This window comes from Ahaetulla prasina, chromosome 10, assembly GCF_028640845.1.
Source record: "Ahaetulla prasina isolate Xishuangbanna chromosome 10, ASM2864084v1, whole genome shotgun sequence".
Lineage (NCBI taxonomy): Eukaryota > Metazoa > Chordata > Lepidosauria > Squamata > Colubridae > Ahaetulla > Ahaetulla prasina.
In genome coordinates this window covers 14,636,826-14,758,721 of record NC_080548.1, presented here as the reverse complement: position 1 = coordinate 14,758,721, position 121,896 = coordinate 14,636,826, and the positions used below count along the sequence as shown (strand labels likewise).

Below are 121,896 nucleotides of genomic sequence, written 5' to 3'. Positions count from 1 at the left end.
TTGCGGACCGAGTGGGGAAGGTGGAATTCCTTGGCGCACCTGGCCAGCCGAGACGCAGAGCAAAGGACCCGGTGGGCTTGCGGACCAGAGCGCCTCCGCCCGACCGTTAAAACCCCCGTTTGACAGGAATCTGGGTGCAAGACGCGGGGGGGGGGAAGATGGTGGCCTCTTCCCTGCGCTGGAAGGGGAAGAGGAAGGTGCGGTCATTGCCTCGCCACGGCGGAACGCAACCCACAGCGCCCCCTTCCTTTTCAACCGTGGCTGCGAAGTGCCAGGGTCTCAGCCGGGAGCAGGCGGCAAAAAAAGGCTTCACGTGAAAGAAGGCGCCTCTCCCCAAAAAAAAAAAAAAAAATGGGGGGGAGGGGACATAATGGCTGGTGGTCCACCTTTTTTTCTTTTTTTAATCCGAGGCGCTTCTTTCGTGGGGTCGAGCGGGGAGCTGTCCTTTTCAGCACCATGCGGTCGTGCTACCACAATCCCCATGGACTCCAAGGTCAAAAAACACGCCTGGAAGTAGACAAGGACTACCAACATGACCCGCCTCTCACACAGTTGAAAACAGAACCGTACCAACTACATTTGATCAGCCATCCAACTTAGCATTTCCTTTTTATTATTTCTTGGCAACTGGCATTACAAAATATGGCTGACCTTCTACCCTTCTTGTTGACTGTGTGAGTTGCCTAAAGGCAACTGGTTGATCACTCTGGAAAGATGATGGTCTTTTGTTTTGCAACCCAACTGGATTGTACCAGGTTGGAAGAGCCTAATTTACATATCTGCGGTGTTTCTTCCTCTTCAGTCCCTGCCAGGGACTGAAACTAGCCTGCCACGTGCAAAACATTCACTACCACAGAATGTGCAGCCATTCTCTTAAGACCACAACAAATCAGGTACAGTAAATAAGTCCTGGCTAGATGGTTTTCTTTAAAAATAACAGAGACTAGGATCTTTTATCAAATGAGTTACATAATTTTGATTAGATCGTAGCTATGAATGGCTGGCGTTTCAGATTTTGTAGGGAATAGCAGCTAATGAGTCCATATTTGTGGGAGATGAAGAAAAATAAGACAAGTTAGTGCTGCTTCTCTGTAGCCACATTGTTGCTTTGAATTGACCTCCCATTGGAGATCAGACTTGCCCCCTCACTTGTGATATTTTAAAAGCTATGAAAAACTGAATTATTCCAGAGGATTTTTGCAACCTTCCCAAAATAAGTTCTTGTGCCATTTTTATTTCACTCTTTTATCATCTATGTTGGTAGAGTATGCTATGTGATGATTAAAATCATGATTTTGCTGTATTTGTTGTTAGTTGAGACTTCTTTGGATATAGTGGGGCATGAATTCAATAAATTCAACAATTTTTATACTTTGATTTTTCCTTCTCTGAGTGAAAGACATTAGAAAAATTGGATTAATTAAACATGTAAAAGTGAAAAAGCGTTCCTCTAGTTGCTGTAGTTAATGGCTAGAACACATCCTTTTACGTTTAAAAAGTACTGAAGCAGTTTAAAGTACAGGGTTTTAAAGTGACAAGTGCCAAAAGTACTCGGTCTCAATTTTTTAAATCCATCTGCATTCTATACAATCAAGTTTATATAATTCTAGATACAACTGTTGGAGAAAACACTATTATCTTGCTTAAAGTCTTGTGAGTTGGTCTGTTGCTTTTATTATCTAGCCCTAAATTCTAGAGCAGCGTTTCTCAACCTTGGCCATTTGAAAATATGTGAACTTCAACTCTCAGAACTCCCCAGCCAACATAAGGTGACCAAGAGTGAGAAACACTACTAGCACCAAGAAGTCTAGTATGACCACAACAGTCATCAGCTAAATTGTTCACCCAGGATCTACATAGTGGGTATGAATCTTGTCTTTGGCTCATTGAGCACATAAAATTTCCATTCACGATTCAACTTGACATTTCATTGTCAATTTATTCATAAAAATAAGCTCAATGTGTCTGCTGAGTTGTGGAGGAGCATGCACTGCAGCCCACAATAAGCCATATGCAAGACTTTCACATAGATATCTAGGAGTTTCTGCTCAATGGATAATGCAGATGACTGGCCATAGGACTGTAACACAATACAGCAGTTATAATGCTGCATAGTAATTAGCATCAAACATGAAAATAGTTGCTTTTTAGTTATCTCTGTTCATCTAAATACCCAACAGGAATCAATGCTCAATGAAGTAACTTATTGGACTGGTCACTTTACAAACACAAGCAATATCTACCGTGACACACACTACAACCCTGAAGGGCTGGGAGCCTACCTTTGATTCCAGTATCGTATAGGGATTTGTAAAGATGCAAAAGTATGCTATTAGCCTTTTTCAGGAAACTCAGAAATTTGTTTTTAATGTAGAAACATTAAATGTTATCTCCTCATCACTAAAAGATTTTATGTGGTTGGGATTTTTTATTTATATTTTTTGCCACAGTATCAAGGACCTTCAGAAGTAGATATCAAATGAAGCAGCATTTTAGACATGACAGTGGTAATGTAACAGGTGAAATTACTGCATGAAAAAAAATACCCATTAATTTATTGGTCACCATTTCCCCCTTGTATAAGTTTTATTTTTTTAAAAATGGCTCTAGCAGGTTGTTAAATATCAATAGGCTTGACAACTGGTTCATCCCTCAGAATTTCAAACTTAAGTGCTTTAGAATAATACAACCATACTCTCATTTAGTCTTTGAAAAGCAACATGAAATAATTGGTGGCTTCTTTTGGAAAACAAAATGTTGTATTTATAATTGATATCCTTTATCTTTTTCACAGTTATTTACACCATGCTGCACTTTTGTGTAAAATGACATTTTGTACTGCTATCCAAAGCTAAAATGCCTGCATCAAAAATATCTTGAAGTTCTGTTGTACCCAGCACATTCCTATAGTCCAGAAGGATATATAGAGTTAACCTGAAGGATGACATTTTCCTAGCTTACTAAAGCCAGAGGAACAAAGCATTTTCCTGTGAAACTTAAGTACAATCCTATATCATATGCTGGTACCAAGAATGGAAAAACAAATGGTCCAGAAACAGCTGGTCTTAAAAATCGAGGCAACAAAGAAAAGAATAAACATTTAATTTATTCCAGAATGAATTTGCTTGGGTGCATGCATGCAATGAGGTTTTTCTCTAATCTCCTCAGATGCAGCATCTCTGCATTCCAGTGCAGGCAGTTTTTCAGGATTCTGGTAAGTCATTGAATTGTGGTAGAGGAAAAACTGCAGCTTGGAGAATATGGAGCAAAGCCCTGCAGCATGCGCACTTTCATACCTAGAAATATTTGATGCTATTCTTTTCATTTGTTAGCTCTACACAAATACCTTTTGCTTTATTAAATTTGGTAAACATACACTTCAAGTGTCATGGTCCTCAGCCATGTGCATGTGCACATAGAATAAACCTAGGATCCCATTTCATGTCATCCAATGGGCAGCAATTGGATTATTTGCAACTTGGCTCATTTTTCCCCCTCTTCTCTCCCCTATCCCCAAGAGAAACCTTCTTATCTTGCAGCTGCCAATGCCAGTTTTTCTAGGAAGTCTATCCTTTTGTGCTCAAGGGCTTGCAAAAACCTTTGAATCCTCTCTTCCCGTTTAGCTTTGAATTCTCGCAAAAGTGTCCCGCATTTTTGAGTATCTCCACAGGTTGCTGATTCTTCATTTTTCAGTTTCTGTAAGACTTGTGCCTTATCAGTTTCTAACTGTTGCCACTTCCTTTGTTCCATGTATAAATCTCTAGCTTTCTGGCAAAAAAAAATTAATAATAATCGTGCATTAGATTTCTGAGCATAGATCAGCATCTCCCTACCAGTACCCTCCAAATGTCTTGGACTTCAATTCCCAGGACCTTTTGTCATTACAAAACATACAAGGCAAACTATATTATGATTTGTCTCACCTGATTCTCTCCTATTTATAAAACTCCTTTAGCCAGCAGGTAATGAAGTTTTAGTCCTTTCTGTAAAATTTTGCCTTTTTTCCCAATCCCTTTCCTCTCAACTGCTGCAAACAATTGGCATGGTCACCACTGAAAATCTTTGATGTTTATACCTCGCCATTGGTTTTTACACAACAAAATGAGATATCTCAGAAAATCATACTTTCAAAATTAGCAGCACATTTGCAGCTCTTTCCAAATCTAATTGGGGCAAAACTCTTAACATTTTTCACCATACAGCCAAAATGAATCAATGAGAATTCAATACTGGAAAATATTCAGCCCACTTGTCTATTGGTTAATAAATGAAACCAGAACTCTATTTCATCCCTTTTTTGGATTTTGAATGTTGCATGTATAAACGTTCTAAGATTATAGAGATTTCAAAGCCACTTCCATTTTTTCCTGGGAGCTAATGAAATGATTATATTTCTTCAGATGACAAGTTCGTCTTCTGGTCAAAAATACGAAGTATTGTAAGCAATTCTCATATTACTGTCACTATTTGCACAGTAAATATCCATGAAATGAAAATCCAAAAACCTATAGGACTTTAGGGCACTATTGAGACTTGTCAGAACAATCCTATCAACTGTTTGGATACATTCCAATATCTGTTACTTCTCCAATGCCCCAAACTCTTTTGTGTAGCTAGGGATACTGATCATCCTTTGACTTTTCTCTACTATCCTTCCCATCCTGTCCCCTACCATTAGACTGAAAAGCCTCAGCAAGCAAAAGATGCTGTTTTCCTCTGAAATCTTGGGACAGGCAGTTTCATTATTTAAAGTACATATGCTGAGAGCCTGAGATTGCTTTTTTGCTTAGCCTTTTCTTTCTTCAGTCTTACCTGTAATGCATTGTAGTTCATCTGAAACCGAAGGATGGCCTCACATAAATTCCAGAACGAATAATCTGGCCACAGAACACTTTGAAACACAAGGCAAGAATGGGAAGTCTGAAAAAAAAAAGAGAAAGGCACTTAATACATGCTAGAAAGGAATGGAAGGTAATCAAATCACACAAGATTGCTAGCTTATTTCAAAATAAAGTTCCTTTCCAGTTGTTCAACGATTCTGAAATAGACAGTACACTCTGACCCTTGTGGCAGCTTGGGGACATCTAAAAACTGCTCAAGAGCAGTGCTGGGCAAGAACTAGTCCAGTTTAGAAGAGAAGAAAATAACAGAATTGGAAGGGACCTTGGAGGTCTTCTAGTCCAACCCCTGCTTAGGCAGGAAATCCTACACCACTTCAGACAAATGGTTATCTAATCTCTTCTTAAAACTTCCAGTGTTGTTCCACTGGTTTATTGTTCTATCAGGGAATTTCTCCTTAGTTCTAGTTCTAACTTCCCTCCTTGATTAGTTTCCACCCATTGCTGCTTCTCCTACCCTCAGGTGCTTTGAAGAATAGTTTGACTCCCTCTTCTTTGTAGCAACTCCTGAGATATCAGAACACTGCTATCATGTCACCCCCAGTCCTTCTTTTCATAAGACTAGACATATCCAGTTCCAGTAACCGTTCTTTATATGTTTTATATGTTTTAGCCTCCAGTCTATCTTTGTTGCTCTTCTCTGCACTCTTTCTAGAGTCTCAACATCTTTTTTACATCGTGGTGACCAAAACTGAATGCAGTATTCCAAATGTGGCCTTACCAAGGCACTATAAAGCAGTATTAACACTTCACGTGATCTTGATTCTATCCCTGTTTATGCAGCCTAGAACTGTGTTGGCTTTTTTGGCAGCTGCAGCACACTGTTGGCTCATATTTAAGTGACTGTCCATTAGAACTCCAAGATCCCTCTCATGGTCACCACTATTGAGCAAGGTACCACATATACCCATGATGGCGAACCTGTGACACACAGTCATATCAGTGGGCATGCGAGTTCAGCTCCGGGCACGCATATGTGCGCCGGCCAGCTGATTTTCAGGTCTTCTGTGCCTACCAGAAGTAAGGAAAAAGGCTGTTTCCTGCCTCCGGAGGGCCTTGTGGGGTGGTGGGGAAGGCCCGTTCTCTCTCACCTGGCTTCAGAGCCTCTCTAGGAGTCTGGGTGGGGGCCTGAAAATGGCCTTCCCCACTCCCCCGGAGGCCGAAAATGGCCTGTTTGCCAACTTCTGGTGGAACCGGAAGACCCTCTCTAGGAGTCTGGGCCAGGGGGGGGGCGTTTTCACCCCCCCCCGACTCCTAGAGAGGCTTTGGAGCCAGGTGAGAGAAAAAAATGGGCCTACCAGGCCATTGCGTGGAAGGAGCGGGGGAAGGGGGTCATGTGCGCATGCGCAGGCACATAGAATTATGGGTGTGGGCATGCGCGCACAAGCCCACCCTCCTGGCACACGATGGCAAAAAGGTTAGCCATCACTGACATATACTGTACCTGTGCATTTTGTTTTTCTTGCCTAAATGTAGAACCTTAGTTTTTTCACCACTGAATTTCATTTTGTTAGATAGCGCCTGATGTTCAAGTCTGTCAAGACCCTATATCTAAGTCTGTCAAAACCCTATATCTTATGCCTATCTTTCGGAATGTTAGCTATTCCTGCTAGCTTGGTGTCGTCTGCAAATTTGATGACTTCCCCATCTATCCCCTCGTCCAAACCATTGATGAATATGTTGAAGAGTACTGGGCCTGAAATGGAGCCCTGGGATACCTCATTGCATACCTCCTTCCATGTAGATGCAGTTCCATTGAGGACTACATGTTGAGTGCGGTTGGTCAGCCAGTTACGATTCCATCTGGTAGTGATGCTGTCTAATCCACATTTTTCTATTTTATCAAGTAGTAGGTTACAGTCTACTTTGTCAAATGCCTTACTGAAGTCCAAGTAAATTATATCAACAGCATTCCTCTGGTCCACTAGTTTTGTCACTTTGTCAAAGAATGCAATAAGATTAGTCTGGCATGATCTGTTTTTGACAAACCCATGTTGGCTTTTGGTTATTACTTTGTTTGCTTCTAAGTGTTTGCTGATTTGTTACTTGATTATCTTTTCCAGAATCTTCCTTAGTATACCATTTTCTTCCCTATTTTAACTTGTGTTCCTAATCTGTTTTTTGTGCTGCTGTTTTTGATAGGTTGGACTGTTTTTTCCCTTTGTGTAAAGACAGGTGCAAAAAATGAGTTAAGTAGTTCTGCTTTCTCCCTGTTGCTTGTCACCGCCTTGCCACTTTCTCCCAGCAATGGACCAATTATTTCCTTGACTTTTTTCTTTTTTTTAACATATTGGAAGAAGCTTTTTTTGTTATTTTTTACTTTTATTGCAAGCATTTGTTCGTTGTGAGCCTTAGCTTTCCTCACTTTATCTTTGCAGGCTCGGGCTATTTGCTGATATTCTGCCTTAGTTATGTGCCCCCCTTTTCACTTTTTATATTTGTTCTTTCTGTCAATTTGTCAGAGTTCTTTATGCAGCCATGCTGGTTTCTTTTGAGAGCTATTATTTTTCTCCTTCATTGGTATTGTGCTAGACTGGGCTTTTACAATCTCACTTTCAAAATTTCTCAAGCTTCTTGAGTTGTTTTCCCCTTGAGGATTCTCATCCATGGAATCCTTCCCAAGCTCTGTCTAAGTTTATTGAAATTAGCTCTTTTAAAGTCCAAGACTCTAGTTTGACTTTGTTCTATTGCTTGTGCTTGCATAATGTTGAATTGAATGTTGAATATTGCATGATCACTCCGCCCCCCAAGGTTTCTGTAGCTTCAACACCTTCTATCATTTCATCTCTGTTAGTGATATTAAGTCCAATATGGCTGATCCCCTTGTTCCCTTCTCTACTTTTTGGGAAACAAAGTTGTTTGCAAGGTTTGTCAGGAACCTGTTTGATCTTCCATTTGGTGCAGATTTTGTCTCACAGTTGATGCCAGGGTAGTTAAAATCCCCCATTACTATTGTGGTGTGCTGCCTACATACCTTAGTTAACTGACTAGCAAAAAGTTCATCTACTTCCTCTGTTTGGTTGGGTGGCCTATAGTACACACCTATGGCAATGTCATTTCCCCCCCCCACACCCCTTTTACATTGACCCAAATGCATTCCAGGGAGTTTTCATCATTGTTGTGCTCTATTTCTGTAGAGATGTAGTTATTTCTTTTATATAGTGCAACTCCACCTCCTCTTTTATTTGGTCTATTTCTTTTAAATTATTTAAGTCCCTCTATCTGTACGTTTCATTTGTGGGTTTCATCCCCCCACATTTCCCTAATGGCAACAATATCATATCTGCCCTCATTTACTTGAATTTCTAATTTACCCTACATTGGTGTAGACATTTGAGTCCATTTTGACTGACCCTGTGTTTACTTTCTACATAATCTGTGTTGTCCCCTACTACCTTACCACCTGTTTGATTAGTGCACATGGTATGGCACTCACTATTAAAATGATTGTTTTTGTTTGACAGCAAGGTTGATATTCTTACCCATCTTAACATCTATGTTACATGCACTGATAACCCTATTAATTTTAGATTGCTGGGGACAGAAATGTTCTGTATTAATTCTCTGTCCCTGCTCTTCAGTTTAAATGTTTATCTAGAAAATCTATGAATTTAATGCCAACTAACTCAGTCCCTTTCTTTGATGGATGCAAACTCTCTCTTTTGTACAGTTTTTCATTGGACCAGTTACAGATATCATGACTAATATAATCAAAGCCTTCCCTTTTACACCATTCTTTTAGCCACACATTAAACTCCGCTATACACTGGCCTTTTCCTTTTTGTTCCTTATATATTGGTAAAAGCTCTGAAAAGGTAAGCCTACAGCCTATACTATTAAGTTTGTACCCCAAGCTCTGGAAATCATTCTGCACAGAAAGTACATCTTTTTGGGACAGATCATTTGTGACAAGATGCATAATAGCATCAATATCACAGTTCTTACTGGCATGCATGACCATCTTAAAAATACGCCTCTTGACTCTGCTGGCAGTAGCACTTGACAGACACCTGACCTCTTTCAAAACTTCTGTATCATTTCCTAAATTTACATCCCTTACAATTAGAGTCACAGAATGTAAGGCCTGGAAGGGATATCAGAAAAAAAAAATCTAGGCAACACCCCTCCCCCCAATTCAGTGCATCAGCTATACTAAGGAGATATATGCTATGCTATAGGCAGTATATCTAGAATATAATAGATATTACATGATAGTACTGTATACTATACTATAGTCCTTGGTAGCAAATGTATACAGCTTCTCCCCTGCTTTACCATTGATGAAGAACAACAATGGGTATTTGTGTATTTGATAGTGAATCAGACAATGGTCTACCTATTTGATAGTTCCTTTACTAGCATGGCAGAGGGCCACATTTTTCCAATGATCTCTTTGAAGCACTTATTATAGCACTTTCCAGGAAGAGAGTTAAATGATTTTGTTTTGCTTTTTAAAGAGGAGTGTTTATCATACAAGGGTTTTTCTTATATCCAACAACAAAACCCAGAGAACTGAATGTCCAATGATCACAAAGCAAGAAAATACAATTTTGCTAATTAGCTGGTGAGATATTGCACAATAGATTTACCTGCCAGAGCATAAAATCACTAAGTCGAACTTCTCCAGATGTTCTGATCAGAATGTCTGGATGAGGAGATTTGCAGGAGTAAAGGCATTTGTCGATGAGCGATTCTGACACATCACTGAGGGGGGAAGGGAAGGAGGGAAGAGAGAGAGAGAGAGAGAGAGAGAGAGAGAGAGAGCAGAATTTACTTTGGGAAGCCTAGTCTTAAGATGCAATTCAAGAATTCACAGTCTGAATTCTTGTTATTGCTACAATTTGGAGTAAAATTCACACAACTGTTAATGGCTATTAAAATTATTATAGTTATCCACTATTAGTTAATGGTTCATAGTTATTGGGTAATATTTATTAATAAAGGTGATGGTTATCTTTGCAGTCCTACATGACACAGGTCCCAGTTACTTGAAGGACTGTTTCTTCTTCCCATCCTACTAGATTAGATAAATTGGGCACCCTGCAGGTCCACTCCCTCAGATGTTCACACCTGATGGGACCAGAGAGGTGTGCCTTCTTGGTGGTTGCTGTAGCCCTTTGGAACAGCCTGCCACTGAGATCTGAAGGATCTCTTACCCTTTTAGCCTTCCACTAGGCTTTGAAGACCTGGCTTTTCCCCAAACATTGGACTAGGGTTGGGGTTGAGCTGTAAGGATGTTTGGCTGTTGCCTAGAGGGGAAGGATATTCTTGTTTTTAAACATGTGTTTTATGAAATGGTGTGAAACACAGGGGTGAGCTGCTGGGGGTTCGGGAGAACCTCTAGCTAAGATTCTGTGCAGTTCGGAGAACTCCCAAATCCCAATCCTGGTTGGCCCTGCCCACCCTGCCCCTCCCCTCCCATGAGTCCCCACGCAGCCTGTTTTGGATGCAGGTAAGTGCAGGGCACGCATGAAACCTTGGGGAGGGTGAAAAACGGGCCTACCGGAAGTTTGGGAAGGCTGGAAATGGGCCTGTTTCCAGCCTCCAGAGCCTGGGGAGGTTGTTTTCACCCTCTCAGAGGCTCGAAGAAAGCTTCCAGAACCAAGGGAGGGCAAAAATGCCCACCCCCCCACCGTGGTGCAGGAGGCCACCATGGCCACGCCCACCCAGCAACCAGGCAGAGAACCCCTTGCTAAAATTTTTGAAGCCCACCCCTGGTGAGACACCTAGAGTCCCTGTATGAGATAGGCAACCATATAAGTCCTGTAAAGAACTAAAAACAATTATGTGACTTCAAACCAACAATACATGCCAAGGACACACAGGATTTCTTGGATGTCTCCAGAGTATTTGGAATCTATTAAGAATGAGGAGGACAGATATACAATTTACACAACTATTTTGATATGAAGCAAAATCGTTCCCGACTCCAATGCCTGTTTCCATTCTCTCTGTCTCTTTACCAGCTTTCTTCTTACCCGTTGATGATGTTCAAATGCAATTGTCTTTAGCAATTATCATAGGAATTTTTTCTTTAGCGTTCGTCAACTTGATCTTGGCAAGACTATTATAAGTAGTTACCAGCAGGGGTGAAATCTAATTTTTTTTGCTACCGGTTCTGTTGGCGTGGATTGATGGGTGTGGCTTAATAGGGGGGTCATGTGACTGGGTGGGCATGGCTATGTGACTGGGGGATCAAAAGACAGAAACCTACTAGCAATGTCCTGCTGGAGCAGGGTTGGACTAGATGACCTCCAGGTCCCTTCCAGCCCTGGATTCTCCTCTGAAGCTGCGTCTAGTGCCAGGTTTGTACTCCTCCTCTCCTCTCCTCTCCTCTCCTCTCCTCTCCTCTCCTCTCCCTTCCCTGCCTTTCTCTCTCTCTCTCTCTCAAAAATGAACCCGCCCCCCAAGCAGGCTTGCTAGGCAAACCAAAAAACGGGGGGCCGAAAAAATGCTTTTAAAAGTAAAAAAAACCCAAAACCCTGATGATCATGCAGCTCAGCTGGGCATGGGCTGGGGTGAGGCAGGGATTTTTGCTACCAGTTGTCCGAACCACCCGCCGCCATCGCTACCGGATCGGGCGATCCGTTCTGAACCATGAGCATTTCACCCCTGGTTACCAGTCTTATTAGTAGTATGCTATCTCTCAAGTGTTATGATTGTGCAATGAAGTTACATGTCTTGTATATGGTAAATTTATGATTTGGCAGAAGAACTTTTATCCTCTGAGCTAAAAGATCTCATAAAAACATTTGTAAATACAGTTAAAAACTAAATAAGTTACTTATTTGCAGATACATTGGTAAAAAAAATAGTAATAAAAAATTCATTTTCTGATACATGGGTGCATTTACCCAAATTTCAGGTGCCTGACAACAAAAGCCTTTAGTGTGAAACTGATTGAGATTTGGTCAGTTTCAGGCAGCAGCCCAGGCATTGTAATTAAAGTCATAGATGGGTTTGTTAACTTGCTATTAACTTGTTAACTTGCAGGAAGAGATAGAAATTTAAGCAATCTCTCCATCCTGCAAAGGGGCAAAAAAGGAAAAAATAAACGTCAGGCACAGAACATGACCACTTAGTGACCATTTCATTTCACAACAAATTTGCTGGAACATATTATAGTAGTTAAATGAGAAGGTGCAGTAGCTAGTGGTTAAGGCACCAGGCTAGAAAGCAAGAGATTGTGAGTTCAAGTCCCGCCTTACACATGAAAACCGGCTGGGTGACTTTGGGCCGCTCACTGTCTTTCAGCTCAACCCACCTCATGGCATTATTGTTGTGGGGAAAACAGGAGGAAGGTGCGTTGCATATGTTCACTGCCTTATTTGTGAAAATAGTAAAGGTGGATATCAATAAATAAATTAACAGGAACATGATTTTAGCCACCTTGAAAGGCAGAAATACAGCTAATTATTTTAGAAAAAGAAGTGGCATCTAATTGAAATGAAAGATTTCAGAGTATAACTTAACTTAGCTGTGAAATATAGGAAGTGCCAGTGGTAGCAAAGTTGAAGTTTGCTTGTTAGCACTATCTTGTTCTCATAAAGGTTTTTTTTATAATGATCACTTCCTAATTGCCCCCTTTTTAATATTTCAGGCTCCAGTACTATTGCCGACTTGGCCGGCCAACTTGCCACAGGACAAATCAATGTGGGATAACTCAAGAGAGGGACGGATGGATTGCAACGGGCCTTGTCTTGCTTTAGGTTTGAAACTTCTCAAGTTAGAAGTCCTCAAGGCTTGGGTGAACTGCAGTTTTCCTTTCCCATGGCAAGTTGTCCTGTGTTAAACTGTCCTGTGACAAGTTGTCCTGTGGTGAGTTGGCTGCAGCAAGTTGTTGGTATCTGCTTCACTGATTTTTCCAAGCACTTTGCATATCTATCGCTTTCAAAGTTTTCTCAGTGCTTTAAATGTTTACGGAGTATTTATTTTTAGCCCACCAAATATTTTGAAAATAGCTTCAAGAAAAAAATGCAGATAGCTTCATAACTAACCCAAGGGGGCCACGCAAGGGGGATGTTCTATCTATGGCATTACCTGGGTTGAAGCAGTCCTTCTTCAACGCCCCAAGCCAACTCTTTCACTGCATTACTGATCTCCTGTCTTGATGTGTATGCAAAGCCAATGTTCAAGAAACATCTTTGAATATAAAAAATAAAGATAGATTATTCATTGTGTAGAGGAAGCAGATTAAGAACGTATCTACCTAGTAGGAAAGACAACACTGTACAGAAGGAACCAACTAATTCCCATTGACCTTACTTTGCCTGCCAGAAAGGGAGCATTGAGTCCTCTGTGACAGAGTTCACACACTGCATTGAACTTTATAGTTATAGTGTAAAACTAATCAAACTTAGTCTCAATTAATAAACTACTACTGCACTAAACCATATGCTTAACATGATAACTGAACAAATTCACACTTCATTGGATTCATTTAATATGTTAACTCATACTGTATTCCAAATTTACAAGCATGATTATGTTTCCCCCAGCATTCTATGTGAAAACTAAATAAATCATATTATGCTGAGCAAGCCTGTAATCAAGACCCAGAACTCTTAACATTTTATTTATTAATCATATTTACATAGCCACCCATGTCACAAAACATGACTCTGGACAGCATACAATAAATAACTTAAGAAGGTGTTACAGTAGTGCGGATAGCTAAAGAGATATTCTATGCACAAAAGCAATGTTCCTCTGTATCGGAGGTCTCCAACCTTAGTAACTTTAAGGCTTGTGGATTTAAACTCCCAGAGTTCCTCAGCCAGCTTTCCTGGCTGAAGAACTCTGGGAGCTGAAGTCCACAAACCTTAAAGTTACTAAGATTGGAGATCCCTGCTCTATATAGTAGCTGTAGGGAAGTAACAAAAGAAATATGTGGTGCTCTAAAGTCCTACTTGGTGGTGGATCACTGTAGTTGAGAGGACCTGAACTAAGGCCACCCATTGGGCTAATCATACTGAGCTTTCTTAAGAACCCCAATCTGCTGGAACATGCTTTTGAAAAGAAAGGCTGCAGAGAGAGCCACTTGGAGATACTGTATGGAGAATGGGAGGGCAAAAAAGGACAACATGTAGCTACTGGAAACTCTGTATATGGGAAGTGGCATCCAAGCTAAAATTCTGGCCTGGTGTACCATGATCCTTGATCTGGAAAAAAAAAATACACACCAACCTATGCTGTTCTGGAGTAATAGAAAAAGTTCAAGAAACTGGAAACAAACTCACGTGTTATAATGCTTAGTTGCCAGCACAACCTTAGCAATCAGTTCCTGGATATCCTGTGGCAGAAGGGTCAGATCGCCAAGAATTCGAATACACACACCATGTTTCTCCAAGTTCTCTCTAAGGAATGGGGAAGAGAAAAACTGAAATCTTTAAAAAAAAGAAAAGTCAAAACTAAGCAATATCTATAAAATCACATAACTGAGACTTGGTTATTCAGAAATAAGGTGATAGCTTGAAACAAAAGACATGTGATGTGGGGAGAGAAACATACATCAAATAGATTTCCTCATGAGCAAGAGAGGAAATGCAGCTACATGCAATATAGTAAGACAGCAAGAAGTTTGAAATTTTCCTATCAGGTTCTCCAGGCTTTTAATATACTACCTAGTAAGTTATTATTCTATTCAAACGACATTAAAATTAGCAAGCATATATTATTGTAGTGGATGAAAAAGTCACCTTGTACTGCACATGACGGCATTAATTTATTTAACTTCTCTTCATGATTCCAAAGGTGAATGGATAAGCAATATCTGTCCTTAGCAGTCACATTGCTCTCACATTCTTCTCAGATGCAGCTCCCTCCCCAAAATTACATAACCAAGCACCTAACTGGCCAGGAATATCAGTAATTGAATGTGAAAATACAAAATATTAAATAAATTGATATACATTGGCTTGTCACTGACTGAATTTATGCACTACAAAAAGCTACAATATAGTTCATACGGTTTTGGCTTAAAATGCTGCATGAACTCAGCTATTATAGGCTCTTCAACTAACCATGTTTAGCATGATGCATGAACTCAGCGAGTAATAATCATCTTGACTGAATGTGAAGGGGACTTGCACATTCTGAACAATTTAAGAGAAATATATACAATCATACAGGTAGTCCTTGACTTACGACAATTTGTTTAACAACAGTTTGCTGTTCTGATGGTACTGAAAAAGTGAGTTATGACCTGTCCTTGAAGTTATGAGTATTGCAGCATCCTGTGGTCATGTGATCATAATCTGCAACCTTCCCAGCCTGCTTCTGATGAGCAAAGTCAATAGGAGAGCAGACAAGGATGGCTGCAAATCATGATCACATGATTAATGACTGCGGTGATTCACTTAATCATGGCAAAAACATGGAATAGAAAAAAATAGTCTTACTGTTCTTCAAGAAGACGGATGAATTTTTGCCTAGCCAATTGCATCAAGCCTTCAACTTCTTCTTGGGATCGCTTGAAATTCTCAATGCTAAAAGCATAAACTGTGACTTCCCGGATACCCAGACTCAAGCACCATTGTAATGTCTATAGAGGAAGACAAGTTAAGACAGAATAGAATAAAACCTCTCCGTTTAGTGGATGCAATAGATTGCAATAAATAGATATCACCCTCCAGCTATTGGGCAAGTCCATTCCATCTGAATCTGAAGGTGGCAATTTAAGTTAATTTAATATCACTCAGTGATTAACAGATATGTCATTTGCATCACATTATCAAATGATGCAACGTACAACACTGGCAGGGATTTGTGTAATTTAATTAAGTTGCCTTGAATAATCTGTATTTTGGTCTATGTTTGGGATGAACAGACATTTTCTCTCTGCTGTTGATCCATTCAACTGAGGCTCTACTATAATTATATATTACTTTTTGGGAATTTTAGATGGCTGATGCAAGAAAGCAAGTAACATTTACTGCTGTTTAGCAACAAATTTTCCCATCTCTTAAATGAAGGGTGTACAATTCTTACTGGTTCAAGTGCTGCATCAGGTTTTACATGGAACACCAAGGACCACATTCCGAAAATAATTAGGACCAAGCCCATTTTGTGAGGAGAATTTAGAAAAATTTAAGGAGTGAAATTATTACCTTAAAACCTGCAAAGTAATCAACTTGCTTAAAAAAAAAATCAGAATGGAAAACTCCCTCTTTTTTTAGCCCACTAACTTTCCAAAGACTCTTTTGTGATATTAATCACAAAAATGGGATGCTGGCAGGTTGCACAAGGCAAAAAGACAACCCACCTTTCTGCATCCTTCTAAATTAACTGACTGGAGTTGATGAACTGCAAATCAGACGCAATTGGTATCCTGGTACATGTATACAGCACATCACTGATTTTTCCTTTGCAAGTTATGAACATCCGGTCTAGAAATATCCAAAAGGAAAAAAGAGATATCTCTTTCTCTTGCTCTCTCAGAGATAGCAGTGATTTCCTCCTCTCCACTCAATGAACCAAACAATGAACAGATTCTTAGCATAGTTCCAATCTGATCATTTTCAAAGGGTTTTTGAATTTAGTCCAAGTAGGAGCTACAGGTTTCCTACTGGTTTCCTAACAGGGGAGTCATGCTTTGGCACGTCTTAGTAATCACTTTGGGGTAAATCATCTTTGCATTCTTGATGTGATGTTCAGGAAAGATTCTTTCCTACCTGTGTTAATTTTGCAAAACCCTGTGAATGGCCTTCCAGTTTCTTCACTTGATGCTTTTGAGCATAACGACGATTGCCATCCATGATGAATGCAATGTGCTTGGGCATTGGTCCTGCCTGGAATTGAAGCAAGAAATATTAGCCCAAGAGCAAGAGATCTACAGTCAGCAAAAGTGGGACCAGAATTGTTTTGAGATGCCCCTGCATTTGAAACATGACTTCTCTGCTCTAACCTCCTTAAGAAGTACCCCAGGAATAAATCATGAAGTTTGCTCCTGACCAATGGGTCTACAACCATTATTATCCTGCTGATGGAGCTGCAGTTCTATACTCCTGAAATACTTTGAGGGGAGAGAAAGCATGAAAAGGGGCAGAGAGGAAGGAAAAAAAGCACAATCCCTCTCTACTTCCAATCCTATAAAAACTTTTAGAATCATCACTCTTGAGATAGGAAGATTAGAGAAAGTAAATATGGTTTAGAAGCTACTTATCCCTCAAGTGGAAAGACTGCAGAACCATCCTGGAATTTTACTAACATATAGAATAGAATAGAATAGAATAGAATAGAATAGAATAGAATAGAATTTTATTGGCCAAGTGTGATTGGACACACAAGGAATTTGTCTTGGTGCATATGCTCTCAGTGTACATAAAAGAAAAGATACCTTCATCAAGGTACACACTTACAACACTTAATGATGGTCAGATGCATGCTTTATTTTAAAATGTAAATCTCACCTTGCCTTCCATAAAATACTATGACAGGCAGTAAAAACCAATTATTCCCAGAATAGAACCAGAATATAAAGATGGTAGCATGAAGAAGCCATACAAACTTCAAGGATGGGCAAAATATCAAAGCTCCAAATTATGGGAACATACCGTATATACTCGAATATAAGCCGATCCGAGTATAAGCCGAGGTCCCCAATTTTACCCCAAAAACTGGGGTAAACTGGGGACTCGAGTATAAGCCGAGGGTGGGAAATGAGGCACCTACCGGTTGGGGAAACCCTCCCTCCCTCAGCTGAGAAGGCTGGCGGCTCCCCCCCCCCGCCCTCCCACTGCACCGGCAGGGCTTCCCCGCGCCGTCCGGTAAAATGTGAAAAAAAGAAAAAAAAAAAACTCGAGTATAAGCCGTATATACTCGAGTATAAGCCGAGGGGCTTAAAAAAAACAAAACTCGAGTATAAGCCGTATAGACCCGAGTATAAGCCGAGGGGACGTTTTTCAGCACAAAAAACGTGCTGAAAAACTCGGCTTATACTCGAGTATATACGGTAACTTGGCCACTTATAAGCAAAATACAGTAGGGACAGCACTTCCTCTACTCCTAAATTCAGTGAGTGGCAGCTTTGTGCAATTCTGCCCCCAAATCTATTATTGATGGTTGTATAAGACTTACAAGCTTTAGTATTCTTTTGCCCACTGTCCAAGCAGGTATCTTTTTGTCCTCACAGTAATTTGCCCTTGGATCTTTTACTCAAAGATACGTTAACAAATAGAATCTACATGAAGAAGACGACAATTCTTAGCTGGCACAATTTAATCATAATCTAGGAATACAATTCTCAACTGTGATCTCCTCCAAAGTTTTGGACAAGGATACCCACCATCTGACTTCCTAGCTAAACTGGCTGGAATAAGTGATGTTGAGGCCAAAGCATGAGGAAGAGCATCTGAAGAAGGCTGTTCTCCCCTGTCCCTTAAATATTAAACATTTTGATCTAATATTTCTAGGTAAGCATTTCATTTCAGTAACTGAAGATAAAATTGAGTTAGTACATACCTTTATTACACTAGCACAGAATCTCTCCAATAGGGACAATTCGCCTTCTCTTATCCATGACATGGCACTTCCTCTCAAGAACACGTCTTTGAAATGAAGAAAACGAACGCCAATGGGCAGGAATTCTGAGACAGAGAAAGAACCTTTGGATTCATAAGTATACCAACTCTTCACATATGAAAGCCAGCACCATCTGCTTTCCCCAAATTTTTGTATACTGGAACTTGTGAAGGCCAGGCTGGCTGAGTATTCTGAGTGCTCTACTCACTAGAGCGATGACAGATTAGGCTAGAGTATCCCTCATTTCCCCGCAATGTTGTTGTTTTGCTTGTGGAAGGGAATATAGATTTCCACCCAAGTATTCTAACTAACCTAATGAAGCCAGTTTGGTATAGTAGTTAAGGCAGAAAGCAGGAGACCGTAACTTCTATTCCCACCTTGGGCCAGTTCACCAGAAGATGTTGCAAATTATCTCTTTGTTTAAGCACCAGGAGAAAAAAAAACTTCATAATATTCACATGGTTGTTTCAGTGAAATGACAGGAATAGAAGCATGGAACTCCTTTTAAAGGGTTTTTTTTTGTTCTTTCTACAGGCCCTTTCCAAGCTAAAGTACTCCTTTATTCAAACTGGTTTCCTTCTGACCTCCCAAAAGCCTCTAGTGATTTTTTTTTTTTGCAACAATTTCAAACTGATTTACCCCTGTTGTCTTCAGGGAATTTTTTTAAATCTTCCAGCCAAAATTCTTCTGGGAATTTTCTATAGTCGCCCCCTTCAAATATGAGCCAGGCCCAGCTGTGCTTATTTCAAAGCCCAGACAAGGATGGCCAGGTGCTACTTCAGCCTCATAACTGATGGTTTAAGAAGTTAGCTTTCCTTACTGTGAGGGGCAACAGTATTCCCAAAGACTAAATGTAATTGCATCATTGATATTTTTTCATCTCATAGCAAAATTATAATAGAATATAAACCGATTAATATTTGCAAATAATATTTATAAAGAAATGCAATGATAAGGGTTTGTTTTTTTTGTAAAATACAGGCCATTCTCTTGTCATATGAACACTTTTTTTCAGTTCTAGTTGTTTTACAAGTGGAGCAATACAAGTCTATGCACAGGCTTTTACTGTTTACACAGAAGCCAATTGAAATAAAATGTACAACATCGTGCACTGTCATCTGTCCCACAGAATGCAGTCTTGCTTCCTTTATACACACTTAAATTTAAATCAGATTGTTCCTTTTTTTGCACTCATTGTTGCTTGTATCCTTACGATTTATACTGCTATTGTTTCCTGATTGCTTATTTGTAGCCTATGACTATTATTAAGTGTTGTAAGTGTTGTTCCTTGATGAAGGTATCTTTTCTTTTATGTACACTGAGAGCATCTGCACCAAGACAAATTCCTTGTGTGTCCAATCACACTTGGCCAATAAAAAATGCTATTCTATTCTATTTTGCCTGCCTGGATTTGTGAGGATGGAGAAATGCTATCCTTTCAGGATAAATCCCGTTGAGTTGGTTGAGACTTATTATTGTCAAGGTCTGCAGACAGATTTCATTACTAACGATCAGAACCAACCCAACCCAACCCGCGGGAATAGCAGGCACGCACAGTATCGCTCGGCTCAGTTACCATTTCACCTCGGTTAAGCTTTGCGCGGCTCGCGTCGTTGTGCAAACTCACCCAGCCCCAGTCAGTTTAGGTTTAGCACCTACCGCCCCACGCCAGTCCTGAAAATGCATTGCCGGTAAATGAAACGCCCGGGGAATGCCATCAACGGAAGGGCTTTTTTGCACGTGTACGCGAGGACACACGTATACACGCCATTGGGGGGGGTCGCGTTCGGAAGCACCGCCGAGGAACCTTCCCCCCTCCTTGGAAACAGAGGCACAAGCGGACCCCGCTCCTCCCCTTCCCACCCGCTTCATTCAATCCGAAAAACCGCGGGGTGTCCTCCAAGGCAGCCTCCGCCGCCGGCCAAGCGCCGAAGCGGGAGCAACAGCGGACCGGAGCTTCTCCCCTCTCCCTCCCCACCGCGCGCGCGCGCTTGCGTGGTGCCTACCAGCCTTTTCCCCTCACCTGTCGGGCTCCTGCCTGCGCCTCGGCAGTCCCGCCACGACTTCTTCTGCCAGGGGTGGGACTCGCCCTTCCGTATATGTCACGCCGCCCCCCCCGGTTGCCGGCTTGCGTCATTCTCTCGCAACAGCACGCGCGTATTGCGGGGGGGGGGAGGGAGGGAGGGAGGAGAGGGAGAGATAATGACGGGGCGGGGCCGGGAGGAAGGGGGCGGGGCCGAGCCGAGATTCCGCGGAGTCGACTCTGTTGAGGCCGAAGCGCCGGTTGGCCGTGAGGGGGCCGTTGGTCGGCGCGCGCGGGAGAATGGCGGATTTGAGTGGCAGCCGTTCCCGGGGGGGTGGGTGGGGTGTTGTCATTTGAATTTTTGTCCTTCACCCACCTACCCACCCTGCCGCTGCTGCCCTCCTTTATCGTTCTTGAAGAGAACGGCTTAAAGGACGTTTTGGGTGAAAGGACGCCGAAAGTAATCCTGACTAGTTGGGGAAGCTAAATGGAATTGGCAGCGGAGTTTTCAAGCGTTTTTAACTTGGCCTTGGGAGTAACTCCTAGGGCAGGGGTCTCCAACCTTGGCAACTTTAAGCTTGGAGGATTTCAACTCCCAGAATTCCCCAGCCAGCTTTGCTGGGGAAGGATGTTTTTTACCCAGCAGTTGGGGATTCTGGGAGTTGAAGTCCTCCAAGCTTAACAGTTGCCAAGGTTGGAGACCTCTGCCCTAGGGTGGCCCTTGAACTTCCAGGCAAGTGTTTTGTATATAAGGGTGTTTTTTACCCAGCAATTGGGGATTCTGGAAATTGAAGTCAGCACATCTTCAAGTTTGCCAAGTTTGAGCAATCCTGGACTGTAGATGGTAGCCTGACACCCAGTGCTACCTCTGCATAAATCGTACCCTTCGGTATATCATTCCCAGGTTGTGTTTTGTTTTTTTTATGTGGGAATATAAGCTAGTTTCTGCGCTTGATTTTTTCTACCCAGACTAAGGGCTTAAATGTACAGTGTGTTGAAAATTAAGTGGGGTTTGTAGTATTTTTAAAGGAACTATGTTACAAAGAGAAGACTCTGGAGAAGACTCCTGCAAGTCCCTTGGACTGCAAGGCGAACAAACAAGTCAGTCCTAGAGGAGATCAACCCTGACTGCTCTTTAGAAGGCCAGATCCTGAAGATGAAACTGAAATACTTTGGCCACCTAATGAGAAGGAAGGACTCACTGGAGAAGAGCCTAATGCTGGGAAAGATTGAGGGCAAAAGAAGAAGGGGACGACAGAGAACGAGATGGCTGGGTGGAGTCATTGAAGCATTGAAGCGTGAGCTTAAATGGACTCCAGAGGATGGTAGAGGATAGGAAGGCCTGGAGGAACATTGTCCATGGGGTCGTGATGGGTCGGACATGACTTCGCAACTAACAGCAATGTTACAAAAGGTATTCCTATTATATGGAAAAGAAACAAAGCTGTTGTTTAACATAATGTTTCTTGCAGTTGTTTGTTGTTATGAACAAAATGTAACATCATTTCCCCTTTTTTTTATTAAGACTTACCAAGAAAGGCATCAAATCCATTTGACAAAATTGCTATGAGGATGAAGGGGATGGGGTGATAATCATGTGCATCCCTGCCACAAGCTTTTTGGCAAGTTATATTGTAAATAATGATTACAAAAATGTAATTAATAAGGAGTGTGCCTTATCTTGCCAGCAAACGTTTGGACAGAGACGTAGAAAACTTTGATGGCAAGATCTAAACCAAGAGGAAGATGGACTATGAATCAAAAAGTGATAAAAGAAAAAAAGTATATTGAATGGATGGGAAAAGAACTGGATTTCTTCTTGAAGGAAATTTAAATGAGGACACAACTCTACAAAACCTTTGGGATACAACCAAGGCTTATGTCAGAGGCCTGACGATTGCATACGGGACAAGGAGAAATAGAGAAAAAAGAAGACAACAATTGGATTTACAAAAGAAATTGGAAGAATTAGAATGTAAAATGCAGACCTCCCCAGATAAGACAATTAGAGAAGAAAGAGATCTGACTAAACATAAAATAAATTTGCTTTCCCAGGAGGAAATGGCCCAAAAGCTTAAGGCAACGAAACAGATATATTTTAAACATGCCAATAAGCCGGGAAGTTGGCTGGCATACAAATTAAAAAAAAGATAAGGAAAGAAGAGCAATAGTACAACTGCAGGACGAGGAGGGGAATATCCACCATCAGTCAGATGAAATAAAGACAATAGCCTATGATTATTTTGAAACATACCCAGGAGAAGGTAGAGAAGGAGGATATAAAGAAATACTTGAAAGAAAGAAACGTTACAACAGTATCAGAGGAAATGAAGGAAATGTTGAACAATAGAATTACTATTTCGGAACAGAAACAAAAAAACAACAAAGCACCAGGATCTGATGGCATCCCGTCCGAGTTCTATAAGGAATTACAGAGGCCACTGGAAGTACTATTGCTAAACTTATATAATGAAGCAGTAGGGTAATCCAAATTACCACAAACATGGAGGGAGGCACTAATATCACTCATCCCAAAGGAAGGTACAAGTACACAACAAATCAAGAACTTCCGGCCAATCTTACTGCTTAATGTAGACTATAAATTTTTTTAACTATAATAGCTGAAAGGGCGATTTTTTTTTTAAATGAAATGATTGATTTGGATCAAAATGGATTTCTGCCAAACATATAAGAAACAACACACGGATGATCATGGACACATTAGAATACTATGAGGCCCATCCGGACAAACAGCTGGCATTGATGTTTGTGGATGCTCAGAAAGCATTTGATAATCTAAACTGGAACTTTCTTATCAACCAATTGGAAATTATGAATTTTGGGGAGAAATTTACAGACTTAATTAGAACAATTTATTCGAAACAATCGGTTAGAATAATAATGAATGGCGAAACGACAGAGAAGATTAATATAACTAAAGGGGTAAAACAGGGATGTCCCCTGTCACCCCTATGATTTATATTGTCTTTAGAGATATTAATACAAATTAGGAAAAACCAAACAATAAAGGGTTTGAGAGTCAAAAAGGAAGAATATAAGGTCCAAGCATTCGCAGATAGTCTAGTTTTTATCGTGGAAATCCTTTGGAGATGGGAACCATCTTGATAAACGAAGTTGAAAAATTTGGTAAAGTAGTGGGGCTTAAAATAAATAAAGAAAAAACTAAAATGTTAGCAAAGAATTACAAAAAAATAACAGGATGAACTGGAAAGGAAACTGGGGATTCAAATTCTTAAATGGGTGAAATAAGCTGTTCAAAAAAATAAAGGGAACACTTAAACAACAATGTACACTGCTCAAAAAATAAAGGGAACACTTACAGTAAACAACACAATGTAGTTGAATGTGCTGACAACACAATCACACAAAAATTATCAGTGGAAATCAAATTGAGCAACCCATGGAGGTCTGGATTTGGAGTTAAACTCAAAATTAAAGTGTAAAACAACACTACAGGCTGATCCAACTTTGATGTAATGTCCTTAAAACAAGTCAAAATGAATCTCAGTAGTGCGTGTGGTGTCCACGTGCCTGTATGACCTCCCTACAATACCTGGGCATGCTCCTGATGAGGTGGCAGATGGTTTCCTGAGGGATCTCCTCCCACACCTGGACTAAAGCATCCCCCAACTCCTAGACAGTCTGTGGTGCAATGTGGCGTTGGTGGATGGAGCAAGACATGACGTTCCAGATGTGCTCAATTGGATTCAAGTCTGGGGAATGGGCGGGCCAGTCCATAGCATCAATGCCTTCGTCTTGCAGGAACTGCTGACACACTCCAGCCACATGAGGTCTAGCATTGTCTTGCATTAGGAGGAACCCAGGGCCAACTGTACCAGCATATGGTCTCACAAAGGGTCTGAGGATCTCATCCCGGTACCTAATGGCAGTCAGGCTACCTCTGACGAGCACATGGAGGACTGTGAGGCTCCCTAAAGAAATGCCACCCCACACCATTATTGACCCACTGCCAAACCGGTCATTCTGGAGAATGTTGCAGGAAGCAGAACGTTCTCCACGGCGTCTCCAGACCCTGTCACTTCTGTCACGTGCTCAGTGTGAACCTGCTTTCATCTGTGAAGAGCACAGGGCGCCAGTGGCGAAGTTGCCAGTCTTGGTGTTCTCTGGCAAATGCCAAATGTCCTGTATGGTGTTGGGCTGTAAACACAACTCCCATGTGTAGACGTCGGGCCCTCATACCAACCTCATGGAGTCTGTTTCTGACTGTTTGAGCAGCCACGTGCACATTTGTGGCCTGCTGGAGGTCATTTTGCAGGGCTCTGGCAGTGTTCCTCCTGTCCCTCCTTGCACAAAGGCAAAGGTAGCAGTCTTGCTGCTGGGTTGTTGCCCTCCTATGGCCTCCTCCACATCTACTGATGTACTGGCCTGTCTCCTGGTAGCGCTTCCATGCTCTGGATACTATGCTGACAGACACAGCAAACCTTGCCACAGCTCGCATTGATGTGCCATCCTGGATGAGCTGCACTACCTGAGCCACTTGTGTGGGTTGTAGACTCGGTCTCATGCTACCACTAGAGCGACAGCACTGCCACCATTCAAAAGTGACCAAACCATCAGCCAGAAAGCATAGAAAATGAGAAGTCTGTGGTCACCACCTGCAGAACCACTCCTTTATGTCTTGCTAACTGCCTATGCTTTCCACCTGTTGTCTATTCCATGTGCACAACAGCATGTGGAATTGATTGTCAATCAGTGTTGCTACCTAAGTGGACAGTTTGATTTCACAGAAGTGTAATTGACTTGGAATTACATTGTGTTGTTTAAGTGTTCCCTTTATTTTTTTGAGCAGTGTATTTAGGAATATGGCTTACGGAAAAATGTTCCACAATAAAAAGAAGATAATTATAACAAATTAACACAGCAAATACAAAAAGATTTAGATATCTGGGCTAAATTACAGCTATCTTTAATAGGTGGAATAGCCATAATAAAGATGAATATGTTACCTAAATTGTTATATAGAATAGAATAGAATTTTTTATTGGCCAAGTGTGATTGAACACACAAGGAATTTGTCTTGGTGCATATGCTCTCAGTATGGATTATCTATTTCAATCGATACCAGTTAGGCTAGGGAAACAGTTTTTTGAATACCTAAACAGAATGAAAGGTAAATTTATTTGGTGGGGAAAAAAAGCCCGAATAAAACGTAAACTTCTGCAGGATTCCAGAACCAAAGGAGGCTTCGGCCTACCAGATGGGGAATTATATTATCAGGCAGCCGCAATAACTTGGTTAAAGGATTGGATTCAATTGAGAAATAAGAGAATTTTAATACTGGAAGGCCATGACCTCCAATTGGGATGGCATGCAATTCTTTGGGAGGGGAAAATTAAGACACATACATACTTCCAGAGACATCTAGTGTGAAATGCTTTGATCAATATTTGGGATGTTATAAAGAACAATCACTATATGAAACTTCCAGTTTGGATATTAATGATGGAGGCCATAATCTATCCCAATTATTGGACTTAAATAAAATAGTAAAATACTCGGATCTATTAGATGAAAGTGGAAATTTAAAGTCAGAACAGGATTTAAGAAAACAAGGAATAAAAATAGATTGGTGGCCAAACCTTACATAACAGAACAAAATACAAAAAAGATAAGGAACAATTGGCATATATAGAGAACAATTGGAACTTGATAAGATATTACTGGGATCCGGGGGGAAAATGATTACCAAAATGTATAATTTTTTGTTAAAATTCAAAATGGAAGAAGAAACCGTTAAAACAATGATCAGTTGGGCAAGAAATATTGGACATAATATTTATCTGGATGAATGGGATAGATTGTGGGAGAGAAACTACAAGTTAACGATGTCAGCTGCTTATAAAGAAAATTTGTACAAAATGTTTTATAGATGGCATTTGCCACCAGCGAGATTGGCCAGGATGTTTGTATACTACTGTAGAGTATACAAATCAAACAGTATCAACAGAACAAAGAAGAGGAGATAATTGTTTAAAGAGGATCACTATATCACAGACTAAAGATTGAAGGAGATGGAAGGAGTAAGGCTGAACATGGAGGAATTATGCTTGGTGCAAGTTCAATGAAACAAGTTGATCAGTGGAAGAATTCCACAACGGGGAGACTGAATACAGAACTGTTCTTTCTTGGTGGACAAGTTCAAAAGAATGTTCAAGGCAAATCCATTGGTAAAGATCAAAGGAAGAGACAAGAAATAGAATATGGAAAGTGGATGAGTCAGAACAATTTTCATCATGTCTATTGCAATTACCATTTCACAGATATAGCGCAATAACAATTTGTGTAGGCTTAAGCATTGCAGAGAGATTGATATCCTTTCAGTGTGGGTTTCCCTGACAGTTCACTAGGGATGATCCGTTCTCATGCTTTTCTAAATAGTTCCTTGATTTTTAGTTTATTCGGTACAAGAAACCAGGTTAGAAGGAAAGGATCACTACCGGTAGTCTGTATAGATCTCCTTTTCCCAGTCGGGCAGCATCCATCTGGTGAATGAAATATTCACTCCAAAGAACAGTTGTCTCCTCCAAAACTTACTCCCTTCTCATCATTTCAGTGAAGGGACTGAGTTTAGCTACCTTGGTTTCTCTTAATCTTATGCTTCCAGATAATGTTGAATGATATCTCTCAGTGTTAACTGTATCTGAATACCACTGGATGGCCTTGGTTGGGCATACTCGGATTTCATTACTACCTAGAGATTTCTAGGACAAGAATGCAGAGACTTGGAAGAACACAACATGGAAAACCAGGCTACAAAAATCCTTCAGAGAAACGTCCCAAAACTCAGAAGGCAAAGCAATATAGCTGAAAAAATCCCCAATATGTTGGCCTTGGGTACCTCACTAGAAGTTTGCCTGACTTCTTGTTCCAATTAATGAACAAGATCATTGTGATGTAGATGTTTTTTTCAAATGAAAGGAGACATTAAATGGAATACTGGAATGCTACAAAGTCAAGTATCTTTTCCTAGTGTCATTTCTTGTTTCTTCTAATGACCCCACAGGCATTCTCAGAAAACAAAACTGGTGGGTTCTGCAAGCTTTTGTTTGGATATATTACTACTTGCCCAGAAACCAAAACTATATATTGCAGAGATTCCTGAATGGCCAAAGGGGATAAGGCGAGTGTCATCCTCTGGGCCTCTGGTGGCTCAACAGGCTAATGCAGCCTGTTATTAACAGCAACTGCCTGCAATATTGCAGGTTCAAGTCCCACCAGGCCCAAGGTTGACTCAGCCTTCCATCCTTTATAAGGTAGGTAAAATGAGGACCCAGATTGTTGGGGGGCAATAAGTTGACTTTGTATATAGTATACAAATGGATGAAGACTATTGCCTGACATAGTGTAAGCCGCCCTGAGTCTTCGGAGAAGGGCGGGATATAAATGCAAATAAAATAAAATAAATAAAAAAAATCCAGTAAAATGGGTGCTTGTAATTGGCCATGTCCTTGGTTCAACAATTTTTGCGAACGTGTTTGCCCTTCTCTCATGGCAACCATAAGGTGAAAGCACATGCAAAATACTCTCAAAATTGATCAAAGCTCCAGATGTGGGAATTTCTATAAATGTATTGAAGATATTTTCCTTTTCCTCCCTCAGATATTGTGGTCAATGTAGAGTGATAGTAATCCTTGGAGAAAGGATCATGACAATGAGATTCAGGATGCTATAACCCATGGATGTTTTCTTGTAAGTAAATAAGTTTTAATGTTGTAGCTGTGTGTCATAACAATGTAATATAGCTTTAAATGCAATAAAACTAATTAAAATTAAGAGGTCTAAACAAAAAGTCAGGGCTAAGATTAAATGTTTGTTTCTAAATTTACATTGTAGCAAAGCAGAAGTAGAAACTTTTGCAAAGAAACAATCCTTTTGTACCCGCCCCCACATCCTATCAGAACCTATCCTTCCATCCTCCCCCCCCCCACTCATCTAGTCTCAACTGTCAGTACCATCTCCCCCACTATCCATCTCCCACCATCCATTACAACTGATGAAGTTTCCTGCATAGGAAGTGAAACGTCTTCTTCCTCAAAAACTCAGTCCAGTTGCTTTTAAAAATATTTTTTTTAAAAAAACACACCTTTGAGAAAAGTAAAATTAACAACATGATTACTGCATTAATGGAAGTATCACAGTGAAGGTTGTTGATTGATCTCCCCCCATCCTATTCACGCCTTCCCCATCTTTTAATCGGTCTGTAGTATTTTGGATTTATGTTTTTAATTTATATAGTTTTATTTTATATAATTGTAAGCCACCCAGAGTTACCTTGAGGTAAGATGGGTAGCCTATACATTTTATAAACAAATAAACTAATTAAAAGCTGAAAAAGCAGCTGCAAGAAGACGTCTTCTTATGATAATGCATCATGATAAAACTTATCTACAAACTTGAAGTAAGCACCAAACGAGACATATTTTTCACACATGAAAGAGGAGTGGAGGCATCTTGCCCTTCCTGTGATCCCTACTGGAAATCCGGGAGGATGTCATTCAGTGCCCCAAGTTCTCATGGATTTGAAATTAAACCTACTTGGCCTTTATCCAAGATGCTGATAACCATAATATTCTATTGGCTATCACACCTGCTCTCCAGATAGCACATGGATTCTCCATTCCTAAATCACCTCTGTGAGATAGTGCCTATCTTTTTAAAATTCTGACTTAGCTTCAGTACGTTTCTGGGAGCGTCCTTGCATGCTGTTAATCTTGCAACATTTAGAGTTATATGCGGACATGTAAGCACAGGTTGCAGAATTTCCAACCCAGTGTCACACTAGTTCCCAGGGAATTATCAAACCAACTGTCCACTTGATAGTGTTATTAAATAGATTAGCGAAAGAAGCCCAAATACTAAAAACATTCTCCCATTGTATTCTTGTCATGATAGGAATGAGTTGAAGGGCTAATGAAGACAGCTATTAATTTGGTAGAATAGCCAATAATTCCTGAATAGAAAACAGAAAAGTATGTGTTAGCTAGTCAACTTTCCTAACTGAAATAACCCAATTTGTTCAAACTTGGGGATGAAAGAAAATTGAGCCAAACTATATCTAAGGTCTTGTAGTAGTTCTGAAACACATCCAAAAATTCACAGATGACGGATCACTCATTCTGTGTTAGAAAACACAAGGCTTTTATATTGTGGTTAGCTTACTGCATTTGAAATGATCGGAGTGAAATTACCTTGTGAATCTTGATGAATGTATCTTTTTTTTTATTTACACTGAGAGCATATGCACCAAGACAAATTCCTTGTGTGTCCAATCACACTTGGCCAATAAAGAATTCTATTCTATTCTATGTGTAGGGAATGAGCGAGAAAGTGTAGAGCACGGTTCCTCCAAATTTGGCAACTTTTAAGATATGTGGACTTCAACTTTCAGAATTCTGCAATCAACATATTCTGTGTGGCGTAGAGAATAAGGTTGTTGCATTGTCCTTTACTGCATTGAAAATAAGAAAGACCACAGGTTGTTTCTCCTTGAAGAAGTCCCTCTCAGAGGCTGAATTCATACCACATGCTAGGTTATAATGTGTTCCCCCCTTTTATGTTAATGTTATAAAGGTTGATACAGTGTATGATTTCAATGCAGATTTCAATGTAACAATGTTTATATGATTAAAATTATTACCATTCCATTATTTAGCTGAAGATATTAAAAATAAAAAGAGAAAAGTAAAAAAAAAATCTATCAGTATTAATTGCAATTTGGGATATCAATATTACAAGCATAAGAGTATTTAACTTTTCATCCAAAGTTGAGTATAATATAAAAAGAACCACTGCAATTCCTATCAAATTATTGGTTATACAATAATTTCAGTCTTGAACTATTGATTAAATATTAAGATGTCTCTTACATTGTTATATGTTATGTACGTGTATATGTTGATATGTTGATAAAAGTAAATAAAAGATCATTGAAGCAAATTAAATAGTTAAAATATCTAAAAAGGGTGGGGGAAGGAAATAATAAAAATTATTGGTTTGTGACTCCCCCTTTCTATACAATTGCTAATTTGCTATATTTCTAAGTATTTAGGCTTTAAAAGCCAGACTGTAAGTGCCTTTACCATGCTGTGTGATGGATTGTATATATAGAATACTCTTTAAATTATAGAATAGAATAGAATAGAATAGAATAGAATCTTTTATTGGCCAAGTGTGATTGGACACACAAGGAATTTGTCTTGGTGCATATGCGCTCAGTGTACATAAAAATTCCATAATTATGAAATTATTAATAACTATTAATAAATATTAATAACTAGCCCATGCTTCGCTACGAAACTATGTGATCAGGTGTGATAAATTGACACTCAAAGCCTGAAACAATGTAGAATGTGTAACTCCATAGCATCAGGGCGTGTTAATATAAGGCAACTGGCAGTTGGAACAGAGGGGGAATGGGAGTGGAATGTCCCAGCCCTTAGGCCTGATGAATCACGTGCTGGCCATGCCCACGCCCAGTTTAGTGAAGGGGTAGCATCAGAGCATGTTAATATAAGGCAACTGGCAGTTGGAACAGAGTTCTTTTCAGGTGGGGCAGGGGAGTAGAACGTCTAACTCCTTAGCATCAGAGCGTGTGAATATAACACTGTATATATATGAAATACTAATGATCTGATGGTCATTTCAAAAAATCCTTTCTTAGCAAGCACCTAGAAGCCCAGAGGAACATACATGCCAAATTTCAAGTTTGTAAGCTTTACTGTTCTGGAGATTTCGTGATGAGGGAGTGGTATTTGGCTTTTATATACTGTACGTAGATGAGGAAAAAATAATGGAGAAAACAAAAAGGTGGGTGCATTTTCAAATGCAATTTGAGCCTAGGACAGTAAAACATACAGAGAAGGTGTGTAATGAAAGGCTTTTGCAATCATGAAAGTGGGTGGGAGGTGGGGTATCAGAAAAGCCGGTTCTTCCCACAGGTTTCTAATCAACCCTGTAAAGAAACCTGAATAGCATCTTGTGAACAAGGCCTGTTTTTCAAGCCATTTCTTTTAGGGCGGCTTTGATGCTCTGTTGCCTAGGCTCACGTATACAGCACACGAATACTTCAAGAAATCTATTACATTAGTTTGGTGAGGTGGATAAAATGCTGCCTGGAAGCAGAGGTCCCCCTGTCCCTACCATAGGGTGACTTTGAGCCAGTCACAAGCTTTCAGCAGAGCCTGTCTCAAATATGGACACATGGATATATACAGTATACACACAAAGAGAGATCTGGCTGATGAAAATAAAAGCTTTATTGTGTTCTAAAGGAAAAGAGAGACAGGAACGGCAAAAATCGGGAATTTATATGCTTCACACAAAGCTTTAGCTGGGATAAAGAATATTTTTAGACCATCTAAAAACACAGAACATCCAACTCTGCTAACCATACGTTGGACAGAACAACTCATCCATACGTTGTCATTTTGTTCATTTTGCACTACTTTGCCCATTGTAACTTGCAGATTATATGTAATTTTTCACAACCAGATTTTTGTGCAACCTAGTCTTAAAGGCTAATGTTCTTGGTTCTGTAAAAGTGATTTTAGTAACAGGAAAAATCAATGAATGTGATGTAGCAGGAAGGTGAGGGAATTAAGTCCCCTACTATTGGTCTAATATAGTTCTATTGATTACATCTGCATTTTAAAAAGAGTCAGGAAGTGCAGGCATTGGGGCCTATTGTAGAAGAAATTTGCCTTCTACAAGGTAAAAAGAAATAAAAACAATACCCTAGTCAAGGAACTACAATGCAGGCAAACAAGCTAACTGTAAACAATAGCCTAAAATGAAATGAAAGAATTGCTAAGAACACTCGCACCAACACTGACAGGGCAAGCCACTAAGATATAATATAAGAGCAAACTCCCACTTTCTTCTAGCACTGATGATATTACCTAGTTGGGTAATGAAATGTCTGCAAGAAAACCACCAAACTCAGAGAGCACCAAGGAACCCACAGTTCAACACTGAATTACAGATATTCCCTTCTATTGGTAAAAAGTTTAAAGAGCAAGTCATGTTGTCTTTTAAATTGTGTTTTAGAAACCCATAGAATAATGAACAATTTTAAAAAATAGACTGTAAGAAAAAGCAGGAGGTGAAACCAGAAATGACGGTTCATTGGCTATTTCAGAGGGAAAATACCCTGGGGTTGATGTGGTTTGGGTTGCTTTGCTGGCCTTCACGTAAGATATGGGGCACAGGATATGTGGTTAATGCTGAAGGCATTGCAAACGTGAATGGGAGGCCTGCCGTTCAATTTGCTTTGCAGTTCAAATGCTCTGTAGGTTTTTGCGTGGAGATGTATATATTAACAGATAAACAGTAAAGAGAGTCATTATGGGGTAATGATTAAGGCGTCAGGCTAGAAACTGGGAGATTGAGCCTTAAGCACAAAGCCACTGGGTATCCTGAGGTTAACACACAGAATCATCTATTGCAATGTCCTTCCTGTTAAAGACTACTTCAGCTTCAATTGCAATAATACAAGAGCAAACAATAAATTCAAACTTAATGTTAACCGCTTCAATCTTGATTGCAGAAAATATGACTTTTGTAACAGAGTTGTTAACGCTTGGAACACACTACCTGACTCTGTGGTCTCTTCTCAAACTCCCAAAAGCTTTAACCAAAAATTGTCTACCATTGACCTCACCCCATTCCTAAGAGGACTATAAGGGGCATGCATAAGTGCACAAAAGTGCCTACTCTTTCTGTCCTATTGTTTCCTTTCATTGTATGTGCTTGTATATAATGTCGTGACAAATAAAATATTGCAGGTTAGTCACTCTCCCTCGGCTCTAGGAAGAAGAAGGCAAGAGCAAATCGGTTCTGAAATCTTGCCAAAAAAACTGGAGAGACTTGTGGGAAAGGAAACTACTGCAGGAATAAGATGAAAGGTATAAGGGAGTGATAGCAAGCCAGGATGTGCAAATCTGGCAGAATTTCACTTTATCTCAAGAATCAATTTAGATAGATCAACCAATTCATGCTTTCAAACTTGATTTAAAAATCTACATGGAATCAAAATGGATTCCCAAGTTAATTTGGAAAAAAAAACCCATTATGTAGAAGCATAGAAAGCATCAAACCAAGTCTGAATCTTTCTGAGTAGATTTGGCCCTATCCAAAATTTGAAGTGAATTTTTAATCTCAGACTCACTGGCAAGATCTCAGAAATTCCTCAACTGTTGCCTCAGCACAAAGTTGACCAGGTTTTAGGCTTGAACTTGGCTTAATGATATTTAATACATTACAGACATGGCTAGGTAAGAACCTTTACCACTTGCTGGAAGAAAACTTTGAAAAAAAGTAGTATGCCTTCCGTTGGTATTGAAGGTGCAATTCTACTTTTATATCCAATAAACTTCAATTCTGGTGCTTTTTTTCCCTATTCCTCATAATATAATGGAATTTCTGTTTGTTTTGAAGCTGGGTGTCTGTTCACTTTTGAGAGAACTAACATTTCTGTGCAAATAATACCAATACTGTATGAAACAGAAAGAACTTAAAGCAGGCTATAGAAGAGTTGATCATTCATGTTAAAAATGTTAGTTTAAAACTTCACCAAACATTTGCCAATTCTGAGGAAATAAAACATGTTTTAATCCACCACTGAATGCTAGTGACACAGAGAAGGTGACATAGAAAGAAGTCCCATCTTTTATAACCATCTTGCCTATCTCAGAAAATAGTAAGACGTAAACAGGTATCTCCCTCTAACCTCAAGTGTCAAGTTATTGAAGATCAAACAGCAACAGCTCTACAAATGTTTGAATGCATTGGTAAGAGCTCTCTCCTACTACAAAAGTACAACTGTTCATTGACAAGAGTGCCAATTTTGTATGGAGGCTAAGCTAAACAAGCAGAGGGAGTCATTCTTCATGAAAGTGTACGGTTTCCTCCAGAACAATAGTTTCTACAACCTGAGCAGTCCTAACCAAATGCAGCTTCCCTCTTCCATTTGATCAACGTTGAGGTTGAAATCGAAGTTATGGTACTGAAGCCTAGAACAGAGCAGGAGCAGGAGAACAGCCAGTTGATGGGGCCTTACTGGCAGTAGCTGGATGGGTGGATGTAGCCTCTGATACCGGCAGGGCATTGGTTCAGGTTTGGGTGTTCATCAAGAAGCTGGATGAATGGACAAAGCCAATACCCACAGGGCTTCTCCCCCAAGTGCTGCCGTAGGTGGGTTTGGAATTTGTTGATACTGTTGAAATGTTTGTAGCAGACCTGGCAGGGGAGGCAAGAAGATCCATTTTGGTTAGCAATGTTGGCACATTGTAGATTACCATGGGTCATAGAAACTATTCTCTGCTCACGTTCTAAAACAGTGTTTTTCAATCTTGACACTTTAAGATGTGTAGACTTCAACTGGCTGAAAAATTGAGAAACACTGTTTTAAAAGACATATCTTGGCTCATAATAACCCTTAGATTTTTTTCTTCAAAAGATCACCATGTTGGTGAAATGGTTGGCTTCTGGTAAGAATTCCTTCTTTAATGAGATCCAGAAAGGTGGCTCTGGGATCAAATACCCTGAATAAAATCTTGCTGAATAAAATCTGCCGAGTAGGAATGGCCTTTGTTGTTGTTAGCTGCAAAGTCGTGTCCGACCCATCGCGACCCCATGGACAACATTCCTCCAGGCCTTCCTGTCCTCTACCATCCTCTGGAGTCCAGGAATGGCCTAAAAGCCATCAAATCACTCATGAGAAGAACCAGTTAGGATTTCTCTGCTCTGATTGGCTGGCATTTTGATGAGGAAAATGGCACCTACCAGGCATTGATGTGGTTTCTTGCCTGAATGCACCAGATTATGTTTCTGCAGATGAGCCAACTGGGTGAATCGTTTTTTACAGATCTGACACTGAAAAGGTTTCTCACCACTATGTACTCTCAGATGAACCTGTAAGGGATAGAATAATAAAAAGGGATTACCGTACTTGCGAAGGGATGGTAATAAGGCTGCCAAATCCTGACTGCTTCTGTGAATGTTTATATGAATGGGAAAATCCCAGAATGAAAGATTTGTTCGTCATAAAATTGACCTGGTAAAAACAGTTGGTTTTCCACTTCTTTCTTGTGAGTTTTTCCCCCCAATTTCATACTGTACTCCAGAGGATTGCCAATTTTTTCAGGCCACCGAACCTGGTTTTTATTTATTTATTTCAGACCTCCTGATCAAAAGGCAATATTCTTTTGATCAGGAAATCTAAAAATAAGCTGCATTCAAGTTTTTCTTTTTGCCTTTACCCAGGATTCAATGGCGCATAGTTTAAAAAACCTTGGGCCAGCCTGTAGCCCCATTGTTTCCTGCTGATCTGCCATTTTATTAATCAGATCCAATCTGGTTTAGAATATAAATCTTCTATAGTTAAAATTAATTTTACCCGCTAATCAGCAGGAACTAAATAGGACAGACTTTCCCAATGTATGTCTGATTTCAAGTCCTCTGATTTATAATGGTTATGATGGCTGGGGATGGTTATATTCTGAAGTGTATCATGATCCCAAAGCATCTTCCTTCATTCCTTCCTTCCTTCCTTCCTTTCTCATTCATTCATTCATTCAATTTCTATAGCTGCCCAACTTAACCAAGTGACTGGGAAGCTTACAATTCTAAAATTATAAAATGATTTATCTTGGTTGGATGAAGAAATCCCTTCTTTTTAAATGAACTAAAAATGGAAAGACTTAAGAACCTAATAGCCAATGATTTGCAGGGCAAGGCCTCTTGCATAACCTACACAATGATGGCAGTATATGAGGTCTGTTTGTAATATTCACTATAGTGCAAACAACACCTTCTTATCTATAATTGTGTGTGTGTCATAGGGCAGATCCATACTTTCTGCCTGACCTATTTCCATTGTGAAGAAAAAGGGTCTGTATTAGTGACGAAGGACACATGGGAATGGTATGTATGCAGACATCCGGGTAAAAATGGAATTAAGAAGGAACAGTTACGAAAAGGAAAAGGCAAGCACTGAGAGATCAGTCCAGATAGGAAATAGCCAGCAAAACGTAACTTTCCTGTAGGGGTGGGAAGGACAGAAACAGGGAACCAACCAATCAATCTCATAAAAGTTGTATTCTGAATGGAGTTTCAGCCCAGCCCAGTTGCCACTTCACTAATCTGGACTGGAATTTTTGAAGTTAGGTTAAGAAACATCCAGGAGTAGCATGAGAGACAAGCAACTTAGGCTGTGGTGTGAAACTACTCAGAATCATTCCACCCAGTCATTAACACACTGGTTTGGATTTACCTTCAGATTGGAAAGCTGCCCAAAGTTTTTAGCACAGACATTGCACTCATATCTAATTTTGCCATTCTTCCTGTTCAGGGGGTATGACTTGGATTTGTTGCCTTCTTTTGACATTGAGGAATAGTTTTTGGGAGTACTGAGGTTCACAGGCTCATGCTGACACAAAGTTGGAGAAGCAGCTTGCAACTGTTGACTTCTCAAGCCATGAAAAAGGGTTGGATTCTCATAATTACAGCCCAGAAGTGAAAATGTTCCAGCATAGAAAGAGAACAGATTTGGAGATTTTTTAGCATTGTATTTTACTTGAGTCAAGATGGGAAGATAGACATCATGATATATCCTGGGATATAGAGGTTGTTTCTCCATCATATCCCGGGAAGATAAACTTTGAGATTTAATCTTCCTTGAATTGGTTAGTGATGGACCTGATGGGAAGCTGAGATCCTGAGACACCATTTCAGATTTAGGGTAATGGGCAGTAGTGGTGCTGCAGATACGACAATAGGTGTTGGGCATTTTGCCCATGTAATGACATTCTGAACAGGGTGAATACTTGTTCCAAATATTATGTTCCATCTGTGATGAATTCATTGAGTTGCATGGACTAAATCCATGATGCCACTGATTTTCTCTTCCCATATTTCTCTCTCCCGGGAGACCAAGCATCTCTTCTGCAAATTCAAACATGGATTCTGTGCAGGAACTCTTCATAGGCTGTTTTCCAACTCTGTGAAAGTCATCTGTCATAGGTTTTATGTTTTTGTGGCCTGTTATCTTCCTTGATGGCACATCCTGTTCAACATTTTCTTCTTCATCTTCCCTTTTGTCTTTCATGGTGATTACTCTGCACTTTTTCTTATCTTTCGAGTCAATCTGCGGTGGATGAGAGGGCACCTCAAATGAAGGTTCTGTTGGAAGATTTTTCAAGTTTAGACATTCTGTGAAGGAAGAATCAAAGTTACTTTTTACTAGTCTCACTTTGACTGACAATCAGATCTCTATCTGTGCTTGAGATGTTGTGAAGCAGAAGTCTCCACCCTTGGCAACTTTAAGCCTGGCAGACTTCAACGCTGGGGAATTCTGGGAGTTGGTCCACCAAGCTTAAAATTGCTTTAAGCAAAAAAAAATTAAAATTGCTTTAATTGGAGACCCCTGTTGTAAAGCATTCTCCAAAAATTTTTAAACTCTTAAAAGGAAAAAAAGACAGCTACTTTTCTTTTTTTAGTAAATAACAAATAATATAAAATAAATTAGTTTTGATTACTGTTTCTTCTAGAGAAAGCAACTATAGTGGATTACAGGAAATACTTATTTCTTCTAATTTCCTCATTACATTCTATTTTCTTCTCTTTGTCCAATTGTTCTTGCTGGAATGCATTTTATTTTAAGAAGTAGGTAGACTCCAAACACAAGCCTATGACTATCTAAATTAGTAAAATGAATGTGATCTACACAGAATAGTATACTGTAATATAACACAGGCACAAATCAAAAACAGTAACTGTGAAGGAAACAAAGAATACAAGCAATAGTTTCCTCTTAACTACCTATTAAAATATAAAACATATATACCAGTGATGTCTAACCTTTTCGGCACTGAGTGCCAAAACTGGAGCGCACACGTGCTGGAACACCGGAACCTGAAAGAGAGTAGCTAACCAGTGCGCATGCGCTCAGTGGCCAGCTGCTGTTCCGGGTTTCGCCACGCGCATGCTCACTGGACAGCTGGTCTTCACGCGACTGAACTTGGAAGAGCTGCTAGCGATGGCGAGCGTGCCCACAGAGAGAGCTCTGCGTGCCACCTCTGGCACACGTGCCATAGGTTCGCCATCATGGATATATACAATACACATATCTATATAATGTATTACCAAGACTTTAAGCATTCAGCATTTCAGAAAAAAATAGAAAACACTTTATAAATGAAGCATACTATACTAGTAATGTTCAATTTCCATGTGTTTCTGTTACCTTTGATTAACCTAGTACAAGAAGCAGATGAAATACGGTACTGAGAATTGAACACATATTTGGTAGTTTATTCTTTTAAAATTAATGGTTACTGTGACTTTCTAGATGTTGGCAACTACAGTTTCCATCACCATAGCCATGTAGGCTGAAGCTCATGGGAATTTGAATCCAACAGTACTTGAAAGTGCTCCATACCCAACTATCTTTAAAATAGCCTCTGCTTTTAGTTTTTTTTATCTTAAATAATTTTTTATTTCCATTTTTCAACATCATATTTATGTACAAACTATTATCCATCATTAATCATTAATTTTTATTTATTACTGATTCAGGCCTGCCCGACTGCCACTTCCTTACTACACAACCTCCCTCTCTACCCTCTACTACTTTCCCATCCTTCATCCCCTTCACTTTACTACTTCCTCTCCTCCTTCTCCACTCCTCCCTTCTTCCACCCTATCTAACCCTCTTATTCCCCTCCTCCTTCTCTACACTTTCCTACCTACTTTCTTCCCTCCTTCTACTCCTCTCTCCTTTTCTTCCTGAAATGGCAGTCGAGCATCCCCAATATCATTTTAAATTTTTTAATTTCATATCTTCAAAAATTACTGTACATTAATAATCAGTCCATGTATCACTTGTTGATTCATTTCCCCTTCCCCTCCTCCCCTTCCCCCCAGACTTCCCAGAGCAAATACCGGGTATTATAACCAACAATCACAAGCTAAAGTATACAAAATATACATAACCTCCCACCTTAAAAAATTTAAAACTATAGATCCCCTCACAATAAAAATAAAAAGATAGGAAAGAATAAGAAAAAAAAAGAAAAAAAAAGAAAAGAAACAATACCAACTTCACATATTACTTCTTCTTACAGTCCATTTTTAAAATTAATCCATCTTCTCAAATTCAATTTTTTTTTCCACTTGTATATTCCTTCAAATTTCATAAGTCCATAAGTGCTTTTAGTTTTGCAGGGTCCTAAGTCTGCAACCGCATAAAGTATAAGCTTGGGACTCAGAGGAAAAAAAAACCCAAAGCTAAATTTAAGATAAAAAGCCACTATCATGGCAAGCATCAAGGAATATCCCTCCTTCAGTGGAAATCATCTAACCAAAGGTGATTTGAAAGCAAGAAAATATGATCAGGGCTCCATTGCACATAGCTGGTAGATACTACAATTAAGATTTTTTTTCCTCACCATTCAATTGTGTCCAATTCTCAAATACTGCCTGATTTACTATACTATACTACCTTTCTTGGCAAGGTTTTTCAGAAGTGGCTTGCCATTGCCTCCTTCCTAGGGCTGAGAGAAAGTGATTGGCCCAAAGTCACTTACCGTATATACTCGAGTATAAGCCGATCCGAATATAAGCCGAGGCACCTAATTTTACCACAAAAACTGGGAAAAACTATTGACTCGAGTATAAGCCGAGGGTGGGAAATGAGGCAGCTACTGGTCAATGTAAAAAATAAAGATAGAGCCAAGTAAAATAACATGAATATTTATTTGAACGAAAAACAATAAAAGTGCAAAAGGGGGAAGGAGGATTCCCAGCTTTAGAAAATTTAGAACTACGCCGCCTTTGGTATGACCTGAGCATAGCTCATAAAATTATCTGCTACAATGTACTTCCTATCAATGACTACTTCAGCTTCAACCACAACAATACACGAGAACACAATAGATTCAAACTTAAAGTGAACCTCCAATCTAGATTGCAGAAAATGTGACTTCAGTAACAGAGTTGTTAATGCCTGGAATGTGCTACCTGACTCTGTGGTCTCTTCCCAAAATCCCCAAAGCCTTAACCAAAGACTATCTAGTATTGACCTCACCCCATTCCTAAGAGGTCTGTAAGGCGTGCATAAGAGCACCAGCGTGCCTACCGTCCCTGTCCTAATGTTCCCTTTAGTTGTATTCCTTTTATGTATTCAATTCATGCTTATATTTATATAATTATTTAATATGTATTTGACAAAATAAAATGAATGAATGAATGAATAGAATAGAATAGAATAGAATTTTTATTGGCTAAGTGTGATTGGACACACAAGGAATGAATGAATGAATGAATGAGTGAGTGAGTTACTTCAACAACATTGTCTCACAGAAATTGACAATACAACTGCAAGCATGAAAATGAGTCCTCCTTTAGCTTCCAAGGGACCAGGGTGCCTCTGAAGGTCAGTGCTCTAAGCACTAAGAACGCCCAGCACAAATCTAAGCCTGTATGCACACCAATAGTGAAAATACCCTGCACAGTGTCTCTTGGCAGAGAAGGTTAATTTTCATAGACGTTGGGGTGGCTCTTTTTTTTTTTTTTTTTGGCAGGGCAATAAGGGTCTCTAATATCATTAAACCCAAGTGTGAGGAAAAAGACAGCAGCTAAAATGTTAAGGCCAGTTGTGTGACCTTCTCCAATACAGTTGGCCTGGCTGTTTGCCAAAACTTAAAACACCCTCCCATCCCCCCTCCCTGCTAAAGCTTCTTTCTTAAAACAATTGTGGTCTTTGCCTTTCATTGTGCCAATCGACTTTAGAAGTCTGTGTGTGTGTGTGTGTGTGTGTGTGTGTGTGTGTGTGTGAGAGAGAGAGAGAGAGAGAGAGGGAGGGAGGGAGGGAGTGCAAAAGGGGGAAGGAGGATTCCCAGCTCTAAACAAAGGGAAATCCCGGAATGCCAGCGCGAAAGGTGGTGCTCACGTTCCTCCTCCCTTGCTCAAAAGCCCCAACATGATATTGGAATTGGATGCCATTATATACCTGCTGAGGGGATAATTTGAATAACTTGAAAGATATAAAAGCTCTAAACATATTTGTTTAAAAATCTAAAATCTATACTTAAAATAAATGAATATAAAGTAATAAAGTTCTTTAAAGTTGTAATTCACTTTGCTGCTGAAAAAGAAAAGAAGCTTAACACCTTAAATGGTATTTATTAACTGAAATATCATCAAATCAAATATATAATGAGGTATATTATAATGACCTTTGTTTTCAGAAAGAAGCATGATGGAAGTTTTTCAATAAAGGGAAATATAGAAAAACTTAGTGTCATGCTCATATATCATCTTTACAGATGTTGTTAACACTATACTATGGCAGCATATGATGGTACAATGTTTCAATCAATTTCAGGATGAAAAACTCATCAATGAGGAGGAGGTATAATTTATTAACCTTGTATGATATCAGTTTCTCAAGGACTCTAGAAGGACCGAGGAAGAAATCTCTGCCCCTCTCACTTTCCCTTTCCAACCCAGCCTTCCAAGGGACCTTTGAGGAGAAATCTCTGCCCCTCTCACTTTCCCTTTCCAAGGCAGCCTTCCAAGAGGACCTCTCGAAAAGAGCGAAAGCTTTCTCCTGGCCGTTTTACCACCACTACACCCTCCACGCCGGCCATCCTAGGCTGGGTTAGAAACAAGGAGGGGGAAGTTCAAGGACCACATCGATGGCACGAGCTCAGATTGCCGGCTGGGGATGATGGGCGCTGCAGTGCGATCTCGGGAGAGACTAGGGGGGAAGAAAGAATGACTGTTTCGCCACACCCTAGGATTGGGAAAACATTGACCCCCTTAGTTGCGGGAGAAGGGTTGCGCTTCAAAGCGGTCGCCTCCATCCATCAATCCATCCTTCCTTCCTTACTTCCATCCATCCATCCTTTTTTTTTTCCCAGCGAGCGGTGCGTGTGTGTGACATGCAAGCAAGACGTCTCACGGGGCGTGTGTGTGTGTGTTTGTGGTGGGGGTCTCGTCCCAGCCACCCACCCACTCGCTCCCTTTCCCTCTTCGGGCGTGGGCTGTTCCCGTTCGCCTGGCCTCCGTCCTCCGATCTCCTGCGCTGGGAGGCGGCGGCGAGCCAGCGGCAACCGGGCACCGCGGACTTTGGCAAGGAGGAAGGTGGGAGGAAGCGGAGCTGCCGGCTGTGGGGGTTGAGGCGTGCAAGAGGTGGCGTGGAAAGGCCTTTTGTGTGTGTGTGTGCGTGTGTGCGCGCCTGTGTGCCCTAGGGAGGCGGAGCTGCCGGCTGTGTGGGGGTTGAGGCGTGCAAGAGGCGCGCCTCCTCCTCTTCCTCCACGCTCGCTCCTCTTGCACGCCCTCAACCCCACCATCCCCACCCTCTCCGCGTGAAGGTCACCTCCTCCCTCTTCCAGGCGGCGGCGGCGGCGGCTCGGCGGGCGCCACAGCCGGCAGCTCCGCTTCCTCCCACTGGTCCCAGTCCAGCCGAGCGGTGAAAGCGACATGCGGCGCCGCTCGCTTTCACCGTTCGGCTGATTGGGACCGGCAACAGGTCCGCGGGCGGGCGGGGAGCCGCCAGCCTTCTCGGCCGACGCTTTCACCGTTGAAACCCTCCTCCCTCAGCCGAGAAGGCTGGCGGCTCCCCGCCGCGCGGACCAAGCCAAGCGGTCCCAATCCAGCGAACGGTGAAAGCGGGCGGCGCCGCATGTCGCCACCGCTCGGCTGGACTGGGACCAGTGGGAGGAAGTGAGCTGCCGGCTGTGGCGCCCGCTGAGCCGGACCCGAGCCGCCGCCCCCGCCGCCTGGAAGAGGGAGGAGGTGACCTTCACGGGGGGAGAGGGTGGGGGATGGTGGGGTTGAGGGGCATGCAAGAGGAGCGCGCCTCCTCCTCTTCCTCCACGCTCGCTCCTCTTGCACGCCCCTCAACCCCACCATCCCCACCCTCTCCAGCGTGAAGGTCACCTCCTCCCTCTTCCAGGCGGCGGCGGCGGCGGCTCGGCGGGCGCCACAGCCGGCAGCTCGCTTCCTCCCACTGGTCCCAGTCCAGCGAGCGGTGGCGACATGCGGCGCGCTCCGCTTTCACCGTTCGGCTGATTGGGACCGGCAACAGGTCGCGGCGGCGGGCGGGGAGCCGCCAGCCTTCTCGGCCGACGCTTTCACCGTTGAAACCCTCCTCCCTCAGCCGAGAAGGCTGGCGGCTCCCCGCCGCGCGCGGACCAAGCCAAGCGGTCCCAATCCAGCCGAACGGTGAAAGCGGGCGGCGCCGCATGTCGCTTTCACCGCTCGGCTGACTGGGACCAGTGGGAGGAAGTGAGCTGCGGCTGTGGCGCCCGCTGAGCCGGACCCGAGCCGCCGCCGCCGCCTGGAAGAGGAGGAGGTGACCTTCACGCTGAGAGGGTGGGGATGGTGGGGTTGAGGCGTGCAAGAGGAGCGGCGTGGAGGAAGAGGAGGAGGCGCGCCTCTGCACGCCTCAACCCCCACACAGCCGGCAGCTCCGCCTCCCTAGGGCACACAGGCGCGCACACGCACACACACAAAAAGGCCTTTCCACGCTCACTCCTCTTGCACGCCTCAACCCCCACACAGCCGGCAGCTCCGCCTCCCTAGGGCACACAGGCGCGCACACGCACACACACACAAAAGGCCTTTCCACGCCACCCTCTTGCACGCCTCAACCCCCACAGCCGGCAGCTCCGCTTCCTCCCACCTTCCTCCTTGCCAAAGTCCGCGGTGCCCGGCCGTCGCTGGCTCGCCGCCGCTCCCAGCGCAGGAGATCGGAGGACGGAGGCCAGGCGAACGGGAACACTGCACCACCAGGGCTTCCCGCCAATGCACAGCCCGCCAAGTTTGCGCCGTCCGCCCACCAGACACGGGAATGGGGGCGGCCTGGGGCGACAAATCCCGCGAGACCTCGGCGGGCCCGCTCCCGTCCCTCCCATGGAGTCCGTTCGGTACCCCTCCTGTGCGGGTTCCCGAGCGTGAACTCGAGTATAAGCCGAGGGGACGTTTTTCAGCACAAAAAACGTGCTGAAAAACTCGGCTTATACTCGAGTATATACGGTAGCTGGCTTTGTGTCTAAGGCAGGACTAGAAGCCAGTTTCATCTACCCTGAAGCTTTAACCATTACATCAGACTGGCCGGCTGTAATTAATTGCAATTAAATTATCTCTATATAATTAATTATGGGTTAAACTGCAATTATAGCTGTAATTATAATTATAAACAAGATACCGATATATGGTATCGGTAATTCTAGGAACTGTAATAAATCCACAGGTTGTGTAGATTTTCTCATAGAGCAGGGCTGAGATTCTGTGGCTATTCATATCTTGCTGGACTAGATCTCTTGCTTTCTACATTATTGGCCATATTAATGGACTGCCGAGTTGTGGTTCAGCAGCCTTTGGAGATGCACAGATTTCCTACCCCCATCCATCTTGAATAGCAGAATGTTTGTTTGACTCAATATGTGAGAAAGGTAGGTCTTCCTTCCCCATCTGACTGAAAATGGACTGCCTAATGCAGGGGACTCCAACCTTGCCGACTTTAAGACTTGTGGACTTCAACTCCCAGAGTTCCTCAGCCAGCAGATTTGTGGACTTCAAAGCTGGCTGAGGAACTCTGGGAGCTGAAGTCCACAAGTCTTAAAGTTGCCAAGGTTGGAGTCCCCTGGCCTAATGGATGGGGAACAAGGCTGTTTTTGCCGGAATTCTTGTTCTTCAAGAACAGTTCCACAGAGTGTTATGACATTCTCACCTGGCTCAGGTGTAAGTTCCCTTGGATACAAGTCCCGTAAAAGCCCAGTTTCCCCGTGAGTAGGACAAACCAAAAGTTCCATCCCTGCTAAGATGGGAGTTGTAGTATAGAAAAAGATCTCCAGGTTGTGCTGGCAGGCCACCAGGTTCTGAGCATGATAGGTGGGAGCTGGATTCACATAACACATCCAGTTACTGAAAAAAGGGTCACTCACATCAACAAAGTGGTGAAGTTTTCCTTCTGCAGAAAAAACCTGAGCAAGAAAGAGAATAGAGAAGTATTAGGAGATATTTCTTCAAACTGATTTGTCAGAGTGCGCATGGCGTGACTATTTTGAGACAAAATAGGGGCAAAATACAGGGGCAAAATACAGTAAACAGAGGTTTGTCTTTCAAATAGTGGTTTATCTACAAGGAATATATACATACATGTACTAGGCAAAGTCAGGCAAACAATCATCAACTATAGCACACATGGAGAGAGAGAAGCCTTAACAGAGCCTCTCTTATAATACCATCTCTTAAAGTGGTAACAGTCAAATAACCCTGCTGACTCATTACTACCATTGTATCAGCATTACAGCATCATGGCAGCTGGTCACTCTTAAAGTATTTCCCTGATATGATTCTCTTTTTAAATTGGAATCTGACACAATGCAATACATGTTGCAGATACTGTTTGTTAAATGCTATGCTTGGAAGTCAGTGTTTCACAACCTCAGCCAAGATTTTTATGGATCCTGGCCACTTATGAAATTTAAATTTGGATGACATACCATTGTTTAAAGCAGGGGTATCAAATTCGATTTCATTGAGGGCCACATCAGGGTTGTGTTTGACCTTGGGGACCAGGGTGGGCATGGTCAGGGTGGGCATGCCAGCTTGACGTCACTCGTGCTCGAGGCTCCTGTGGTGGACTGAGTGCTCTGCCAGCAAAAATGGCCTCCTGCAACCCTCTGCCAGTGAAAATGGAGCTTGGGAGTGCAGCCCGTGGTCCTTGCAAGCTCCGTTTTTGGTTGCGATGGCTTCTGCAACCGTCTACCAGCAAAAACGGAGCTTAGGAGGGCCACACACTGCCCTCCCAAGCTCCATTTTTGCTGGCAGAGGCACCATGGGCCGGTCCTTCATTGATTCCAGGGCAGCCCTGCGGGCCAGATCTAACCACCCCGCGGGCCAGACCCAGCACTTGAGTTTGACACCCCTGGTTTGCTTATTTGTAGCCTATGACTATCATTAAGTTTTTTTAAGAAAATGTTGGATAACCATCTGACTGAGATGGTGTAGGGTTTCCTGCCTGGGCAGGGGGTTGGACTAGAAGGCCTCCAAGGTCCCTTCCAACTCTGTTGTTATATTATATTATATTATATTATATTATATTATATTATATTATATTATATTATATTATATTATATTATATTATATTATATTATATTATATTATATTATATTATATTATATTATATTATATTATATTATATTATATTATATTATATTATATTATATTAAGTGGTATGTCATTAAGTGTTAAATTTGTACCCTATGACTATCATTAAGTGTTGTAAGTGTTGTACCTTGATGAAGGTATCTTTTCTTTTGTGTACACTGAGAACATATGCACCAAAGACAAATTCATTGGTTGTCCAATCACACTTGGCCAATAAAGAATTCTATTCTATTCTATTCTATTCTATTCTATTCTATTCTATTCTATTCTATTCTATTCTATTCTATTTAAAGAAAGACACACAATTTTGTTTATTTACATAATATAACATCTTGCTATGTAACTTGTTTCAGGATAAATATTTTTTTGGTCAGAGCATTGTATGTTAAACCCTATAGTTCATGGGTGTCAAACTCGATTGCATCACATGACGCATTGCGACGTATCATGACATTTTTTGCCTTAGCAAAGCTGGGGTGGGAGTGGCTTGCGCATGACGCATCTAGCCCACGGGCTGCCAGTTTGACACCTCTGCTATAAGTTGTTTTACCTGGGCTGAAGGAGAACCATTTTCCAATGATCAATCCTTACCTTCCAAAAGTGTTTCCGGTCTACATGATTGGGAATATTTTCTCTGGAGTAGATCTTCCCAATCAGTGGACCAAAGTATGTACCTTCAGGAATGTACTCTTTGCTGATCACAGCTTTTATCTGGGGGAAAAAATGGAATTGGTCAAAATAGTGAAGGCTTGCTTCACCTTTTTATATTCTTCCTTGCACATTATTTGAGGATGCAGAAAAGCATTTCAAGATAACATATTCTGTCTGCAGCTTTTTGGAGCAGTGATGCAAGTACAAATAGGTAAAGTCAGTTCTCACGAATGAAGGCAAATATAGGTGTCCCAAAATAACGTTGCAAGATCCAATCTGGGTCAGTCGCCAGGACCAGAGGTTTAGTTTTCAGAGCTTTTGGACTCGTGCTGGAGCCCATCCTCAGGAAACCTCTCTGGGGTGAAATCTACTTACCTTCCTTAACGGTTCAGAAATGTACACGCCGTGCGCACAGACAGTAAAAAACATATTACCGTATATACTCGAATATAAGCCGATCCGAGTATAAGCCGAGGTCCCCAATTTTACCCCAAAAAACTGGGGTAAACTGGGGACTCGAGTATAAGCCGAGGGTGGGAAATGAGGCACCTACCGGTCGTGAAACCCTCCTCCTCGGCCGAGAAGGCTGGCGGCTCCCGCCCGCCCTCTCACTGCACCGGCAGGGCTTCCCCGCGCTAAAGCAAAAGCCCGCCAAATTCACGCCGGCCGGTATAATGTGAAAAAAAGAAAAGAAAAAAAACCTCGAGTATAAGCCGTATATACTCGAGTATAAGCCGAGGGGACGTTTTTCAGCACAAAAAACGTGCTGAAAAACTCGGCTTATACTCGAGTATATACGGTACTTCCTGGTTAAAACCAGGAAGTAATGACACCCGGGCGGGTGAGTGGAGCTTTGCTTTGCCATCGCTACTGGATCGCCGAACCACAGGCCATGATCACTACCAGATGGCGAGATCCAGTCAGAACCAGAAGCATTTCACCCCTAAACCTCTCTCACCAAAATGAGGTGGAAAGTCCTGCAAAGTCAGATCTGCCTCTCTCTATCTGTCTTGTCTCTCCCCCACTAACCTCCAGCTAGGTGGCAGCACTTAGCTGATTTTACATGATTTTGGCTGACTTCTAAGACCTAAGCAAAGTTGAATCTGATTAAATCAATATTGTAAAAGATCACCAGAAAATCTCAGGGATGTAAGATAAACTGAGAAATGGAAAAAATGTTTAGGAAGAAAGCATTGGCAAGTCTGTTTCTATATAGGAAGTGAATTGTATGGATGTATAAGCGAAGACACAGGCAGTCAAGACCAACAGCAAGATTTTTCTCTGTGCTTGTATACGTGCCCGTGTGCACATATATTACATACACTCATGGGTTTTATGAGAGGTAATCTGAGCTCATGTACATATAAAAAAATCATGGACATGGGCTGGACCTATGATCCTTGCTGGATTCCTTGCAGACATACTGTTTTTTCTTTTAATCGAAGTTATGAAAATCTGCTAAAATTCTGAAGTGAGGTAAAAGTGGCTGTGGAGAATTCTGATTTCTACAATAGTCATTCTAATCAATGTTTATGGTTTGATTTCTCTTATGAGGAGTCCAATTGTAAAGATTTATAAACTTTACATATTGCTTTTGGGAATAAAGGAGCAAACAAGTATTCTGGCCCTAAAGAATACCTGGAAAACAAAGTTTGTTTTTTTTCCACTTAAGTGCACAGAGATAGGTTGGGCTGAGGGTGAATCAATGGCTGGGTTTCCCTCAGAGGTGAAATGTAAAATTTGTTATTACCGGCTTTTTTTTTTTCCTTTAAAAGAAAAAAAAGCCTCTGACGATCAGGCAACTCAGCTGGGATCATCAGAGGAGCCTTTTAAAAGATTTTTTTCTACAACCTCTTCAGCTGAAGAGGTTTTAAAAACCTCTGACAATGCCAGCTGAGCTGCGCAATCATCAAAGGCTTTTTTTTTTTACTTTTAAAAGCATTTTTTCAGCTGAAGAAAACATGATTTTAAAAATTAAAAAAAAACAACCCTCTAATGAGCATGCAGCTCAGCTGGGCATGTGGGGGTGGGGATTTTTGCTACCGGTTCTCTGAACCACCCGCCGCCATCACTACCAGATTGGGCGATCCGGTCTGAACCGGGAGCATTTCACCCCTGGTTTCCCCATTAACAGCTGTTTGATATGAAAAACGTATCTGCATACAAAGAAGAACCTAGATATTAAAGGAGAGCTGGTTCATTTACTAGGGATTTCCTGTTAACATTGTGGATCTGTGTTAAACCTGTATTCATTCAGAGCTGTCAGAAGAATGGGGACGCATTGGTTTTCAGATTACTTGTAATGAAAGTGTTATAAAGAGTTATTTATTTGCTATAAAAAACGAAAATGATGAAAGCTAGCAGCGGTGCAGATTGGAGAGGCGGCGTTGTGTGATCTGGGAGTTGTCTAGGTGTGGAGAAAATGTATCAATAGTAGTTAGAGGAGGACGAGAATGTGTAATTGTGCACAGTTGAACCAATGGAATCAATGAATTAAATGGTCTCTTGGGAGAGAGAATACTAGTAGTACCTTGTTGTTGCTGTCATGCTTGAAGTCCAGATTGACGGGTAAAGAAATTTGAGCTGGGGGATGCATGGAGTATGGCCCATAAAACTGGTCCTTCGCAACATAGGTGCATGGCTCCTGAAATGCAAACTCCCTCCAGGGAATCCTGATTACCTCCTTCATTCTTCTGTCAGTCCAGCTACCATATGGAGAGCAGAACCTGGAGCAACATTTGTGGGAAGAGTAGAAGAACGCTTAGTTGAATCCTTGGAACGAGAGGAATAATAACCCTTTCATCATGTGTCTAGTTGATGTTTTGTTCACCAATAGTTCAAATTATTATGTGTTTGTTTTTGTAACCCCAGTTAGAATGGGCATGACGAGGAAGGGATATAAACCTCAGAATGAGAAAATCAAAAGGTGAGCATTTGAAAGGAAAGAAAGGAAAATAGAAAATAAAAAGTAAAGATGCTATCTTCCAAAATTTATATTGCACTGTGTCTGGTGATGCAGAAGATTTTAGATTATAGATTCAATGGTCCCCTTTACATGATAGTTTATACCAGGAGTCTCCAACCTTGGCAACTTTAAGATTTGTGGACTTCAAAGCTGGCTGAGGAATTCTGGGAGATGAAGTCTACAAGTCTTAAAGTTGCCAAGGTTGGAGACCCCTGGTTTATACTTCATTATTTCCTCTAAAATGTGGTAAGCCAACCCTGCTATGTTTAGATGCTATATATGCTCATTGAACTTGGTTGTGTTTCGTCTCCAAGTCCTATCCTATTTTAGTAATAGGTTGCCTTTGTTTGTTCTGTTACATGTAAATTTGGAAGGTGTATCTAAACAATGACATGATATGAAATATATCGATGTATTGATAAGTACCGTATATACTCGAGTATAAGCCGACCCGAATATAAGCCGAGGTACCTAATTTTACCACAAAAAACTGGGAAAAACTATTGACTCGAGTATAAGCCTAGGGTGGGAAATGAGGCAGCTACTGGTCAATGTAAAAAATAAAGATAGAGCCAAGTGTTCTATTTCTTAAAGGGAGAGGAAGGTGTAGGGAACCCCACCACGGTCTGATTAATTAAGATGACGACATAATGAGTGCGAAACGTCGAGGCATTCTGATGATTTGCACGCCTTGGGTCTCCTCTCCTATTTAATCTTTAATCTTTCAGGGAAGGCAAAAGATTCGCCGCCGTTCGGCGAGGGATGCTGCTCTGCCTTTTTTTTTGGCTGTGAGTGTGGCCGGGGTGGAGGGGGTGCGGTGAAGTAAGATTCAACAGCGGCAGGGAGGAGCTGGCTCTGTGTTTGTGTGTGTGTAGTATGCGCGCGTTGGCCGCCCTGTTTCCTGGTGCTCTGCTCCCTGACCCCAGTGGCAGTCCTTACTCATTGCACTGTTCTCTTCCTTCTTCGCTTTTTCTCTCTCCCTCTCTGTCTCTCTCTCTCTCCCTCTTTCTTTCCTTCTCGTTCCCCAGTTCAGAGCTCGGACTGCTCTTATTTTCACTCCCCCTTTTCTTTTCTTTTCTTTTCCTTCCTTCCCTCCCTCCCTCCCTCCTTCTCTGCCTCTCTTTCGTCCCCCCCCTCCCGGGATCCTTGCGGGTCGAAGGTTCTGCCCTGCCTTACACCAGCCGCCCACCTATGCCAAGGTCTCCCTGGCTTTTCGCTCTCTGTAAGCAGCGGCTTCTCGGCAGCGTCGCCCCACCGCGGGCAAGAGGAGGCGAGTGAGAGGGGCGAAAATGCCGAACGCCCCTCCGCCCCGCCCCTCCGCCGACCACCGCCGCCGCCATCAAAAGCGGACCCGAAGGCGCAGGAAACCCTCGAATGTGCCGGCAGGGTTGTTCTGTGTTCCTCATGAACGGCGGGTCTCAGCAGCTGGCAAAGGCTGCAAAGAGAACCGCCCGTTTCCCCGTAAGGGACCTTGGTCCTTCCGCTCGGCGTCTTTCTTTTCTCCTTCTCCCCGGAGGACGGGAAAACTCTCCCAGACCTTCTCGAGATCGCTGGATTCAGTCCCTGGCTTTGTCTTTTGAATGGCAAATTCAACCCGCGTCCTTGGTTGGGGAGGCGAGGCGAGAGGAGGCGGGCGAGAGGAGGCGGGAGAGGAGGCGAGGCGAGAGGAGGCGGGAGAGGAGGGCGGAGGGCGAGGCGAGGAGGACGAGTAAGAGGAGGCGAGTGACAACGCCCCTCCGCCCCCACCGCGGGCAAGAGGAGGGCAGTGAGAGGCGAAATGTCAACGCCCCTCCGCCCCCCGCCCCCTCCGCCGCCCACCGCCGCCGCCGCCATCAAAAAGCGGCGGAAGAAAACGCCGGAGGCCAGCCGCCACCTCAAAACGAGCCGGCCGAGCTGGCAAAGCATGCCGGCAGCATTTGGGCTCGTCCTGCCGGCCCAGCTGCAAGGGTAGACTCGAGTATAAGCCGAGGGGGCGCTTTTCAGCACAAAAAACGTGCTGAAAAACTCGGCTTATACTCGAGTATATACGGTAAATATTTCCTTGGTCTCTTTTCTTATGGATAACAATAGTCACTTGTGTTCATTAGTAATAGTTCTTTCCTATATTGAGAGTGCTTTTCGGATGACAATATATGACTTTCTGGGGTTAAAGTGTTAACTTCTTGCTATCTATCAATACCATCCCATCCTATTAAAATATGCATCCACACTAAAATTTTAATTTATACAATTGTGCACAAACATATGTGTTCTAGATTGCTTGATAACTTTTATCATGTTATGATTTAAGAACTAAAACAATTGGCATTTATTAACTTTCTGTAATTAAAGCATGCTCCTTTTCATAAATTTAGACTAATTACCGTATATACTCGAATATAAGCCGATCCGAGTATAAGCCGAGGTCCCCAATTTTACCCCAAAAACTGGGGTAAACTGGGGACTCGAGTATAAGCCGAGGGTGGGAAATGAGGCACCTACCGGTTGGGGAAACCCTCCCTCCCTCAGCTGAGAAGGCTGGCGGCTCCCCCGCCCCGCCCTCTCACTGCACCGGCAGGGCTTCCGTCCGGTAAAATGTGAAAAAAAGAAAAAAAAAACTCGAGTATAAGCCGTATATACTCGAGTATAAGCCGAGGGGCTTTAAAAAAAAAAAACTCGAGTATAAGCCGTATAGACCCGAGTATAAGCCGAGGGGACGTTTTTCAGCACAAAAAACGTGCTGAAAAACTCGGCTTATACTCGAATATATACGGTACATGAGTCCAATTGTAAATCCCTTTGATAATTGAAATAATATTAATTAATCTGCATAATTGGCTAGATAATGGAGATATAGAGGGCTATAATGGATTAGTGTTTACTGGAAACTCAAAACCACAGTCTACGTTGCTAAATTGAAAATCCTGCCACTGCCTTGTATTTAATTCAGCAATAAAAATAAGTAAGAATGAACTGAAAGAGATGGTGGGCTAATGTCTGTGCCAATATAATTCCTGAAAGTCTCCCCTTCTGCTTCAGGGATTATCCTAAGTGGGAAGCATTGTCATGAATTAGATTTTGTGTTGTAATGGTTTCATGGAGACATACAGACTGGTGCCATGATGGCATTACAAGCAATGTTGTTGGAATCAAGGGGGAAAAAATCCTCTTTAAAAAAAAAAGAAGATGCCAAAATAACTGCTGAGTGAGTAAATCTGCCCATTTGTTGTTCCGCTGTAAAACAAAAACGTATTGGATCAATTCTGTTGGCTGGATTACTCTGATGGATTCTTGGAACTGCCTTTGAAAACTGACTGGAATTTTCAGCTGAACCTAAATACTAATTTGTCTCGATACTGGTTGAACTCCACAATTCCAACCTTATCTCAACTCTGTTTCCATTTTGTTTCTAATTCCAGCCTAGGAGCAGGTAATTCATATCTACAAATACTCATGTATCTGCAAGTAACATCTTTTTTTTTTTTTTTTAAAGACTGAAATTCTAATCTATTTTAATTAAACTCAATTGGCTCCCACTACACAATATTTTGAACTGAAACTCACAAAAGGCTTAATATTCTGCTAAGGATGTCATAATGTATTGTCATTGTATACATGCAAATCTAAGCAGTGTGACTTTTTGTAATTGACAGATGGAAATTTTATCAGTGCACAGATTTTCTAAGGGCCATCTAAGAATTTTTTGTGTGTGGTACCCAGTGTCCTGATAAACACTGGGACCACCACAGCCGGTTTATGCCACAATCTTTCATCTTTAATTTTCATATCCTGACATTGTAATAATAATAGGTATTATTATTCTTTATAGCTACATTAATGTACAACTGGTCTATGTAGGTAATTTATAGTTTTTCTGCTACAAGACCAAGAAAAAAATTGTCCTAATTGATAAACTATGGTTCAGTTAACATTATCTGAAGGCAGTCATTAAATTACGAGCTGAATTCGTATTTCAATCCCCCTTATTTGGTGTCTTGCAAATACTGTATATATACAATGCTCAAGTGGCTTTCTGGTTGAGAATTACTGGTGTTGGAGTTCAACACAGTCTATAATAGCTAGACTCTGTTCTTATAAAAGGCAAATAGTATGTTATCCACTCAGTTAATTGCATTCTCATTTATAATGAGAGTATGTTCATTGCTATATTCTGTGATTTAATCTGTGTTCTTACTTGCTATTGCATTCTCTGCAATAGTGGGATGCCTTTTATTCCCTGCATTTCACTTTTATCTATGATAAAGGTGAAATGCAGGGAATTTCTGGAATTCACCTGGAATGAAGAGAAGTCTCTTCCCTGTGCTCTTTTCATCAGTACGATTCTGACATCATGTCCTGGCAATCATATTTTGCATTGATATTATCTGATGAAGGATTACAGGATCTTAGGCAAATGTTTATAAGACAAGGTTTTACCTAATCAACCAGGTTCCAATAGAGGGTTTGGAGGATATATGTCTTAAAAGTATAAAAGTTTATGAAATACAGGAGTGGAAGGAATTTCAGTAGGCAGAGGCTATGCCCTTTGTATGACTCAAGTGCATCACTTGATCTGCTTGTATGACACAGAATGTTCATGTTTCATAAGTCCCCCAAGAGTGTGCAAGCTCTCAGTTTTCCTTAAACTCATAAAAACAACAGCGTCTTTTCCTGGAACTGCTGCTTTAAGGATCTGCTACTACGTTCATGCCTGAACTGAAGTGTTTCAAACAGGTGCTGTGTTTGAATTCCTGCACACTCCAAAGCTTTCACTCTTTCAGATTTCAATTTGAAGCACTTCACAGGCCTAATGACAAATTATTTACATGTCCAGTAATTTCATCCAAAAGAAGCTTAAAGTGCCCAGAATAAAATTTTCCAATCTGAGATCTGTTGGAACATCAACCCTGATTATTACTGCGTGAGAATTTTCAGGATTTGCCATCCCAACTCATTTCAGTTGAGAATGCTATTCTAAAGCTTCACATACTTATTTTATGTTAAGGGCCACTTTATAAGGTAGGATAGACCAAGATATAATGATTAACCCGAGGTCACTAAATGAGATTCATGGCTAAACAACTATTTGAATGTAAATCTTCCTAATCATATTCCAATGAGTCCAATCATTATGTTTCAATATTGACACATAATTACCTAGAAATCATTCAGGAAGGTCAAACCAGTAAAACCACCCATGAAGGGATAGTTTCTTTGATGTGGGAGCTGCTAAACAGCTGATTAATTTGATATCCATAAAGCTGTGCTTTTACACAAAAGGTTAGGTATGCATCATAATTTCCTTTCACATTAACAGTGTCAGCAAAGTTAGATTCCTTTTTACTATGTGGAAGTTAACACCTCCAGTTCTTTCATCAAAAATGGGTAAAATTAAGCCAAAAAATTAGAAATCCAGAAGAAAACATGTCAACAACTAAATAAATAGACCACAGTTCCAGTAAATGATTATGTGTGTGTACGTATACACATGTGTGAATATGAGAGGTGGGGGGAAGAAAAGAATAGCTTACAAGAGATTGAGCACATCTTTAAGAAAATTTTTAACAGAAATTTCATTGCTGAATGGTTTGGTGTGTGTCAGATTTTCCTAGAATAAAAATACTGACATTTAATGCATTGCAAGCAAAGCACTTCACATATGCCCTACACCATTTTAAAATTACCTTCGTAAATCTTGGATAGGCAGTATTTGAACCCAGAGAGTTTTCACTTCTCTGCACAGTTGTATGCTTGATGTCTTAAAAATAATCCCCCATGAGTTCTAAGGAACTTCCTCTTGGATAAATTAGTATACATTTCTAGCCTTTTTTTCTCGCAGGTAGCAGCTGGATCACTGTGTGACAGATTTCCTAAAGCTGCATGGACTTTCTTCCCCAATCTACACATGAAATAAATCTCCCCTTGCATGTGGCTACTTTTTAAAGTGCGGCCAGCCCAGCTTACTCTTTTTCGTTTGTATTTTATCATTCTAATTCAGAATGCTTTACTCATTTCAGTTTTGCTTTTGGTTTTTATCAACAGAGTCCCTGAGCATTGCAGTGTACCAGAGATGCTCATTATTATGGAAGGCATCTTGGTTCTCTCATTAAAATATCTCACCCACTGCCCTTCCTCTGTTTCCCCCGCTACAGAGTTGACATGTTTTCCATCCATCCATCCATGATTGGGCAGAAAACTATACTGTCATAAAATTGGTTGTCTCCATTTCCAATTACTTTCCTGCCCCGTTGCAAATTCTTAGTTACTCCAGCCCTCTGGCTTCCCTCTAGGTAAGGGGTCTCCAACCTTGGCAATTTTAAGACCTGTGGACTTCAACTTCCAGAATCCCTTAGCCAGAAAAGCTGTTTTAATCAGTTTTAATCAAAAAATTAAATTTAAAAAAATTGTTTTAATCAAAAAAATACTGTTTTAATCAGTAGTAGCTAAGGTTGATTTAGGCTTGTCTTACTCAGGAGGTCAGAACAAATTGAAGAAAACATGTGAACTAAAGAAAATCATCTTTCTCTTTTCTCACCGCAATTTTTCTACTGTTTATAGTCCGTTGAAATCAAGTTGAAAAAAAATTGCAATGCAAATAACATTTGGTAACCTTTATCCTTTTCCTTTTTTTGCTTCGAGTGAAAAGATTGATTCATTTGACTAGTTGAAATAATCAGCCTTTAGTTTCTTCTCCATGTTTATTGAGCAATGCTTGCCAAAATCGATGCCACCCATCCAGTCCAGTCATTTTGAGAAGTTCTACTAAGAGTCCCTCTTCTCTTGAACAAGAGGCCAGTACTCTGCTAAACTCTGCTAAACAAATAATTCCCTCAACACTGTCAAACTATTTACTAAATCTGCACTACTATTAATCTTCTCATAGTTCCCATCACCAATCTCTTTCCACTTATGACTGTATGACTGTAACTTTGCTGCTGGCAATCCTTATGATTTATATTGATATATTGACCATCAATTGTGTTGTAAATGTTGTACCTTGATGAACATATCTTTTCTTTTATGTACACTGAGAGCATCTGCACCAAGACAAATTCCTTGTGTGTCCAATCACACTTGGCCAATAAAAATTCTATTCTATTCTATTCTACCTGTATTAGAACTTCTGTATTACGTGACATGCTTCCCCTGGGCTCCAAACAACACTTTTTCTTCTCAGGTTTTGAAAAATGCTTAAAACCTTATTTCACTTCATTATTTTGACTCCACACTTGATTTACTATTCAAATCTTTACACTTATGTATCTATGTATTTGTCTAATTAATTTTATTTGGCAGTAATTATTTTTGCTGAGTTTTCGCTTTGTTGCAAGCCTTCCAGAGACCTTTATTGGGGTTGTTTTTTTAGCAAGTATGAGTTGTTTCAAACTATGAGATGGGCAGCACATGAATTTAATAAATGAAGTTCTGTATAATGAAATAATATAATGAAATGTAGTAATTAAATGTGTGATCTGGTACAATATCTGTACAAATGCCCTACCCCTAAAACTCAAAATGATAGCTACTGGTAGTTTTCTTATTATTCTAGAAGACTGAACTAGTTCTTCAGAAGAAATACATCTAATTTTCACAAGTCTGAAAATGATCTCAAAACACATTGGCAAACCACGTTGCCCAGGGAATTACACAGCAGCAGTCCAGGAGTCAGACTGTTCCTTAACCATAACATTTTGATAAAAGTACATGCTGCCTCTAGATGGTTGCATGCCTACTAATAATAATTTGATTTATAAAGATTTATGAATTGTAGAATTATAGATGCTTATGATGGTGGTTAAACATACTTATTCCATATACCATGATGTGCAACTTTTCATTAGACCTTTTGAAAGTAACAACTTATTTTCACTGAGATGAGGATAATATGCGATTAGATTTCCTTCCTTTTTTCTCCCTCCCTTAAAATGTGATCTGACTAGTTTGTGGTTCAGTACTGAATAACTTATTCATTGGTTTGAATAAGTCAAACCAATGATTTGACTTAGCTTACGATGTAAACTGCACCAGTTATGTTTTAATGAAGGAATCCTGGTATTGTATGAGTGAATCCACTTGACTATTTCTCTAAAAAATATTCCCCCCAGCTAGTGTAATATGCATGCTTTGAAAAATGGTGCAGTGTCTGTGCTTATTCATAAAATGTAGATCTTACAGTGGGGAATACATAGCCATCAGTGCACTATGCAAACAGCCCAGTCTATTCCCCATTATATGCCTGCTTAATCTCTTGTAATCCCTTCCTCTCCAGTCTCTCTGCTCTGCAAGGTAGGGGGATGGGACACAACAGCACAGGATAATGGGACACTGCCACGGTTGTAAATGATTATAAATTGGTCATAAAGTTATTTTTCCAGCACCATTGTAACTTCAAAAAGTCCCTGAATGAGGCAGCCAATAAGCAAGGACCACTGCTAAGCATTATTCTGCATCTAATGCTTCTGTTTCCACTCACTGCATAAACCTGCCTTCCCTCCATAAAAATGCTGAAAACATCAAGCCAATTTTATACAAGTTGAAGCTTCTTTTGGACCATGTTAACATAAAGGAAAAAGCACTATTTTTAATCCAATACAGCTAAGGCTGACTTAAACCTTTCTTATTCATGGGATGGGGAATGAAATGAAGACTATGTCATGCAGCTATAGCAGGAAAAATGATAAAATACGTTGCCAAAGCGTATTTATGCCACTGTTAGGTGAAAGTGAGAAAGGGCTATAAAAAGAAGGTAGGTTTATCCCATCTCTGATTTTTCCAATAGCAGTACATTCCAGTTGAGAGGGGATACTAGAAAAAGGCACTGTTGAATTTCTTTATTGGCCTTTAGAGGACAAAATCATTAGACGACAGAAGCCTTTGCAGATATAAAAAATTCAATGGATATCAGAGAAAGAGTTGCTTGCTAAGTGGGTGATCACCTAATTTGAATAAATGAATGAATGAATAAATAAATAACTAAGAGTGAAAAGGTGGGTCTGCTGCTTCATGTAGAACAATAATAATTAAGTTCTAATTGGGTTAATTGTAGACTCTAGGCCAGCTCTTGACACTATATGCATTACTATACGTACACGCTCACCAATTTAGCAGGACTTACTTTTCTGCGGATTGTGCTTTTAGCTTTTTTCCCTATCTATCTATCTATCTATCTATCTATCTATCTATCTATCTATCTATCTATCTATCTATCTATCTATCTATCTATCTATAAAGTTAAAAATCCTATCTGCTTTCACTGAGGCTCATTATGGCAAATATATAGAATTAATAAAATAGTATATAAAAGTCAATGATTTAAGCATTCTAAACATGGTTTAGTCCATAATACATTACTGCTAGTTTGGTGTAACTGGGAAGGCATCAGAATAAAAACTAGGAGAGCCTGAGTTCCAGTCCCACAAAGTTAGCTAGCTCAGGGGTTTCCAACCTTGGCAACTGTAAGACTTGTGGACTTTAACTCTGGGAGTTGAAAGTCTTTAAGACCCCTGAGCTAGATGACCTTTTCTCTGAGCCCAAGGAAGGCAAACTGTTATGTATTAACAGTTGTGCCTTTAAATATTTGAGCGGGAAATCAGCACGTTGCTGATTGGACGAAGCCTCCAGCAGAACTGTATAAAAGGAGAGGTTTTTCCCCCAGCCTGTTGCTGGGTTCACCATATATTAAAGAGCTGTTGTCACTACCCTGGTCTCCAGCCTCGTTACTTCCCGAACCTAACATTGGCGACGAAGGTGGGATCTCGAGGCTAAGGAGAACCAGAACCGAGCTGAAGCACGCTAGTTCCGAACCCAGCAAACTCAGGGCAGAAACGCGGAAATGGCAAACACGCCACCCGCACCGTACAACCCGGGCAAGGAGAAATGGGAACATATATGACCCGTTTGAAAGCTTTCTAGAAGCCAACGAACTACAGGATCCCTGATAACATAAGCGGGCTTACTTCCTAAGCCATTGCGGGCCCGAGTGTCGAGATTGCGGAAGCCCTGGCAGAGCCAACGCCGATACAATCGGTATCGTGGCCGACTCTGCAGACTTTGCTGAAGAACCATTTCGCACCGGCGCGTCCAAATACGTGCAGCGGTTTGAATTCGAGAACGTAGACAGATGGAGGCGAGTCCGCCGGTGACTACATGGCGCGTTGAGAAGAGCGTCCAAGGACTGTGGATACCGAGACTTAGGCGAAGTGCTACTCGAGCAACTCATCCGAGGTCAAGGACATCCGCCACGGCGGCGACTGCTAGCCAGGAGCAACCTGACACTAGCCACCGCTCTGGGCGAGGCCAGAGCACACGAAATGTCTACTAAAGCAGCAGAGACTCTGCAAAGCCTCTTCAATCCAAGGCGGCGCAAAGCCAACGCCAGTACACCAGGAGGAGATTCAGTCCGAATCCGAAGGTGAGGCGAGGATGAGGAAGGGTCTGCCGGACCGAGAAGCGCGACACTGAGGACCGTGGCGAGTGCGGAAGCTGCGGAGGGCAGCATCAGCGCCAACGCTGCAGGTTTAAAGGCGCAACATGCCGGCGGTGTGGGAAGAAAGGACACTTAGCTCAGGTTTGCAGGCGGCCCAACCTTCCGCGAAAATTCAAATCGGCCAATCAAAGCGGAACCGGAAAGGCGGCCCGCGATTGGTTCAAACAAGAAAGGCGAAGTCTAACCAAACGACTGTCATTATAGGCGCGCCTCAACCAAAGTGGAAAGAAGATTTTACAAAGCCCAAGATCGAGGGAGTACGGTGCAGGCTTGAAGTAGACACGGGATCAGCGATCACCATCATGTCCTGGGACACCCTGGCGAAGTCACTGCCGTCCGTCATGAGCGCCATTTGCAAGCACAGCGACTACGAGTGCCACGACTACCAGGGAATCGCATCCCTGTTCGAGGGACCACCTCCGTCCGAGTCGAGTACGGCCCTCACAAAAGACCCTGCCCATCACGATCGTCGAAGGAACTCTGCCCAGTCTGTTGGGACTAGACTGGTTTCGTGCCCTGGGCATGGGAGTGACTGGCATCTACAGAAGTGACTGCAATTTGAAAGACATTCTCTTTAACGAGTTCAAGATGTCTTCAAGGACTGCCTGGGCAAGTACAAGGGGACCCCTATTTCCTTCAACTTAGACCCCAGGTAGCCCCATTAGGCTTAAGGCGAGGAGAGTCCTTTGCCCTAAAACCAAAATTGATAAGGAGCTGGACAAGCTCATAAATCAGGGGGTTTTGGTGCCAGTCGATCACGCAAAGTGGGAGACGCCAATCGTCACCCCAATCAAGTCGGACGGGTCAATTAGAATTAGCGCTGACTACAAGGCGACGCTTAACAAAGCCTTACAGAAAAGCGTACCCGGTTCCGTTAGTGCAACATTTATTGCCCTCCTTGGGGCAAGGGCAAGTCTTTGCAAAGTTAGACTTGCCCCAAGCCTACCAACAACTGCCAGTAGACGCCCGCACAGCCGAAGCCCAAACGATTGTGACGCACAGGGGGGCATTCAAGTGCACCGATTGCAATTTGGGGTTAGTGTGGCACCAGGGCTGTTCCAAAACCTGATGGAACGACTACTGCAAGGGCTCCCAGCGGTAGTTCCCTACTTCGATGATGTCCTAATTTCAGGGGAAAACATGGAGGAATTGGGGGAGCGGTTAAGAAAGGTCTTGAGCATTTTCCGGACAGCGGATTAAAAGTCAAGACAAATAAATGTCAGATAGGGTCGAATCGGTCGATTTCTTGGGCTACCGGATAGACAAGAAAGGAATTCACCCTACTGAGAGGAAGGTTAAGCCAATTAGGAAGGCTCCACCGCCCAAAAACTGAGCAGAGCTGCACGCATTCCTGGGATTGGTTAATTTTACGGTCTTTTTAAAGAACAAAGCAACCGTTCTTGGAACCGCTGCATAGGCTCTTAGGGAAAAATACTGTTTGGTCTTGGGGAAAGTCAGGAAATAGGGCTTTTGAAGCAGTCGAGAACCTGCTCTCAAGTGATAGCCTGCTCATCCAATATCACGACTCACAACCCCTAGTGCTGTGTTGCGATGCGTCACCTTATGTGGTGGGGACTGTACTCAGCCATAGACTTCAAACGGCACAGAAGCCCCTATAGCGTTCTACTCTAGAACGATGTCCTCCCCAGAGAGGAACTACAGCCAATTAGACAAAGAAGCATTAGCCATTGTATCAGGGGTCAAAAAATTCCATGAGTATGTCTTTGGGCGGAACTTTGAAATCGTGACTGACCACAGACCGTTATTGGGACTACTGGGTGGCGACCGGACACCACCTGTGGCACTGTCGTCACGTTTGCATCCATGGACTTTATTTTTAGCCTCTTGGTCAGACAAGCTGCAGCATCGAGCGGGATAAGAAGTGGGGCATGCAGACGCCTTGAGCCGATGCCCACTGCCGGGGGCGACCGAAGATCCCACTCCGGGGACACCCATCCTCCTTATTGACTCGTTGGACTCTGGCCCAGTCACATCAAAGGAAGTGGCTCGGCATCATACCGGGACATTGTGTTAAGGACTGTACTCGGTTGGGTACAGAGAGGGTGGCCAGCTGCGCTGCGGTTCAAAGAATTTGTTAAGAAACGTGATGAGCTCTCGGCTCAAGGGGTGCCTGTTATGGGGTGATCGTGTAATAATTCCTGTTAAGTTAAGGGGCAAGGTATTGGACCTCCTCCACGAGGTCACCCAGGCATCGTAAGGATGAAGGGTTAGCTAGAAGCTATGTATGGTGGCCACTCATGGGCGCAGAGATTGCTGAGAGGGTAGGGAAATGCCAAGCTTGCCAAGAGTCCAGACCGCTACCCCCAACAGCCCCAGTCAGAGAATGGGAAAAGCCCCAAGGGCCTTGGTCAAGAATCCACATTGACTTTGCTGGCCCCTTTCACGGCCAAACATTCCTAGTGGTGGTGGGCGCATTTTCCAAATGGTTTGAGAACATACTTATGAAGTCCACCACAGCCGAAACAGTAATCGCAACCCTCGCCACCTATTCGCAACTCACGGGTTGCGGACACTCTGGTGTCCGACAATGAGCCCCAATTCACGGCAGCCCAGTTTGAAGAGTACCTGGCAGAGGAAGGCATCCGACATGCCCTCTCTGCACCTTTCCACCCTGCGTCGAATGGCCTTGCAGGCGTTCCGTCCGGGCGCTAAGGAGGCGTGTCAGGCCCAAGCCAGGTGACTGGCAAACAAAAATAGACTTTTTCCTAGCCGTCCAGCATAGAACCCCAAGCACAGCCACTGGGAAAAGCCCAGCCGAATTGCTAATGGGACGAAAACTCCGGTGCCCACTTGACCGTTTGAACCCCCATTACACACCCGAGGGTTACAAGGGAGCTAGAAAAACAAGGAAATGAGCATAGGCGACGGGTGTGGGCCGAAACTATGGGGCGGCCCTAGTTGGCTCGCAGGACAAGTAACAAAGTAACAGGGCCAAAATCGTATGTGGTAGAGCTACCAGACAACCGAATGTGGCGGCGCCACATAGATCAGTTAAGGAAACGAATAACTGACCAAACCGAACCAACAGAGACAGGTAATGACCAATACCACTTTGAATCCACAGCTGACAATGACCCGGGGGAGGCGCAAGACTTAGCTGAGGTCCCAGAGTTCCAGCGGCGCCATCAGGTCCCGAGGAAACAGCAAGGAAAATCCAAAATTAATCCAAGGCGGATGGCCAAGAAAAAGTCGGCCAATAATCCAGAGCCCGATGGCCCAGAGAAAGAGCTGGGAGGAAAACAGCCCCTCCGACCAGCTCAAACACCACCAGAGCTGAACCGCGCAGGTCAGAAAGAACTAGGAGACGCCCAGGTTATTTGCGTGACTACGTCGAAAAATAACATGTAAATAAATATGTAAATAAGACCAAGTGTTTTCTGGGAGGGGAGGAGTGTTATGTATTAACAGTTGTGCCTTTAAATATTTGAGCGGGAAATCAGCACGTTGCTGGTTGGGAAACCTCAACAGAACTGTATAAAAGGAGAGGTTTTTCCCCCAGCCTGTTGCTGGGTTCACCATATATTAAAGAGCTGTTGTCACTACCCTGGTCTCCAGCCTCGTTACTTCCCGAACCTAACACAAACCACTTCTGAAAAATCTTGCCAAGAAAATGTCAGGGATTTGTCCAGGCAGTCTCCAAAATCAGGCAAGATTAAATGAAAGAGAAAAAAAACCCATCATGGTAATTAGCAATAACTACTAAAATCCATCTCTGCAAAGTCAATATATTTTCATGTTTTCCTCTGAGTCACTTACTTGGTTTTCTGGATACAGTATTCCCTAGCCTTCTTCCATCCGCTGTTGATGATCAGTTGTTGATACTCAAAATTTATTTTCTATGCACTTTTCCTGGAAGCTCATGAACATGATAAGTAGTTCAGCACGACTAAAGCATTCATGCTGCAAACGCCTCTTTGTATTCTTATTTCCTTGCAGGTTTTTTTTTTAAGAATACAATATATAGATATCTTTGTCATTTTTTCCTTTTTTTTCCAGTGCAACATTTATGCTAGCCATTTTTGTAATACTTTTCCTTTTAAAACAAACATTTAGATATTTTTCTTCATGTCCACCAAAACTTCTAATGATAGTTTCTTGTGAATAAGAATTGCTGCCTGACCAGAAAACACAACTTGTGCCAATAAACTGAGTGATGGTGTGTGCCAATTCCACTTTAGCCTATATGAATTAGCTCAAGTGATCAGTTTATGGTTTAGTATATCATGCATTATTACCTCCTTTGAAAAGCAATTTCATAACTAGGATGCTGAAGAGAAGCAAAAAAAAAAAAACCCCTGTACTACAGATTCTTAAAGCTGATAAAATAGATGGTATCGTTATGCTATATATTGTTTAAAAACAATCCGTTTACTAGTTTTATTTCAGTTCTCCCATTTCTGTCTCCTTTAGCTGGTTTCTTATTTGCTTGTAGTTGTGTTTTTATTGTTTCATCTTTCTGTTATCTCTTAGAATTTCTTTTTTTTTAAGTAAAAAGGTTTGTAAACCTTTTTACAAACCTGGCCTGATTTTTAAATTTTAAATTTTAATTGAATTTTGATGGGTTTTAAATTTCTGTAATTTTATGGGGTGTAATGTTATTTTAAATTTCCTGGCTAATTGAATAAGTTTCTTAAGGGTTGTTTTAATATTGTGTATGTTTCTGTTTGTATTTTACTTGCCTGTTCACCGCCCTGAGTCCTTCGGGAGAAGAGCGGTATACAAATTAAATAATAATAATAATAATAATAATAATAATAATAATAATAATTATTATTATTATTATTATTATTATTATTATTATTATTATTATTATTATTATTATAAATTTCTATCAAAAGCTCTGCAGTAAAAATATCTAAAAAAAAATAAGAAGAGTATATTATAGTATATTAATTGTGTTACATTATGTTACTATAACATTATCCATAAGGAGCTCAGATTATAGATTTAAAAACACTTATAGCAATTTATGCCGTACCATCAGGACTTTCCAAATTTCACCCCGAAGAAATGAAACCAATGGCCAAGACGAGGAGAAATTCATCAAGCGCATTTGTAGGGTGTGTGAGTATATATAGATGCATAGAAAACAAAGTGCAATAGAATGTTGCTATATAGTCCGGCAAAAAACATAAAAAAAGAGTTTTGGCTTCCACAGAGTTGGCTGGCCAAAGAAAACCTACCTTAGTTTGGGTTGCTGTTCCATCATCTGTAAACTCGATTTTGGGAGAGCAAAAGGGAATCCACCTTAATGTCTTTTATGCACGATATGAATGATTCAGTCTGAATTCACAGGAAGTGTCCTTTATTCTTTGGTTCTCACTTTAGGTGGGGAGGATGGTTAAACCAACCCATACAAAGAAGAGGACAGAGAGAACAACAGTGAAAACACTCTTTGTGGGTGCTTATTTTCTCAAAGAAGAATTGCCCTCTATCCCAAACAGCATAGAGGAGATATCAGTTGGCTGATGACTCACTGATCAAAATACATTTTGCACATACCAGAGTGGTACTTTCCATACCCTTTCTCAGAATTTCACCCAAGAATTTGACCCAAGCTCTGACATATTCTGAAAACAAATGCCAAAAATCAATGTAAAATAATCAGTGAGGTCAATAATATCAGGCAGCAACTCCTAAAAAAATAAAATTCAAATACCTGTCCTCTGCTTGAGCATATTTTACTATGAACCACTCTAGGTTTTGTCACATTTGTGAACTTTATAGGAGTGCAAAATTCTATCATAGGTTTGTATCTGTAGAAGAAGACTGTAGCTCTGATCTTCGGAGGTTAGTTGGAGAGGTAAAAGTGTTGCTTATAGAAACATATCTAATAGAAAGATGTAAAATGGCAAAGCAAGAACTATGTAGCAATTCTCTTTTCCTTAAGACTAAACAAGCTTTTGATGGGTATTTTGCTCAATATAAGGGTAATATGTCCAAGTTATCAGTTTTTGGATCTGGATATATTCATACATGTTATCTTAATAGCATTACAGAGGTAGTTGGCCACGGCCTTCTGGAAAGCGTTTTCAACTTCATAGGCAACCCAATTATTCTATAGATTTCATAGTAATTTCTTATCCAAGTACTAACTAAGTCTGCTTCTGTTAATTTTGTTTTGACATCACATTTGGCTAAATGCTGCCACCTAGCTAAGTATTTTGTTCTGAATATTACTCAATTTGTAGATAAAAGTTTGGACTCTAAATCTTCCTTTCTCAGTCCCTTCCATTGACATACGTGATAAGGAATATGGGAGTTGAATTTCAATATTTCTTGAAGGTATCCGTGCGGGAAAACTTTTTTTGAGGGTTATTATCTGCAAATATTTGTGTGCTAGAAACACATTTTCTGGTGAGTAAGCCCCATTAAGCTTAATAGAATTGGACTGCTGTATTAAGCCAATCAAAACAATACAAACAGAACCTAGCATTATATCTTCTGCATAAGGTTTTGTGTTTGAAACTTCTAGGAAACTAACAGTTGTGATTCTGGAATGCAGCATAAGATTTGTTTGCATATTAAGGATCTCATGTTGAAGAATGACCTCAACTTAAAGGGCTTGTGTATGTGTGTTAAGGGGAGGAGAGATAATAAGATTGATCAATTTCAGTTGTGCATCTGGCACTTCCAGTGAAGATTAATCGTGATTTAGTTCGTCTTCAGGAGACCAGAGACAATATCACAGCTGAGATTGGTGTCCAAAACCTAGCACCGGACACCGAACTTTCCCAGATAAAGGAAGAGGCATGAAATCAACTTATCCGATCACCAGATGGATGTTCCCTGTGACTTAAATGCAACTTAACTTAACTTTTTTGGTTTGCTTGTAGGTTGAGTGGCTGGGAAGCACAGGATTCTACCTTCATTCAAGGCTGCCATGCAACCAATACAGACACTAAAATGGACCAATCTTCATTTCTTAAACATATTTGTATATGATTGTTCTTTAGAAGGCCAGATCCTGAAGATGAAACTGAAACACTTTGGCCACCTAATGAGAAGGAAGGACTCACTGGAGAAGAGCCTAATGGTGGGAATGATTGAAGGCAAAAGAAGAAGGGGATGACAGAGAACAAGGTGGCTGGATGGAGTCATTGGAACAGTCGCCGTGAGCTTAAATGGACTCCAGAGGATAGTAGAGGATAGGAAGGCCTGGAGGAATGTTGTCCATGGGGTCGCGATGGGTCGGACACGACTTTGCAACTAACAACAACATATGATTGTTCTTTCACCTGACTGAGGTTTTTTTTTTTTTTTTTTTGCTACAGATAAGTAGACAAAAGCTTGATCACGTGGAAATTTCTGTAAAACAAATGTCTGGGATATAAATAAATTAAGGATAGGATAGAAATTTTAAGAGAGTAAATGAGAAGTTAGGGATAGAAAATTGGAGAGAAAGATGGGTAATGTAGCTTTGCTGCAACTCAGAAAAAATATATTCTGTTTGAGATTTAAAAGTATTCCAGACAGTTCTGATGAAGATATTAGATAAAGTCTAAAAAGACATATTTGAAATGGTAATTGTCAAGGTGTATTGACTAAAGCTTGCACTTTTCAAGAATAATTAAATGTTCCAAGATATATTTTGTGTAAGAAAAAACAACAACAAAGGATCAAATTTTGCAGCCGAATTTCAATACAAGATTAAAGATTGATAATATAGATATTATTATTACCTTAAAAGAAATTCCTATTAGAATGTTACATCAAAGAAAAGAATATTCTTTTTTGATTGAAATACAAATTCATTAGAGGATGTTATTTTTACTTTCAAATAGAAAAGATTCTAATCAAACTCTGTACAAAAGGCAGCCATTTTCTTGAAAAATTTAAAGAAGAATTAGAAGAGGTTCAAATGGAGGTTAACTGCTCCAAAAACATAACAGATACAAAAGGAGTCTGAAAAAAATGGGTCTGAATTGAGTGCAACCGGCACTGATTTTCTAATCCAGGGATCTCCAACCTTGGCAACTTTAAGACTTGTGGACTTCAACTCTCAGAATGAAGTCCACAAGTCTTAAAGTTGCCAAGGTTGGAGACCCCTGTTCTAATCTATTGACCTAATTATGGATTGCAAATGTTTAATATGGAATATAAACAGAGCAAGTGCTCCTCAGAAGGAAAAGCTGTTTTTTTAAAAGCCCTGGTTGGGTTAAGTTCTAGGCAAGGAATGAAGGAATGGAAATGAGAGGCCTCTTGTGTTTCTTTCCATTTCTTTCACCAATTCTCTCCAAAACTGGTGTTTTTCAGTGGCCTGATCTGAGCTTTTCCTATGGCCTGAGAAAGTTAAGAGGTGGAAAGAACAATCTCAGACACCTCCCTACTCTCATATGGAAAAAGAACAAATGCCCCAAATGTACAACTGAACATTGGCAATTTTGCTGTTGAATTGGGGCTGCAAATGGGGGTATTAAGAGATGTGTGCTGCTAAAATGTACAATAAAAATATTTTTTTTTTAAAAAATGTGTGCTAACTCTTGGTGCGTGGCTCAATGTTTTGTGTAACTTATAGTCTAATTTCCTTTATAAGGCTGCCCAAATTGGGTGCCACCGCAATGTGTAAATCAGCCATGTAAACATGGCAGTGAACGTTTTTTGCAAAACTCACCTTGAAGCTGAATTCCAGATGGAAAGTTTACTTTAGGGGCTTTTTGTCCTTTTAGGAGCGAGCATAAGGCAGAAATCCAGTAGAACATTTTCTCATAGTGCAGATATTCTGTGTGAGTAATCTATATCCATTTTCTTGGGCCAGGAAACTTTTTAGCAACATGAGGAAGAAGAAGGTTCCCTGCTCTTTTCTTATAAACCGTGTATTCTATCTTTATTTATTATTTCCCTCGTACTAGTCCTTAATGTCTACCCTCAGTGCCTTTGCCCACAGCCACATTGTGTTACAGGAAAGCACTCCCAAGCAGCAAAAGAACCCATAGTGAGAAACCACAGTATTCAGAGCAGAATAGCGAAAGATCAGAAATCTTGCAAGCAAATGTGCCCAGAGATAGGCTAGTACAGCTCCTACTACACCAGTTTTACTAAAAGAGACGTACCCAAGCAACTTGCAACCTTCCCTGCTAGCTTTTGTATTGACTTTTTCCCTTTCCACCTTTTTTAACCTCCCCAGGTAATTCTGTTGACCTGTTTAGGTAAATTAATATCTCCAAAATGATGACACAACTGAAATGATGACTCAAGGGCCCATGGGTGGCATAATAATTTATAAAATGCTGTCTGTCTGTCTATCTAATTTTAATATTCACTCTGCATGCTTAATCAGATCACTTACAAATTTAGTACTTGCACCTATGTATATCAAATGAAAACTTTTTAACTTTGATTAGTTTTTGGTGTATTACTATGTATGAACTAAGCCAAAGCAATTAGCTTAGGGTTCAGTATATTGTACAAACCCGCAAAACAGATTAGTTCAGGTTAATTAGGTTATGTAAACATCCCCTGTCTGACCATTCTTTTCAAAGACTGATCTTTTATTTTTCTATTTTTGAGTGGGTGCAACGGTCTCTAAAACACCTGAATGCTTACTTCATTGTTATAAGTGTGAAGTTTCACAACAGATATTTATCTTTTTTTTCCCTAATCAATTTCCCTTTTGAAGTTTTTGTTCCTGTGTTAACACCTTAGAGGATCATCTGGTCATGATAGAAGAAGCAGGTTCCAATTGAATCATGAATCATGAACCGGATATATGATGGTAACACTGCAAAGATAGTTGTGGTACAGTGGTGGCCTTGCTTTGCAAAGTTGCAACAGCTCAAAAAAAACACACAAAAAAACACCTCTCTCTAAACTGCAAACTTTGAAGGTGGAGATTCATTCCCCAAGCTTGTGAGTTGGTTTCCAAGTATTTTATTACCAGGCTAGGTAATATCTTCAGCAGCATTTAGGGGATGTCTGTGTCTGTTTTTCTGCTTATAAAGGCTTTGAGTGGTCAGTAGGTCTTGTGATGGGTCAGGTGTGGGTGTTCAAGTGAGGGTCTTGTAATGGAGAATTATGTTAGGTGAGAGTCATTGGGAGGTGAAGTGCTGGTTGGGAGGGGTTGTGTGGGTTGGTTAAGGGTTGGTGCTGTTGCTGATTGGTTGTGCTGTTGATTTGAATCCTGAGGAGTTTGTAGGCTGGTTGTAGATCGACGTGTCTGTTGAAACTGCTTGGCCTCCCATCACCAGTGCAGCTTTTTACAAAATAGTGTAAGCTAATAAATCCAAAATCCAAAACTGTTTCCACCACAAATTTTATAGGTAGATTTGTATACGATTTGTGGTTGTTTTATCTTGCTTTCACTGACTGTGGTTGCCAGGCACAATTAATGAAATTAACTGATTTTCTGGACTCACACATCCGTTGAACAATAAACTAGCCAAGCAAGTTGAATCCACACAAAAAAAGATTCAATAAGCTACAAACCCAACCAAGTTTAAACAATATAAGCTTTATGCACTAGTTCATGGTTCCTTCATGAAGAGCAGGTGGAAGTCATGGTGAAAAGGGCTTCTGCACAACTCCATCTTGTGTGCTAGTTGCACTTGTATCTTGATAGAGAGCCCTGCTCATGGCTAATCATGACATGGTCACCTCCTACTTGGACTGTTGTAATATTGCATTCTAAGTGGGTGCAGACCATCTGGAAACTACAGTTGGTCTAGAATCTTACAGTGTGGGTAGTTATGGCCATATCTTGATACACTCATGTAACACTGCTATTTTACTGCACTAGCTTCCTGTAAACTTTGGGTGTATTCCAGAGTGCTGGGTACTACTTATAAAGCAGGGGTGAAATCTACTTATCTTCCCTACTGGTTCGGAAATGCACACACCATGCGCACGTGCTCACTCCGCTCCACTCACGCATATGTGCGTGTCACATGTGCGCTTGGACCCTCTGTGTATGCACAAACCCTTCTGTGCATGCGCAGAGGGTAAAAAACAAATTACTTCCTGGTTAAAACCAGGAAGTAATGATGACCAGGCAGGTGGGTGGAGGCTTGCGCTGCCGTCGCTACCGGTTCTCTGAACCACCTGCCACCATCGCTACCGGTTCGGTCAAACCGGTCCAAACCAGTAGCATTTCATCCCTATTATAAAGCCACTTTTGAGTACGTCAGTGGCTCTTAACCTTTTCTTTACCATGGACCCACTTTAAATACCTTTTGTGGCCCCAAGTCTTCATTCAAGATTTAAATCATAACATTTTTTCAAACCTTTGCAGACTCCCTGTGATGACATCATGGCCTCCCAGGGATCTGCAGACCACAGGTTGAGAACCACTGGAAGAGGTTACTTCCCAAGGTTTGGCTCTAAGCTGTTTGGCCTGCTTTAAATTCCTTATTTGATCTCAGGTACTGGACTAGGACATTGGATGAGCCTGGCTGGTAAATGATATTGTATTGTGAATATGTTATGATTTGACTTGGGTTGCCTTGCAAGATGTTGTGCTTAAATAAACAGCAATGCACATGCACTTAGTAAGTCTTTAACTAATTTGGATGTGTTCTGTGGACATAAAATTTATGTTTTCTGTACTGTATGTTTATGGTGCTCTTCTTAAATAATTTGCGGATGCTCTAGGAAATTTGTATCTTTACCCAAAAATTAAAACTGTTGTTTATATATTTAGTGTAGTACATTTTTGTCCCTCTGCAATTTGAAGTTCTCTCAGCAACCAATCAAGACTTTGTTTGACTAAGTGGGTCACAAATTGAGTTGTCCAAGATGGAATTTTCCGTTTTTTAAGGCTTCAGAGTATTATTATACATCTGGCAAAGTGTAAGTAAGCTAGTTGTTCTACTTCATTTAGACACCCTGTGGTTCATTTCTGCTGTCTGAGGCTTCCTGTGAGGATCTACACCCAAGTCCTATCCTTATGGTAGCGCCAACTATCATCCAGGTTGCAGATTTTGCTGTGTCTCTTTCTCTAACTCAGGGGTCTCCAACCTTGGCAACTTTAAGATTGTGGACTTCAACTCCCAGAATTCCTCAGCCAGCTTTGCTGGCTGAGGAACTTTGGGAGTTGAAGCCCACAAGTCTTAAAGTTGCCAAGGTTGGAGACCCCCGCTCTAACTTACATATTGATTGATCTAACTCAAATAAGTAGCTTCTTTTATTTACAAGTGCTGTACTACTACAGTAGTACTTTTAGTGCCAAAGGTTTTATGCCTTTTAGAATTAGATTTAATGGCTTATTTTAATGTTAATGTGACAGCATTTAGTAGGCATGCCCTCAAAATATGGTAAGAAAACAATCAAGATGGCTGTCACAAATCAAGATTTGTCTTGTCTTTGTGATGGCAGTCAGAGCTCATTTATTTATTTATTTATTTATTTATTTATTTATTTATTATTTGAATTTATATCCCGCCCTTCTCCGAAGACTCAGGGCGGCTTACACTGTGTTAAACAGTGTAATATTATATACAAAGTCAACTTTTATTGCCCCCAACAATCTGGGTCCTCATTTTACCTACCTTATAAAGGATGGAAGGCTGAGTCAACCTTGGGCCTGGTGGGACTTGAACCTGCAGTAATTGCAAGCAGCTGTGTTAATAACAGACAGACTTAGTCTGCTGAGCCACCAGAGGCCCATTTTTGTCACAACATTATATACAAGCACATATAATGAAAGAAAACAATAGGACAGGAACGGTAGGCACTTTTGTGCACTTATGCACGCCCCTTATAGTCCTCTTAGGAATGGGGTGAGGTCAATGGTAGACAGTTTTTGGTTAAAGCTTTTGGGAGTTTGAGAAGCTCTGTCTGTTTTAGTGTGATTCACATAAAAAGAGGTTCGTCATATCGTTGTGGATGTGACGTTGCCTTTTTTAACCACACTTTATGGACACCTCTATGGCAACATTTAGCTAACCATTGGTGTTCTCAAAAAAACCCCAAAACCTTAATCAGGATTAGTTAATTAGTACCAGGATGATTAACCCCCAGAAAATGGCAGGCTATAGGCGAGGCCTGAACCTGAAGAAATGTAGCTAAGGAAGGCAATGGTTAACCATAATCTTGTCAAGGAAACTACTGTATGTGGAGATTTCTATTTAATCACCAGGAAAAAAGGTTCATTCAAACAAATCTTCATTTTTCATTTGGGCTACATGAAGAATAAGCTTTTTAATGCTTACTATACCTGCCTATTTTTAGTAAAAAAGCTTTTTAAAATTATTTTCGTCTTGAATTTATTTAAATGTTTCTATTGATTGCTTTGGCAAATTACTACCCTATGGTTGCCATGGTAGCCACATAGCTGGCTCCTTGTGGTAACCAGAAATCAAACTGAGGGAATCTTTATCTTTAAATTCAGGTTTTCTTAGGTTTGTTTTTTGTTACAGCTAACCAATACTGGGCTGCGAAGTAAAATCCTGTGTGGCTCCCAGACTTGGCAGACAAAGGATTAAATATCAAAAAGGTTAATTGAAGACACTGAAGAATTGTAATTTGGTTGGACAATAAGCAATGTTAAATCATAACTTAGTCTAATGTTCAATCCCAGTTATAAGGGCTTCAATTTAAACTTTCCTTAGGTGATTAAATATTTGAAATTCTATATTTCAGCACATTCTATTTGTGTAATCTTCACATTTTTCCGCATTATGTTTTTTTAAGGAGAAAAAAAATCAAAACAGTGGAATGCTATTTTATTAACAATTCTAAGAGCTGTCTACAATTGCAGACCAGAATTTTCAGGACATCTGATTGGCTTGCCCTGGATTTTAACTCCCCAAGAAGATGAAACTGCGACCTGGCTTGGTTGACTTTTTGTTATCTAATAATCTGTGACCCATGGATTACAAACCTCTTTCTTGCAATGGTGAGCCTCTGAAGATCATTCTGCTGAATTTTAGTGAAGACTGTGAGAGGCAGAAATTCAATTTCCTGCTGCTTTCCAAAGGGGGGGGCAGGGTGAGGGAAGATGTCCAAGCCCTTGGCCAGTGGGAGGCACATGTGCGGCAGAGCTGAACTGGGGCGACGGCTCGCACACCCACAGAGAGGGCACTGTGTGCCACCTCTGGCTCACGTGCCATAAGTTTGCCATCACGGACCTATATTCTGTATATGAACATATTGTAAGAATGCAACTACCAGGTCTTTACCTCATCTGAAATGTTCTATGAACAAAATACAAGCAATTGTTAGCATATTGACCGAATGAAATGGTATAGCATGATATGAATATATATGTAAGACCAGTGTAGTACCTAAGGCAGGACAGTTTTCTTTCCATCTTCTCCACATCCGTCATGTAGTCATGTGAACGTAAAATATTAAATAGCCAAATGGGGGAAATGATATCTGAATTAATGATATTCTGTATTGTAAGTTTGGGCCTAAAATAGTAACCAAGTGCTACATTCAGTAGATTCCAAGAAAACCCACCTCTGTTTTTGCTGAATCAATATATTCAGAGCAGGCCATATCCTCAATGATTGGAGTGGACAGCTGCCTGACAGCTCCTCAATCACTTTTTGGGAATCATTATAGATACTGACCAGTGCACTAGTCACTAAGGAACCCCAGGAGGTGGGGGAGTGTTAGACCCTGACCTCCAATATTGATTTTTGCCCTTAGGCAAAGGTCATTGATGTGCAAATAAAGAGCAGCAGAGAAGACAGGAGCCTGGAATGGCACACCAATGATGAGGGGCCCAGAGCTTAAAGTTTCTGTGGGGCTGAATAAAAGTTTGTTTGTTTATGTTAGATTTTCTTTAAACCCTCCTTTATTATTTTTTATAAACAACTCAAGCTGTGCAACGGATGATGATAGCAGTAGATGTTTTTGGTATGGTGGATCTTCAGTCTACCAGATCATGAATGGCCAGCTGTGCTTTGTCAGAGGTTTTGGAATCGTAATGAAGTTAGTTTGCTTACCAGTAAAGGCTTCACCCCCCATGAAACACCTTACTTAGGTGTAGTATTACATACAAATGACTTTTTTAGAAGGGCTTTATTCAAAAAGATAACATTTAAAATTCAGCAAATCATCCAAATCGAAACCAATAATGAATTGTACATGTGCAAGGTTTTCCTCCTAACAAGATTTCCCAGGTGATAAAACTTTTCTAAAGTGTGTTGCAGTAGCAACAAAAACTGATGTGCAGGATGACACCTTTCTGATCTATAATTGTGATTGAAATTATTAATTAAAGCAGTTTTAGTTATAAAACTAATAATAAAAAATGAATCTATTGGGTTCCACATCAAAGATTCCCAAGAGCATGTTAAAATATAATAAATGCCTAATAAAATGAACTTAATAACTCAATAACGCGGTTATTGGGGGAATAAACATACAACTGTCATTGTAATGTGTTATTGATCTTGGCTGGGTTTTATTACTTTGTAACCCATGTTTGATTTGTACAAGCAGTTAATCATATTTCTATCTTTTATGACAATTCTGCTTATGTATGCATGTATATAAGTATGTATGTATGTATTTATGTATGTATGTATTTATGCATGCATGCTTTTGACTCAGTATTGTCTCTTAGTGACTGCCTGGAGAAGACCCTGCACTTTTCTTGGCAAGATTTTCAGAAGTGGTTTTGCCATATGGTAGGACAAAGTGTTCAATGAGCCCCCAGGACTCCAATGAAGCATGAAGCTGTCATATCTCAGAAAAGCATTCAATCCAACACATTTGTGATACTGTAAGCGAAAGATGGGGAAAATATATTTATTTTCATTTTCTCCACATTATTTTTGCCCAGGAAGAGTCACTCATCTCTGTTTTATGAAGATTCATCTTGAGAGAAGCTTCCTACACCATAAAGTAATGATGAATCCAACCAAGACAAAGCCTTTGTCTTGGCTGGTGTTAAACTGCTGGTGGTACCTAATTCCAGGGAAGGTCCAACATAGCACAGAATGATCTCCTTCATGGTTATATTTTGAAGCATTGTTGGATATAGCATGCACACCTCCATTCCTCGTGTTGCAGCACATACCTGGGGGAAATGGAAGGATTGGGGCAGAAGATTTACAGGCTGTCAACAGAAGGGCAAAAGGTCACCAAGGGTCAGAAAGTCCATTTTAGAAAGATCACCATCCACTTCTTTCTAATGAAGCCATGATTTGAGCAAGTGACCACCAACCATCATTAAAGGACCAGGAAAAACTATATTTCTTTAACATTGCCTGGATAGTTACTGAGAAATGCACAGTGATGATCTCTGCCAAACACTCCTGGGTTGCTGCTGACACATTACAAAAGCAAATTGCGTAAGAACTAATAACTTTATCGATGGTTAATATCCCAGCTTTCTTTGTGAACCTAAGTATGGCTTCCAGTTTATTTATTTATTTAATATATTCCAGAGACTGGCCAACACCAAATAACTCTGGATGGCTTATATTTTAAAAGTAGGAGCAATTTAAAGAATAAAATCATAAGTGCTAACCCTAATCCTCCTCTTAATATATATGAAGTTTGGTGTTTATTTTTTTTAGTCCCTACATGAACAACATTGCATGTTCTTATATTAAATTGTACTTGCCACTTTGGAAGTTCTTTCTGATTCTCTTTTCATTTTACTATCTCAAACTTTGGATTCAATGGCTTTTCATTTTGAGCCGGCATGCCCAGAATAACTTTCTAAATTATGGCATTTGACTATTGTAGGAGGAGAGACATGTTACAGGGGTGAAATGGTCACGGTTCGTACCGGATTGCACAATCCAGTAGCAATCTTGGCTGGTGGTTCGGAGAACCGGTAGCAATCGTGGTGCAAGGCTCTGCCCAGCTGTCGTTACTTCCTGGTTTTAACCAGGACGTAATGTGTTTTGTACCATCTGCGCATGCACAGAAAGGTTTTGCGCATGTGTAGAGGGTGTGTACGTGCATGTGACGCGCGTACATGCGCACTTCCAAACCGGTAAGGAAGGTAAGTAGATTTCACCTGTTATTGTAACCAAATCAGAAAGAGTCATGTAGTACCTCTCAGGTTAAAACACTTTCTTAAAAGACATAAGAGAGCCAATGTGGTCTTAGTGGTTAAGGCACCAGGCTAGATACCAGGAGACAGTAAGTTCTAGTCCCATCTTAGACATGAAATCACACATGCTGGGTGATCTTGGCACAGTCACTCTGTCTCAGCCCAACTCACCTCACAGGGTTGTTATTGTGGGGAAAATAGAGGGGGGGAAAGGTGTATCAGATACATTTGCCACCTTAATTAGTTGTAAAAATAATAAAGGCAGGATATAAATAAATAAATAAATAAATAGGGTACAACTGCAACTCATGAAAGCTTATGCCTTTTAATAAAACTTGTTATTCTATTACTAGGCTGATTTTTTTTTAAATTAGAAAAGTAACCCACGGTAGCTTCTCTGAAGTAAAAAGAGGCTTGCTTCCCGGTGAATAGAGGGATTGAAACCCCAAAGTCAATAAATCATGTTTATTATTTAAATATTTCCTTAATTGCTTTCTCAGAGAAATGAATAAAACAATTATATATAAAATTAATAACCTGGTACTTCTTATTGGTAGATTTTTGACCAGAAAAAATAGTTTATAAATCAAATAATACTGTAATAGATTTAAAATATAATATGACACAAAAGGGGGGAAAAACAAACTTAGATTCCATTACCAGTTTTTTTAAAAATATTAATTAATTGGAGTAAAGTATGTGAAGGAGCACAGGATGCATTGATTCTCATTCCAATGGAGAATTGAGGGATATGTAAGCCATGTTCACCCAGCACACTAAGCCATGGTTTATGTAATAAAGATTTAAACAGAGAAGTTTGATTAATATAGCATGCAAAACCATAAACTATTATTTGGTTACAAATCATAAATGTTGGGTTCACAGTTCACACAATGGAGCCAAGGATGAATAAACTACATTATTCCTCCTTAATATGATGTGTAACACCTAATCAGTTATGAAGCAACCATCCTTAAAGCTGGTGGGACTTTCTTGTCAATAAACTTGCCTAGAAAATTAGACTTTCTGATATTTCTTTTTATGATCAGTAGGGGGCGCAAAACAATTTCACTTTGGAAAAACCTTGCCCTTAAATATTTGGGAAATCTTGTATTAAATCTGCAAGCGTTTTGGGAGATTCGAAGTACAGAAATCAATTTTCAAAAAAGAGGGAGAAAAGAAAAGTCTTTAGAGATCGAGAGGAATGCAAACGTTTTTGTTTTTTTAAAATTATAATGTTGCTGCCTTTCAACAGAGATTCAAAACGTAGCTTTCCAAGGTGCTTTGGTGAAACAGCAGCTTATTCTCTGGCGTTATCGTCCATTTTTCATCTATTGTATGAAAACACATGAAGACCACCCACCAAAACAGATAAGGGAATAGACATATTGTAAGTGACCACAGGAATCCCATTTTCCTAATGCTTAGAATCTCTTGCTTTAAGTGGGAACAGTCAACTTCTTGAGGTCAGTCGCTCTAGCCTTCTAATTTGAGGGGTTGTCTAAGGGCAATTTGGAGCAGGATAGCATTGCAATGACCTCACTGCAGTGGACAAGCTTGGAATATTTGTCCCACAATTTTTTTTTTATTTTTTAATTTGAGCCAGAAAGAATTTGGGTAGCTTGGAGCTACCAGATCTACCAAAAATACAGACAACCACTAGATGTCATTAAGACTTTGAAGCTCAGATCTAGTAGTCGTACAGCAGCCCAGCTTGCTGACCACGGGTGCACAATGTATGGCATTTCATGGCTACAGTTGTATAATATAAGTAACCAGTAGTGAAATTCAATTTTTTTTACTACCTTGGTGGGTGTGGTGTGGCTTGGTGGGCATGGCAGGGGAAGGATACTGCAAAATCCCCATTCCCACCCCACTCCTGAGGGAAGGATATTGCAAAATCTTCATTCCCACCCCACTCTGGGGCCAGCCAGAGATGGCATTTGCCAGTTCACCGAACCGCTCAAAATTTCCACTACCAGTTCTTTGAACTGCTCAAAATTTCCACTACCAGTTCTCCGAACTGCTCAAAATTTCCACTACCAGTTCTCCAGAACCTGCTGGATTTCACCCCTGTAAGTAACTCATTTACAGTGGAATTGCTGAATTAAGCCATTTTGTAGGTTTTCACAATGCACAGAAGTGTAAACTAACCAAATGATCTGGAATCATATACTGTACAACCTTCACAGGTGTTACACAAAAATTCAAAGATTCACTATCATTTATTTATTAAGTCTATCCGCTGCCCATTTGGCCATCCGAAGTGACTCTGAGAAGCTTACAATGTAGTAAAAATAGAGATCTAAAAACAATTATGAACATAAAAACAGATTCAAATTGTAAAAGATTAAATCCAAACTAAAATGTTTAAAAAATATATATTGTTAAATATAACCAGGTGAAATCTAATAAGCTTAGTACTGTACTCCAGGGGTGGGTCCTACTTACCTTTACTACCGGTTCGCATCATGCATGTGCAAATCACTTTTGATGACGTGCAGGTCAGTGGGTGGAGCCTCCCGCCTGTTTTACTACTGGTTCTATAGAACTGGTCCAAACCGGGGGCAACCCACCACTGCCGTACTCCTACTTAAGTATGGTCTGTACTAACAGCCTACTATTTTATTGTCTTCCTTTCCTCTGTTCCCTTACGAAGTCACAGCAGCAAATGGAGTTGTTGTCTTGCATTAAAATGTTACAACTTAAGGTGAAGTAATATTACACCCATAAACGTATTGATTTTCTTCCTTCATCACATTAATGTTACGGTTTTTAAAATTGGAATTTTTGGCCATATCTTGTAGTAAACCTAGGAAATGTTTCCCAGAGTCACTTGTTGAGATGGGCAGCTATAGAAATCAAATAAATAAAAATGAAATAAATAAACAGCTTTGCTGGATTGCTTACATGGTGTCTTATACTGTGTGTTATTACCTCTTCTGTCTAATCCATCAGAAGTGCCTGTGGTACCATCTTGTCAACAACTTTTTCCTCTCTGCTCAGTTCTTCTTTAATGAGACATTCAGCATAAACCCTTTGGTCAATCTTTTTGGACTTGAGAGCTTGTACCCAATCACCGAGTTTGCTTGGGAATTGAATCACATAATCTGATCTCATTTTGCGCTGTATGAGGTGCTAATTTCTACTCAGCAAAGTGTGTTGTGCAAAAATAGCCAATGCGCTTTATGTATTGTACAAACCCAGGCAATTAAGATTTACTCAAAGAACTATGTTTGAGCACATCATGATTAAGGTGATGTGCAAACTCAGCCACAGACTGTTTTTATTCATTTTTTACACCTCTCAGAAACCATTCTGGCTGAAATGCATGATAAGGTAAAGGTAAAGGTTCCCATCGCACATATGTGCTAGTTGTTCCTGACTCTAGGGGTTGATGCTTATCTCTGTCTCAAAGCTGAAGAGCCAGCGCTGTCTGAAGATGTCTCCGTGGTCATGTGGCCAGCATGGCTAAATGCCAAAGGAGCACGGAACACTATTCGCTTCCCACCAAAGGTGGTCCCTATTTTTTCTACTTACTTTTTTTACGTGCTTTCGAGCTGCTAGGTTGGCAGAAGCTGAGACAAGTAACGGAAGCTCGCCCCGTTACACAGCGCTAGGGATTCGAATCACTGAATGGCCAACCTTCTGATCGACAAGCTCAGCATCTTAGCCACTGAGCCACCACATCCCTCATGTGTGATACAAATGCTTTAAACCAAGCAGCATTCCTTGTATGCAGCTTTATAGCCCTTTTAATGCAATCCCTAAGCCTTCTGGAGAATTCATGCCCAGTTATTGTTTTTAAAAAAAATAGCTCCAAAATTCCACAGCAGTAGTTTTCTTTGCTATTAGAAGGAAAAAGAGAAAATATCAGGCTTTTAAGATTCTGTAGTGTAGATGCTTTCTTACAGTGTCTGTTTCCTCACCTGGCCTAGTGTGAAGGTGAAGGAGAATGAGGCTGAAAATAAAGGGTCTGGAACAGGGGTGAAATCCAGCAGGTTCTGACAGGTTCTGGAGCACCGGTAGCAGAAATTTTGAGCAGTTCGGAGAACCGGCAAATACCACCTCTGGCTGGCCCCAGAGCGGGATGGGAATGGAGATTTTGCAGTATCCTTCCCCTGCCATGCCCAGCAAGCCACACCCACCAAGCCACGGTACGTCCACCAAGCCACGCCCACAGAACCGGTAGTAAAAAATTTTGGATTTCACCACTGGTCTGGAATGTTTCAGGGCCACAGATTGTCCACTCCAAACTGACACAGTGTTGTGACCCAGACTCAAGCAGGTAGCGACAAGCACAGTCCTTAATGAAAATAAACTTTATTCAAGCAGCTGGGAATTGACCCATTCCCAGCGTCGTGAAACTCAAAAGAAAGCAAAGGCTTCTCACACAAAACAGTCTGTCATTATTTCCAACCTGGTCCAATTTAGATAATTGCCAAAGTCCTTTGCAGATAAGAGCAGAGATGGAAAGCTGCCAAGGTCTTCTCAGAGAAACATCCAGAGCAGAGAATGGGAAGAGCGCAGCTCCAACGTTGTTTTCCGGCAAACTGAGACACCGATGCCGGTCTCCTTTTAAACCTTATGGGAGGGGCCAATTATCTCTTGGCCCTACCCCAAGGTGACCTCTCTGCTTGAGCTGCTCCTTCCTCTTGGTAGTTCTTCTCATTCAGGCATTAGGGACAGGCTCTCCCAGCTCCTCCTCCTCCCCGCTACTCTCGGCCTCTGGAGGCTCTGGAGTCCACACCCCATTTCTCGATGGCCCTGGCCTCGCCTCTGCCTCATCACTGTCCAATTCTGCCACGAGCACCGTAGGCTGCTGAAGGACCACAACACACAGGCAAATGCTATGAATACCCTCAAATGTGCTTTCTATTCTTTCTAAACCAGGGGTGAAATGTCATTTTTTTTACTACCAGTTCTGTGGGCGTGGCTTGCTGGGAGTAATGTGACTGGTGGGCGTGGCCAATTTTTTTTTACTTTTAAAAGCATTTTTTCTAAATGATTTTAAAAGGCTCCTCTGACGATCCCAGCTGAGTTGCCTGATTGTCAGAGGCTTTTCTTTTCTTTTAAAAGCATTTTCTTTTATGCCTTTAAAAGAAATGATGATCGCGCGGCTCAGCTTTGCTACTGGTTCTCCGAACCACCACCCACCATCACTACCAGATCGGGCGATCCGGTCTGAACCAGGAGCATTTCACCCCTGATCAAATACTGATTTTTAAGAACTGAAAACCTCCACTTTGGTTTTTGAAATGCTGCTCTGCAACTAGATACCTAAAGCAGAAGCAATCAAACTTTGGAAATTTTCTTAGTGCAGCCTACCAGTGACAATAGTAGATTAGAATTGGGGGAAAATCCAGGTTTGGATTTCTATTCAAATAGAAAGCATTCTAGGGAATTTTGCATCAGACAGTAAACTGAGGTTACACATTTCATTCAGACCACTCAACAACATGCCTTCATCAAATAAGCCATGATAGAGTTTTGCATAGTTTGGTAGGGTTAAGGTTGAGCCTCTCACATGAGGATTTTTTAAAAAAAATTCCAAAGTTTGTCTTTGGGCCAGTCATGCTGTGTTTTTTTTAATTGTTTACTGTCCAGAGTTTCTGGCCAATAAAATGTATATATGTATAAAGCATGAACTCAGCTACGCTGTGAATCAAGAAGGGTTTCTTGGAACGCATTTTAAAAGAAATGTATGCCAGAAACACATTCAGGTTATGGAAACAGGCAGGGGTGAAATTCAGCAGGTTCTGACAGGTTCTGCAGAACCGGTAGTGGAAATTTTGAGCAGTTCCGGGAACCAGCAAATACCATCTCTGGCTGACCTGGAGTGAGGAGGGATTGGAGATTTTGCAATATCCTTCCCCCAGGAATGGGGATTTTGCAGTATCCTTCCCCTGCCACGCCCACCAAGCCACGCCCATAGAACCGGTAGTAAAAAAAATTGGATTTCACCACTGTATCGGATGTTCCTGAAGCTGGAATTAAAGGTAAATTTCTTCTCTTCATTCTCCTCATTTATTAAACATGTTGAACTAACAGTTAACAGTAACAGAGTTGGAAGGGACCTTGGGGGGTCATCTAGTCCAACCCCCTGCTCACGCAGGAGACCTGTACTAGGGATTCGAACCACCGACCTTTCTGATCGACAAGCTCAGTGCCTTAGCCACTGAGCCACCTAGTCAGGCTTAACTATGTAGAATGAGATTAGGTAGTTTAGGTTTTTAGGATGTCAGCTGTTGGCTGCTTGCCACACTTTACAAATATTTGTTACAAGCTGAGTTTAGTAGCTCTATTTGCACAAAATTCTAAGTATGGTCAGAGTTCTGTATGAAGAAATATTAGTGCTTATTTATTTATTAAATTTCTATGCCTCCCATCTCACCATTGAACAAACCCTAATAATCTTCACTTGGTTATGAATGCTTTATTGATCAAGAATCTCTCTCTCTCTTTTTTTTTTTCCGGGCAAAATTTTTTATTTTCCATAATAATTCCCACAATTTGACCAGTGTAAAATACAATCACTTATCCAACAATTGGTCCTATACTCAAATTATGCTCAATCAGGCCTGCTCGACCGCCACTCCCTCCCTTAATCCTTTCTACCCTTCTCATCCTTCTTCTACTTTCCTCACCATCCTTCTCCTCGCTTTCCTACTTCCCCTCCTCTTTCCCACTTCTCACTACCATCCTTTCTAACCCTTTATCTTCTCCTCCTTCTTCTCCTCCTATCCTTTCTTCTCCCTCCCTTTTTTCCTATCTACCTACCTGCCTACCTACTTTCTTCCTTCTTTACTCCTCTTTCCTTACCCTTTCCCTTCGGGAGTGGTTACCGAGCAGTCCCAACTTTACACCATTCCAACTTGTTTAATTCTACCATTATTCCTGTACAATGGCAATCAATCAATTTATAATCTTCCCCTCCCCCCCATTTTCCCCCTCCCCCCCGAGACTTCCCAGAACAGAATATAGGGTATTGTAACTAACAAACATAATCTAAAATATAACATAAAACATATTCCATTTCATACCATCACACTATCAATTCCCTTCTTTCTTAAACTCTAATACATAGCAATTCCTAACTTCACTCAAAAACTAATTGATATTTTTTAATCTGATACTTATTTTGAATATAATCAATCCACTTTCTCCATTCCAAAATATATTTGTGTACAGTCTTTCAAGTAGGCAGAAATTTTTGCCATTTCTACTAAATTTGATACTTTACTAATCCTTTCTCCAATTGTAGGTAAGTCTTCTTTCTTCCAATATTGTGCAATCAATAGTCTTGCAGCAGTTATTAAATTCAAAACCAGTTTTGTCTCTATAACAGTGCAATCTGGAATTATTCCTAATAAAAAGAACTGTGGAACAAACTTGATCTTCTTTTTCAAAATGTTCTGCATAATCCACCATATTTTAATCCAAAAAGCTTTAACTTTTTTGCAAGTCCACCATATATCATAATAGGTAGCATCCTCACAATCACATCTCCAACATTTTGCTTTCACATTTGGATACATACATGACAGTTTTTTAGGATCTAAATGCCATCTATAAAACATTTTATAAAAATTTTCTCTTAAATTTTGTGCTTGCGTAAATTTAACATTACTCACCCAAATTTTTTCCTATGTTTCTAACATTATAGGTTGTTGAAAATTTTGTGCCCATTTTACCATACAATCTTTAGATCAAGAATATCTCTTATGGGTTTTATAAAGCCTCTTCTTGCATTCGGTTTTGTGGGCATTTTCTCAGTGGTGAAATCCTCTGCGGATTGCCACTGGTTCGCTGCCCAAGTATGTGTGGTGTGTGCCAAATGCGTGCTGTGCACGTGCATACACAATGTGTGCCAAAAGCACGCTGCATGTGCATGCATACACAATGCACACCAAAAGCACACTGTGCGTGCATGTGCATTATACACCAAATGCATGCTGTGCGTGCGCGCATGCGCAGTGCGTGCCAAATACGTATTTCATGGAGAAAAAGGAAGCTTAACAAGGTAAGTAGAACAGTGAGGGGGAGAGAACAGCTGTGCCATGCGATTTAGATTCACCAGAAAGCAGGATTTCCTGATCATCCGAACCGGTAGCTTTTTCTTTTTTACTACTAGTTCATCCAAACCGGTAACTTTTATCACCACTGGTTCGCCCGAATCAGTGCGAACCGGTAGCATGTCAACACTGGATTTTCTGCAGTACAGGATCACCAGTAAGATTTTTAAAAGTGACTCAAAGAAGCCATCTTGTATTATCAGTTAGAAGGCCATTTACACTCTTCCATTTACCTACAATATGAGAGCAGACTTCATTTGCATCTCTCCAGCATTTATCTATACCTTTTCCAGCTATACAGGAAAAGCGAATAAATATAATCTTGATTTCTCTCTTTTTTATTCAGACACTTTAAAAATGATTTTGCATAAGCAGGCAATTTTTCTTCCAGAACCCAAATCCATGAAAGAAGTACAGAATTAGTTGGGGAAAGTGTCAGTTGCCTCCTAATGAGAGATGGAGAATTTCACCTCTAGGTCGCCAGTTCACACTGAGCCTAGGTCAGAAGTCACAAATGACCTGCTGGCCATGGTATTACAAGTCCTGGGGTTTTGCCTGGGCTCTTGAGGAACAAGGCTACACATCACACATGATAACTTTTCATTACAATTGTCATTAATTACCATACTTGTCAGTGATTACATCAGGAAAACCAGAGGATGAATTTGCCCTTGCAAAATGACATTGATTTGGGAAAAGGATGATCAAGATCAGGCAGAATCTCTCTGTGCAAATGCATTGGAAGACCTAGGAAGATTGCCATGCAAGGAAGAGCCATTCATCACTTGTTTCATGCCCTCTACCAGAACTACCATGGGTTTGAAGAGCTGAAATTTAACACTTTGTGGTTATAGATTCACAAAACACCTATAGCTAAGTTTATAATCTTGCTAAGCCATGGTTTGCCTATAAACCACCACAGCTGCAATCATCTATTTCAAGAAGCCATTAGCCAACCAAAACACATAATGGCTTAACACAAATGTGTGAACTCAATTTTCATGTAGCATTGCAGTCTGTTGCCAGCCATCTTGAGGATTATTCAGTTGAAAAATCACCTGCAATTTTTCTAAATAAATAAATGTTTGACTCTTACTTAATAGACCAACCACAAAAGGCTTGGAAAAGATATTCAGAGTCCATGCTGGTGCATCTATAGCTACAAAGATCAGAATGGTATAAGCAATACACTGTGACACTCTATGGAAGTGAATAGTGGATTTTGAAGGCTAGGAAGAAGATTTAACGTTTTTGAGCTTTGGTGTTGGAGAAGACTCCTGTGAATACAATGGACAGCCAAGAAAATAAACAAATGGATCATAGAATAAATCAACCCAGAATTCTTACTTGAGGCACAAATGACCAGTCTCAAATTATTCTACCATACTTAGGACACATTATGCAAAGATCTAGCTCTTTGAAGAAGCCTCCAATGTTTTTAAAGATAGAGGAGAAGAAAAGAGGATGACCAACAGCAAGGTTGATTGGACCATTCACAATGATGCACTGCTGGTAGATTTGAAAGACCAAATTAGGGACAGATCATCCTGAAGAAAATCAATGCATCTTTGTGGTTGCTGAGAGTCAGTGCTGACCTGATGGCATATAATCAATTCAATTCAGAATAGAGCTTGAAAGGACCTTGGATGTCTTCTAATCCAACCCGCTTCTCAAGCAGGAGACCCTCTACCATTTCAGACAAGTTGGCTGTCCAGTCTCTTTTTAAAAACTTCCAGTGATGAAGCACTCCCAACTTCTGAAGGCAAACTGTTCTACTGGTTAATTGTCCTCTCTGTTAGGAAGTTTCTCCTTAATTTCAGGTTGCTTCTCTCCTTGATTAGTTTCTACCCATTGTTTCTTGTCTTGCCTTCTGGTCCTTTGATTATCTTTTCCAGTATCTTTCCAGGTATAGAAATTAGGCTGATTAGTCTGTAGTTTCCTGGGTCTGTTTTTTGTGTGTGTGTCTGTGTGTCCTTTTTTTTTTTTTAAAGATGGGAACCACATCAGGTCTTTTCCAATCCTCAGGAAGTTCCCTGGTGCTCTAGGATTTTTGAAAGATATGATATCATGGTTCTGAGATAACATCTGGCAGCTCCTTCAGAACTCTGGGATGTAATTTGTCAGATCCCAGTGATTTATATTGGTCAATATCAGACACTTTCTTGTTTATTTCAATTTTTATTTCTAGTCTATCTTTTATGGTTATATTTTTGATAGATTGGAATATAGTTTGCATGAAGACTGATGCAAAGAATGAGTTAAGCAGCTCTGCTTTTTCTCTATTGCTTGTTACTTTCTTACAATATTCTCTCTTTAGTGGACTGACAGTTTCCTTCACTTTTTACTTGTTATTTATATGTTGAAAGATTTTTATTATTATCTTTGACTTTTGTTGGAAGTCTGTTCATTCTGAGCCTTTGTTTCTTGACTTCATCTTTGCAGATTCAGGCTATCTGCTGATATTCTGCCTTAGTTATGTACCCTCATTCCACTTTTTGCCCTTGTCCTTCTTATCTTTCAGTTTTTCAGAGAGATGTTTGTGAAACCATGCTGGTTTCTTCTTGGAATTCTTGCTTTTCTTTTTCATCAGTATTGTGTGGACTGGGCTTTTATGATCATATTTTTCAGAGTTTCCCAGACTTATTAAGTTGTTTTCCTCTTTAGGATTTTCATCCATAGAATCTCTGAGTTTGTTAAAATCAATTCTTTTAAAGTTTTAAGACACTGGTTGGATTATGTTCTATTGCTTGTGTTTGCATTATATTGAATTCCAATATGATATAGTCTCTCATCCAAAATTCTGGCAACTTTAACTCCCTCTATCACTTTTTGGCCATTAGAAAGAATCAGGTCCAGTATAGCCTTTCCTCCAACTCCCTCCTCTACCTCTGGTATAACAAAGTTGTCAACTAAGTTGGTTAGGAATCTGTTTGATCTCCCACTTGGTGCATAGTTAGTCTCCCAGTTGATATCCTGAGTCCTTCGGGAGATAGGGCGGTATACAAATATGAATAATAAATAAATAAATAAAAATATCAGGGTAGTTAAAATCTCCCATTACTACTGTGGTATGTTTCCTACATACATTTGTTAATTGATTAGCAAAAAATGTATTTATTTCTTCTGCTTGGTTGGGTGGCCTGTAGTATACACCAATAGCAATATCATTCTTTTCTCCTTTTATATTGATCCATATGCCTTCTATGAGGTTTTCATCAATTTCCCCAATCAGCCATGCTGCCTTGGGAATTCTGGGCATTGAAGTCAAGTCTTAAAATTTGCAAGGTTGAACATCCCAATCTAGACATTAGGTCTTGAGCTCTCCTTTTCCCTTGAAAATGTTATCATATAGTGTCTATAAATGTCATATTTTACTCATGTTTCTTTTTTATATTTTATGTAGTTTTTTCCCCCATAACTCTAATACATAGTCAAACAGACAGTGTCATTTTTATATGCTTTGGATTAAGAGTTTAAGTAAAATCTAAATTATATACATACATACATACATACCTACCAATTAACCAACCTACTCCAAGACCCTGCATACAAGCCCCTAAACACAGACCCCACCACCTACCTAGAAAAAACCACTAGATCCAAAATAAAAGCCTCCCCCATCAGCGAAGAAATCCAACAAAGAATCATTCCCAGAGAGAAATCATCCAGATGCCCTAAGCTCTATGGCCTCCCCAAGATACACAAAGAAGGAACCCCACTCAGACCCATAGTCAGCTCCATAGGCTCACCTCTACAAAACCTAGCCAAATTTCTCGCCAAACAACTACAGCCCTATGCAGAATCCATCACCTCACACGTAAAAAACTCATTCCAGTTCATAGAGATCATAAAGAAACAAAACTTACAGCCCAGCGACCTACTCGTGAGCTTTGATGTCATATCCTCTTCACCCAAGTGCCAATCAGAGAAGGCTTGACAGCTATCCGAAACAAATATAACGGCCCCAAGCACATCCTAGATCTGACCAAGCACTGCCTATCCAACAGATACTTCATCTATAATGGACAAAAATACAAACAAGTAGAAGGAGCACCCATGGGATCACCCTCTCACCTGTCATTGCCAATCTCTACATGGAACACTTTGAAACCCAAGCTCTAGAAAAATCTGATCACAACCGCAAACTCTGGCTCAGTTATGTAGACGACACCTTCATAATCTGGCCACACGGGAAAGAAAAACTTGACAACTTCCTCACACACCTCAATAGCCTACACCCCAAAATACAGTTCACCATGGAAACAGAAGTTAATAACCAACTTCCTTCCTGGATGTCTTAGTCTACAGAAACCCAATGGCTCCCTAGGACACACCATCTACCAGAAGAAAACACACACAAACCGCTATCTGCACGCACTCTCACACCACCACCCAGCACAGATCAACTCCGTAGCCAAGACACTCATCTCCAGAACAAAATGCTTAGCTGATGGACAACACCTAAAACCCGAACTAGACACTCTCACCACTGTACTAACAACCAATGGATTCCAAAACAAATAAGATTACCAAGCTAATCCAAAAGAACCCCCACTAAAATCCAAGACAGAGAACAAGAAAACGGCACAGCCCTCCTCCCATATATAAAAGGCACCACAGACAGAATCAGCAAGATCCTCCACAAACACAACATCAAGACAGCATTCTGCACAAACAGAAAAATATCCACCATCCTAAGAAACCCCAAAGACAAAATTGAGTTAGAAAATCAAGGAGTATATGAAATCCCATGCACCGCCTGCCCCACCACATACATTGGACAAACCAACAGAAGAATAAGTGCACGATTGAAGAACACAAGAACTCATTCAAAAAGAGGAACTAACTTCTTCCCTGGTCCAACACTTTAAAGTCACAGGACATGATATTGACTTTAAAAGACCAGAACTATCGCCAAAACTGAACACTTTAACAACAGAATAATCAGAGAAGCCATTGAGATAGAAAACGCCCACACAGCATGAACAAACGAGATGACACCTCCGCCTACCAGCCATTTGGAAACCCGCCTTATTGACAAACGAGTCCCTAACACGAGGAATGACACCAGACCCACACTCACAAGGTCCACACAGGATGTCACCACCGCACATCCACCCAGAAAGCAGACCCAAACCCACACTGATCATGAAGCACGACCAAGGACCAGAAGCCAGACCGCAGCTGCAACATTAGCCATTTCAAACCCCTCCAATCCATTCATGCAGCAGACTGACACCCACTATGAAAATGTAGCACGACCACAAAGCCAAACAACAGCTATGCAGCTCACCAGCTCAAAACCCCCTGCTGCACAGACCAGACAGAGCACAACCAAAGCCCCACCAACACAGGACACACCCCCAGCCAATCAGAGCACAGAAAAACCTCCATCCAATCAGAGCACAGCCAAGCTCCCACCCAACCAGTCCAAACCCCCCCTACCAGTTAAAAGGAAGAAACAGCTGCGATCACACATTGCTCCCAGAAGCACGAAGCTGAAGCCTGAAGATGACGAATGAGACTTCGTCGAAACGTCGCCAAGACACTTCCAATTTTACACGGGAGAAAACCCGAACAACCAAAGACCTATATACATACATACATATATACACATCCTCAACTTCCTTATAAATATTACCTATTTTTGTTTCTGTTATCTATCCACCTATACCATTTTTCCCAAACCGCATAATATTCTGAATCATCTTTTTCTTTTAATTCTAAGGTTAGTTTATTTATTTTGGCACATTCAAATATTTTCTGGATAATTAATCTCTCTGGTGGTGAGTTATGTTCCTTCCAATATTGTGCAAACGCAATTCTTGCTGCTGTTAGTATATGTAGGATCAGATATTTTATTTTTTTTAAATCAAATTTAGTTTTTAAAATTCCCAGGAGAAATGTTTCCACATTCTAGGAGGTTTTCATCAATTTCCCCAACCAGCCATGCTGCCTTGGGAATTCTGGGCATTGAAGTCAAGTCTTAAAATTTGCAAGGTTGAACACCCCAATCTAGACCTTAGATCTTGAGCTCTCCTTTTCCTTTGCAAATGTTATCATATAGTGTCTATAAATGTCATATTTTACTCATGCTTTATATTAATCAACTGAAGCTTAAAAACAAAAGCAATGCATTCCTAATAGAATGTTATCTTTTTCAACAGAAACCAAGGATTTTGCAGGGATTAACTTCTTGTAGATAATACATTCTTTGTTGAGCTTTTGCAAGATGTACCATATATACATTTCCCATACACATCATTGCCTCACAAGCAAAAAGAACATGTTCAGTTTATTTCAAAAAGCTGAAATTGTGCCGGAGATTGTTCCTTTCCATTTTCCAGAGCTAAATCATTTTACTAGTGTGGAGATGCAGGAATATTGAAAACAAAAGTCATGACTAAAGGAAAAAAAGCGAGTCTGAACAGAATTTGTTGTGATTTCATTTTATTGTTCTAATTTCCCTCTCAGAACCCTGGACAGTGTGTAACCATGGTATATTTCAGCACCCTGGAGAGCACAAGGACATAATTGAGCGAGCGGATCAGCACCTTGGACAGAGCGTGAGGTTTCAAGTGACTCCTTCATCTAGGTATTTCCCCCCCCCCTCCTTACTCAAAATGTAACTGTTCGTTTTCTCACATACACCCTCACATAAGCCAAGCTACAGGAAATATAGAAACTGGAATATAGAAAATGTAGAAACTGTGATTCCCTCTATATTGTTCACTGACCGTATTTAATAAAATAAGATTTTTGAGTAGTGCATTACATTGTCAATCCCATTTAAAACTAATTTTCTCAACTTGTATTTTGTGAATTGCTTTTCAAAGAGAATGTCTTTCCCTTTAAATTCCCACAGCATCTTTTCTATTTTCAGAGTGAGCCCCAGTAAGAAAAAGAGAAGAGCAAATAAACCCAAGCAAACAAGAATAAAATGTGAATGCAGAAGCTTCCACATTGGGCAATGGCCCTCTTGGGTCCTTTGTTTAACTTTAACCATTAGTTATTGGTAGAGATGAGTAGCTTACTTAGTCTAGCTTTTATCAAGCTCACCAGCCCCTCTACTAACCAGCACTTCCAAAAGACAGGAGTCTATATGAGGATTATTGAAACTGATAATAATCTGTGCATTTTAATGAGAACAGAAGTAGGATGGTGCTAGAGACCAAGACGTTTAACTGTAATCTTCCTTATGTGCAATGCTAATAGAAAAAAAAAACATTTTTTCTTTAATAACGTCACCAGGTAAGCCAGTTTCATGTACATTCTTTGGGATGTAAGTGAGTTTAGTCAACATTTAGTGTATAGTATTGATGCCTACACAGACATTTAAACAGCTACACGAAAGTCTAACACGAGATTCTTTGTTAATGAGATAGCAAATAGAGTATGCGATGATAATAAAAATCCATAAGTTTCTGTGTCCATATATATTATGTGGGAGGAAAGTCCTTCATAAGCTTCATTAAATGCAGTGGCTATGTTAATGTTTGTTTTCATGTGGTCAAATTTCTTCCTACCCATCTTGCAAATTTCTACAATTCTAACTGCAAGTATGTGTGTCCTTTTAAAAAAAAAGTGTTCTTCAAATTATTTAATATATGAAAGTTATTCACATCAAGTTTCTGATAACATTAAATTCAGGGGGAAAAATCTGAATGGAAATGTGTGTAAGTGTGAGCAAGAGAGAGAAGAGAAAGGTTTTTAGTTAATAAATAAAAATGAAATAAGAGCAGCATATATTTTAACAGACTTCCAAACAGTTGATTGATAAAGCGTTTTGTAGAAATCAGCTCTAAAAATTATGCCCTTGTGTCATTTTCAGACACAGAGTGAAAGCAAGATTAAAGAATGTATCTGAAATAGATGCAACCGTATTATTTTGCTGAACAACACACATATATGAAAACTTTACACATATACACACCCCTTAATCAATTTGCTTTCCCAAGAGCTCTGTTCTTTTGAGTTACCATGATGTATATAAACTACGTATTTGTACTAGATTTGTAAACCAGCTGTGATTGGAATAGATGTTGAGTATTCTTACTCTCTGTGCCTTCCTCAACTATCTTACGCAAATACCTAGATTTTGGTCAGCCGTACTAACATTAAAACAGTTTTATATTATGTTTATAGTCAGTACATCCAAATCAATGGTCCTTCATTTCTCTGGCAAACACCAGTCTCTTTGCATGATTCTTTGTGTGCCCACTTAAGCACCCCCTCCCCAGGGGCTTGTTTTAAGCATCCAACATGCAAAGGGACTTAGGCATATTGATAAATTATTTTTACCTCCAGTTCCGCTACCAGTATTTGAGTAAAATGTAAAGAGAAGAGACGGGCGGGTGAATGGGAAAGTTTCTCAAGACGAAGCTGCTGTCCCTTTAAAGAGCTCAGCCTTGCTTCGGGGAAATAGCTGGCTGTTATTGTCCAGTTTGAACTGAGCACCGGAAATGGAGAGGCTATTTGCCCTCCCGAGTTCGTACTGGTCACTCCGGCCATTGTCCTCGGCCAGCCGTGAAATCTCCCCCAATCCCCCCCCAAAAGGAGGGGGAGGGTTGAGGGGGAGGGAGGAGAACTGGGAAGCTCCCCTTCCTTCTCCCTTCTGCCCCCAGACCGCAAGATGCCTCACAAAAATCAGGCCTGACCTCTCCCCGCCCCATCTGCAACCCCTCCACTGGCAGAGTCAAGATGGGGGGGGGGATGGGGGGAGGCGGGGAAGATGATGAGGAAGAAGGAACTTTAGATCTTTGGCTCTTTTCCCCTCCAGGATCATGAAATGGGCCATTTCCGCTCAAAATATGTAACTCCAAATGTACATCGGTTGGGAAGGGGACAGGGAGAGCGCAGGGAGCGCAAATAGCTCCAGAGTTCTGGTGGGCTAAAGACAGAATCCCCTTCCTCATTTGGGGGGGGAGGAGGCAAGAAAGCAAATCGTTTCAGTTAAGCGCTACGCTAGGAGGAGAGACGTGAATCCTCCCCACCCCCCCATTCCCCAAGAATGTGTCCGCGCGTCTCTCCGGTCCCTCGTGCACGCATTTCGGGGATTTTCCTTCCTCTCCTCTCCTCTCCTCCCCTCCCCTCCCCTCCCCAACCCTCCCCTTCCCTTCCATCGATCATCGCCTTTTGGTGCTCCGATCGCCTTCTCATTTTAGCCGACTGTCTTTTAAGCAGCCACCGGGCCCCGCCCACTCCAGCCCATCAATCCTGGAGCTGCGGCGAGATAATATAGACATCAGGATACATCCACTAGCGCCCCTGCCTGCAAAGGAGCCTCAGCCCAGGAGTCTGTTCCAATCGCTTTGGCCACCTCTCTCCTCCCGCCCCAGGATTTGATTAAAACCGGATTGTGCCCTGCAAAGCCAAGATCTGTAATGAACGTAAACAAACTTGGTTAGCCCCGCCAAGGATTTAATGGGGGGGGGAGCAAATACTGTGTCTTCTTTCCATAACTTTTCAAGCTAACTGACCGATGTGAGTACCAGCGAATCTCCTTTCCGTATTTTATCACTCCAATTGATTTTTAAAAAAAATTAAGACCAGCCTCTTCCTTGTAAAGCAGGAGTCTTCCCGATTACACCGCTTCAGAGTGCATATTAAAATGTAATTAATAATTTCAAAGTTTTCACTGAAGACCTTAGACCTTTCATTAGCTCGATCTCAATTATTTAAAAACGTTCTCCCGTGGAGAGTAAAAGTTTAGGGGGGAAATAATAATGGATCGGTTTTCCAATTACAGCCTTAAATCTCATAACATCCGACTTTCTCAGTTTCTGCTGTAGCGATTTTACGAAGTATATTCATAGTAAGAACATGTCTTGCTTACACATTTATATCTGGTCTGTATAGCACGAGGTAGAGAGAATTCATCTATTTGTTTAATGAACGTTCTATTTGCAAAGAAAATAATATAAATTGGGGAGATTATTTTCCCTAAAGGATCAAGTAGGACTTTCAAGTTTTCAGCCATAGCCTGAATTTACTTGGGATTCTCATCAATGAGTCCTTTGAAATATCTATCAATCATATATTCACATATAAAATATAAAATGCTCTCATACTCCCAAATCCCTTTGCCTGTTTTCCCTCTGCCCATAGTTTGAGGAATACGCGGGATAAATCGGGAATCATTCTAACTTGCCTACTAAAGAAAATATAGGAAATTTTATTAAAAAAAAATAATTTATTTCTCTCCCGAAATAATGGAGGATGACATAATAGGGAAATTGGGGGACCAGCCTGCCCTTCCTCCTCCTCCCCCTCTTCCTCCCTCCTTCCATTCCCAAAACCAACCAGAAGAGATTCCCAAAATGAATGGCGGGCCCGGCAATCCTCATCTAAAGAAAAAGGCTTAAACTTGCTAAAAACAGAAAGGAATGGAGAGGGGAGGAGAGGGAGAGGCGCCTCTTTTTAAACAGGTCGTTTAGGATCAAGCTGATCCGATCCTAACCCAACGGGGCTAGGCAGGGCAATGGGCGCGTATGTCTCTCGGGGTGTCAATCATGAGAAGCTCTCGGTCTCTTGGCACTAGCAGAAAGTAGTCCGCATAGGAAGAAGGCGCTCCTTACCTCCCCCGGCAGGTAAACCCGCCCCTCTCCTCCAGTTCACCAAATCGGGGTGTGTGTGTGAAAATACCCCCCCCCACACACACACTTGGAAAGTCCAAAGTTGATGGGTGCGATTGTCACGTGGGAAGTGTGCGTGTGTGCGCCCGCCCGCCCACCCACTACGCACGGCCACCTTCCCCCCCCCAACACCGAACCCGAACCCAACGGAACCCCCCGATCGTGACCACCCGGCGGGGCTCCAGGGACCTCTCGTTCACACGTTCCCCAAAGGCAGCAAGACTGATCATGTGTGAAAACGAAAGTTGAGGGGATGGGAAGAATGTTGGGTTAATGTGCGTTTTTTTTTTCCTTAAAGTTTTGACACTAACCAGGATTCTTCCCTCCCCCCCCCCTCTCCCTTCCCGGCTCCAGCCTGCCGGATGGGAGGCAGGAGGTTACATTTTTTGGTCTCCAGAGAGAGGGAAGAGCGCAGAGATTGGGGGAGGAGGGGGGAGAGGAGGCGGGCAGGGGGAGATCTCGCAAGGTTTGGCGTTGGAGGGGGATTCTATTGTCTCTCCGAAATTTGGGAAGCCATAGGAGGCCTCGGGCCCTCCCACCGCTATTGTTGCCGCGAAGATGTAGCAAACCTTGGGCTGGCTTTTTTCGTCCCTCCTCTTGTTTAGAATCTTCCCCCACCCCCTCCCTGTCCTCTTTCCCCCCTCCCCTCCCCTCTCTCTATTTTTGGGGGCTGGGGAACTGCGGTGACACCCTCTCCGAAGCAGGCTGGCAGAGAGGAGGGGAAGCGGCTCCTGCTAAGAGTCCACCATTTCCATCAGGGGTGCGGAATGGGGTCTGTTTCTAACCAGCAGTTTGCAGGTTAAGTGCAATTTTCCTATCCCATTTTTCCCCCCTCTCTTGTGTAAAAATGTAGGCCTTTGTCCCTCGGCTCTCTTTCGTCTTTTTTTTTCACTTTTCCTTCACCTCCGTCCATCCTCGTTTGGACAAAAATAACAATAATAGTAATTCTCCGCTCAAGAGAGATTTCTGGTTTCTTCTAATATTGAACCTGCCCCTTTCGCGTTAAAAGACTTTTTAACATTTTCTACCTCGGTTTCTGACTTTTAGTTTATTTTTGTGACTTTTTTTTTTTGAGGGAGGGGGGGCAGTACATCCTCTTCCTTGGCTTGCCATGTGCTTTTTCTCTTTTAGGAAAGGAGCTGGATGAAAGAGCTTGAAAACTTTTATGGCGTATTTGGCAGCTGGAGTTTTATTATTATTTTTTTAAGGAGAGTGATCGGGGTTTGTTTGGGGTTTGTTTGGTTTTTTTTGTTTTTTGTTTTTAAAAAGGCGCACGTATGGATTTCCAAAGGGTTTCGGGAGGACAAACCTACCCCTTTCTGGCATTTCATTGTCTTCATTTTGCATTCGACTATCTTCACAAGCCTTTTCCAAACTTTTTTAGGAGAATTTCCAAAATGCACCAGGACAGGAGCATTCTGGGGGTGTTTTTTTCTTTCCCCCGCTTCCATCCCCTAAAAAAATATCCACCGGCTTCGCTCTCTCCATCTCTCATGTTGCAAAGTTCGGAAGGAAAATGCAACAAATACATTTTAAGATATTTAAAATGTTGCCACCTTCTGGAATTGGAACCAGCGAAGGGAGTTACCGATATTTCCGTTCCCCGCCACCCTCCCACCCCCTAATTCCCGGGATTGTATCTTGTTTAGAGATTCCCCCCCCCCCGATACCCTCCCGGGTCTACCATGCAGGGACGATGCATGGTAGGTTGCGCCTATCCTCAAAAGAACCCAAGAGAGGATGCCTCGGCTGGGCTGGCATTCCAAGCTGCTCTCCGGGCCATCACGGAATGGCGGGGCGAAGGTGTTGGGTGGGGAGGGGGTGACCGAAAGACAAGCCGGTCTCTCTTTTTTTCCCCACGCCCCCCCACACCCCCAGGGCGTCTCGTGGCTGGGCGCCCCCCCCCACCTCGCCCGCCGGCAATAGAAAAGCCGGCGTGGGGGGGGGCGCAGCCTTCCTTGGACTCGCCTCGACTGATGAACCGCGTGTATGCTTCTAGGTGGCTGCGCCAAGGCGGGCGAGGAAGAGCCCAGCGGAGATTCGCCCAGGCCGGACGAGGAAAGCCAACCGCTGTTGCATGGCGCCGGGATCTGTAAATGGTTCAACGTGCGGATGGGCTTCGGCTTCCTCTCCATGACCTCCAAGGAAGGCATCGCCCTCGAGGCCCCCGTGGACGTTTTCGTGCATCAGGTAAGCAGCGGATTCCGGGGGGAGGGGGTCGGAAAGCTCGGCTCGGCAAGGTGGGGATGGATAGGTGGGGAAGCAACGGGCTTCCTCCCGGGAGCTCGGGGAGACAGCTTGGGGCCTAAGCAGCCGGCCAGCCTCGGGGCCTTCGGGATGCTGGGCGCAGCCTGGAGAGAGTTGGCGTCCTGGCGCAAAGTTTTGGGGGAATTGCGCCTTGGGGCGGATGGGGCCAGAGAGCGTTCAAAAGGGCGCAGGGCCGGGCGCGCGGCTTTTGCAGAAAGCGAGCCCTGGTTCCCACCTTTCTCGTTATAGAATTAAGGGCTCTGCCTTGCTCCCTTTTGACCGGAAAAGCCTCCGCGGACCACGCTTTTGTGCCTGCGCGAATTCGGCTCCCACGCGCGGTTTTGCTTTTGGGTGCCTGTGAACCTTTCTCTCTCTCTCTCTCTCTCTCTCTCTCTCTCTCCCTCCCCGTACCCCGCCCTGGGCTTCTTTCCTCTCCCGAAGGTAAAATAGAAAAGAATTTTTTATTGGCCAAATGTGATTGGACACACAAGGAATTTGTCTTGATGCATACACTCTCAGTGTACATAAAAGAAAAGATAGCTTCCCCAAGGTACAACACTTAATGATAGTCATAGGGTACAAATTTAACACTTAATGATACAACACTTAATGATAGTTATAGGATACAAATAAGCAATCAGGAAACTATCAGTATAAATCGTAAGGATACAACACAAGGACCAGTTCCTGGGCTCCTTTGCTTCCCCATCATGGTTTTAGGGTTCAAGGGTTAGGTTTGCTGTAAAGCGATAGCAGCTTAATTTCAATTTTTTAAAAAAACTCCCCACACACATACCCCTTTTATTTTCTTCCCCAAATGGCCCGCTTGGGACTTTGCCTTTAAAAAAAAAATGGGAAGGGGAGCAGGAAGAGCTGTGGTATTAAAAGTAAAGCTGTGGTCACTAATCACGATTGCAGTGATGGGAGAGGGGAAGAAGCAGTTGGAAAAAAAAAAACTCCACAGAGAACTAAAGAGTGTAAAAATCTTCCTTTCGCAAATGAAGAGGAAAAACAGAGGAGGAAAAGGCCTTGTTCGCCTTTATTTCCATGGGTTAGAAACAAGGAAGAGGGTTCCATGTGGCAGCAAAAAACTAAGGTGTCATAACTTGTTAACTTGTTAGCATGGTATATTTGTTTTAGCATGGCAATTCAAACTGCATTAGGTTGGCTTGTACCACATCCTATGTCACAAATCCTGGTTTAAAAGAACAAATGCTGTGTTCACACAATCCACTAAGCTAAAAGCAAACTAACTGGGTTTATGTAGCATTGCTTTACACACTCTCCAAAACAGTTGGTGAAGCGGCCAGCATGCTGCCTAAAGTAGCTAAGCATGGGATCTAAAAATGGGCAGAGGACTACTGGTCCTCCAAATGTTGCTGGACTGAACCTCCCAGGAGTCCCAGCAAGCATGAGGGAATGCTGGGAATTGTAGTTCAGCATCTGGAAGGCCATCCTTTCCTTATTTGTGAAAGGACAAAGCATTAAAGTTTTTGTGCAATGTTATAATAATACATTTTACTAAGAAAGGCCTTGCTGGCACAATATTTCTAGGCTTGCAATCATCCAGTAGGCATAACAGCTGCTATGCCACTGATGCCAGGATGATCTGTCTCTGATTAATAAGAGGTGGTTGATGCTTCCAAATGTTGCTTGAAGCCATTGCAGTGTAGTCTATTTTACTATTTGGGAGCAATTGCTTTCCAGGGGTGTGTGTGTGTGTGCATCTTGTACATATCTTAAGATTCAGGTGGCTCTGTAATTTTGACATTAATAGATTAGTACCAAGAATCTTAGGATAAGACCTTAATACATTTTTGTGGATGAAAGCTTAATAACCAACATTATCAGGCTGAATACTCCCAGGTACTAAGTTGCCATCTCCTAAATTCTGAGAATTCAGGGAGAGGCTGCCCTAGGCCTAGGGGATTATTTAAAACCATAGGAATTACCAAAACTAAGCTTGGCCTTTAAATTAGATCCTGCAAGGCTGTTATGTTATTAAGACAATTTTATTAACAACTTCCAGAAGAAACAGTGACCCAAAATGGGTGTCATATGGATGGTACAAGGGAAATTGAGTGTCAATAGGTACAGGATTTTTTGTTTTACAACAGAAGTGTAATAAAATCGTGGATTTAAAGCCAGAACTTGCAATGGGGAGAATTTCACAGATGATTTTAAGGATAAGAGAATTTTCATGGAAGACGGGGATAATTGATTAGAATCCATTTCAAGTTTATCACCTTCCCTGCTTAGGTTTTTGATATCACCAAGATGGTTTTTAGGTATCAGAATGAAACGGAACTTCCTGTTCAAAGATAGCCTTCTAGATCCTTGTAGGAATGCCACACAATATACCATGCCCATGAGTGTCAGAGGTGTTGGCCACAGCTGGGAATGGAGAGGAGATAGGTAAATGTTATTAAATGAGTGAAATAAATATTTGTGTCCCATAGGTGTGGAAAGAGAAATTTACATTAGCAAAATTCCTTTGTGTTGAATTTGAAATACAATTTTTGTTTTGTTTTCCCAAAGTTCATATCAGCTGACAATAAAATGGCTGCATTTTATATATCACCCCAAAAGGGAGGGGAACATTGTTTCCTTGCCCCAGCTGCAGCCCAAATTTTTATAGTACAGTACTTAATAGAGCCTTCCCCGGATGATATTGGCTTTGAATACGGTGGGTCTTCTTTCAGAGTATTTCTGTACTGTAAGCCTATCCGTTTTTTTCCACATTTTAACAGTGACTTAACTGGTGTTTTTAGTCTCAAAATCAAGCTTCCCATTTTCTCATTCCTGTTTTCCAAATCCCTCTCCCCATTCAACCTAGGGAATAATCCTACTGAATCAGTGATGGGATTCAGCCATTTCGCACCACTTTGGGAGAACCGGTTGTTAACTTTCTGAGCAGTTTGGTGAACTGGTTTTTAGAAGAAATCATTAGGGCAAAGAACCGGTTGTTAAATTATTTGAATCCTACCATTGTAGTGAACTCAAAAGCTTGCTCATTATTTTGTCTGATCCTGTTAAGAGCTATCAGCCAGCTGTGGATTTTACTTTTTCTCTAAATGTACCCACATGTCTTCCTTTCCTTCTTGAAGGTAAATAATTAATCTGAAAAGTAGCACCTTTTTTATTAATTTCCTTGCAAGGACAGGATAGCCACATTCCTCATTAGGCAGTTTTCTTCACTTTAATCGTGTTTGTTCTTACCAGATCAGATAAAATACTGCCGCAGTTTCTGGCTGGTACTTATTTTCTTTGGGGCCTTGCCATTCTTGATGGTATTATGCTATCATCCACGTGAAACCTCTTGGTGTTTACAGAGGAAAGATAAGCAAAAAGAAGTTCTGATTGTAGATGATCTTGTTTATATAGGTTAAGGAACAATGGTACAACACCAATTCTGTAATAGTAGATTTGAATGTAGTGGTACAAGGTCCAAATTATAATGTATATGCATGCGCCTTCTGATTCAGATGGAGAACCGAATGTTAAGATTTGATCATGAGTAACCTTTTTGAAATAAAACAGCTGTTCAGAAGAAAGCCTGATTTAAGACAAGAATATAATTATAGTGTAACAACTAATTGAAAGAAGCTTCAAGATTAACTTTGCTTGGAAACACCTTTCCTGGTCCTAATTTAATTGAGCAGTACTGAAGTGTGTATAATGCAATCTTTGGGTAGAGATACAGCCTTTGTGCAACAATCCTCAAATATATAGGCTCCGAAAATAGACCCGTTAATTTTATTGAGGAATAGTTAACTGGCCAAACCACAAACAAGATTATTCAGAAGCAGAGGTATAGATGTTGACTTGGAAGCAAACCACTGTCCTCAATAGATTGGAATCCATAGCAGATATCGCAATGCTGTAATCTTACACATGTTTACCTTGCTAAGTTTGAAAGCATTTTACTTTGAGGAATGCATATGGGATTGCATTTTCAATGGTGCTAGTTCATATGGCTAAATGTAGACTGTCCTTTTATTTTTTTGGAAACACAAGAAATGATGAGTGTGGGGTTTGACAAGGCTGTGGGGTTTTGAATGGAGGCTTGTTTCTGTAAAGTATTTCCTGATTCGTATTTGCTGGCTTTTTTGATATGAATTGTATTTTATAACATCTGTTCATTATTGAACAAGAAAGTTAGATGGGAACTCCAAACCACTTATTTTCAATTCTTAGATTAAGTTGGTTGACCCATGTAGAATTCATACACACACACACACTCTAACACACATAGCTGCTTTGGATAATTCTTTGGAATTTTCATGAAGTTCTGTTCACACCCAGGCATTTTATAGATAAATCTACAAAATGAATGGATGCAACTCTTGATTTCTGTATTTTATTGACCTTCCACCCCTTCCCTGGGAATGATTTCCCCAAGTAAAGGCCCAGATGAGTTGATGGAAAAGCCTGAAGGGAATAAACCTGGAATGCTGATGCCCCTGTTTTCTTTGGAGAGATATGCATGGAGGAACATTGGCTTTGTTTTAACCACCTTGTCTATTGCTTGGAATGTGGCTGAAATTTAGAGCTTTGGGAGATCTTTGAAACCCATCCCCATCACTTGGAAGGCAAAACAAACATTTTGGATTGATTTTGCATCTGATTTCAAGCGCTAATAATAGTCTGTTACAAAAAAATTGGAGGATTCTGATCATTTTTATATTGGTTTTGCTATACTTCCACCTATTATAGAAAAATGAACACAACTGTTTATAATTTGTTTGAAATATGCATGTTTGGGGCACAGGAGGGTAAGGAAACCCTGAACTTCAAGCTACTATTTCCTTCTTAAGATTGACTTTAATCTGCAAAACTCCAGGCTGAATGTTTTTTAAACTTTCACCCTTCTTCCCTTCCCCATTTTGTTGTTGTTGTTGTAAGAATTGCCTGGAAGAATTCTGGAGATCTTAAAAGCTTAATATACTATTGTACCTTTCTTGTTGGCCCTAATAAGGGAATGGCCCAGCTGTAGATTCTGATTCTTTTTTTTTCCAATTTTTTTTAATTTTTCCATAATAATTCCAACAATTTGACCAGTGTACAGTACAATCACTTATCCAACAATCGATCATGAATTATGCTAATCGGGCCTGCTCAGTCGCCACTCCCTTCCTTAATCCTTTCTACCCTTCTCATCCTTCTTCTACTTTCCCCACCTTCCTCCTCAATTCCCTACTTCCCCTCCTCCTTCCCACTTCTCACTTTCATCCTTTAACCCTCTATCTTCCCCTCCTTCTGCTCCTCCTATCCTTTCTTCCCCCTCCCTTCTCTCCTACCTACCTACCTACTTTCTTCCTTCTTTACTCCTCTCTCCTTACCCTTTCCCTTCCGGAGTGGTTACTGAGCAGCCCCGACTTTACACCATTCCAACTTATTTAATTCTACAATTATTCCTGTACAATGGCAATCAATCAATTTATAATCTTCCCCCTTCCCCCCCATTTTCCATCCCCCCACCCAGATTTCCCAGAACAGAATACAGGGTATAGTATCTAACAAACATAATCTAAAATATAACATAAAACATAATCCTCAGTCATTTCACACCATCATCCTATCAATTCCCTTCTTTCTTAAACTCTAATACATAGCAAATCTTAACTTCACTCAAAAACTAATTGGATTCTGATTCTTCTTAGATTAATACCCTCTTCCTTTTATATGCTTTTATAGCCACAGTTTCAGGACACTGTTCTTCTGTGGCGTCAAAATCTTGGGGAGCTTCTTAAGACTGTGTTATGCATTCTTTTATTTCAGTGCCTAGTATTTTAGATTTCACAAATGTATGGCATAATGATTATAAGGACAGGTAGACTCAGGTGATACATCTGATGAATGCTGATTAGACTGAGTTCAGATATAAGGGGCCAGCCTTTCCTTGAGATGAAAGAGTCATAATCTTAGGTCCCAGGACCACAAAAGGTCTTTAAAAAGCTTTAAATGTTTCTTTCCCAAAACTGACTACCAAAGTTTAGTGCGACAGAAGGGAAAAAAAATCATGAACTATGTGTGCGAGGTTGCTATTTAATATTTGACTTTTAGGAGGGCTGCCTCTAGCATATTATTGTACCTATTATCAAAATCACTCATAGCATGTTGCCAAAATCAACTCTAACCGTTGGCCCAGAGAAGTTGCATCCCTTGAAGTATGAAAAACAAAACAAAACCCTAAAGCTTTTTTTTGCCTTTGGTGGCAGGTGCTGTGGAATAGGCAGTAAAAACAAAGGGAATTGCTTTATTTCCCCCTCAAGTTGACAAAGTTACACATCTCTGCTTTAGGTGATGGAAAGTACCCAAATGGCTGAAGGATTTTTAAGGATGTTGAAAGTTTCCTGGAAAGTTGCAGCTGATCTAAACAATGTTGAACAAAGCATTTTAGTATAAATTGTCATTTGAATTTCACATTCATAACCCATACTTCTAGGATTACATTTTCAATAATTCTATAAGGAAAAGGTAAATCAGGTTATTATATCTTCCATCATCACCAAACAAGCTTCACAGTTGATTGTGGATATTCCCAGCTTTAGAACAATAGAGCAAATTATTCCTAACATCAGTTTGTTTTTAAGCAACTTAGGGCACTAGGGAAGATGAAAATTGCCTTTTATTTCTCATGGGGAAATCCATAAGGTCTTGAGAATAAGCATTCTGTAGCTTGTTGGACTAGAGATTAATCTGGGGCAGTCCACACTGGTGATTGAAAGCATTGCCATTACTCTGTTGATGCATCGCTGACATGGGCAGGCTTCGGAAGGAAATGGTTGGAAACTGTTATGAACGGTAATTGTGGATATCCTGTACCGGGAGAAGAAGACATATAATTGATCAAAAGTGATTCCTTTTTCCTTAGCCAACACAAGTATATAATACAACTTGAGTGACATTGGTTCTTGCTCTGTTTTCAGCTTGTGCTTTGGTTGAGAGCAAATGACCAAATGCTGTTTCTTCTGAGTTTTTTTAAATATTACCATCTTGAATCTGGTCTTTGAGTAATGGCAGATTAGTTGACATATATTATTATTATTTATTATATTTGTATACCGCCCATCTCCCGAAGGACTCAGGGCAGTTCACAGCCAATAAAACAACAGAAAACGTATAATACATATAAAACAGCAAAAAGAATAGACAATTAAATTCAGTTGATGCCTTAAAACTTTTAAATACAAATTTAAAACCCATTTAAACCTCTGATTTAAAAACCCCAATTTAAAACTACGTTCAAGCTAGTCCTGCTCTTCGAAAGAGCAACGTCTTCAGCTCGCGGCGAAAGGACCTGAGATCGGGAAGTTGACGAAGCCCCAGAGGGAGCTCGTTCCAGAGGGTAGGGGCCCCCACAGAGAAGGCCCTCCCCCTGGAGGTCGCCAGCCGACATATATCAGTTTTCTCAAGTGCTGTTCAACAATTGCAAATATAGAACTTTAGAGGGCATGTCATACTAGCCTTCCTCCAATTTCCCTGTGTTGATAGTTTTAATTATAATACTTTTAAACCTAATTTGCATTAAAACTAATACCCAAACCAGGAGAAAATAAAACCTATAAAACCATATGAATTTATTAAAGTCTAATGCACACAAAGTCACAAAAGTTAAAGCTGTAACATTATTCATGACAACATGAGCAGAACAAATCTAAAATATGACATAGTGTAAGTTTAGTCAGTAGGTAAGTCAGCTGGACAAGCAGATAGGTCTAAAATTGATTCTGAAAGCTCAGCATCATTTTAGGCAGATATTTTCTGGCAGACTGCCATAATTTGAACACCTATTTATGTGCATTGTAACTTACAATCATGGTATTTTACTGGATGGTAATTGGTTCCCTAGTCATAGTGATCTGCACTGCTGTGAACTCCAAGGCAAATTTATCAACTAGGCCTTAAAAATCCAAATGACCATTAGATGGCAGCAAAGAAGAGCATATTCTGTGCTGCCACCTATTGGTCATCTGAATTTTTTTAGAGCCCAGATATGCTAGTCTACTCTGTATAATTAATTAGCTTTGTTAAGGAATGGGGGGCACGTAATGAATAGCAAAAGGGAGCTTTATATCACTTTTCAGATGATAAGAGTGGAAGCAGAAGACCTCCATTTCAGAAGTTACTGTTAACTATGACCTATGATATTTGGCAGAATGGAGCCCCTAAATTGGAACATTTATATGTCCTGGGGATCGAGAAATTCCAGCCCAAATAAATTCCTAGATGTATTAAAGAGAAAGATACTGAAGTGCTTTGACCTCTAAAACTGCAGTGTCAAATGCATTTTAATATGTCAGTATTCTATTTTTGTTACTTCCCAAATTGTTTGCCCATATTGCATGGTGTAGAAAGACACTGATGGGCCAGAATGGGAACTGGACATGAGTTAACAGATGACCACTGTTCCGCAAACCATTACAGGAAAAAGAACACAAATCTGGCTTCTTTATCTATGCATTGTCTCCTCTAAAAAACAGATGGAGGATTTCTTTAATTGCATGAGGGTCAGAGATAACCCTCTTCTGGTCATTTACATATGTGAATGATAACCCACAGGAAGTAACTGTGGAAGAAAGAAGGGAATTGGCCTCTTTAGATCTATTAAATCACTTTATTACAGGAACCAGCTTTGAATAGCCTGTCCCAGCAGGGGGTTAGTTTCCATCTCTCTTCCCCCCCCCCTCCTCTCTCTAACCATCCGCTTTCAGTTGACTCATCTGATAACAAAGCAATCAAAAATTTCAGCAAAATGGAGAGCAGATTGACTTGTCTTCTGTTTTCTCACCTGGCTTTGCAATCTGAACAGATAAACATCCAATGGTCATGTATGTGAAAAGCCGCTTTTAGATCATCCCCAGAGCTTCCATTAGGCTATTGGCAGCCATTTTGCTTCGTGTGGTTTGCATTCCTGCTAAAACTGGTTTACTTGGTGTTTGGTTAACAGTTGGTGAAGTGTTGAATTGTTTTGGAGTTTTTCTGGTTGGTGGGGGGGATATTTTTGGCTTGCATATTTTTTTGCTGGTCAATGGATCCATGAGGCTCAGGAGCAAAGAGATAACAGCCTCAGGCAATGATTTTCCCCTTCCCCCAGCGCCTAATTCAAGCAATTAGCAATGTGTGTGGGGGTGGAATTTCTCGATCTTCCCCTGTAACTGGAAAGGCCCTTTTGTTGCACTGAAGAAATTGATCTGATCCGGGTGTGCTTGTTTGCTCTCCAACTTAGTAGATCTAATCAAGACATTTTTGTGTGTGTGCTCATTCCTCTTATGAATTGAGAAATGGATGGAAATAATTCAGGATTTCTTTTTCTTTTATGAGTTAATGGACAATATATTCCCATTGCAAACCGCTCAACCACCAAAACTGGTAATCCAGAGATTCAACCCCCCTGCCTCTATGAATCAGTTTTTGCATGTTAATTTTGACAGCACTAAACCAATCAGGTGGGACAAGTATAGTTCATTTCACACATCCTGTCCAACTCCCATGTTTCAGTCAAGTAAGGACAGTTATCTCAGTCAGCTTGTCTTGAGGTCTCTTCTTCCAACTGTAGTCAGATCTCAAATTTACAGGATTCAAGATTGTTCATTAGAATTACGAAACCTTGGATGAACATTATACAGGAACTTAATTCTGCTTTACTCAACATGTCAGGCTACACCAACATGTAAGGTTTTTGTTGGCCAAGTGTGTGTTTCTAGTTATTTGTTTATTCAACATACTACAGTTAAATAACCTTGGAATACTATATATGCTTATGTGTGATTTTATATATATATATATCTATATATATATATAATATAAAGTGTTTTTCTGTAGAAGCACCTGGTCTGCCCCAATATGGGAGCAAGCATACTGCTTCCCTTTCGCCTTTCAACTCCAATCCAGGAGCCCTCAGGCAGTCGCTTTCACAACAAACTATTTTTTACCAAATTTGTGTTTTGCCGATAAAGAAATAAAGGGAGACTAGTATAGATTTATTTCAAGCTATTTCAAGCTGTATGGCTAGCTGATGAGAACTAAATAGCTTGAAATAGATCTATACTAGTCCCCCTTTATTTCTTTATTGGCAAAACACAAATTATATATATTTTCTTGAGCTCAAGGAAGCGTATATGGGACCCTCCCTTTATTTAATCCCCAGAACAATGATCTTGTGAGGTAGGTTGGGCTGAATGAGAGTGATTGGCCCAATTCATTTTTGTGGCTGAGAATTGGAAAGAGTTGGAGGCCAGGGGGAAGTGAGAGAGGAAGATGCTTTGCTTTAAAGGAGGGTCTCTAACAGTGTTTCTCTACCTCAAAACCTTAAGATGGGCTTCAATTCCCAGAATTTTGGGAGCTGGCTGGAGAATTCTGTGGGTTGAAATTCAGATATTTTAAAATGAGAAACACTGTTCTACAGCATTTTAACTTCAATCTAGCAGCCCAGAGATAATCCCCATATACCACCTTTAAATCTTCATAACAATACTGTGAAATAAGTTAGGGTAAATTATGGTAGCTGGCTTTTGATGACTCAGGGACAAGCTTCACCCATCACTATTATTTTTGTTACCAGATTCAGCCCTCCCCCCCACTTTTTTTTTGGATACTCAGGATCACACCGAGTCATAAACTAAATAAAGTAGACCTAAGACACTAACCCCTCCCCGTGAAAACCTAGCCATGGTTACAGTTTTAAATAGTTGGTATGCTGTGTGAATCTTAACAGTAGAGACTTCGAATTCAAATCACCACGGAGTTCCTTTGAGATTTCAACTCTCAATTGTCTCCGGTCCAAATTCCTGGATTTAAAACTCTATAATCTCCCACCCCTTATGGAACTTTTTTGTCTTGTTCTGGCTGATTTGGTGTTGTAGCCCAGCACCTCCAAAGGATGGCAAACCCGATCAGGGCTGCTTTAACAATTAGGCCCCACCATTTAGGACTTTCTTAAAGGATGGCTGAGGCACCCACAAGTTAAATGTCTTGCATTAGGAATGAAGCTACACATCAGATGAAAAAGAGGCAGTCAGTTGGAGAGAAAGGTCTTCTTTGCTGGCCAAGCCTTTGCCTCCAGGGTGAATGTGTGTGCTCAGGTCTCTTAAGGGCAAATGGAGCCAGGCAGCACCTTTTCTTGAAAGGGCACTGCGGGGAGAAAATGCTGAGATAATCAACCCATTGTCTGCAAGCAGCTTCTCTCTCTCTCTCTCTCTCTCTCTCTCTCTCTCTCTCGGATTGCTAAATTCCTGGGAAAGGCCACCACTGTCTTACTTGGGAAGAATTCATTTGAGGATGGATTTGCCTTGGAGACATTCGGTTGCTTGGGGTTTGGAGTTTTGTTTTTTCCCCCCTTCCTCTTTTCTTGATCTGGAACTGCTTCCAGTTCAAAAGAGCAAAAGTTTATCCTACAGAAACCCAAAAAACCAGAAATGACTTGTCGGTAGATGTCATAGAATTCAATATTAAGAAACCTAGAACTGGGTAGCTTAAATTAATAGGGGACATCTAAAATGCACGGTCACTCACGCTCTTGTCACTTCCTGTCTGGATTATTGCAATGCTCTCTACATGGGGCTACCCCTGACGTGCACTCGGAGGCTTCAGTTAGTCCAGAATGCAGCTGCGCGGGTGATTGAGGGAGCCACACGTGGCTCCCGTGTAACACCGCTCCTGCGCAGTCTGCACTGGCTACCTGTGGTCTTTCGGGTGCGCTTCAAGGTGTTGGTTACCACCTTTAAAGCGCTCCATGGCTTAGGGCCCGGGTACTTACGGGACCGCCTGCTGTTACCTTATGCCTCCCACTGACCCGTACGCTCACACAGAGAGGGTCTTCTCAGGGTGCCGGCCGCCAAGCAATGTCGGCTGGCGGCCCCCAGGGGAAGGGCCTTCTCTCTTGGAGCACCTACCCTCTGGAACGAACTTCCCCCTGGTTTGCGCCAATTACCTGACCTTCGGACCTTTCGCCGTGAGTTGAAAACGCATTTGTTTATCCAAGCGGGACTGGCTTAATTTTTAAATTTCTTGAATTTTAATAATTTTAATTGGGGTATTTTAACCATGGGTCAAATTTGACGGTTTTAAATCTTTCGGCCACTAATATAATATGTTATTTTAATTGTTGTTTTAATCTGTATATTGTTTTTGTTTTAAATCTGGCTGTACACCGCCGAAAGTCCTTCGGGAGAAGGACAGTATAAAAATCTAAATAATAAATAAATAAATAAATAAATAAAATGCGGTCTTCTCATCCTGCCCTGTCAAAATCAACTGGGGGATGATTGGAGTTGCAGTTCCATCTGGACAGTCCCAAGTTAAAGGAGGATAGTTATTAATTTCTCGAGAACGATGGTTTCTTTCTTTAAGGCTTCATTCCTTTTCATTCAGCTAGGATGAAGCAGGGATATGCAGAAAGTAATTTGGGAAGTGCAGGTGAATGCCTGGATCCTGGCTAAATGTTGGTGGGGAGAACACTTGAAAAATAGCTAAGACCACTGGGCTGAATTAAGGTACTGTTGTTGTGGTTACTTTGAAAACCAGGCACACAAGTAAAGAGTTAGGAAGTAGGCCTAGTCAAAATGGTCCAGTCAACTTCTCCCACCAGAACCTCTAGATCTATAGACGTCAACTTCCAGAATGCTCAGTAATGGTCAAGCAGTTTGGAGAATTCTGGACGTTGAAGTCATGTACCTCAAGTTACTAGAATTTTACAACATAATCCCAAACTCCGCTGGGAAACTTCTAGCAAGAAGCTATCCCCACCTCAATAGTAATTTCATATCGAACAATTCTTGCTTGCTGATAATGTTAAGCTGAAATTTACAGTATCTTGTCCTTTTGTTCAGATTGGGTAACAATAGTCCAAAATATAAATAAAATAATATGAACACATAAAATACAATCAAAATATTACACATATTTAAAAATGCTTCTTTCCTAGAGCTTCCCAGAGGAGAAATGGAAGCCTGATTAAACTAGGGTAGATTCCTATGCTGATTCCTCTGAAACGTTTTCCAGCTACCTATACAATTGGTATCTTCCAGTCCGTTGGTCTTTATGCATTTATAGCATATCCTATAAATAGAGCTATCCTTCAAGAAAACTTGTGTACAGCGAAACATGGCTGTCCAAATCTGGAGTGGCATTTTGCAGATGTGAGCATATTATGCAAATTTTAGAAGGAATTTTTTGGCTGCTTATTAGTTCTAAACCTGGTTAAACCCCCTAAATAGGAGCCAGTCCTAACATAAGGTAAAGGTAAAGGTTCCCCTCGCACATACATGCTAGGGGTGGTGCTCATCTCAGTTTCAAAGCCGAAGAGCCAGTGCTGTCCGAAGATGTCTCCATGGTCATGTGGCCAGCATGACTCAACGCCAAAGGCGCACGGAACGCTGTTACCTTCCCACCAGAGGCGGTCCCTATTTTTTCTACTTGCATTTTTACGTGCTTTCGAAACTGCTAGGTTGGCAGAAGCTGGGACTAGTAACAGCAGCTCACCCCGTTACACGGCAGCACTCGGGATTCGAACCGCTGAGCTGCCAACCTTTCGATCGACAAGCTCAATGTCCTAGCCCCTGAGCCACCGTGTCCCTTTAACATAGTGTCCTAACATATTGTGCTGCTTTTGCTTTTGAGATCCTTGCTGAAGGCCTTCAGTCATTTCAAAGAGGAGGAAAGGGTGCTGTAGAACCTTTGAAAAACCAATCAATCTCTTTGAACTATCATTCCAACTGCAACTTCTAGCCTTAACTGCCATATAATGAGTGTACATGACTCCCTGTGCAACATGGAGTAGTAACTGTACTCTCCTTGAACCAAATCATGGCTACAGAGTTATATGCTGCAACGGACTAGTCAGATTTTTCCGTCACAAAGATTTCCCATAGCTAAAATTACTGGTGAATATTTAATAATAATAATGAGACAATAATAATGTTTAATAATGAGACAAGAGCCACATCTCTACCTGATCTGATTCTTTGGTGTATGTACATGGTGTACGTTCCATCTGGGAAACGCTTGATTTAATAGAAAAGAATATTTGTAACTCAGGGTTGCACTGGGAGGTCCTCGGTGCTCTCTGAGTTTGGTTTGAGTAAACCACACTCCCTTCTGACACGGATGATGTTACCAAGTTCAGTAATGAAATGTCTGCAAGAAAACAGCCAAACTTTTGAGAGCACCGGGGACCTCACAAAGCTCGATTTAGTTTACTTGTGTGAACCTAGCTTGGCTGCTATTGTATATTTAATGAAGCTTGCTTCTATGTAAGTATATGTAGCATCAGGAGTAAAATGCTCCCAGTTCGGACCGGATCGCCTGATCCGGTAGCGATGGCAGCGGATCGTTCAGAGAACCAGTAGCAAAAATCTCTGCCCCCCCCGCCTGCCCAGCTGAGCCGCACGATCATAAGAGGGTTTTTTTTTTTACTTTTAAAAGCATTTTTTCTTCGGCTGAAAAAAATGCTTTTAAAAGTAAAAAAAAAAGCCTCTTATGATCGCGCGGCTCAGCTGGGATCGTCAGAGGCTTTTAAAAGCATTTTTTCTACAACCTCTTTGCTGAAGAGGTTGTAAAAAAATGCTTTTAAAAGAAGGCTGTGATGATTCCAGCTGAGTTGCCTGATTGTCAGAGGCTTTTTTTTCTTTTAAAGGCAAAAAAAAAATTGCTTTTAAAACAAAAGCCTCTGACAATCAGGCACTTTTAAAAACATTTTTTTACAACCTCTTCAGCCAAAGAGATTGTAGAAAAAATGCTTTTAAAAGTTAAAAAAAAAAGTTGGTCACGCCCACCCAGTCACATTACCCCCCCAAGCCACGCCCACAGAACCACTAGAAACAAATTTTACATTTCACCACTGATGTAGCACTACATTTTCAGTGTATCAATCTAGTGAACAAAGATATACTATGTAAATTTCTTTAACTGTGCAAGAATGGCATTGTCACCTTGAACAACAATTCTGTGAATGCGCCCCTCCCTCCAAATGAAGGGGCAATTAACAATGTCAGATATTTGTCCTGCCATCTTAAATCCACCTACAGTTTAACAAGACAATGGATACAGACTTTGGTAAAAACTTAAACTTGCTCTGTCACAAATTGCTTGTGTTTTGATCTGATGGATGGAAAAATGCCACATCAGATCTGCTTAGTCTATTATTTATTCATTTTTACTACAATAGAGTTTTCCATGAGCGTCTCTATAAAATAACCATGCTCCAGTGATCTGCAAGAAAATGTGAGGCTTAGCCCTGTCTTCCTCATACATTTTATTTAATATAGATAAACTTCTCCCGTAGGATAAAGTTGTATACATCTGAAGGAGCAGGTAGTAATCTTCCAAATAAAATCCAATTTAACATTTACAACAGTTCTTGGTGGATTTGTGCCCTGCAATTTTTTTTAAAGAGACAACATATATAGCAACTAAAAGCCATTTTAAAGCATTAACTAATTCTTAAAATTCTGAAATATCTAGGTCAAATCTTAATTTTTAACAGAAGAGGACCAGATGGACCTCCAGCCATATTATTTTATATTATAAGGTCCTCTTATCAGGGGTGAAATGTAAAATTTGTCACTACCAGTTCTGTGGGCATGACTTGGTGGTGGGGGTAATGTGACTGGGTGGGCGTGGCTAACTTTTTTTTTTTTACTTTTAAAAGCATTTTTTTACAACCTCTTCGGCTTCTGGTAGGATTGCCAAGGGAGCCTTTTAAAAGCTTTTAAAGGGTTCTGACAATCCCAGCTGAGTTGCCTGATCACCAGAACCCTTTAAAAGCATTTTTTCTACAGCCTCTTCGGCCGAATGGGTTGAAAAAAAAATGCTTTTAAAAAAGGTTCAGACAATCCCAGCTGAGCTGCGCAATCATCAGAGGCTTTTTTTTACTTTTAAAAGCATTTTTTTGAACAAAGAAAAAATGCTTTTAAAAGTTAAAAAAAACCCTGATGATTGCGCGACTCAGCTGGGCATGGGGAGGGGCAGGGATTTTTGCTACGGGTTTTCCGAACCACCCACCGCCATCGCTATCAGATCGGGCGATCCGGTCCGAATCGGGAACATTTCATCCCTGCCTCTTATGGAAAAAATGTTAGGCTAGACTCCATTTAAGTCTTTAGGTGATTGTTTTTTTTTAAAAAAATGTGATAGTGTCTGCTAGGAAATATTTTTCTATTTCCTAGCAGATACTATCACAATTTTTTTTTAAAAAAAAACAATCACCTAAAGACTTAAATGGAGTTTAAGTTCATTTTCAGAAATACGGGAAGCTGACTTGGTTATTTGCTTGATGACATTAACATTTCACATCTTTTGCTCTTAATAACATTGGCATCCCATGCTGTTTTAAAATACTTTGCACCCTGTAGCAATTGTGGGATCTATGGCTAAAAGTGACGTTTGGGATGTTCTCAATTAGTTTATCAGTCTTATGATAAACATCTCACCCCCAAATAGTTACTTTCTGGTTTTACATCTGGACTGTGTGAGTGTCTTAAAGCTTATTGGGGAAGGCAGGTTTCTAGATAGCTGTCATTTCCCCAAGCATGGGGTGGGGAGATGGGGAGATAAAGATGGCTGTAGACTTCTTGACACAGGTCTTAAAAATAATGGCCTTGGAACTGAAGAACTAGTACAATCTAGATAATAAAATCCAATTAAGCTTTGGTTTTTGAAATGGGCTTGTTTTCTGGAAAAAAATATTGTTTTATTTTTGAATTATGACATAATGGTATGTCTTTTGTGGCTATCCTGAGATCCCCTGGCTTTGATAGCCCAGTCTGACATAGTTTGTATAACATGATTTGTTTTCTAAGCACAGTTATTTGGATTTGCACATTGCATTGAAATGGAATATGGTTGAATCTATGTTTCTGCAATAGCTTGTTAGAATTTTGAAATAGACAATAGAACAAAGGCAGATCTAGATCTGAGTGATCATTCTACATAAAATCCTCTTTTGAGAAACATGTTTACATGATGAAAGTTAAATATCAGATCCAAACTTCTGTGAACAATTCTATAATTTGACCCTGTCACTGAAAGGATGGCTCTAAAAGTTAATAAATTGTACAGAACTATGACTTGTTTTCAATTATAATTGAAATTTATTACAGAAATTGCTCACAAAACTTTGGATCTGATATTTAACTATTTCATCACGTAAACATGTTTCTCAAAATGCATGAATGTGAGTAGCACATATGCTGCCTTGGGCTTTCCAAGAGTGGAATACAGATTTTGTTTAATTAATTGATACAAAGTTTGGGCTTGCTGATTAAACAGGTTTGTTGTAGAAATGCCTACTATATAGTACTATGTAAAACTATATCTTGTTTCTACTATGCTAAAAAGAGTTGGGAGTCAATATTTTTCTTTCCTCTACACTTTCCTCTCTTCCCTTTTCCTGCCTCTACTTTCCCACTATTTTCATTTTTCCTTTGTATTTTGTATTCTAATAAACGACTGAAATTCTTAGGAAAAAGAATGACAGTTGTAGAAATTAAACAAACAAACAAACAAGCTTTCCTCAGAACAATAAAACTTTATTCCCATTTAGTAATATATTTGGGAGAAAGGGAGAGAATGGAAATGATACACCGCCCTGAGTCCTTCGGGAGAAGGGCGGTATAAAAATCAAATTAATAATAATAATAATAATTCAGGATTATCAATTACATCTTTGGTATAACATTTGTATACATGTTTTATTCTGGATTCTGATTCATAGTCCATTTCTATGAATTTAAAGAATATGTAAAAAGAGATGCTGTTTTCCTCTGTCTACTGAAAGAACCAAAAATCATTTCATGCCAGACTAGCTAGAGTAAAAACAAAGATATTGCAATTTTGCTCCTATAGGTTAAATTTAAAATGAATTCTACCTTAGAAAAGGTGATAGAGAAATGCAGTGAAAAATGCTCAGTCCAAATTACAAATCAATCAATCAATCAATCAGATTTGGCACTCTGCCCACCCTTGGTATTCTTAATAGGAAACTCTTGAGAAAAGAGAAAGAAATTCACCATTAAATCAAGAATGTGTCTATGGTTTCACCCCTGTGTTACAACAGAACTGGTATACACCTCTTAGCTGGCCCAGGAATTAGCAGCCTATCACTATCACTCATTGGTGACCAGGCCAAAACAGTAACCTGGGCTGATAATTAATGGTTATTAATCCATTTTCTGGCTATGTAGGATACACTGAACCATAAACAAGTAAACTAGCTGAGTTTGCATGTCAGGCCAAGCCATTAAAAATTGCAAAAACTGAAAATGGCAATCAGATTTAACATTTGGAGCTAGTTAAGTGTATGGTGTGAGCACAGCATTTTCAGAATCTAGTTACTTTCCTAAAAGGAGAATCTATATGCAAATCCACCCCTTCTGTATTTACTGTAGTGTTGATGTGGGCATTTTGGACAAAGAACAATAGCAGAGAATTTGGTAATTATTTAGGTAACCAGGTGGGCAACTATCTCTGAAAGTATCTTCTTAGACTCTTATTAAACATTATTTTTTTCCAATAAAGTACCTTACAGAAGAGGGAACATGGCAGATAAGACGGCCAAGATTTGCAGGCATGTTTACTACCTGCTTGTAAGTTAGCCAGGCTAATTTATAGGCAAGAAAGACATTAGAATCAGGAATATACCTGAAATTTAGATGACTGTTTGGCTTGAAATAGAGGCGGTGTGATTGTTTTTGTGGGTGAAGACTGCATTTAACACTTATGTGATGCTGAAGGACCACTACCATTGTGCAAAATGAATTTAATTGTACTTGTGGATTTTTTAAGGAGAGTTTTGTTGGCCATCTCCTCCTCTTCTTCCCCATCAGCATAATTAACTAAAATATATCTTGTTGCTTACACTGCAGCTGCCTGTTTTCAGTAACAGCCATCAGCGTGCTTCCAAGGGATACCAAAAAACCCCCAAGCTTGAGGGCTAGGAATGCCCAGCTCCGACCTGGGTGTATGTTAGTATGGTGGGAATAAGCATTCCCAGAGAATCAATGAATCAAGATGGAGGTGACCATATATATATATCTCCTTCTTTGGAACTGGTAAGGAAAAGGAAGCCATGTGGCCAGATCTTGTAAAAGCTTTTGGGCTTGTTCACATTTCAGCAGGATTGTGATGGATTACTTATTTACAATCTCCAGTGGCAGAATTTATGGTGGGAAGGTTATTTTCTGCTGTGGCCACTTATATGTTTGCCATGATGGTAGAATATTGCATTTGGATGTTGTGTTTGTTTAGCCCCCCCCCCCTTTTAACGAAGGGAGTTTTGTTGAGATTCATAGAGGCAGCAAAAGAGAACAACAAGAGTGGGCAATCAGTATCATTCAGTTTGTTCAGATCGGAAAATGGCTGATGGGCGACTCTTTCTCCAACGTTTAATCACTCTGCGCTTTCTGCTTTGGGTGTCGGTCCCTGCACATTTAGGGTATTGTCAGCCAATGCAACTGCAGCAGGACCTTGATTGCACTGCAAAATTTAAATGCTGCAAATGCATCAGCACCGCTGGGATAGGGCATTTGTTAGGGTGTTAAAACCCTGTTTATAAAATTGGACTGAATCCCCACCAAATGTATTTTTGTTGTTATTGTTGTCCTGGCATGGTCGGAGAATCCTGTGATGGATTCTTAAACAGGATGGCCGTTCTGCTGCTATGGGGACAGATCTATGAGGACTCTGGACTCCCCTCCACTAAAGATTCAGGGCTTCAGGAATGCCCCCCCATCCCGATCTACAGGAACAACTTTTGTCTTCTCCTTCTTCTTCTTCTCCTTTTCCTTTTCTTTTTTCCTTCTCCTTCCCCTTTCATTTTTTTTTTTTTTTTGGGGAGATGGCCTGGGAATTTTCCTGCTTTGTGTGTGGTGTGCCGGGATGAGGGGCTTTGGGCCTCTTCCTTTCAGATGCAAGGGGGCTATTTGACTAATTCAATGGGGCTTCAGTTTGATTACCTATCTGATAACAGAGGAATTCGAACAATGTGTGTGTTTTGGGAAGGAGGGGGGGAGGGCTTGGGATGTTCTGAAGACCACCAGCTTCTTTTGCAGGTCACTTCAAAAGACCCAGGGCAAGAGGGAGGGAGGGAGGGAGGGCCCGGGAGGGGGAAGGAGCCTTCCTTGCAATTTTCTCTCCCTTGTTCCCCAAGGGAAGACAAGATTGCTTTTGGGGGTGGGGGATTGACCAATCTCTCAAGCACTCCTCAAAATAAACAGCAGTATTTCACATTTTCACTCTGCGAAGAGAGAGGCAGGCGCTAGTATAAGCGGGTGGCAAATGATGTTAACTCCTCCCAATTATCTATATTTATCAGAGTCATCTTGGTGTCAGACCTCGATGTAAATGGCTATTTGGGAGATACTTTTGTGGAAAAAAAGCCACTAGAACTTTCTCACTTGTGGATCTCCCTGTTTTGACACACACACACACCCCCCCGGAATGTTTTGCCAGATCTCACATAACTAAATAAAATTGAAGCAATGAGCAGCTGACATGAGGAGGAAGCCAGTGCTCTGAGGTCACACACTAAAACCCGTGGAAAGCTCTCATTTTGCTCCAAAATAGTGTAGGATTATTTCTGTTGTTTTTACAGGTGGTCCTTGATTTATGGCCGCAGTTGAGCCCAAAATTTTTGTTGCTAAGCAAGGCAGTTTTTAAGTGAGTTGTGCCCCCATTTTACGACCTTTTTTGCCACAGCTAAGCAAAAATCACTGTGGTTGTTAAGCAAATCATCGGTCATTAAGCGAATCTGCCTTTCCACGCTGACTTTGCTTGTCCAAAGCCTGCTGGGAAGGTTATGAATGATTATCGCTTGACCCCTAGAACGTCAGAACAGATTGCTGAGGACTACCAGCAATTGTCTGCTTTTATGGCCTGATGGTTTTACTTTTGATTTTTATATTGAACTGTTTTTGTTGCCAGTTATTTTTGAACATCCCTCTGCGCTCTTTTATGAAGGAAAAACACAGCAATCATGGTGGGTGTGACTTGTTTATAAAGATACTTTGGGAAGATCTTGAGGAGCTTCTTAAGGTTTTCTGAGAAGGAACATTTTTTGTAGTGGACAAGATGAGTAACTTTAAAATAGGGCCAGTTTTGTTTAACTTTTCTAGATCCATGTTTCTCAAGCTTGGCAACACTTAAGATGTCTGGACTTCAGTTCCCAAAATTCCTCTGTCAGTATGTTGGCTGGGGAATTCTGGAAGTTGAAGTCCAGACATCTTAAGAGTTGCCAAGCTTGAGAGAGACACTATATTTACATATTTACAGATCCCTCACATCCTGGACATAAACTGTTTCAACTCCTACCCTCAAAACGATGCTATAGAGCACTGCACACCAGAACAACTAGACACAAGAACAGTTTTTTCCCCGCAACACCATCACTCTGCTAAACAAATAATTCCCTCAACACTGTCAGACTATTTACTATTTACTAAATCTGCACTACTATTAATCTTCTCATCGTTCCCATCACCCATCTCCTTCCACTTATGACTGTATGATTGTAACTTTGCTGTTTGTATCCTTATGATTTATAGTGATATTGTTTCCTGATTGCTTATTTGTAGCCTATGACTATAATTAAGTGTTGTATCATTAAGTGTTAAATTTGTACCCTATGACTATCATTAAGTGTTGTAAGTGTTGTACCTTGATGAAGGTATCTTTTCTTTTATGTACACTGAGAGCGTATGCACCAAGACAAATTCCTTGTATGTCCAATCACATTTGGCCAATAAAAAATTCTATTCTATTCTATTCTATTCTATTTTTAGGCATAGTAAGTTAATGTGGGAAGGCAGATTCTCTTAAAGACCAGATGATTCACTCAACAGTTGTGGCAAAAAGTTCACAAAATTGGGCACAATTCACTTAACAGTCGTGCTTAACAATGGAAACCTTGGTCTCAGTTGAGGACTACCTGTGGCTGGCTTTGTGTAAGATGCTATGCTAAGTTAAATTATTTGTCATTCAGCAGAAACTGGACAGGCTTCTCTTGTAATGTGGTTTGTGTGGGGATGATAATATATGGAAATACAATTGACATTTTGTACACCAAGATTTTAAGATTTGGTAGGTTGTGTGAATCCAGCTTTCTGTAGAAATGGAAGCCAGTTTTGGCAGAAAGGCAGGGTGTAATGACCTGCTAAAAAGGATTTACCAAGACAATACTCTCCTGGTATGAAATGCAGCTCTAATGGATGAAGAAAGTTTAGTCTTTGGAAGGCACTCTGTGGGAAACTTTTTTTCCTCTGTGATTAAAAGCAAATTGATTTACGTTGCAGGAGGTGTGGAGCAATATGGCGGAGAAGACCAGGCAACCCTTTTGAATTATTTGAGATTAGAGGTCTATTAAGCTTGTTGGAGAATTCACAAACTGATTTTACTTTTTGCCACACTTGCACATGTGCATTCACATGCATGAATATATCTACCAAAATTGTTCAGCAACCAATTTGGTAGATGTACTATATATACGGCAAGAATCAAATCAATGGGTGAATTCTCATCCAGGGATTAGACTTGGGTACTTCAGGGGAATGTGGTTATCTTAAAGAACATTAGAATGAGTGTTAGCCAACTTCAGCTGATTTTGGAAAAGCTAGAAAAAGCTGAAAAACATCCTGGAAGAATGTAATAACAAGAAAAACTAAAGAAGCATATGCTTCTTTATTATTATTTATTATTAGGAGTTGGTATGAATATAGTTAGGGACGCGGTGGCTCAGGGGCTAAGACAGCTGAGCTTGTCGATCGAAAGTTCGGCGGTTCGAATCCCTAGTGCTGCTGTGTAACGGGGTGAGCTCCCGTTACTAGTCCCAGCTTCTGCCAACCTAGCAGTTTCGAAAGCACGTAAAAATGCAAGTAGAAAAAAAGGGACCACCTTTGGTGGGAAGGTAACAGTGTTCCGTGCGCCTTTGGCGTTGAGTCATGCCGGTCACATGACCACGGAGACGTCTTCGGACAGCGCTGGCTCTTGGGCTTTGAAACAGAGATGAGCAAGAGTCGGCAATGACTAGCACATATGTGCGAGGGAAACCTTTACCTTTATCTATGAATATAGTATATTATCATCTTCACAGTCAGCAAATAAAACTCTCTTAACAGTACGCAGTAATAGTATGCATGCAAGGCAAGCAACATTGATTGTGTGAATGGTGGTGATGTTTGCAGTCAAAGGCATATCTGTTTTCTACCACAAAGTATTACACAACATAA

At 40.9% G+C, this 121,896-nt stretch overlaps 3 protein-coding genes and 1 long non-coding RNA gene across 8 annotated transcripts in view; 2 read left to right on the top strand and 2 right to left on the bottom strand.

The window, feature by feature from the left end:
- Positions 1 to 2,339: 2,339 nt before the first annotated feature.
- DHDDS (dehydrodolichyl diphosphate synthase subunit) lies at positions 2,340 to 20,577 on the bottom strand. Of its 5 annotated transcripts, none has more exons than XM_058195717.1 (9): positions 20,443 to 20,577; positions 18,360 to 18,484; positions 16,571 to 16,687; positions 15,299 to 15,441; positions 14,138 to 14,254; positions 12,939 to 13,040; positions 9,488 to 9,602; positions 4,813 to 4,920; positions 2,340 to 3,768 (listed from the first exon to the last, which is right to left on the bottom strand). In XM_058195717.1, the coding sequence occupies exons 2-9, from the start codon at positions 18,420 to 18,422 to the stop codon at positions 3,529 to 3,531; spliced, it is 1,005 nt and encodes a 334-aa protein (XP_058051700.1). In that variant the 5' UTR covers positions 18,423 to 18,484; positions 20,443 to 20,577; the 3' UTR covers positions 2,340 to 3,528. The 5 variants fall into 5 exon arrangements, with proteins under 5 accessions (XP_058051700.1, XP_058051702.1, XP_058051703.1 ...); XM_058195719.1 differs by having other exon boundaries at positions 20,426 to 20,459; XM_058195720.1 differs by lacking the exon at positions 20,443 to 20,577 and adding an exon at positions 20,047 to 20,300.
- Positions 20,578 to 21,163: 586 nt separating this feature from the next.
- Positions 21,164 to 68,815, top strand: LOC131204806 (uncharacterized). The gene is made up of 3 exons (XR_009156642.1): positions 21,164 to 21,856; positions 28,084 to 28,173; positions 67,601 to 68,815. It is a non-coding gene; the product is annotated as an uncharacterized LOC131204806 (long non-coding RNA).
- ZNF683 (zinc finger protein 683) lies at positions 34,126 to 66,004 on the bottom strand. Its single transcript, XM_058196387.1, has 7 exons — positions 65,948 to 66,004; positions 49,844 to 50,039; positions 47,254 to 47,373; positions 45,221 to 45,473; positions 36,755 to 37,692; positions 35,266 to 35,394; positions 34,126 to 34,719 (listed from the first exon to the last, which is right to left on the bottom strand). The coding sequence occupies exons 1-7, from the start codon at positions 65,971 to 65,973 to the stop codon at positions 34,537 to 34,539; spliced, it is 1,845 nt and encodes a 614-aa protein (XP_058052370.1). The 5' UTR covers positions 65,974 to 66,004; the 3' UTR covers positions 34,126 to 34,536.
- Positions 68,816 to 97,194: 28,379 nt separating the features above from the next.
- LIN28A (lin-28 homolog A) overlaps positions 97,195 to 121,896 on the top strand; it is a 46,468-nt gene continuing 21,766 nt past the window's right edge. The window contains exons 1-2 of the mRNA XM_058196056.1: positions 97,195 to 97,225; positions 98,427 to 98,617. Coding sequence (XP_058052039.1) covers positions 97,195 to 97,225; positions 98,427 to 98,617 — 222 coding nt within the window. The remainder of the gene's footprint in view (positions 97,226 to 98,426; positions 98,618 to 121,896) is intronic.

Bases quoted from the DNA above. Each gene is read 5' to 3' on its own strand.
- ZNF683 (XM_058196387.1), bottom strand. From the start codon at position 65,973: ATGATGGAACAGCAACCCAAACTAAG. The intron at 50,040-65,947 runs GTAGGTTTTCTT...ATGTTGCTCCAG, and splicing joins GAACAGCAACCCAAACTAAG to GTTCTGCTCTCCATATGGTA. The intron at 45,474-47,253 runs GTAAGGATTGAT...TTTCTTGCTCAG, and splicing joins ACCGGAAACACTTTTGGAAG to GTTTTTTCTGCAGAAGGAAA.
- DHDDS (XM_058195717.1), bottom strand. From the start codon at position 18,422: ATGTCATGGATAAGAGAAGGCGAATTGTCCCTATTGGAGAGATTCTGT. The intron at 16,688-18,359 runs GTATGTACTAAC...CTTCAATTCCAG, and splicing joins TCTGTGCTAGTGTAATAAAG to GCAGGACCAATGCCCAAGCA. The intron at 13,041-14,137 runs GTGAGTTTGTTT...TTATATTCAAAG, and splicing joins GCAACTAAGCATTATAACAC to ATGTTTCTTGAACATTGGCT.